Source organism: Gossypium hirsutum, chromosome D08, assembly GCF_007990345.1.
Source record: "Gossypium hirsutum isolate 1008001.06 chromosome D08, Gossypium_hirsutum_v2.1, whole genome shotgun sequence".
Lineage (NCBI taxonomy): Eukaryota > Viridiplantae > Streptophyta > Magnoliopsida > Malvales > Malvaceae > Gossypium > Gossypium hirsutum.
In genome coordinates, this window is record NC_053444.1 from 8,067,985 (window position 1) to 8,212,163 (window position 144,179).

The 144,179-nt window shown below is 33.2% G+C and overlaps 7 protein-coding genes, 2 long non-coding RNA genes and 1 pseudogene across 58 annotated transcripts; 6 read left to right on the forward strand and 4 right to left on the reverse strand.

The window, feature by feature from the left end:
• Positions 1-9,234: 9,234 nt before the first annotated feature.
• On the reverse strand, positions 9,235-10,181 carry LOC107919018 (pathogenesis-related genes transcriptional activator PTI5). The gene has a single exon (XM_016848561.2). The coding sequence runs from the start codon at positions 10,103-10,105 to the stop codon at positions 9,419-9,421; it is 687 nt and encodes a 228-aa protein (XP_016704050.2). The 5' UTR covers positions 10,106-10,181; the 3' UTR covers positions 9,235-9,418.
• A 34,546-nt stretch (positions 10,182-44,727) lies between these two features.
• Positions 44,728-48,644, forward strand: LOC107918261 (E3 ubiquitin-protein ligase AIRP2). 50 transcript variants are annotated; one of them, XR_005917458.1, is made up of 8 exons: positions 44,728-44,866; positions 45,085-45,195; positions 45,434-45,509; positions 45,763-45,985; positions 46,086-46,180; positions 47,264-47,414; positions 47,496-47,562; positions 48,420-48,644. XR_005917458.1 is itself a non-coding variant. In XM_041099775.1 (8 exons), exons 4-8 carry the CDS (start codon positions 45,825-45,827, stop codon positions 48,452-48,454), a joined length of 384 nt encoding a protein of 127 aa, XP_040955709.1. In that variant the 5' UTR covers positions 44,728-44,866; positions 45,085-45,195; positions 45,434-45,509; positions 45,763-45,824; the 3' UTR covers positions 48,455-48,644. The 50 variants fall into 50 exon arrangements, 15 of the variants coding, with proteins under 15 accessions (XP_040955709.1, XP_040955710.1, XP_040955706.1 ...); XR_005917452.1 differs by having other exon boundaries at positions 46,101-46,180; positions 47,258-47,414; positions 48,423-48,644; XR_005917460.1 differs by having other exon boundaries at positions 46,101-46,180; positions 47,496-47,579; positions 48,423-48,644.
• Positions 48,645-49,698: 1,054 nt separating this feature from the next.
• Positions 49,699-50,651, reverse strand: LOC107919492 (ethylene-responsive transcription factor 13-like; annotated as a pseudogene).
• Positions 50,652-60,092: 9,441 nt separating this feature from the next.
• On the forward strand, positions 60,093-60,920 carry LOC121220251 (uncharacterized). Its single transcript, XR_005917464.1, has 2 exons — positions 60,093-60,355; positions 60,626-60,920. It is a non-coding gene; the product is annotated as an uncharacterized lncRNA (long non-coding RNA).
• Positions 60,921-62,043: 1,123 nt separating this feature from the next.
• Positions 62,044-63,346, reverse strand: LOC107919707 (ethylene-responsive transcription factor 2). The gene has a single exon (XM_016849099.2). The coding sequence runs from the start codon at positions 63,278-63,280 to the stop codon at positions 62,549-62,551; it is 732 nt and encodes a 243-aa protein (XP_016704588.1). The 5' UTR covers positions 63,281-63,346; the 3' UTR covers positions 62,044-62,548.
• A 30,176-nt stretch (positions 63,347-93,522) lies between these two features.
• LOC107919613 (non-specific lipid-transfer protein A) lies at positions 93,523-94,246 on the forward strand. The gene is made up of 2 exons (XM_016849041.2): positions 93,523-93,952; positions 94,034-94,246. The coding sequence occupies exons 1-2, from the start codon at positions 93,609-93,611 to the stop codon at positions 94,041-94,043; spliced, it is 354 nt and encodes a 117-aa protein (XP_016704530.1). The 5' UTR covers positions 93,523-93,608; the 3' UTR covers positions 94,044-94,246.
• A 10,431-nt stretch (positions 94,247-104,677) lies between these two features.
• LOC121220252 (uncharacterized) lies at positions 104,678-105,185 on the forward strand. Its single transcript, XR_005917465.1, has 2 exons — positions 104,678-104,739; positions 104,807-105,185. It is a non-coding gene; the product is annotated as an uncharacterized lncRNA (long non-coding RNA).
• A 16,414-nt stretch (positions 105,186-121,599) lies between these two features.
• On the forward strand, positions 121,600-123,464 carry LOC107920083 (uncharacterized). The gene is made up of 3 exons (XM_016849602.2): positions 121,600-121,936; positions 122,021-122,311; positions 122,874-123,464. Exons 1-3 carry the CDS (start codon positions 121,829-121,831, stop codon positions 123,432-123,434), a joined length of 960 nt encoding a protein of 319 aa, XP_016705091.1. The 5' UTR covers positions 121,600-121,828; the 3' UTR covers positions 123,435-123,464.
• Positions 123,465-123,834: 370 nt separating this feature from the next.
• Positions 123,835-125,863, forward strand: LOC107920082 (pentatricopeptide repeat-containing protein At2g44880). Its single transcript, XM_016849601.2, has one exon. The coding sequence runs from the start codon at positions 123,835-123,837 to the stop codon at positions 125,644-125,646; it is 1,812 nt and encodes a 603-aa protein (XP_016705090.1). The 3' UTR covers positions 125,647-125,863.
• Positions 125,864-133,174, reverse strand: LOC107920081 (protein ARABIDILLO 1). The gene is made up of 12 exons (XM_016849600.2): positions 131,013-133,174; positions 130,706-130,864; positions 130,539-130,619; positions 130,282-130,413; positions 129,729-129,856; positions 129,171-129,258; positions 128,494-128,588; positions 128,163-128,226; positions 127,890-128,065; positions 126,809-127,030; positions 126,399-126,483; positions 125,864-126,277 (listed from the first exon to the last, which is right to left on the reverse strand). The coding sequence occupies exons 1-12, from the start codon at positions 132,360-132,362 to the stop codon at positions 126,101-126,103; spliced, it is 2,757 nt and encodes a 918-aa protein (XP_016705089.2). The 5' UTR covers positions 132,363-133,174; the 3' UTR covers positions 125,864-126,100.
• Between the last annotated feature and the right edge of the window lie 11,005 nt (positions 133,175-144,179).

Consider the following 144,179-nt stretch of genomic DNA (forward strand, 5'->3'; position numbering starts at 1 on the left):
GTTACTCTTTTTTCTATATATACCCCGCTTATTTTCATTTATTTTCTTTCAATCTTATTCTCTCAAATCCTCTCAATCCTATTTGTCATGAATTTTCTTATGATGTGCAGGTGTGCATAATCACTAGCAAGTAATATATAGTAGTGATTGTTAGAGTTATCGTCTCTACAGAGACTGATTTTAAAACATAAATTACAAAATTAACAAATGACAACTTAGAAAGTAAATAAAAATCTAACTGAATTTAAATATATGCAAAGCAATTTAAAAACAGTAACACAAAATTAATAGTAATGAAATGAAGAGTCAAAATAACTATTTCCCCCTAATATGTAACTACTGGTAGCAATGCTTCAACAATGCTGCGACATTATGACAATTTATTAATCCGAAATCGACATTTTATAGGCTTCTCTCGAAGTCACTATATTCAATATTTTTAACCAATTTAACATATGTCTATGCCAATTTAATGTCAAAAATAAAATTACAAGCACCATTCCTATAGGATTATGCACGGTAACAATACATGTCTATATCATTATAAATTTAAAATCAAAGGAATTAAACATGCACCATTCAAGTTTTACGTCCATTAATCACAACCTTTTGAAGATTAGCAATTAACTTAATTACCCACTAACATTGATCAGGAAATAACAAGCATTAAACATGAATAACAACACTTAAATGAATAACTTCATATTGCAACAAGCATCCTTAGCAAAGTACTGATAATCCCATATTAAGGTTCGATATTTATTCTAACTAACAAACGTTTAGTCCATAATTGTCAAATTAAAAACAATCAAGCAAAACTCAACCATGGTTCAAAATAGTAAAAGAAAGAAACAAAAGGTAAAGAGAAAGGTGAAGAGATGTCGAGCCAAATAAGGTAGTTCTCCTCCAGTCATTCTTCTCTCATTCTTCCTCTTCCCATCTTCTTCTTTTTCTGACTTGCTTTCTTCTGAAAATTGATGTTCTGTTCTTTTTGCACTAGGCGACTCCCCCTCTTTGTTCTAAAAGTGTGATATTTATATTCCCCAAAAGATTGTGGACTAGGTCAACTCCTTTTCCTATTCTATTTTGTCCTTTTGTCACACCCCAAGTATTTCTTGTTCGCATTTTGGTCGGTTGACCAAGTAAACTTGGCGGTGACTCGCATATGAGCTAGTCAAGTTCGCGAGAATTGACTTATTTCATTGGCGAAGTTTCTCTTGTGGAATGTTTCGCTAGGTTCTGCCATCTTGCGGATCCCTATTCTACATTTGGCGAGCTTTTTCGTTTTGAACCTTTGGTGAATTCAATTGTGGCGCATAGATCAGTTACTTTGGAATCCAAAATCGGTAGGACACGTACAGGAAAAACGTCAAGTCTTATGTAGGAAACGTTTCATTTTGCATGACACCTGTAGAGCCTCGTTAATGATGTTTGATTAGTGGAATTGTAATAACCCATTTTTAGTGGTATCGAAAACAGTGGTTTTGGGACCACAATTCCAATTAGTTGGATAGAAAATTTTATTTATTTAATGTTTATGAGTATTTATTGGTGTCATATTAAAATTTAGTTAAGAAATTTTAATGTTTAAATAGTAATTAAGTAAAAAGGACTAAATTATAAAATTTGCAAATTTTAGTTTATATTAGTTAAATGTGTTAAATGGCTATGGAAATGTAAATTAATGGACTTAGATGGTAAATATACCATATAAATAGATAGTGGACGGTTATGGACATTATTTTGTTAATTGTTAAGTAAAATTCTTGAGGGTAATATGGTAATTACATAAATTATTACATAATCAAATAGGTAAAATGCTATCATCTTTTTCCTTTATTTTTTAACCAAAAATCACCAAGTTAGCTTAGAGAGCATTTGATCAAACCTTGTTCTTCATGCATGGAATGTAATTTTTACCCGTTTTTAATGATTTTTATGTTATTTGTAATCGCTTTAGCTTAATTTAGCTAACTCGGGGGTTAATTCGTAAAACTGTTAAATGTTTTGAATGGTGTCATTGATGATTTTGAAGTGTTTTTGAAGTTGAATGGTAGGTTATTAAGCTTAGTTGTTAAATAAGACTATTTTGTAAAGTAATTTTTAGTAATTTTAATGTTTAGGGACCAAGTTGTTAAAATAGTAAAATTACATGAAATTATTGTGAAAAATTAATAAATTTGGGCTGAATAGGAACTATATAGAAATCAACTAGCATGGGTTTTTCATAAATGTGGTTAATTTGTAAGTTTCGGATTTAGGAACTAAATTGCATAAAAAGTAAAATGTTAGGGGTAATTTTGTAAATTTATATTGAAAAGGGTTATAAGCTTAAGTTTAATTATTTGAGATGTTGGAATCGATTAATTGAATAAAATTATTATTTAGATCAAGAAACAAATCAATCGGACACAAACCGTGGGAAAGCTAAAGTAGCAGAATAATTGTTGGCATCGTGTTCGTAACTGTTTTTGCTTAGGTAAGTTCATATTTTTTAAACTGATTAATTGTTGCTTTTGGTAAAAGTTTAAAAATTATTCATGTTATGTATGGTTAAATTGAATGATAAATGTCAATTAGTAATTTGGATTAAATTGTGATGTTGATCAAATTGATAGTTATGTTTGAAAAATATGAATTACATGGATATGTGTTTGTAATGGTATAATGGAAATGAAGTTAAAGGATTCAGATATGTAATGTGTCCTATTTGAACCTCGTGAATACTTTAGGATACAAATGGCATGTCAGTAGGGGTTATTTACATTTTTGGGTGTTGGTCTTGGATGTCTTACCGATGGCTGAATCTCGCATTTGTTGCGGAATTTTCGTAGCTCGTGTGAGCAGCACCGTGTAACCTAGCATCTCGACCTACAGCTCGTGTGAGCAGCCCATTTCACAGCTCATGTGAGCATAAACAGTTAGTCACAGATTGTGTAAGCATTTTCCCGAGTATCTGATGTTATTTCATTTGGTACATGCCGACACAAAAGGAAAAACATCACCATGTTTGAGTTCGGGACCGTTGTTGGATGCTGAATCGACGATCAAAATTAAGTACCTAACTTGCGCATGGAAAACAAAACCGTACGTTGAGTAAAAACTCAGTGATATTTCTATAATCCGAATAGAAAAAAAATATGAAATCACAAATATACAACCTAATTATTTCAATAACCATATCACATTTCATTTGTTTCACAATATCTCAATTCTTATTTTTGCTATATAAATAGCTCTTCACAATATAATACACATATCATTTAAACAATACTTTTGTTCATTCCATATCCAATTCATGAATACACAATTCATGTGTCTCAATCCATATTTCAATTCATTTTCCCATTTTCATTTCACATACAATATCATCTAACATCAATCATAATGCAATTTTCAATTAATTACCCCTATTAACACGACTCAGACTCGGATGGATATACGGATCCAACCAAACACACCAATTTGGCACCCAGTGCCTCATCGGATAATTTGAAGTAATACTTTGACACCCAGTGTCTCATCGGCTAAACCGAAGTAAATTGGCACCTAGTGCCTCATCAAATATATCTGAAGTAATAATTTGACACTTAGTGTCTCATCGACTCGAAGCCGAAGAAATCCCTGAACTCTTCCAATCCTATGGCATGCCATTTATATCCGGCTCAGCCTGATACAGTTAATAGGGTTTAATCTCACATTTCAGATATAATCAATATCCAATATTGATTTTTCATATAATCACATAATTACACACATATTCATTTCAATTCAAAAATCAATCAATCCATTCAATATATATATATCTACTAATTCAATTCATTCAATCAATTATCAAAATATAATTTACTCACCTCAACACTTACCATATACATTAAATAAAAATTATGACAATTAATAACTAGCTTCGGATTATAGAAATACAAACCGAAAATTCGGAGCTATTCCTCGTCGACTTTATCTTTTCCCCTTTTAGTCGAGGGTTCTGGTACGATGTTAGCTACGGAATTAAAATAATTAAAATTCATCAATACAACACAATTCAATCTCATATTTAATATTTTAAATTTTTACTCAATATTTACTTAAATTTCAATTTAGCCCCTAAATCGAGACTAACTTTATTTCTTTACAATTAATCCTACATTTTCATACAAATTCCACTTTAAACTAAATTTAACTCCCTAATTTCACTTAAATCCCTAAATTTCAAAATTTTCACAATTTAGTCCGTATTACTCAAAATTTACAATTTATTCTACAATTCAATCCTTTTTCATTTCTAACTGAAAAATCTATCAATTTAATCTTTGAACAATTGAAACCCTAGGCCTTGCTTTCTCCTTTCTTTTTTTCTCTTTTTCCTTTTTCCTTTTTCCTTTTTCATTTTCTGTTTTCGTTTTCTGTTTCTTTCTTTCTTTTCCTATTTCTTTCTTTTATCTTATCATAATATAATAATATATATACTTAATAATTAAGATATAATATTATAATATATATTTTAGCTTTAATTTTTTTGAATAATAAGCACTTATGCCGCCTCATTTATGAGCAATGACATAATTGCTTCTTGAGTCTTTTTACTTTTTCTTTAATCTATAATTCAACTTTCACCCTATATGCAATTTAGTCATTATACCTAATTACTTTTAATTCATGCAAATTCACCTAATCAAAACCTAATTAACTACACAACTAGCTTCATAAATAATTTTAATAAATATTTATGAATCCAATTTACAGGAACAGAGTCTCGGAAATACATTTTCTGACACCCGTGACTATCAGGTCATTACAAGTACAAAATCATGTGGTTGGACTTTCTACTTCTTGTTCTTGAAACAAATTTATTGGAACTGTAGTCGAACTTAGACCACCTTCCTCGACAGTGAGAAACTAGGCATATAACTCTAGTATAACATTTCCACTAGAAAAATGTATATCGAGCATTGCTTCGACATCCATGTCGCCTTTGAGCTCAAATATATCACATCTAACAGGGTTCACTGACATTAGATATCTATATTTCAAGCTCCAAATTCTCCTCCGGCTTGAAGTCGACACTTTCCTTCTAATTCTTGACTGAAGCTAGTTCAATTTTATGCTTTGGTTGAAAGCCAATTCTGGAGATAATGCTGATACAAAAATTGTCCCAATATCAGTGTCACAAATTTTATCGTCGTAATAAATAAGGACTCAAATTCATCTACTCATCTTCGCCCAAAAAAACTTGTTTCACATGTTTAAAACGAAACCATTATATAGAAAAATAAGTACTCATTATCCAAATTCAAAGAACGACACTTACTTGAACTAATTTACTTTGTTGGGTCAATTTTTGAACTTCAGATTATTAACATCAACAATCTTCTCCTTATACAAATCTCCTTATGAAAACAATCTACTCGAGATTTAACTATGAAAACCTCTCCGTAGAATGTCTTCATTTTATAGGAAACTCTACCACCAAATATGAAACATAATTTCAAAATGTTGGAAAGATTGGACATGACTTTTCAAAAAAAAAATGCTTCTAACAAGAAACGTTTTTCTGAAAAGTTTTAAAAGATTCCTGTTCTACCATGGAAAAGATGGGATAGGATTAAATTTGATCTCGGGATTCCCGAGTTTCAGAAAATTTATTTTGGGATTCTTAAATTTAGGGTTAGGGTTAGATTTAGGGACATGTTTCAGTTGTAGGACATGTTTTCACCCTCTTTCCTCCCACCCTGTAGGAGGCGTTTTTTCTTTCTCTCTAAAAAAACGACCTATTTCCCTAATTTTTAAAAATCTGGCCTAAATTCTTAAACTTTCTTTAAAATCAACATATATCTCTCGTTACCCCAAAACCCAAATTAAATAATAAACCAATTCCAAATTAAAAATTAATATAAACATAATAATATTAATAAAAATTTAATATAAATAAAAAATTAATCAATAAAAAAAACTAAAAGTAAAACCTAAATTCCCAAATCATAAAAGAAATTAAAAGTTCCCTAAATTCTCAAATCATTAAAATTATTATTTTTAGTAATGTTATATGTATTAATCATTTGTGATAAGTATAACATTAATTATTGTATTATTAAATAAATATGTTATGTCATTATATATTTTATATTATCTTTAAATTTAATTTTTATTGATTTTAATAATTAATAATTTTATGTATTTATTATAAATATATAATTACAGTATTAAAAATATTTTATATTCAATTAATATTGTTAAAAGTTTATTTCACTCCATAATTTAAATAAAAATATATTATTAATTACTTTTGCTATTAATAAAATATTAATATAAACATGTAAGGCTTATCAACACATTTTCATAAAACAAATAATTATGATTTATTTTTGTTTTTATTTTAAGTTATCATACAATTATATTAGTTATTATGATGGTTCAATTATAATTTTGAGCTTTTTCGAACATTGGGTTAGATTTATCTTGAACTTAGGTTAAATCGGTTTTGGACTCAAACTCTTATAATTTTGAATTTTTTCAAACTTAAGGTTTGTTGAACTCAAAATTTCTTAATCTCAAATTTTCTCAAACTCGAACTTTTTTGGGCTCAAATTGGCATGGACAAGGTTTCAGTCTCTAACCTATTTTTGTAGCTCTAGCAGTTATTTTTACCCTACTTTTTTTTTTTACTAAACTTCTATAATCAGCATTCATTTTCCCTATCCTTTGTTCACCAATAATGTTTGGATTATGATTTTCTTTATTCCTTAGGATCTAATTAGTAATCAAAAGCTCCTTTCCAGATTTAATTGCATCTTTACTCAAATTACTTTTTGTATAAATCACTAAGATTCCCCATAACTACTCTCCTGTTTTCCTTTTCCCTCTCAATCCCCAACTCCGTTAATCTCTTCTCCCCAACTCCTTTAACCTCTTAACTCTTCTTCCCATTCCTTTATCACTCTTTCAGAGTTCCCTTCAAATCTGATTTCATCTTCACTCTTACCTTTCTCTTCTACCTTTGTCTTCCTCATTACCCCATCTCTCCTCTCATTCTTATTATCTTTAGAACCCTCTTTTATCAAGTTCATCCCCCAAACTTTAAATCTTTCATCATTCTTATTTATAAACCGACTCCCTCTCATAGAAATAGCACACGAAAGAAGTTTATATATTTATCCTTAATAGTGCAGTCTCCTAATTCTTGGATATCAAATTTACACTATCTAATAGTGTGATCTTTGCATCCATAGTTATAACAAAATTCTTGTAACTTCTTATACCTCATTCTTGCCTAAAATTGACCCTTGTTATGCCTTGGAAACCTAAATCAATGGCTTGCTCACCTCTATTCCAATCCTTAGATGCAAGAAGCAAACTAAAACAACCAAGGATATTCCTTAAAAAGAAGCTAACCAAGGGTATTTACATGATGAAAGACCCTGGCTAAAATAAGTTGGCATAGCTTGGCAAAAATAATTATAGTGATTAGGAACACTCAACAAGGGCATTTCTAGTCTATGGTTCTGAATAAAAGTCACAAAAAGCAGACTAGAGCAACCGAAGATATTCCTTAAAAAAAAAAGAAGAAAAAAGCTATCCAAGGATATTTACATGATGAAAGACCATGGCCAAAATAATGTGGCATACCTTGGCATCATTGATTGAGTGTGGAACACAATAAGTTCTTTGAAAATTAGTAGTTTCAAACAAAAACCAACGATAGCAAAAATAACATATAATTTGTTACACAAAAGGTATTAACCAATACATACAAAATTAACTCCAATGATTTTCATTTCAAATCCATTTTAACCATTACCCTCTCCCTTCTCTCAAGAGAGTTCTTTTATATCTCTACCAAGCTAGGTTCTTGGCGTGCTTATGAGCGGGGTTGCTCGATCTCCGTTCACTCCTTTCCTTTCCTTTCTCAGGTCTTTCAGCATAAAAACTCAAGATCCTTTCTCATCTCTTCTTCATCAAACTTAGGCCATCTATAAGAGGTAGTTGTCTTGGTGCTCCATTGGTTTACCCATGTTTTGGCTGTCTATTCCTCACGTCTCTATTAAGGCTTTTTGGCAAACTTTATTTGTTTTTCCTCTATTTGGTGTTATGGTCTTGTGATATCAATGTCTCCTTCTGATGGCAATAGAGTTGGCTGCTAGGGTTTTTCTTGAGAACTGGATTCAGTTGGGCTTAACCCTTTTGTTGTAACTAGTATTCTTTATGAATGACATCTCATTTTGAAAAAGAAAAGAAAAAACCTTGGATAAAATCCACTATCATTGTATAATATAAGAATATCCATCCTGCTCACCATCATCAATATTATTTTAAATTATCCTCATTTCTATGTACTTTCAATTGCTTGCATGTGCTAAGAACTAGTTATATATATTCTTTTTCATGGTTGTTGGAACATGAGATGATAGATGCTACTGTGCTAACAAAATGTTATGTTATAAAGACAAAGGTCCTTGTCATTGTCAACTACTACTCTATATTCTATTTTAAACCTAAACCTTACTCTTCATTATATATTTGAAATGAAAAGCAAGTCCTCATTATTCTTATCTTTGCACTATCGAATTGTAAATGAATAATGACCGTTTTCCATTAATTAATGAGCTTCGACGGAATCTTGTCTTTTTTCTTTTTCTTTTTTTAGTTTAAACAGGCAAATAATTGGGGATATATATAAGGGTTAATTCATTATTTAGTTTTTTAATTATACTCATTTTTTTATTTTAGTATTTAAATTCTTTTTCGTCCTAAGTTATTTTCTAATTTAATACTTCAAGTCTACCTCCGTTATATTTTAAAATTTTATAATATTTTAAAATTTTTTATATATTATATATTTTTATATTTTTAATTAATATAATATATGATAGAAAAAATATAAAAAGAGAGACACATGACGTAATTTAATAATGCCACATGGCAGGTCAACATTTGGTCAATTCCAATCAATGTTCGGTCAACAACAGTCAATGGCTGATCAACAATCGATCAAAATCAACAGTGTTTTTAATATTTAAATGTTTAGTATTACAAAGTTTAATTTAATATGTTTATTTTTAATAAATTTAATTGGCATGTGACATTTTTCATTAGTCAAAAATAGATTACGTGGTACTTTTCTATTAGTCAAAGTGGCTTAACAGATTTTTTTTAATGGACATTACAAAATGGATAAAAAAAATTAGAGAAAATTCATACTCTTGTTATGAAATTGAGACCAAGAGTTTAAGCACCAAATCTTAAATTAAGGCAATATATAATACAACGCACAACAATACGAATGAAGTGGGTAATTATAGGATTTAAGGATACAAGTAATTATATATAATGACTACACTTGGATCAATAATTTTGAATCTATGTGGTGAGTTAAGTACATCCATGGGAATATAAACTATAATTTTGTTATTTAAAATTCATCTCATATCAACTGATACATGTCTACTGCAAACTCTGTTTTACTAAAACAGTTCATCACACTTCTACGTTTCGACTTCGGAGTTACGTCATCAGATGTCAACGTGGACGACGGAGATGACGGCGACTGAGCCGATGAACAAGCGGAAGACGGCTCAGGGGATCTTCGCTTGTTACTGCTCACTCTCACCGGCTCCACCTGATTCGAGCCGATGAGGTGGGGAAAATTCAGCTTCGCCTTTGCACCACGCATATTAAAAGCCGCTCTGTCGTAAGCTAGCGCAGCACCCTCGGGAGTCTCGTATGTACCGAGCCAGATCCTCGCACCGTTTCGTTTCGGATCTCTTATCTCCGCCGCGTATGTCCCCCACGGTCTTCTCCTTACTCCCCTGTAATTCACCTTCTTCGGCGCCGCCTGAGGTTTAGGGACAGCCGCGGTAGTCTCCATCTCAGAAGTCACTTCTAAGCTGGGAAATGAAACATTATTAACGGCGACTTTCTCCTCCGCTGCTTCAAACAACTGATCAAAAATTATCCATTGATCCACATTAATCGCATCATCATGAAGCTCACTCTTTGGTAGATTTTCCACAACCTGTCCTGGAATTGTATCAAAATCATCTTCCAAAAGATACTGACGAATCGAGTCCAAGAGGCTGAGGTCAAAATTTGAAGCACTATCACAGTACATGTTTGTCTGTTGCTAGAAACGACTTTGACGCTTTGAGACTGGCAGGTATGGATTTGATTTCAATGGTTCCGTTGAGTTTCTATAATTTGCTGTTTGATTATATATATATATAGCTTGAAACTCTGGGTATTAAAATATGGTTATTTGCTTGCTATTTCTGTTTTGTTTAGACAATTCCAGGAAGTTGCTGATGGCAGAGATCCGAAAATATTTTCATCACGTTTTTGAAGTGCTGCTACTGTTCATTTATTTAATTTACTTTTATACTTTGCATTGTTTATTCATTGAACATTTATGGTGACAAAAGCTCCATTACTTCATATTCCATAATTGTCCATTTAAGAATCAATGAATAAACTAAGATTAATTCTTATCCATTTGTTGAATGATTTCTCAACTATATGATAAAATGGTCTAATTAAATATTCATCCTATAATTGAAAGGTTTAAATATAATTATTAAATCTCTCTCCCTCCCTATTCTTAAAGAGAAGAGTCAAATTAGTTGGCAGAAGTATCATTGGACAGATTTAATGTACTAATTCATAATAATTAATTCAACCTTCAATATTATATTTGCAATTTAATTTCTATTATTATTTTAGTTACATTTAATTATAAAGTCGTTTTTAAAATAAAAATACTAATTAAATCATTAATTTCTTTTACTGATATTGAACTGGTAATTCATGTATATTTCGTGTTGACGTGTTTTATATATCACATCAGTAAATAACTTAAAATTTATAAAAATATTTAAATTAAAAAAATAGTATGAAATACACATGAATTACTATGCGAGCTATCGTGTTTAAAAAATTAATATTTTATTCACTATTTCTATTAAAAAAATAGTATTGCCATAATAATATGAGAAAACCAATAAACATTAGAAATAATACAATTAAATTGGCAATGCAATTCGATGCAACATCTACTTCTATATGAGGTTTTGTCCAGAGAAGAAATTCACTACTAAACTCACGGTACAAGAAATTATTTTAATACATGAATTGAAAAATATGCAGAGAGAGGGATATTCCTTTTCTAGCGTAAAATGAAATATCCAACTATCACCCATTAGGATATGCCTGATTGTTGCTCGAATACCACGCCATAGTCATTAAGTTAGTCCCACATGAAGTCACGAAAAAAATAGTGTGAACTCGGCTTCAAGAAAATGTAGCAAGAGGTAGAAGCCAGGTCCAAACACTTCACTCAAATGGCAGGTTCCCTCCAAGACTTTAAACTCATACTTATAGTGTTTTCCAGTCAACCTGCGATACCTCAATAACCTCTGCATCTTCAATTTCGTGGTTCGACATAGATAGATAAGGCTCGCTACTGGCTCATAAACTATTCTCTTTGGTTGCCTGACAATAACCTTTTGCTATTTCTCTACCCCCTTTGGTGGAGCAACATCAGATTTACCACCATCTCTGGCTGGAATGTTACTAGATTTGCCCCTACCTCTACCCATGATTTTCATGGGAAAAAAAATTAAAAACATTGAAACAATGGCTAAAAAGGTAATATCGCACAAAAAATCAAAACAGGAAAGCCTCAAGACAAGAAAATGCCACATAAATTGAGCAAGAAACCCAAAATGCAAAAAAACTTCAGAAGTAATAACACAACTGCAAAACAAGAAGCAAAAATAAATTTTGAAAAAAACACAGAGGCTTTGTGTAGAAAAGAAGAACAAACAAAAAATATATAAAGGTCTTTTTGAAATGCATCGTTCAATCATCTGTTGCAGCAGCCAATAACAATCCAACACATGTAGCTGCAAACTAGTGCTTATCTTTATCACTGTTCTGTAACACCTCTAACCCGTATCCGACGCCAGAACAGGGTTATGAAGCATTATCGGACTTATAAACCAAACAACCATACATTTCATAATCATTTCTCATTCAAAACAAAAACCATTTAAATTTATTAATATGATCACTAATACGAGCCCTCGAGGCCCCAAATAGACATTAAAAGTGGTTCGGGACTAAATAGAACACTCAAGGGATTTTTAGAAAAACATTGAAAATTTCCAAAGTATAGGGGACACACGCCTATGTAGCCAGGCTGTATGTCTCACACGGCCAAGAGACACGCCAGTGTGCTAGGCCGTGTACCCTACAAAATGGCCTCACACGCCCGTGTGTCAGGCCGTGTGCTAGGCTGTGTGAAAATTAGAGGGTATACTGACTTGTGCCACACGGCCAAGCCATACGCTTGTGTGCTAGGCCGTGTGAAGCTACTGACTTGATTTCTAAGAAAGATACAGGCACCTGATCGTGTGTCACACACGGCTGAGACACACACCCGTGTCTCTGCTCGCGTGGACAAAAATAGGCTATTTTCCAAGCCATATTTCTTACCCAATTTGGTACCAACCTATACACATCAATATGCATATAATCATGGCATAAATAGGCAATCAAAACCAACCAATGTCAAGTTTATAACATATAATATCCACACATACAAAATGATATTCATAAGTACATCCATTAACCACTTTAAATCATACCAAAGATACCTCCATTAACCACTTTAAATCATACCAAACATACCTCCAAAATATACATGAGAATCATGTATGAATTCAACAATCATTAAAATTCCATGTACATGTAACATCTATACCTTTTATCCGTATTTCATATATAAACCATTTCCATATAAATACCTGTACTAGTTCGTATCGAACTTGTATAATCTCGTAATAACACTATGCTTGTTGAACCACTTAGAATCTCGTTAGATACGCGGGTACTACACACGAGGTGCACTGAACTATATTCTGTCAATTCCTATACATGTAGGCTTATACAAGTGAGAAACGGTAAGCTCTTTCGAGCTGAATATCGGTAAGCTCTTACGATCTGTAAATCGGTAAGCTCATACGAACTGTGGTGAGTTTGCAACATATGCAGGACCTCAACCAAAATGGTAACCCTAATAACATGTCATTTGTATCCTATGAATTCCTAAGGTTCAAACAGGGCACGGTATTCTTCGTACATCATCGATTATGCGCTCAATAATTATACATAATAATTAAACTAAGCACATGCATATATTTCAATCAAAACATATAAATACGCAATTTATTTACACGAACTTACCTCAAACTCAAACAGAGAATATGATCGTTTAGTCCACGACTTTATCTTTTTCCTGATTTAATTCCGAATGTTACTTTTTTTATCTATATAATTACATTTAACTCATTTAATCATTATTGTAATCAATTCAATTCAAATTTCATGTTATGGAAAAATTACCATTTTGCCCCTAAACATTTGACTTCTTTACAATTTAGTCTCTAGGCTCGTAAAATAAAATTCATGTAATTTCATTCATAACTAAGCCTAGCTGAATTTTTTATGTGCTTATAGCAGCCAATATAATCCACAAATTCACACATTTAACACATAATCCTCATAATTATCAATTAAATCCCTATTTGGCAATTTCAACAAAACTCACTTAACAAAAGTTGTTTATTTAACAACCAAGATTCATTTTCTTCCATTAAACATCAAGAACAATTAAATTTCTCTCATGGAAAAACCCTATACTTTCAATCATATTGCAAATTAGTCCCCTATTTAGCTAGCTTAAGCTACAACGATCCCGAAAACATAAAAATCATTAAAAACAAAACGAAAATCACTCACCATGCAACAAAGTGCTTGGCCAAATGTTGAAGGTCTCTAATGGTGTTTTCTTTGCTGAAATTTTCAGCTCATGCATGTGTGAAGATGATACTATTTTGTTTTATTTTATTTTATCATTAATTGCCTTTTTACCATTTTACCCTTACCTAACTTTAAAAATTACTCAATTACCTATCCATGCACATCCACTAACTCAATTAATGGTCTAATTACCATATAAGGGCCTCCATTTAAAGTTCTATAGCTATATAATACTTTTAGCTAATAGAACACAACTTTCGCACTTTAAGCGATTTAGTCCTTTTTATCAAATTAAGCATACTAACGGTAAAATTTTTTTAACGAAATTTTTATACTATCATATTATCATGCTATATATATTAAAATAATATTAAAATAAATTTTTTAACTTCGAATTTGTGGTCCCGAAACCACTATTCTGATTTCACTAAAAACGAGCTGTTACATGTTCTCTAGGCATGGTCTCCAGAAGATATTTATTGCAAAACACTCTAGAAGTTCATAGTGTAACAACTCTAACCTCTAACCGTCGCCAAAATCAGGTTACAAGGCATTACTAGATATCTCGGACAATATACAGTAATTCTTAAATAAATAACAAACATATATAATATAAATTCATATAAATTCTTACTAAGTGACTTCATTCATTTTTTTTTTATTTTTTTTAGAAAAATTTGAACATAACCCCTTTATAACTATTGAACCTTCCCTGCAAATATAAAATCGCAACCAATGCATTATATATTCAAATATACCAAAATACCATTTATCAAAGTGCACCCAAAATGAACATAACACATAATGTTTCCATTCTAAACTAAAATTTCCAACTCAAGCCATATCACATAGCTTGATCAAACCCCAAAATTCATACCAAAAATTAACTATACATGTCATATTTACATTATTTACATAAGGTCTACAAGTACCAAAAATCGTTTGGATAGTGTGATAGCAAATCTCCGACCTAGTCCAAAATCGAGCTAGCTTCCGAAGTCTATAGAACATAAGAAAATAAATGAAGTAAGCATTAAGCTTAGTAAGCCGTATAATATAGAATTAAACTTACCAATTTAACATTTAAGCATTTAAAACAATTAAAATCAACTCATTTGTCCACAAAGTCTATTCATATCACCATCCACGAGTTAGTCATATAGCTAAATATATCATGTCGTCCCTATAATTCATATATTCATAAAACAAATAATTCATGTAAATCATATAGCATTTATATCAATTCCATCCTATTCGTGTAACCTGTAATTCATCAGTAATAATAGAAATTTTTTCGTATCAATAGTAACTTATACATATCAATGGTAATTCATCCAAATAATTATATAACTTATTCATATGATCAGCAACAGTAATTATGCCCGTTGAACCTATTAAAACATCGAGGGATACACGGGTGATACACTATAAGTGTATTTATCAGAAATTCGTCAATTCATTGTCATTTTCGCTCTTTCGAGCCATGATCGGTAAGCTCATTCTGAGTTGATAAACGGTAAGCTCTATCGAGCTGAAATGGTAAGCTCCGTAGAGCTGAAACGGTAAGCTCATACAAGCTGTGGTGAGTCTGCAACAAATGCAGGAGCTCGACCAAACGGTAACCCTAGTGACAAGTCACTCATATCCGACGATTTGCTAAAGTTCAAACGGGCTCGGTATTATCTAATTTCATCAATTAAGCAATGAAAAATCAATAGCTCAATTTCTCAATTCATATGTGTATATATATATTTAATATAATTAAATACATACATTTAAATACTCAAAATTTCATATTCAATGCCTATTATTATACCAAATCTATATAACGTATATAGTATTTGTAACATTTCATTTGCATTCATGTAAACAGTAATATAATAGTATATCGGTAATTTAAAATTCAAGTGGATCATTCATTCAACTTACATACATTCATTTTTGGACAATTACAAATATTTAATAATTCAATTCTAGCTACACGAACTTACCTCGTATTTGCTCGAATACTTTCGTCTACCCGTCTAACTTTTGTTTCCCCCGATCAAGTTTCGGTATTTGTTTATCTTGATCTATACAAATTCAAATTTAACTCATTTATTCACCAAATCAATCAATTCAATCCATATAAATATATTTTGGCATTTTTACAAAATAGCCATCATATTTTCACATTTTAGTTCCTAATTCACAAATACACAAAATATACGAAATTTCTTTATACGTATTCTTATCCGAATACTATATATCTTCTAATCAGCCCATATTTTCATTTATTTCACATTTCTAACATAATATTTCTATTTTTTTAATTAAATCCTTAATGCTCATTTTTGTCAAAATTTACTTTATAAAACTTGTATATATTTCAATACCCATCAATAATCTAGCATAATACTTCAAAATATACTAGTATTCAACAATGGCACATTTCAAAATCATCAAAATTTTCAGAAATTGAGGTACGGGCTAGCTAGAATACAAAGCAACAATCTCAAAAACGTAAAAATTATAAAAAATGGAATAAAAACCAAACCCTAATTGAGAATCTAAGCTTGGCCGAATGTAAAAGCCATGACTTTGGCTTTCTGAACTTCAAAATCGTGTAGAAAAAAAATGACTACCACCTTCTGTTTTGTTTTTACTTTCATTCAATATTAATAACCATTTTACCAAATTAACCATAATGAAATAAAAGCATAATTCACATATTTTAAGGTCATTTATGACCAGCACCACTATCATTGGTCCAATAACATAATAAGGATCTCTGATTCAACTTATCAGCAAATAAATACTCTTAACTTATAGCATGTTACTTTTACATTTTATGCGATTAAGTTTTTTTTATCAAATTAAGTAATTAAACGGTAAAATTTCTTAATGAAATTTTTATACTATAATTCCATCATGTTGTAAAACTTATTAAAATAATATAATAAATATTTTTATTCGGTTAAGTGGTCCCGAAACCACTGTTTCAATTTGACTCAAAAACAGGCTATTACACATAGTGTCTCTTCACTTTCCACGACAAGCTGCACCTACACCTCCAACCATCCAGTGTTGCACCTTCCGCGGAAATAGCAAAAATAGTCTTTCTCAAGGCAGACCACTTTATGACCTACCTCTCGACTTGGGGGATATTGTTATACCCATTTCGGATGGAGACACATGGCAAGACAACAGGTTACTCAGAAGATTCCCCTGCGCTTGCTACCTGTTAGCCAGTCACTAGAAGACCAATAGCTTAGAAAGCTTGAGTCCACCTAATCTTCTGTCTTTTCCAGAAGGGCCTTGGTGGCCCTAGTTGACCATTCATGCAAGGCAACCACCCAATTTCTATGGAAGGTCTTGGCGCGATGAAGAAGGGATAAACTCTCAAGCATTCAAGCCTCCTTACTATTGGACAACCCTGACCTCCTTACTTACTCACCTTCTCCGACTGTCCAGCCAAACTATGTAACACCTCTAACCTGTCCCCATTACCGAAGTAAGGTTACGAAATGTTACTATAGAAGTTGAAACATTTAATATCAAATAGAAAAAATTGTACAAATTAAACAATAACATTCAATAATTCATTTTTACTATAGTAAACAATACGGTTATGAGCCTTAAACCGAGCTTACGGGGCCTTAAAAATAGTTTTTGAAAACATTCTAGGATCATTTTGAAACAAAATAAAAAATTTAGGAAAATTTGAAAAATTTGAAAATAGGGGTCACATGGCCGTGTGACATAGCCTAGGCCGTGTGAGTATTCGATGTATGGGATACAAGGCCGTGTCCCAACCCGTGTGAGTATTCGAAATAGAGTTACACTACCGTGTCACAGGCTGTGTGCCAGACCATGTGTGCATTCAAAGTTTGGTCACACGGCTGTGTAACACTCCAAAATTGGGCCTATAAGTTTCAAGGGTAAAATGGGAATTTTAGCTCATATGTGTTTGAAATTTTGTAGCATGGTAAATAAAAAATATCTTCATCTATGGCTTTTAGAAAATTAAATCAATTTTTGAAAATGAGTTTCAAAAGACCTTTAATTTTGAAATGATGACTGATTTGTAAAAGGGGTTAAATTTTGAGTGTTCATAAAGCAATTAAACCAAATTTTAAAATTCAACCTAATATCTTTCCTCCACCTATAGGTTTCACAATAGTTTTCCCTATTACTTTATTTTGTCGTCCCTTACTCTCCCAAGCTTCTGCCATTCGATTTTATTTTTCAAACCTTAATTCCTTTATCACCATCCATTCAATAAACCTCCATAGAATTTTAAGAAAAACACCTAAAAACACCATAGATTTTTCCATTGTTTAACTTTTGGGTTTTTCAGATTTTCTATCAAACGCTTGATTCTTCGTCAAATAAGGTAATGAATCATTTTCTTATTAGTTTTAGATGTTATCTGTTCTATTAATTGAGTTTTTACCCATTAAATCTCATGTTTTGAATAAAAGTAAAAAATTGGGTCATTAATGGTGGATTTTGAGATTTTGAGTAAAAACATGGTTTCAAAGTATTTTTCAATTAGTTTTGATATGAATAGAAGTTTTCTAAATCAAGTTTAAAGTTTCGTTAAATATTTCTTGAGTTTTAATGAATTTTTGTGAAGATTGTCATAACATGTCAAAAATTTCAATACCATGAATTGGGTAGTTTTGCGTAGTTTAAAGGTTGAGAATCAGTTGTAGGTGAATAATTAGATGAATGGAATCAGTTGTAGGCAAAAATATTAAGTATAGACTGAGATAATTGAGTTTCAACTTTGTTATGTCAAAAGTTTCGGTCAATCTAGCTTAGACTTGTGTTTTTTATTGAATTAGGAGAGTCTTTGGCTGAATGTTGACTGTGCTTGTTGTGTGATTTACTTGTTGAAGCTTCAAATTTTTTAAGACCTTCTATGAGTTAAGGAAAATCTAGTTTGAGCTTTCGACGTCTAAGCGAAAGCGTGAATGATGAGTGTTTGGAATCGCTTCTTGTAGCTAATTAATTGTGTTAGTTGGGAATAGTTAAATTTCGAGTGTAAGCTTTCTCACACTCTTGATTTAATATGTGATTGTGCGCTGTGAAATTGTAGATTAAAATATGATATTGTGACATGTGAAATAAGCTTATGATGGCTATTTTGAAAGAGTTGATTGTGGGCATGTTATACGTGCCAAATGACAGTGATTATGTTGTACTTATAATGTGAATCCGATAAGCATGCATTGTGTACAAATCTTTGATATGAATTGATGATTATGAACATAGATTATGTGCATTAAAATAGTAATTAAATGTGTGTATTTGTGAATATTTTGGCCTTGTGATCTTTGAGACCGTTGGATATAGTTGGCATGCCATAGGGTTGTGAGTACTCACCTTTTTGTTGTGTTTTTGGGGCATTAAGGCCCGAGACAGATTTGGAGAGATAAGGGAATGTGAACTAAACTCCATTCCCTGGGACATGTTTGGTGTGTTGGAGAGTGTTAACTATATGCTACACTTTTGGGATATGTTCGACTCTACGAGTCATTTGGTGTGTTGGAGATTCGTGTATCCGATGAGTGGTGATAGAACCCATTTTTATGTTTCATTGCTCAAGTGCAAAATTATCATAAAATGTGAATATGTGTAATGTGATATATGCCTAAATGAGTATGTGATGACTATGTAAATGAATCAATGCATAATGCATGAATAAGTAATATGACACTAAAGTTTGAAACGTTGTAATTGTGCTATATGGTTGTTTCGATAATACATGATGACATGTTTGTGTGGTAGTTATTCTGATCATTCACTGATCTTGTAAAACTCACCCACTCCTTTTTAAACCATTGTAGATTGTTAGTGTTGCGGTGTGAGCGGTGTGGAATTTTTCAAGGAATTGATCCAAGTAGTTTAGCATTTGAGTATGTGTTTATTAGTTATTATTTTGGAATTGTGGGAATAAGGCAATGTGGTAGAATTGTTGCATAAATATTGTCATGATGTTTTGGATATTTTCATTACTTATTTGTTTTTAGGATTTTAGGACTTGAACTTTGATATGTTGATTCTTGCTTTGTCATGTTTTCGATGTTTTGAAACTGTTATTATAGTCGTTTTGACGATGGTTTGATGATATAATAGATGCATGTTGGATAGTTATTAGTTAGAATGGATTAAATCCTTAAAATGTTGTATTTTTGCTTTTTGGAGCAGAGATATCAATATTCGGGTTTTAAAATCGATACCTCCATAAGATTTCGAATGTGCTAGAAGTCAGTAACTCAATTTGGTATCGAGACCATTTCTCGAGTATCAATACTCGAGGCAATAATACAGATAATTTTGATAGGATATCTATAATTACTGAGTTTTAAATTTTTGCAAGAAAATAGAGTGCTAATTTGGTACTGATTTTCTAGGTGGTATAGATACCATCTAGGAGAATTATTGACACCTTTGATCCAGTATCGATATCTACATGATTTATTCAAAATTTTTCTTAATGGTTTAAAAGCATGTTTAATTCTTGTTATAAGTTTGTTTCATGTATGTTTAGCATGCTTATATGATGATTAGGATATATTTGACTTAAAAATTCTAATAAATGCTAGAATAAGTGTTGTTCGCTAGCTAATGGGACGATTTATAATGTATGTGATATGTGACGGTGATGTAGCGTCCTATTACTCGGGCTCGCCGGTCGGGCCGGGTATAGGGTGTTATACATTTAACCACAAATAGGCTTAGCACAAACTCAAAACAACCAAAGGACCAATATAACATTTTAGCCATATACATGCCATTTATAAACATTTTCCAAAATAACTAAAAACTACCAAAATGACAGATGGATAGTGTGATTGTGCTCCGACAAGATTCCAACCAATTGAGCTTTTGGATGATCTACAAAGCAACGGAAACAACTACATAAGCAACTAATGCTTAGTAAGCTCGTATAAATGGAAATCAAACTTACTGAACATAATATGATTTAAACTAAGCATAATTTCATTATATCATGAGTAAAATTTGCTTCCCTAATGCATCACCTCACAAGATTAGTAGGTGAATAGATAAACATATAATTCCATCCCATTTCATGTAACATAACTCAATAAGCAATCAATATACATATCATCCATCATGTATTTAATTAAGGCCCTTTTCATTTTAAACACATACACCAACATTTTCTATTTCATCTTATAATAACATAAACCTTTTCATATACATACATATTCAAATTAAACCTTCATCACCTGTTGAACCAAAGAGAATATCATTGGATACTTGGGAAATGCTCACAAGAGTTGTGACTATAACCTATAATTGTATATGCTCACACGAGTGTGGGTCAAGATGTTAAGCTACACGATGTTACTCACACGAGTTGTGGAGAATCCGTAACAAATTCAGGAGCTCAGCCATTGGTAGGACATCCAAGACCAACACTTGAATCCGTATAACCTCTAATGACATGTCATTTGTATCCTAAGTATTCACAAGGTTAAAACGAGACATTTACTCACCCTAAACCTTTAATTTCTATCCAGTATATCGTTTCAATATACTTTCAAGAACTAGACATTTCAAAACATAACTTTTAATTTAATTAATTTCATTATTTGATTCGTAATACCATAATATCACAAATTTTCAATCTAAACTATACATATCATTAATATTCATTAACATTCCATCCAATTTAGAAAATAACATATTTAATCCTTATATGAACTTACTTGTACCCAAAAGCAACTTTTAACATGAACCGACGACTACTCCGATACTTTGGCCTTTTTGCCATTTGTGTCTGTTTGAGTTGTTTCTTGATGTAGATAAATAGTTTTATTCAATTAATCCAATTCCAGAATTTAAAATAATTAATTTAAGCATATAAGCCATTTAAATAAAAATTTACAAAATTACCCCTAACATTTTAACCTTTATGCAATTTGGTCCCTAAACTCAAAACTTGAAATTTTACCATTTTTAAAGAGAACCCATGCTAGCCAGTTTTCTTAGGGGTCCAATAAATCCCACATATTTCATCATTTCACCTTAATTCCATTTAATTTTACTATTTTCTCAAATAGGTCCCTAAACATTAAAATCATAAAAAATCACCTAACAAAATACTTATATTTAACTACCAACCTTAATAATTTATCAACTAAATTCACAAAAACCTCCAATTCATTCATGAAAGTCCCTAAACATTTAAAAATTTTACGAATTGACCCCCGAATTAGCTAAATTAAGTTAAAATGATAACAAAAACATAAAAATTATAAAAAAAGGCCAAAATATCATACCGTGCAAATAAAAATGTGTTGACCGAAGCTTTTCCTCCCTTGCCTATGGTGTTTTAGTTTTTAGGGTGAAAGAAAAGTTGAAGATGATGATTGTTTCATGTTTTGTTTATTTTGTTTTAATTTTTTTGTCTAATTTCTATTTTACCCTTAAAAACTTAATTAACAATTAACAATTAACAATTAACAATTAACAATTAACAATTAACAATTAATGTCCATAGCTGTTCACTATTTCTCTATATGGTATATTTACCATTTAAGTTCATCAATTTACTTTTCCATAGTTATTTAATACTTTTAGGTAATAAACATTAACTTTTGTAACTTTTACAATTTAATCCTTTTCACTTAATTAACTAGCTAAACATTAAAATTTCTCTACTAAAATTCATTCCGCTATAATAAATACTCATAATTATTAAATAAATAATATTTACTGACTCATTTTTCAGAATTGTGGTCCCGAAACTACTGTTTTTGATGCCACTGAAAATAGGCTGTTATAAACTAAGTAAACTGACCTCCAACAATACTACCACATCCTCCATGTCTCCTCCCTTGCTGATTCCCAGCAATAGCATATATATATTAGGTTTGGTACCTAAAAGGTTTGAATTAGACTACTACTCCTAAAGCTTTAAAGTTAAATTCAAAAGTTCTTTTATTTGCACCATAAACAAATAATGTTTACGACACGGATAATCTAAAACTTTAACTTCATATTGTTTGTGGTTCTCCATTTCACACCAACCATAGAATGTACAATTATATGAGGTTGAGTTGGACTATTTCGATAAGCTTTTATCATTTGAATATTTCTTAATTATTAATAATTAACTTTCCCTTATTCATTATTTGCAATAGTTATTCATTCATTATTTGCATTTCCTCTAAAATGACTTCTTTGTAATATTTTCATATGTAGTTTTTCTAATCTTCTAGCTCTTATTATACCTCCTCTAGACTTGGACACATGTTAGCATGATAGGCTACTTGAGAAATGGTCGTAGCCAGCTCTTCGACGTTATCCGAATGCATCGGCGACTAGCCTTCCTGAACCCATATACTTCGTTTGACCCTCAGCCCCAAGCCCCGACAAGGGATTTAGATCACTAACTTCCTTCTGAAAGACTTGGACCTTCCGTTTTCAAGGATAATCCACCCACTTGATAAGCATCCTTGCTAGGAACTCACATTTTAGCGTGAATACTCCTTAAGTGTGAATACAACCTTGAAGATCATTGGGCCCCATTTGATTATAACGACCCCGTACTACCATAACATAATGGGTCCCTTGGTGCACGTCCTTCTTATACTCACTGATAGCAACCTCTCTACAATAGCCTGCCACGTCATACTGGCAGACAAGAGGATCTCTCCTATAAATATTCTTCCAAACAATAAGAAGAGGATTTTTTGAGCTTTTAAACAACCTTTGAGCATTTATCCTTCTCAACCTTCTCCTTAGCTTTCTTCCTATCCTCTCGTCTTTTTCAGTTTTTCGCCTCTCAAGGTGGATTGGCCTCCTCAGCACCACCACGTCCTCCTCCTCGGTCTCTTCATTATTCGCCTCTCAAGATGAATCGGTCTCTTCCTCCTCCTCCACTCATGAAATTCATGATAAACCATCCATTACTATTCAATAATAATAAAATATAAAAAAAGCAGTAAAAATATTATCATAATGAATATATGCAAAGCATAAAAAATCGAAAATCCAATGAAATTACAATATAAAGCAATGCAATAAATTCTTTAAATAAATATTAATAGTAAAAACTTAAATGCAAAACAAACATTAATAGTTAGGTAAAATACCATCAAATTTATCAAAAGAAGCAATAGGATTTATCGAAAAATATTTTATAATAATATAAGAAAACAAATTAATGACACCCCAAATTCATAAGAATACAATAAATATATTTGAAATTTAGATATTAAAAATCCAAATACAAAAAATATATATTCCAACTCGACCCCTTTCAGAAGCTTCTAATTTTGGTTTGCTAAGAAATTCCAAAGCCAAAATAGCTAAGGTCTTATAGTAGAAATGATATGAAAAGAATATTTGGCATTAATGACAGAAAGAACATTCACATTAGCATTAGAATCAATAGAATTGCGTTTTTGGTGAATCTAATATTTAACGGTGAAAGATAGATTCAAAATTTTCAGAGGAGATTGTATGATACACAATCCTAAAGAAAAAATAGCTAAGGCCATATTTTATAATAGTAAAGATATGGAAAGGATATTTAGCCAATATATGCATATTAGCGATTGTAGTTGCACTTATAAAATACCAAAATTACCTTTCATTCACTAGAGAGAAACAAGGGAACTATTAGAATATCTACTTGTTATAACCTAATTAAAAATGAATGACGAAATAGTTGAAGAAACATACTAAATTACTAACAGAAATAAATAAAAATACTGAAAGAACAAAGACAAATCTGTAAACTCCAAGATGAGAAGTAAACCGATAAATAATAGTTTAAAATATCAAAGTTAAATTTATGTAAAATTAACAATGAAAATAAAATAAAAGGGAGTAGAATACTATACACATGTCTAGATAAAAAATGGAGAATTTCTTTTAAACTTTAGTACACCTGTCGGTGTGGACACGTTTGAACTTTAGCACATTTGTCAATCTGATATGAAACCATGATTTTTTTAATTATATCAATAGATTAGTTATAGATTTAATTTTGAAATATCATCTTTTTTGCTTGCATGAGATAATCTCATTGTCTAGAACTTAAGTCTCGCAAAAAAAAATTTAAAATTTACCTAAGTCAACCTAACTCTCAAAAGATAAAAATTCTCAATAGAAACTTTCTAAGACATCGAAATAAATCAAAATCAAACACAAAAAGAAAAAAAACACAAATCAAATTTAGTTTAGAAATGGTACAATTCTAGGCAATTGTCTCGAGACATGTTGAATAGGTCTCGAAACAATAAATCATAGACCGCGAGACATGTATCCCATGGTCTCTAGACGAGTGAACATCAAACTTAAATAAGTTTTTCCCTATTCCAAGTCTCGAGACAAGAACCCTTGGCTTAAGATATCCAAGCATCAAAGCTAAAATATTGGAACAAGGGAGGTCTGTCTTGAGACTTAGTCTCTAGACTTGAGAAGTTATATTTTGAGGCATGGATTTCAATGTTCAAGACATGTCAACATTGAAGCTAAAATAGCGAAACGGGGTTGTTTGTCTTGAGACTGAGTCTCTAAACTTGAGAAGTCATGTCTTGAGAAATAGATTTCAATGCTTAATACGTGTCAACATTGAAGCAAAATTTCTAGAAATAATTTGTAGTCTGTTTTAAGACATGGAGACCTTGTCTCGAGATTTCGTGTTGAAGTTTTATGAATAGAGTTTCAATTTGAATCTTAATTCCATTTTCGGTCAAACACAAACTTGTAACCCTATTTATAGGATCATATAACATTGAATCATCATGTTTATGTTGATAGTGTTAGAGTATGCCCAAAGATCAATCATGAGATGGTTGTAATAACATACTTGATTTATCATGTTTATTAATATAAGGCGTTACCATTATTATTTTAGTTTCTTTTCTGTGTATATAAATAAACTGTTTTATAATAATGTCCTGAGAATAATATGATTATTCTTAAAAGTTCCTTAGTCAAGTATTATTGTTGGATAGGGCAACGATAATGCATTAAGACTAACGTGTAGTTGATTGATGATAAAGAGTTGTCATTGATATGGAATGTCAGAATCATTACATGAATATGTGTGTTAGAGAACAACATATTGGACTGACCCGTTATGAGTATGTTTCTTGGATTATTATGTAATTGTCACGACATTACTCATAATGATTAATATTTATATGATCCTCAGACTTGAGATCATCATAATCCCAACATCGTGAGTTGTATATTTTGATACAGTCAAACGTACACCGTAACTGGTTGTTCTATAAAGACTGATGTTGGATATACCACAATCTATGTAGTGGGATATGGTTGGTCGATATAGGATAACTCCCTCCTACATAATGGGAGTAATATCTTAGGCCACTTGATTAAGTGAGACTAGAAATGCATGGCCATGCTCAAATAAGTTGATATTAGATGTCATACTTATTTGTATATCGTAGTCTGCTTAAGATATCAAGGAACATGGAATGGACAATGCAAGTGTGACTATTCCATGACTTGTGTCCAATCCAGAGATAAAGGACTTAAGGATTATTGCATAAAAGGTTAGTCATAAAAATGTTATGTCGAATCATGATCTCTTGTGACTTAGGTAGCAATGATGCATTGCTAGATGCCACTCATTGTTTGTAGCATTAGAATCGTTCTAGTGTTACTGCTAACGTTACAAGAACCTACAGGGTCACACCCTATAGTTGAAATGAACGGAATAAACCATAGTTGGTATTGTTTTTGGGGTCGCTTGAATTAAATTAATTATAGAATTAATTTAATTCGGTAATCAAATTTCCAACACATTATGTACAAGGTTGTTGTACGTATAGTGAGGACATGAATTTGGTTAGCATAAGAATTCAAATAAATATATGGTTTACCGAACTTATATTATAATTAATGTAATTATAATTTTTGGATTAAAATATGATTATATTTATTTAATTCTTAAAAAAAACCCTAAAACAAAAAGATATATATAATCCTGTTTTTCTTTGTTTGAGTCTAGCAACCGTCAAAGAAAAATAACTCTCAAAACTGTTTTGGGGATTCCTTCCGTTCGTAGTCAACTGGGTGGATTACGTAGAGGCCGGAATCACGATAGATTGTGGTTTGGTTCTACAGCAGATCAGACTACTCATTGTTGAGGTGTTGCTGTCTATTCTGAATAAACATTAGGTAATTTCGCAACCTCTTTCACCCCGATTCGTTCCTCACACATGGATCCCTGGTTAGGATCGCCGGATTTTTATTTTTCACTGCGCCATAGGGGTGCCGGGATCCAACAAATAGTTGTGACTGTATGTGATTATTATGAATTAATGATAAATTTTTTGATTAAATTACTTGAAATATTCTGAGTTGCTTCGACAATGTAATATGATGTCACATATTTAGATCTGATGACCGGATTAAGTGTGGGGTGTCACATCATTTTTGCAGAATAATCCCCATAGAGGAGAAAGACAAAATGACAATAATCGCAACACTGAAAGAAGTCAAAAATAAACTAGAAATGTATCACTTTGATTGAACCATTGAAAATTGCATCCTAGCCTTCCATCTTCAGACCTACCTAATGATGAACTTCGATCAACCAAGAAGCCATTTTTAAGAGCCTTAAGAGACTCAATGCATCAATGATGCACAAAAAATCAAGTCTCAAATGATTTATTTTTCTCTTTATTATCTCATATTCTAATTTCACAAATATCATTATTCTATTTTATCATTATAAGATCCTTCGAGAACTATTTCATATAAACTTGATGACACCCTTACCTTGAAAAATTCATATGTATATAACAATAAAACTATGACTAAATTAGCCAAATATGCTGATTTTTTTTAATTAGTCAAATAGGCTATTTTTTAAAAAAAATTTAGGGAAATAGGTCGTTTTTAGAGGGAGAGTGTGAAAGTGTGCCATCTAGATGCGCTTTCACACTCTCTTTCTTTGGCCTTTTTTTTATTTTTTAAGGTTAGGGCTTTGTGTTTATGAATTAGAGTTTAGGGTTTTAAGAGTGAAATCGTGAAATTTTATAGGTAGACTTAAGGGGTCGAGGTTGCGATAATGTGTCTCAGAACAAATACATTTCATATGTCATGTCCGAATAGGACTATTACCTCAGAAACCCATGCTGTGAAAGTCAGGTTCTTGGATGACAGTTCTTGATACGGTCACGGGTCGAAGTCTAAGTGGAGAACCCAATTGATGGTTGTTATACGGTCATGAGTTAGAGCTTTTTCGGTACACGCAAATAATGCCTTATATATACCATACATAAGATTGATGCAATAATTATAGAGAAAAATGAATGATTTTTCGGTGTAATCAAGGTAATTTTTTCTTTATTTCCAAGAAGACTGTATCTTTAACCTTTCATTCTTATCCAAAGGCTAACACTGAAGTGAACACAATAGGGCTTTCAGGCAGAGAGCGGATGTTCCGACACAGTAGAGGTCAAACTTGGGTCAACACGACAGAGGTTGTAGTTATTAATGGGTTGTTTAATAATGATAGTCGTTGTCACCCCGAAAGGAGCATCACCTTTATTGCACTGCAATAGTCATTTCCCGCTTGAGAGTCCTCCTGATCCATGACGATGTAGACCTTCGGATAAGAATGAAGGTTAAAGATACCAACTACATGGAAGTAAAGAAAATATTATATCGATTATAGCAGGACGCCCCATAGTTTTTCCTTTTGATTATGCCCTCAAAATTCTGTATGGTACTTATAAGGTAACATCTCCGGGTATTCGAAAAGTTTGAGCTGGCTTGTATAATGACTACCAATTAGCTATCCCATTATACTCCGATCCATAACCTCATAATGGCCTTCGACAGGGACCTTTGTATAGACTTCCACCCATGACCGTATAAAGTAAAATCACCAAGGTAATGGTCTCATCTCGATAGGATATATCAAATGTGTGTGTGTCGGAGTGATATCGCATCACCGATGATTCAAGAATACCTCAAATAGGAAATTTTATTAGTGACAAAATTTTTCAACACTAAAATAAGGAAGAAAAGTGAGAGAGATAAATATTATATAATGGAGGGATAGAGGCCAGGAAAGATGATGGGTTTAGGGATGATTGAGTAGGGATGGAGAGCCCCCCATTTATAGGCACGGTGGAGAGGTGAGTTTGGATAGAAAAAAACCCATGGTTGAAAACGCGTTGCAGGAGAGGCATTTTCATCGAATATCTGAAAGAGGAGCCTTGTATTTAGTGGAAAGCGCGTCCAGCTAGGTGCGCTTTCCTACCATGTCAGCTGGAAAGGTCGCCCAACTGAACGAGCTTTCTTATAATTTTCACTAAATGTTTATGAAAAGTGCCCTGACCTCGAGATTTTCGGGTACATTTTGAAGCACTGAAGACCCTTTGAAGCACGCGTCTGATGAAATTAGTTAATATCTGAAATGCGTTTTCAAACACATAAAATCTTTTCATTATTATTATTAAATGTTACCGCATCTTCTGAAACGCATTTTGAAGCAAGTTTTCCCTCTTTCCTCGATTTTTTTCTATTAAACTACCTAAGTATTCAAAACTTTGACACGTAGCAAATTCATTTTGTTTTGAAGAGTTGCACTGCAAGTGTCATCTGCATTTCTTTGGATAACAATCTAAAGATTTTTTTGCTCTAAATATCTAATTAGTTTTAAATTAAAATGAGTCAACGAGTGAAATCTATAATTTATTACAATAATCAAATTTGCAATACGAACATTGAGGTCGTATTTATAGGAGCCTATTCCATGGAATTAGCTTTCAACTATACCATTCAATTGCGTAAGTTACGGGCTAGTATTAATAGGAATGTTGGGGGTTCGATCCGAGGAAGAATTTCAAGCTTGCAATGTAGATAGTTGGAATCAGTTGACCCCGTTAAGTATGAGCTATTTGATGTGAAAGGCAATCTCTAGCTGGAGGTGGTCATATCATTTCACTACTCAAGCGGAAATGCTATAATGGAGTTATATGTCGAGTTTGCCAAGGTTGATGGAGCTAGTCCATCTTTGACCACTGTTGCGCGGCTAATGCAAGAACTAAAGCAGAAAGTCCTACTACATGGTTGTGTAGTGGGTTCACTAGTTTGTTATAAAGCTCTTGTTGTGATGTCTTCGAAGCATCGATGGGTAGATTTTCTTCGATTTTAGGCACTAATTTCAACTTCGATGACTATTATTAGTCAGGGTATGAGTGTAACCTGAACCTCGACACTCGAGTACGAAATTCAGTTAGTGTGTTTGATTTCAACTTCAGTGATTCAATTTCCTGGGGTGGAAGTACTTATATCAAGGGGTCATCAACCTACACTGGTTGGCAATCCGATACAGATATGGACCATAACATGGGGTATAGAAGAACTGATAACTTACTCCCTACGATCGGGTCTGGTAAGGGTACATCGAACCCTTTCTTTGAACATGACAATGACATGACCGAGTAAGAAGATGCAACCAAGGAAGAAGGGGCAACGTATGTTGTTGATGGATCAGAATCAGACCATGATCCAATTCGATAGTCTGGTCCGAATGGTTCCAAAGTACACTTTTTTTGAACCGAAATAGATTCTAACTGAGCCAGAACCTTGTAGTTTTGATGATGATGGTTTAGACAATTTATTGGATCTAAATCTGCGATTCAGGGCATATGAACCTCCGTCCCACTTGACCAACATTGACCTCTCCGTCGAGGGCGGTTTAGAGTTTTGATAGCTTCTGCACAGAACACCTGACCATGTAGTTTCATCGTCAAATGTCCGGGTATTGGAAGTTGGCATGGAGTATCCCAACAAAGATATGTTTCTTGCTACACTGAAGCAGTACAATTACAAGAACAAATTGAACTATCACGTCACAAAATCCCGTTCGGAGAAATTCGAGAGAAAGTGCACAATGCGCGATGAGAGGTGCAAATGGAAATTTATGACATGTTTTCGAAAGAAAACGAACTTGTAGACGATAAAGAAGTATATCGGTCCACATACTTGAGTTGCATCAAGTGCGCAATGTGATCACTTAATATTTGACATAATGTGACCTGATTGAGGTTTTCGTTTTTTCCAATAGCGTAACTTTAACTCGTACTTTGTAGGTGTAAGTTAGGATCATCCGAGGCTAGAATTCGACATGATATTTGAAATAATTCTACCTATGGTGAACGCAAGTCTTAGGATTCTCATCATAGTGTTGATTGTCAACATCCGTAGTCAGTACGATTACATGTCATTGTACTAAAAGGCAAAAGTTACAAAACAAAGGGTTATAGATAAGTTGCATCACGGCTGGGACAGTCGTATAATGATTTGTGGCAATAGTGTTAGGTACTAGATCAGTACATAGCAAGCAGGTTCCCTAACTGATCTAGAAATGCACCCAGGGTACTTTGGCAATTCTCTGGTCCATGAGAAAAGAGTATTCCACTGATTCTTTTGAACCTTCGATGTAACACCCCATGCCCAACCCATTCACCAGATTTGGGTATGAAGCGTCACAACGGACCTGTACTTAGTTCTGCTAACTTAGTTGTTATAAAACGGTCTAAAATAGAACTACCTAATAATGAAATTAAAAATAGTAATCTTTACAACAAAAGCAGCAAGCCACTAAATGTTTTGTTTCTTACAGTTCCAATTCTTAACCAGACTATTTTTTTACAAAGAAATTCTTGAAACTTTTCCTAAGGACTATCTATCCTAAAAATCTAGATTCTAAGTATGCTAATTGGCTTTGCTGTTATAGATCCTGATGCGAAACCTCCCTCATTACCCCCTTCTTATGTGCATGACTTGATCCATCGACGATCACTGGTCCTAATCCCATTTGGCTTGGTCCCTCTTCTGAGTCCTCGAACATCCTCACAAGTTTTGCGAACATTTTCACACTATTGTAAGTTCAAATGAACTTAATGAGTTCCTTTATCACATCATAATTAAACCCTGTTGCACGAGGGTAAAAATGAAAATTAAACTTAAAATAAATTTAACCCTTATTCTAGTCCCGAGGGTCCTTTTGACATGCTCATATCGTGTTATATGTTAGCATGACTTGCCACTCTAGGGAACCCGTTTGCATTTCTTCCTTTACTTGGGAACTCGTCAGTCTCATACGTGAAAGTCGATCGAACTTGTTGAACCTACAGGCTAACGCCCATGTGGCTAAACGAGCCTACCATATTTCTTGTTCGTTTCCTCCCTACGAGGCTATCTTGGTGGTGGTATACCAGCACTAGACTTTCATCATAGAGTAATAGTCTTGTTAGACATACTGTCCTTTGGAAAGTATCTTTATCATGGGAGTGAGACTCTCCTCCCTTTACATGAGATTCACTTCTCAGGTACAACTTCTTTGAGCACTTTCTAGTGGATCTTTTATTAGATCCTTGCTTGTAATCCTCAGACATTTTCGCTTCTTACATTTTCGTACTTAGGCTAGCTTTCACACAATCTTTTTCTTTACCTAATTCTTGTCGAATCTTCACCCCTACTTTATTGGCTTTGACGGCTAGCCCTACTACTTTTTTGATTTTGGTGAGTACCTCATAATCCGCTTGCCATACTTATGTTTTCCTTGATGCTTGTTCACCTGTGTAATTTCCCATACTTGACGCATAGGCCTACACTACTCACTTGAGTTTCTAGTGTACTTTTCGTACTTATTCCTTAACTGGATCTAAGGGATGTTGTAGCAGAACTATGGTCTTATACCCTTCTTACCTCATTCCTCACGTACTTGAGGACTCACTTGTGTTTACTGTCTCGACGAACTATCTCTGATTCGTGCTTACTCTCTTGACGGGCTATCTTTGACCTGGGTTTACTGTTTCGGTGGATTTTATCTCTGTGGGTTCCTTGGAGTATTTTATCCATGGTCTTACACTAATCCACCATCCTGACATACTAACTTATGATGCCATAGAGTATTTTATCCATGGTCTTACTTATCATACTTGGCTGCCATAACACCTTTCATCTATGGTCTTACAGCGTATACCTAATACCATATACCATATACCTTACTGCCATGGCGTCTTTCATCCATGGTCTTAGGCCATTATGATTACCATGTATAATGCCATCATGATATCTTTCATCCATGGTCTTACAATATATATCATATATCCAAACTGCCATAGCCTCTTTCATCTATGGTCTTACATAATATATCGTTGTCACAGTATCGCCTCGAAGGACCAGTCGCTACTGTCATCGCTGTAAATACCATTCCACTATTTCATTTCCAGAATCCTCCTCTCATTACCTCCTTTAAACCACCTAACATTGATGTTTGAACATTCGCAGTGTTCCTTTCGCAAGGTCCAGAGTTTTGCCAGAGGCAGTAACTAGAGGTTTACTCCCCATTTTACATCCTAACTTCATCTATCCCCTTAGGGTTTACCCATAATCATACAATGCATGTACATATTATCATGCTTCATGCTTATTCAACCATGGCATACTTAAACAACGTAGATCATAATAACAGGTTCAGGGTTTGGAACTCACTTGAATCCTTATAGTTTCCATAGCTTATCCCTTTTTCTTGAGCATCGGAGCTTCCATCCTCCAAGCAGTAGCTTACAACAAAAAATAACCATGGGTTATACTCCACATTCTTAAGTTAAACCCATTTTCCATAAATATGCAGAACCTTTAAAATAGTTCTGATGTTCATAAACTTTACCCTATGTACATAGAAGAGTTAAGATCCTTGCCCATTTGCTGGTTTCCCTACTTTTCTAGCTTCTTTATCATAATGTTTGCTCCATGCAGAACCTTTCATGGCTATTCCTTCTTTGAACTATCGAAGAAGATGAAGACCGGAGGATTTGGACAAGGTCGGGAAGAAAATCATCCCTGAGAGCCATCACCCAGCTATTTACAGCCTTCCCACGCTGTTACCACCTTCATGTGAGTTGTGCATCGCTAATCATGATGTCTCCTACTATGGAACCGGCAGGTTCCATCGTTACCGAACCATAATTGGATCTTAACCATGTCCAATTCAATTCTTAACTATCTCATTTCTTCCAATATAAGCCGTCAACTTGCAACTTCTTTCAATTTAGTCCTTTAATTGTTCTAAATTTTGGGTTTATTAGAAACCGGATGTTACAACTCCACCCTTTTAAAAAGAAAGTTTGTCCTCGAAATTTCGTCACGCGAACTCTGGTGGCGAGCTTAGTAAACCCTTCTTCATTCTTACCTTTTCATGGTTTGCTACACATTCATCCATTATCCTTACCAATCCTCTTAACTTGGCTTCCTTTTATACATTTATTTTCCTTTTCGAATTTGCTCGAACGGTGGATTCCTTATATACTTAATGACATATAGGTTTCCAATCCTTGGTGAATACCTAGTTATTACATTACTGGGTATCTTCAGTCCCTAATCGGAATAGTGGTTTCGGGACCACAAATCTGAGTCTATAAAAAATATAAAATAAAAAAAAATTTAATATTATTTTGTGTGTTTATGATGTGTGTATTTACATGTGTGAAAGTTTCATGAAATAATTTTATTGTTTGTATGCTTAATTTGAGAAAATGGCTTCATCGCGTAAAAAAAAATTTGATGGTTAAATATGAAAGTGTCTAATTTCTGTCGTCTTTATAATTTGGAGGTTTTATGTTGTAATTTAGTCAATAGTAAATGTAGTGGACGGCATGATGGTTTATATATATATAGTTTTTATATATATTAAATGTAAAAGTAAAATAATAATATTATAATATAATGCTAATAAAATAAAACATAAAATAAATGAATCATGCATTATTTTCATCCATAGCCGAAACATCAAAAGAAAAAGTAAGAAAAGAAGAAAGCTAAGTTCGACCATTTTGTCCTTTGATTTAGGTATGTGTTTTGTTCGGGTTTTTGATAATTTTTACGTTTTTGAGATTGTTGCTTTGAATACTTCAAAACCCATGTCTTAATTTTGTGAATTGTTGATGATTTTGAAATGTGCCATTGATGAATGTTTGAGTTTCATGATGTTAGTTGATGAAATATGAAATATAAGTGTTAGATTAGCATGTTTTGTCTTTGAATTTTTGGTGAATTTAAGTAATTAGGGCTAAATTGAGAAAATAAATTTTTCAAGGACTATAATCTGAAATAAATAAAATGCATGAGCTTGTATAGACACTAGGAATATTCGGCCTTTAAGGAGTGTAGTCAAAATTTGGTTATTTTGTGTTTTGAGCAAAAAAGGATTAAATTGTAAAAAGTGTGAAATGTTAGGGCAAAATTGTAATTTTCCCATTTATATGTTCTTAGACTAAATTGAATGAAAATATGTTTAAATGAGATTTATTTGAAGATGTTTAGATCAAGAAACCAAGAAATCGGATTTAGATCGAGGGAAATCGAAAGTAGTTGAGTAGCCGATCTATTAGTCGACGACATCCGAGGTAAGTTATTAAGCATATATATAATTGTATCGTTTTAAAATCAGCTTAGTATCTAAGTAATTATGCTGAATTGAATGGTATATATATACATGTAGTGATAAAATTATTGAAATAAGATGTATTGAGTTGTTGACTTTCGACACTAAGTGTCCGAATTTAATTGTAAAGCACTAAGTGTGCGAGTTTAATGGCAAAGCACTAAGTGTGCGAGTTTGATTATTGAGCACTAAGTGTACGAACTTATTAAATATTTTCGAATAACTATTAGTATTGAGTATTTGTCTTATTGAGAAATCATGATTATTAAAATGAGTAAATTATTGAGTAATAACCGTTATGGTTGTATTTAAGGTTAAGCTTTGTAGATATTAAACCTATGTGGTGATTATATTTGGAATCATATATATATAATATGATTCTTTATATTACATGATGAGGAAATGCATAATGTATATGGTCTTGTGTTTAAATTTGAAGAAATGTTTATGGTTGTGTAATTATATTGATTTTAGTTAAATCATAGTAATAAGTGAATAATTATCTTATGATATGGTAAGCTAAAGGTAAGATGATTTAGTAGTATGAATTGGTTGAATATTATTTGAGATATCGGTTTTAATAGTAGAGTTTATTTGCTTATAACTTACTAAGCTAAATTAGCTTACAATGTGTTGGATAATTGTTTTGATGTATAGATTTTGGTGATCGCTACGTGTTCGGGGATCGTCAGCTAAGTTCGTCACACTATCGATAATTTCTTTTGGTATTTTGCTAAATCGTTCTCAAATATATGTCATGTATAGCATAATTAAAATATTGATTCTGGAACCAATGTGTATATGTATTTAAAAGCCATTCGAAAATGGCTTATCTCTTTTGGTTTGAATTCGGTATTAATGCATATGCTTTAATGGTCCAAAATGTGGTATATGTTCATGTAATTTTTATGCTTAAATGCTGTCCAATTTGTTGTATTTATGCTGCCCAAATTGTTGTATATTTGCTGTCCAATTTTGATGTAAAAATGCTGCTCAATTTGGTATATATATATGCTGCCCAAATTGTTGCATATATGCTGTCAAATTTTTATGCTAAAATGCTGTCCAATTTGTTGTATTTATGCTGCACAAATTGGTGCATATATGCTGTCAAATTTTTATGCTAAAATGTTGTCCAATTTGTTGTATTTATGCTGCCCAAATTGTTGGATATATGCTGTCCAATTTTTATGCTTAAATGCTGCCCAATTTGTTGTATTTATGCTGCCCAAATTGTTGCATATATGCTGTCGAATTTTTATGCTTAAATGCTACCCAATTTGTTGTATTTATGCTGCCCAATTTGTTGTATATATGCTGTCCAATTTTGATGTAAAAATGCTGCTCAATTTGGTATATATATAGGCTGCCCAAATTATTGTATATATGCTGTCCAATTTTTATGCTAAAATGCTGCTCAATTTGATGTATATATGTTGCCCAAATTGTTGTATATATGCTGTCCAATTTTTGGTGTGAAAATGCTGTCTAGTTTGATATTTGAATGCTGTCCAAATTGATGTAAAAAGGCTGTCCAAACAGGGTAGATTACCTATGTTGTAATATGTAGTATAGTTAGTAAATTGAAATGAAATATGTGTACAAATAAATGTTTGGGTATATGCTTGATTTATGATATATAATCATATATGTTTGGAAATGTTTTAAGAATTGGAATGATATTAAATTTTGATTAGGTAAATGATAATGATATGGTTGAATATTTGAAACATGGTTAGTATATGAAATTTGATTAATGATGGATGTTGATTTTAATTGGTTATGTGATTGTATATAGATATGGAATGAAATTTTGTTGTTGAGTTGGTATAATTTATGAAAAAAAAATTTCTGAGTTGGGTTTTTGACCGGTAATGCCTCGTAACTCAAATCCAGCGACGGACACGGGTCGGGGTGTTACATCCTATGTAGTATTAATATGTCAGTAATAATAATATAATACAATGCAGTAGCAGTAACACAACAAAATACCTGTAATTGGGCAAAGTTAAAAATTAGAAGAAGAGTTTTGTTGAGGCTTGTATAAACAGTTTCCTTAAGACATATTCGACCTCTCCTTGGTGCTTTGAGTAACGTTGGACATCTGTCTCCCAAGATACAACAACAAACGATCACAATAGTAGCACAACAATAGTGATCAATCGGTCTTTCTCTATTACCAAGAGAAATGAATGTAGAAGGAATTTTTGATATTGATAGTTTTTTGATGATATATTTATGAAATCTCCTAACTTGGATTTATATAGAGGAGAGGAAATGAATGAAGAGATTTTTTGAAAATTTAATAGAAATGAGTGAATAAAGACAATGAATGAAAAAATTCAATATTAAACCAAGAGATACATTTTTTTAAAAGATACAATTGTATGGAAAAAATGCAATATTAAACCAAGAGATACAATTGTTTAATTTGAGTATTAATTTATCATTCATCACTCAATAATTATTTTCCAACAATCCCCTACATGAATGAAATTGATGGATCAACGAGATTCAAAGACCCAAAGAGGTGATAGATTCTATGTTCGATGTTTGCATAGGATAGGTAGGCATCAACCCTTGAACCTTCTCTTGTGAAAGTATATTTACTTTACTAGCTGACCAGTAGAAGTGATGTCCTTGAACTATTTTACCATTTGTGTAAACGATGATATTCCTCACGCAAATACCTCCCTAGCAAAATTTTTGGTTCTCATGGGTATTTTCATATGGCTGTGAACATCTTCCTAGCTCTACAAGATCTTAGAGAATTATGCCCCAATAGTCTCCTTGAAGCGGCCCCACTTCACTCTTACATAAGTTACTTATGTTGTCCGTTTCACCGAAACAGACAATGGTCATTAAAACCATTGCTTAACCTTTTCCACATTTTAATCATTGTTTTCATCATAGGAATGGATTTGGGATAAGAACCCCCACAGTGACCTCACAAGGTCTATGCTAGTAGGTTGTCCCATTGAACCTAGATCTTGGGATCTCTAGTCAACTAGGTTGGGTTTTCCTTCACATAGCACCTTAAATATTCATGGGCTTTAGTCTTATTCCTTTCGATAATTTATCAACTTGATCTCGGTTTAACCCTTTGGTTAGCAGATCCGCAGTGTTATCTTTTGATCTTACAAAATCAATAGAGATAACTTCAATTGAGATCAATTGTCTAACGGTATTGTGTCAACGACGCAAGTTTCTCGACTTACCATTATACATTACGTTTTGTGTTCTACCAATTGTTGCTTGGTTATCAAAATATATGTATATTGTGGGCACAGGCTTTGGCCATTCAGGAATATCCTCTAAAAAGTTTAGTAGCCATTTTGCCTCTTCTCCAAATTTTTCTAGAGCTACAAACTCAGATTCCATTGTGGATATTGTTATAATCATTTGCCTTGAGGATTTCCATGACATAGCTCCTCTTCCCAATGTAAAAATATAACCACTTGTGCCTTTGGTATCTTGAGTATTAGATATCCAACTGGCATCGGAGAATCCTTCTAACATAGCAGGATCTCTAAAATATTGTAATCCATAGTTTCAAGTATATTTGAGATATCTCAGTATCCTCACAATCTCTTTCCAGTGGTTCTCCCCTAGATTGCTTGTGAATATGCTTAAACTACTTATAGTGAAAGCAAGGTCTAGTGCAACTCATAAGGTACATTAGACTGCCTATGACTCTTGTATACTTCACTTGGTTAATACTTTCACCTTTATTCTTGGACAGATGTTGATTTATATCTATCGGAGTTCTAGCTACACCAAAATCATCCTTGCCAAATTTCTCAAGAATCTTGTCTATGTAGTGTGATTGAGTCAATACAAGACCTTCAAATGACTTTCTGATTTGGATGCCCAATATCACATCAGCAAGTCTCATATCTTTCATATCAAATATTGAATTTAACAAGTTTTTGGTACGTTTTACCATGTCATTGTTACTTCCAACAATGAGTATGTCATCAATATATAAACATAGAATTACATATCCATCAAAAGTGGTTTTGACATACACGCATTTGTCATACTTATTAATTTTAAATCCATTTGATATCATGACACTGTCAAACTTTTCATATCACTGCTTTGGTGATTGCTTAAGTCTATAAACTTTTTTTTCTTGCCCTAGAGCTACATGACCTTTAGGTTGTTCCATGTAAATCTCCTCATCGAAATCTCCATTTAGAAAAGTCGTCTTAACATTCATTTGATAAACATCTAGATTCCACAAAGTGGCAATAGCAAGTATCATCCTTATAGAAGTTATTCTTGATACAGGAGAAAATGTATCAAAGTAATCAATGCCTTCCTTTTGTTTATAACCTTTTATAATCGGTCTAGCCTTGTACTTATCAATTGTTCCATTTGCTTTCATTTTTTGTTTGCAAAATCCATTTAGAATTTAGTGGTTTAATTCCCTGAGGTAGGTCCACTAATTCCCACGTATGATTTTTCATAATGAAATCAATTTCACTCTTGATAGCATCTTTCCAAAAAATGCTTTCAGATTAGCATATAGCTTCACTATAAGTTTGAGGTTCAGCCTCTAGCATATAGGTTAGAAAATCTTATCCAAAGGACTTTTCCACCATTGCCTTTTTACTTCTTCTTGGTTCTTCCTTGACTTCAACTTCTTATTGAAAGCCTTGGCTATCAAAAGTTTATGATGTTCATTTTGTTGAACTTGACCCATCTTCCCTAGTCTTACAAGGGAATATATTTTCAAAGAATGATGCATTTTTAGATTCTAATATTGTATTCTTGTGGATTTCAGGATTCTTTGATTCATGTAAAAGAAATCGATATGCATTGCTGTTGCGTGCATAACCAATGAAAATACAATCTACCATTTTAGGACCTATTTTCATTTGGTTCAGAAAATGAACCATTACCTTTACAAGACACCCCTACACTTTCAAGTAGTTGTAGGAAGGTTTCTTGCCCTTCCATAACTTATATGGTGTTTTGTTCTTTTTCTTACTGAGCACCTTATTTAAAAGGTAATTTGCTGATAAAACAACTTCCCCCCACATGTTTTCTGACAACCTAGAACTTCTTAGCATTGCGTTCATCATTTCCTTTAGGGTTTGATTTTTACACTCTACTACTCCATTGGTTTGAAGAGAGTATAGTGGTGTCACTTCATGAATAATATCATGTTATGCACAAAATTTACCAAATAGTTCAACATATTCACCATCACGGTCACTTCTCACCCTCGTAATTCTTTTATTAATTTGGGTTTCAACTTCCTACTTATAGAGTACAAATTTTTCTATAGCTTCATCTTTGCTTTTAAGAAAATATACATAACAATATTTTGTGTTATCATTAATGAAGGTAATAAAATATTTATTCCCTCCTCTAGTTTGAATAAGCTTTAAGTCACAAATATCACTTTGTATTAGATCAAGTGATTCAGTATTTCTTTCAACAGATTGAAATGAAGACCTTGTTAGTTTTGCCTCAACACATGTTTCACATTTATGATTATAATTAATGTGAAATCAAGGAATGTGATCTAAGTTAATTAATCTACATAAAGTATTAGAATTAACATGTCTTAGCCGACCATGCTATAAACCAAATGACTCAAGCATATAAACAGAAGAAGAAACATTATTCTTATTCATAGTATTAGCTTTTATAGAGATAGTATTGAGTTTCCACGTATCATTTAATACACATCCCTTTCCCATATATGTCCCCCTTTGACAAAACTAACTTCTGGGAGTCAAATACCATCCTAAAGCCATGCATACTTAGGAGGGTCCCAGAGACAAGATTCTTGATTATGTCAGGCACATACAACACATTTTGAAGTTTCAACTCTTTGCTAAAAGTAAACTTCAAAATCACAGTGCCTTTCCCCTTACTTTTGGAAGTTTCAGCGTTGCCCATATAGAGTTTCTCCCCTTTCTCAAAAGGAACCAACTCAACAAAGGAGTCATTGTCGCAACAAATATGACGTGTAGCACCAGTATCAAACCACCATTCTCTTGGATTTGAATAAACCAAATTGATTTCAGAAATCACAGTGCAGAGGTCAAGATTAGATACTTCCTTAGAAATATTTTCCACAGCGTTGGCCTCATTTGTTCTGACCCTCTTTGGAAGCCTACAATCAGATGACTTGTGTTCCATCTTTTTGCAATTAAAACATTTTTCTTGAAATTTTGGCTTCTTGAAAACACCACATTTTGGTCCTAATTTAGACCCAGTCTGAGAATGTTTTCTTTTCTTGGAGTCATTTTTTACTTCCACTACGTTTGCCTTGGCAATGTTTGGATTGGTTGCTTTGTTTAGCCTTTTAACTGCACCTCAATTGTCTTATTCAATTCGAAGTCAGACAATTAGATCTTCCGCTGTCATTTCCTTTCTCTTATACTTAAAATAACTCTTGAAGTCATTCCAAGCAGGGTGAAGTTTTTCAATAATGGCTGCCACCTGAAAGGATTCACTTATCTCCATCCCTTCTACGAGAATACCATTTATGATCAGTTGGAATTCCTGCACCTGATTTACAACAACTTTAGAATCAACCATTACAAAATTTAATAACTTGGTAACTAAGAATTTCTTAGCACCATCATCTTCAGTTTTGTATTTATGGTCCAATGATTACTATAATTCCTTAGCTGTTTTCTTGATACCGTATACTTTATAAAGTTCATCAGATAAACTGTTCAAACTGTTCCATGCTTCGGTAATGTTAAAGGCGGTAATAGCATCTTCCTCATCCCCTCTAAAAATAGGAGGATCAGCCTTCAAAAATTTTGTCATATTTAACATGGTCAAATAGAACAACATTTTCTGTTGCCATGTTTTAAAATTCTCTCTAGTAAATTTCACAGGCTTTTCTTTGTGACTCATAGTCACAGGTAACGTTTGGCTTACAGCCTGAGCCTAAGCAGCGACAATTGCCTCAGCCTTTCAATTGGATGAATTGTTTGACGTATGAGACATTTTTTTGTAATCGAAGTAAAGAACCAGAATCTATAAATAAATTAAAATCTGAAACAGAAGTATAAACCAATCTTAAATAAGTATGATGGTAATCTATTCGCCTTAGATTAAAACTACAATAATTAATCTGTCTTAAGATTGTAAGAATATCCGATATCATATGTAGTATTAATATGTCAGTAAGAATGATAATGTAATACAATGCAGTAGCAATAACACAACAGAATACCTGTAATAGGACAAAGTTAAAAATTAGAAGAATAATTTTGGTGAGGCCTGTATAAACAGTTTTCTTAAGACAGATTCGACCTCTTCTCGGTGCTTTGAGTAACGTTGGACGTCTGTCTCCCAAGATACAACAACAAACGACACAGTAGTAGCACAACAACAGTGATCAATCAAACACAATCTTGCCTTTCTCTATTATCACACTACACCAAAACAGGCTTTTAGCGGCGTTTTTAGTGATGTTTGTATAAAAAACGCCACTAAAAATCAAGCATTAGCGGTGTTTTTAAAAAAATGCCACTAAGGATTGAGTATTAGCGGCGCTTTTTAAAAAACGCCGCTAAAAATGAGCAATAGTGGCGTTTTCCAAAAAGCGTCGCAAAAAACCTAAGTCTAACGACATCGTTTTCTGAGTTTTTGAGGCATTAGCGGCGTTTTTGAAAAAGCGCCGCTAATACTCAGGGCTTTAGCGGCGTTTTTAAAGAAGCGCCGCTAATGCTCAGGGCTTTAGCGGCGTTTTTTAAGAAGCGCCGCTAATGTTCAGGGCTTTAGCGGCATTTTTTAAGAAGCGCCGCTAATGCTCAGGGATTTAGCGGCGTTTTTTAAGAAGCGCCGCTAATGCTCTGATTTATCATATTAAATAGTTTTTTGGGTTTTATTTAAAGTTTTTTGGGTGCATTACTGAGTGTTTTTTAATTTACATATTAAATAAATTTTTATATAATTTTAAAAGAAATTTATCAATATAGTTTAAGGTTTTTGGTTTAGGGTATATGGATTAGAGTTTAAGGTAAAGGGGTTACTATTTTAAGGTTTTTGCAGATTTTTGTTAGTGGTTTGGATTCTAGTGTTTCTGTAACACCTTACTATTTTCTTCTTCCTATGGATACCATTACAGCTTGCAGTTGAATGTTTCTTTTAGGTATTTCTGCCTCCAATTCGCCTTCTATTTATTGATTGAATTTTTTTAAAATTGTTAGGTTTGGACATTGGTGCTAGGGAAAAGCAAGGAAATCCTAAAGTTGTTGATTGATTCAAGGTTCCAAAAGTAAAAATCAATTGCATTGCGGCATCTGTTGATGTGGATGAGGAGTTTGAATCTTCTGGAGTTGAAGAAACTAGGAGTAGTACTGTTACAACTAGGAGTTTGAATCTTTAGAAATATCTTTAAGATTAATGAACTATACTAAATGCGGTCACAAAACTTATGGAGGACAGTTATAAAGGTTGGGGTTTAAGGGTTAGGGGTTAAGGGTTTACGATTTATGTTTTATGATTTAGGATTTAGCGGATAGAGGTTAGGGGTTTAGGGTTTACATTAATTAGTGTTTTTAATTTATATATTAAATAATTTCTTATATAATTGTAAAAGAGATAATATTAATTTTAATATATTAAAATTATGATTATAGTTTAAATTATTTAAGAGCTTAATAGAAAAACTTTATATATATTAGCTGGTTTAGGACTTAAGGTTTACTTGAGATTTGTTAAATGATAAAAAATTATACAATTAATTAATGCTTTTATATTTAAAAATATTTAATCTAAACCATTTGATATATTTAAATATTAGATTTAACAAAAAACATTGATAAATAAATAAAAAAAGTAACAGATTGATATGTAGATGTAACTATCTATTTTGGATAGGACCAAATTATAACAAATAAAAATGAAATACAAAAACTAAAATCATTCCACATCGAACATCTAGCATAATAGTCATATTTTAGTTAGGAATAAATATCTCTAATAAAATGGAGATTAAATAGGAAAAGAATAATATAAAATCATGATGAACATTTCAATATTTAATAGAAATCGTGATTAACATTGGATAATTCTAACATAATAATTAATTGTAGCCATTTAATCATTTGTTTTCTTATTAAAATATGCATAATAGTTATATTTTAGTTAAGAATAAATATCTCTAAATAAAATGGAGATTAAATCGGAAAAGAATAATATAAAATCGTGATTAACATTTCAATATTTAATAGAAATCGTGATTAACATTGGATAATTCTAACTTAATAATTAATTGTAGCCATTTAATCATTTAAACATTTCAATATTTATTTTGAGAGTACTTAATTATTTTATAAAAATTCAATTTATAAAAAATAGTAATAAAAAATATTTTACAAAATCACTTAACTAAAAAATTTTAGTAAACAAAATAAAATATTTTTAGTAGAGCAAAACGACGTCGTTCTATTTAAAATAAAATAATTTTTTATAGCGTTTTTGGAAAAAACGCTGCAATAGATAAACAATAGCGGCGTTCTCACTCCCAAAAATTGATTTTTGGTTACCCGCTCATTACTCTTCTTCTCATCTCAGTCGTGCGCCCTAAATCCCCAAAGAAAAGTTTGTTTTTCTTCAGCTGAAATCCCCCAAATTTCTCATTTCCAGCAACACCAGTCAATACACCTACACCAATCACACTTCTTTTTCCTTTTCATTTCACTGCACTGAATTCAGTCACCATAGCTACTCCTTTTCTTTCGATCTGTTAGGGTTTCTTTTAATTTTAGGCTTTCAATAGAGTTTCCTTTTAATTTTACTGGTGATTTCTATGGTGACAGAAACCTTAGATGAGAAGAAATCGGAGGAAGAGGAGTTGAAAGATAAAGGAAACGAAGAGGGGGAGTAAGGCTGTTCGCTGAAATAAAGAGATAAAAAAAAGGTTGAAGAAGGTGAAGAATCTCTGTTTCAGTTTCTTTTTCTGTCTTTGCTTAAAAAAAATCTTTTTTCTTCTTCTTTTTTTTTGTTGTGTAAATAAGCGTATTGCCATAAATCATGTTTGTTTGCAAATTTGTAATATGACTTTAGGGACTGTTAATGTTATGTAAATTCTTATCGAATACTTTTTCTTGGGTAATGTTTTAGGGTTTATTAAATTTGTAATACTTTTCAGACACAATGTATATGCAGTTTCGAAAAGTGAGATGATTCCCCTCCCAAATTCATCTGTTAACCCAAGCATTGCGGACTTTAAGAAAGAGAACAGGTCTTCTTCTATTCTGTTAAAGAACTACGTCTACTGCTAGAGAGTCATTGTTTTGCAGAAAGATGTTCTATTCTATTATGTTCTGTTGTGTGAAAAGTAGAAAATTGTCTGTATGTGATAGAGTCTCGTTTGTGTTTGTTTTTAACCCAGGTAGTCTCGTTTGTGTTTGTTTTTAACCCAGGTGCTTTTATTCTGCTATACATTTTACACATATGGTTTGTAATTTGATATTTGCTGTTTCATTTTTGTTTAGGTACAAGAAGCTCCTAAGCTCAGTGGATCTTACAAAGGACTTCTTTTTCAGCTATTCATACAATGTTATGTGTAGTCTTCAAAAGAACTTGTATAATAATGAACCAGGTGAGGTTCTTTATGAGACCATGTTTGTTTGGAATGAGTTCCTGACCTGAGGAATCCGCAATCACCTCAAGAATACTCTATGGACAGTTGCCTTAGTGTATGGCTTCTTTAAGCAGGTTAAGGATGGATACTTGGCTAATTTTTTTTATTCATTTTTGCTGTGCTCAATGGATGGATGGTTATAATTTCTTTCTAAGCTTTATAGTTTGATATTAGGGTCTGTGAATGTAGGCATCCTTTTCTATATCTGGAAGGAGTTTCAAACTTTTGCTCATTGCAAGACGATCCCGTCACTATGAACTTGCGAAGAGGTAATCACTTAGGAATAGTTAAAAAAGACGCAAGTATTGAACTAGTGACTGGAGCACATATATGTGAATGAATTAGATTTTAAATTTGTTGTTACAGGATATGCTTTGTAGTAATCTTTGAAATAATTTGCCTTGAAATTATATTTTTTCAACTTAATTTATCTAGGCATGAAAGTCTTCAAAATTATCATAGCTTTTCTTTTCTGTTGATTCAAACTGTTCATTTGAACTCTTTTTTTTTGTTTATATATATACTGTTTTTAATAAAATTATCATAGCTTCTCCCCTAAAATCTTGCTCTAAGATTTTGTCGTTTATCTTTCTCCATCTAGATTTTGATTGAGCTCTCTCTTCTTTCGTCTTGTAAGTCAAAAAGTCTTCTCATTTTTCTTTTGTTTTTTTTTTCAGTGTGATTTGATGGAAGATCAAATGTGATCGATGATTCTGTGTATGCGTGTGTTTTGGGGGGAAATTTAGTGTTTTTTGATTGATTCAAGCCATTTTATGATCTGGGTGTTGCTTAATTTTCTTAGATCTGTTCTAAAATGTGAGGAAATTTCATGTCTTGGTTTTGCTCTTTTAGCTGTTACTTTGGCTACAGTTTTTTGCTTGTTAATTGGATCCGGATCTCTCTTTCTCCTAATATATGAACGAAATGGGATTTAATAATAGAAATAATAGAAAAATAATAGAAACGTGATTTTGATGAAAATAATACCTTTTTGATATAGTACCTTTTTGATGAAGTTATATCTTCCAGCTTATTTTAAGTGAGTAATGCATTTAATATTTCTAGTTAAATGATAGATTGAGTTCAATTTCTTTATCTGGCACTTATTTTCCCCAATTGGACACTATATTTCTTAATTATGAGTGCCATTTTTTTATATAATCTTTTATTTTGGTAATGTTAAAATAGAGTAACAAAACAGTGCAATGTTTCTTTTCAGAGATTGCATGTTTGTGAGGATAATTTTTGTTATCTTTATAGATTTTTTATCTTTTTTTTTTATCCATCTAACTTCACGTTAATTATGTTCTTCTCATCCTGTGTAAATGGCCATCATGTAATGCAAGGTGCAGGGCTTCTGATTTTTCGAGGGAATATGACGGTGAATGCCTTCAAATGAGAATGTCATACAGTCCGGCTACACACCTCTTTCTATTCTTGGTGCAGTGGACTGACTATCACCTTCCAAGTGCACTCGGGCTGTTAAGAATCTTAATTTACAAGGTTATATTTTGTTGCTTCATGTTTATCTCTTGATTTAATAGTGAAAATTAGTTGTTTCTTCATCGTTATCATATCATGCAGGTTTATGTTGACGGTACTACCACCATGTCTACACATGAAAGGAAAGCAAGCATAAGAGAGTTCTATGGTATCTTTTCTCAATTTGTATGTTTTGTTACACTTAAAAACTATAGTTCTTATTTCGAGCTATTCTTCCAGTTTAGTTTGATGAACCAAAGCTATAAAAATAATAGAAAAATAATAATAACGTGATTTTGATTGCATTTGGATGGTTTAATAATACTACCACCACTAATTTCACCGTCAGATCTGTTTTTAAGGTTCCCTATTTCTTCTTCCCTTATTTTATTTATAATTCATCAGCAATTTGCTTTAAAATTTGATCTGTCTTGCTGGGTTTTTGTGCTGTGTCTTTGCAGAGTATCTATCTTATTTTATGTATATGATTTTTAGTTGTTCTCATGTTTTTTTTACAGGATTTATAGCGAGTTTGTTGATGTATATGATGGCTTTGTGCTTTTTTTTTTTACAAATATAATCTCTTCTGTTGATGAATGGAATTTCAAAACTAGTATTGATTACTGTATGAACTGCAGATTGTTTTGACTCATGAACATGCTGATTCATGGTGTTTTTTTAATTATTCATGGGGTCATTGATCATAGCCTACAAATTGCTTGTTATGCTGATTCATTATCAAGACATCTGTTGTTGAATGTACTTGCTCTTTTAGGTTCGTACTTTATTATTATGGTTATGCTTTTTATTCCGACTCTTTATGATTTAAGTACCAGTGTCCGGAACCCATGGATGTGGGAAAACTTGGAAAAAAAATTGAACATACTCATCTCAGACATGCCTTCATACCCATATCTGACATGTCTTTATACTGACACCTAACACTCATACCTAAGTCCGAGTAACATGGTTCTTTTCTTTTTCAAGTTCTAAATTGTTTAACAATAGGTTCTTTGTTTTCTTAAGCAGGGATGATGAAGATGATTTTGTTGCCAAGATGAAGGCAGCTGAGGAAGCCTTGGAAGCGAAACAAAAAGTAACAAATAGCTTGTCTGCTACCTGTTCTTTTTTTTTTTATCATGTTTTATAATTTTGTGACAAATTGTTCTTGGTACTCTGAAGATATTTATGCAAAATTACCCTATGATTCTATTTTATTTATATTGCATGGCTGCACCATGTATTTCTTAACTAGTTTGATAAATTTTATGTGTGGTGTTTAATTTTTTGTTATTGTCTGTGTAACTTGTAGCAAAAACTTACATTTGAGCTATCTTTCCATTGTTTATTTTAGTTTTGATTCTAAATTTTTATTTTTATTTTTATTTTAATATTTACGACAACTTGAGTTCTAACTTTTGGATTTTAATTGTCTTATTAATTTACGGCCCTAAATTCTAAAACTAAATTCATTCATTTTTATCCTTAAAAAGTATATTAATGTTCAAATTTAAAAAATAAAACATAATATAATATAATATAATATAATATTTATCATAAAAATAAATATTATTTGATTAAAATATTTCTTTTAAAGATTATGTTTTTAGCAGCGTTTGTGATAAAAAGTGCAGCTAAAGGTCTTGGTCTTTAGCGGCGTTTGTGGTAAAAGAGCCGCTAAAGGTCTTGGTCTTTAGCGGCGTTTGTGGGATAAGCGCCGCTAAAGGTCTTGGTCTTTAGCGGCGTCTGTAGAAAAAGCACCGCTAAAGGACCTGGTCTTTAACGGCGTTTGTGAGAAAAGTGCCGCTAAAGGTCTTTGTCTTTAGCGGCGTTTTTTCTGGCGTCACTAAAAGTATTTGCGGCGCTAAAAAGCACCGCTAAAGGCTTAAAAAAGCGCCGCTAAAAGCCTGTTTTGGTGTAGTGTCAGGACAAATAAATTTAGAATGAATTTTTGATATTGATAGTTTTTTGATGATATGTTTTTGAAATCTCCTAACTTGGCTTTATATAGAGGAGAGGAAATGAAGGAAGAGATTTGTTGAAAATTTAATAGACATAAGTGAATAGAGACAATAAATGAAAAAATTCAATATTAAACCAAGAGATACATTTTTTCAAAAGATACAACTGTATGGAAAAATGTAATATTAAACCAAGAGATACAATTGTTTAATTTGAGTATTAATTTATCATTCATCACTCAATAATTATTTTCCAACAAAAAAATTTTAAAAAGAGTTTTTAACTCAAACTAAAACTATATTTTGCATCTCTTTAAATGAAAGAGGAAGTAAATATTGGAATAGGGTGGGTAAGTACAGATATGGTAAATTACTGAAAAAAAGTTTTCTAATAATGTGAAGTAAAATTCCTACCATTAGACTAGAAATGATATATCAGAACATGTACAATTCAATTACATTAGCAGATCAGGGTTTGGCAAAATTCAGTTGTCATCAACTGATACATGTCTACTTCAGACTCCGTTTTAATCTCACTCCTCCGTTTTGACTTCGGAGTTCCGTCATCCCATGGAGATGATGGCGACTGAGCCAATGAACAAGAGGAAGGCGGCTCGGGAGATCTTCGCTTCTTACTGCTCACTCTCACTGGCTCCACCTGATCCGACCCGATTAGGTGGGGAAAGTTCAGCTTCGCTTTGGCGCCTCGCATTTTAAAAGCGGCACGATCATAAGCTAGCGCAGCACCCTCGGGAGTCTCGTAAGTACCGAGCCAGATCCTCGCTCCGTTTCGTTTCGGATCCCTTATCTCCGCAGCGTATGTCCGGCCCCCACGGCCTTCTCCTCACTCCCCTGTAATTAAACTTCTTCGGCGGCGCGTGAGGTTTAGGGACAGCTGCAGTACTCTCCATCTGAAAACTCACTTCGAAGCTGGGAAATGAAGCATTATTAACGGCGTCCGTCTCCTCCGCTGAGTCAAACAACTGATCAAAGTTTATCCATTGATCCACATTAATCGCATCATCATGAAGCTCATTTTTTCGTAGATTTTCCACAACCTGTCCAGGAATTGTATCAAAATCAGCTTCCAAAAGATACTGACGAATCGAGTCCAAGAGGATGAGATCAAAATCTGAAGCACTATCACAGTACATATTTGTGTGTTGCTAGAAACGGCTTTGACGCTTTGAGACTGCCAGGTATGGATTTGATTTCGATGTCTTCGTTGCGTTTATGTTTGCTGTTTGATTATTTATAAATACCTATAAACTTAGGTATTAAACTATGGTTATTTGCTTTCCTTTTTTGTTTTCTTTAGACAATTCCAAGAAGTTGCTGATGGCTGAGATCTCAAAACATTTTCATCACGTTTTTGAAGTGCTGCAACTGTTCATTTATCCTTTGAATTGTTTATTCATTGAACGTTAATGGCGATAAAATCTCCATTACTTCATACTCCATAACTGTACATTTAAGAATCAATGAATCAACTTAAATTAATTCTCATCCATTTTTTGAATGATTTTTTACTTTTAACTTTCTCCAATAGAATTTTTAAATAATATTGCATAGCAACGCAAAATTTTCCATATTCCGTCCTTACTGAGTTTTTGGGATAGCAATTTTATTTTTAAGAACATTTTCCGCATCTAGTATTTTGTATTTTGCTTTGAAAATTTCCCAACATACAGGCAATTATAGCTAAACATTGCTTGGCAGGCAAGAAATGTACTTGCTGATTATGCCCTTTTTATCTGGCAATCAAACCCAACCTTTAGAGTGAAGGTGTAGGATTCATTGATCCATGTTCCCCTCAGTAAGGGATGCTTTTTCAGTCACAGACTTCCATAACTTGTAATATCATGGCTACCCCCGTTTTGGTTCTTGAGAATGGGATGGACTCTATATATTGAAACCTCACATATCATGGGATCTTCTCTCTTGGTTTATTGTTTTTCCGTTTTTTATTTCAAAGTATTTGGATAGCTAGAAATTCTATTGTTTTCTCCTTAACTATCGACTGCTGTGCTTTATTGTCCAATGTCAACAATGCTAGTAAGACGACCCTCGTCCAACTTAAACGGTCTCCTTCTACTTTCAGATGGTTTAAGCTTAACAAGAATGATTCTTCCATCGGCAATTCGGGTTGTTGGTGCAGGCACTATAATCCGCGACCATAATGGGAATTGGATTCCCGGCTCTCGTTGGTTTATTGGTCACGCCCTAATATGGTTGTCAAGCTTTGGGCTCTTTGGGATGGTGTTTTACTTGCTAAGCATTTGCACATCTCTTATCTCATTGCAGGGCTATGTTGACAAGCTTCCAAAGTAGTTTTGTTCTTCACATTTTCCAAAAAAGCAACCAATAGGTGGATGCTTTGACTACTGAGGGTGGTAATGTTAGGACTAATAATTATTTTGATTCTAGGAATTCCGGTGATGACTTTATTGTTTACTTTGAAATCTCAAACTTCATGTTTTCTCTTGTTAAAGCCAATTTTATTGGCTTATGATGTATTGAAGGCTTTCATAATTTAATTTAGTGATAAAATAACTAAAATAACAGATAAAGGATTAAATTGAAAACTAAACTAAAATTTGGGGTTGAATCGTAAATAAATAAAAATGGTTCGGGGGCTGAAATGAAGCACGCGCAAAGTGCGAAGGACTGATCGGGCAATATGCCTAAGTCCTGAAGCGCATCATTTATGCGCGGACTAAATTGGAACATGCAGCAAATTCGCGAGGCCAAATTAGAAAATAAATAAACAAGCATAAGGACTAAATTAAAACAGATTAACAATGAGGAGGGGCCAAGAGAGCAAATAGACCACTTAACAGAAACGCGCGGATCCCCTGGAACGGCGCCGTTTTCTAGTTGCTATTTAAACCTTTTTTTTTCGGAAAAACTTCATTTTTAGTGTAAAAAGAAAAAAAAACTTGAAAAAAAACACATTTCTCTCTCAAACTCATCCCCAAATCCGGCCATGGGACACCACCGTGGCCCCACCGCGTCCTCGCCGTAGCTCCGCCGCAAGCGGCGGCCAGAGGTGCAAAACCGGGCCTTTCTTAACCCCGTTTAAGGCTCGTTCCCCCTGGAACACGGATTCAAGGCCGAATCCCCTGAAAGGTGGCCACACACTCCAGAAACGGAGGGAAACTGTTCGGTTTCTCCTCTTCCGGCGCGACACAGGTAAGCTTTTGGGATTTTTGTTTTATTACTTCAGTTTTAAAAAAAATAGAAATAAAATAAAACAATAATAGAAATAAAAAAAGATTGAAAACTGAAATCACCTTAGTTCTTTTGTTTTTCTATTTCTTAGTGTTCGTAAAAAAATGTACAAAGATGAGATCTAGGCTTTTATAGCATATTACAACTGTTGATTTCTTTTTTTCTGTTTTTTTTACTCCTTAACTTCCTAGATTCTTCTATTGCTTTTGCATTCATTTCTCTCTGCAGGTGTCTGACACGCGTGGAGGGCTAACGATTGGCGATCAGTGGCGGTGGGCATGCGAGGAGGCGTGCGGCGCTGGGGCTGGGCAGAGGTAGGAGCGGCGGCCTAGAGTTTCTTCTTTTTTCTTTGCTGAAAAATGTTTATGGGCTAGGGTTGTATTGGGCTGGCATAATTGGGTTTATTATTTTTTTTATGTAAAATGGACTATGGGTATTTTTATTTATTATTGGGCCTGGGCGAAATCTGGGCTTTACAGCTGCCCCTCTTTGCTCATTGTCGTGTAACGAGAATAGAGCAAAGACTAAGAAAGGCCAATTTTGCCCGGTCTCGCCGAGTCTTGACTTCTTGGTGCCTTTCTTTTTCAAGTAGCCTCATTTCAGTCCACCGTGTCTTATTGTCTTGATCCACTCTACTATACCTCAGAGAGATACGACTTCAATCTACTCTGTTGCAACTCCATGAGGATGAAATTTGTGGTTTTAGTCTGCTCCACTATTGCTTAGGGAGATAAGACTAGATGCGATCTGCTCCACTACTGCTTAGGGAGATAAGACTTCATGTGATCTGCTCCACTACTGCTTAGGGAGATAAGATCTGGTTTCTTTCGTCTGCTCCACTATTGCTTAGGGAGATAAGACTTGATGCAATCTGCTCCACTACTACTGAGGGAGATAAGATCTGGTTTCTTTCGTCTGCTCCACTACTGCTTAGGGAGATGAGACTTCATGTGATCTGCTCCACTACTGCTTAGAGAGATAAGATCTGGTTTCTTTCGTCTGCTCCACTACTGCTTAAGGAGATAAGATCTGGTTTCTTTCGTCTGTTCCACTGCTGCTTAGGGAGATAAGACTTCATGTGATCTGCTCCACTACTGCTTAGGGAGATAAGACTTCATGTGATCTGCTCCACTACTGCTTAGGGAGATAAGATCTGTAATCTTCAATCAATTCCACTGCTAACCAGGGAGATAGAATTATCGGCTTCAATGTACTCCACTGTAGTCACAGGGAGGTAAAATCCGCCATCTTCGATCTGCTTCGCCGTCAGTACAGGAAGGCAAGATCTGTTGTCTTCAACCAACTCTGCTACAACCGAGAGAGGCAAGATTTGTGTTCGATCTGCTTCGCTGTCAATGCAGGAAGGCAAGATCTGTTGTCTTCAACCAACTCTGCTACAACCGAGAGAGGCAAAGTTTGTGTTCGATCTGCTTCGCTGTCAATGCAGGAAGGCAAGATCTGTTGTCTTCAACCAGCTCTGCTACAACCGAGAGAGGCAAGGTTTGTGTCTTCGATCTACTTCGCCGTCAATGCAGGAAGGCAAGATCTGGTAACTTCATTGCTCTGTTCCCTGAGGAACATGACCTGTATAATCTATTTTATGAACCTATTTATGCCTAGTGATTAGGATGACATGATCAGAATGAATCAAATGCTCCTAACTCGATGTGTATGAATGACATTTGAATGAATGTCGAATGTTATGAAAGTGATCCCTTTTAATGTTTAGGTTGTCGTTCCTCGTTGTTCATCAAGGTTCTATCACTGATGTTTTCTCGTTCAGCAAGTATCTTTGACAGAAGATTCAAAGAAATAGTCTCAATTTAGACTATCCTTTCTCAACTGTTTTCAACCCTCAGGTTTGGCCAGTTCTAAACAATAGTCCTGTTTCAGGTCATCGTATTATTTAGAAACTTTCAGAGTAATATGCAAAACTCCTTCTGCATGAGTATTGTCAGTCCATTAATCGTTATTTCAATGAAAAATGCTTGGAAAAGATTATCAAAATGGACAAAATGAAACTTTGTTGAGAGCAAAGCTCTAAACAAATAAATCAATCAAGATAGCAAAATTTGCTGAGATACAAGATGAATAAGATGAAAAAGATTATCACAATGGATAAGATAGAAATTTATTGAGAGCAAAGCTCTAAATGAACAAATAGCAAATTTTTCTAAGATATAAAAATAAATAAGATGAAAATAGGTGCCCCAGATATCGCAGCATGAGCTTCTCCGCACAAACTTCTTGAGGACCGTTTTTGAACTTGATAGGTGTTTAGAAGTCCTAGAAGACTTTGTTGATGCCCCAAGATGTAGCATCTCTCCTTCTTATTAATTCGGAGAGGGCAAGACTACTATATGCCCCACCTTTGATCAAAATTTGAACTGCCCATTCTTGGGTTTTCAATTCAAAACCCCTTTGGTCTCAAGGCGCCCTTTGCGGGTTTTCACATTGGCCTCTCCTTTTTCTTTTTTGTTCTTCTTTTCTTTTCTTTTTCTTTTCATTTTTTCTTTTTTTTCAAGTGAAGTATTTGTTCCTTGAATCAAAATTCTCAAGATTAGGCAAGTTCTTGCCTTCCATCTTGGTCAATATCGACGCTCTCACAGATAAGGCCTTCCACATAAGGTCCTTCAGGCTTGGCATCCACTTTTCTTTTGAAGTCCCCTTTGTATATGAAGGATCTTCTTCGATATCAGGTCCCCCTCATGAAATTCTCTGGGGCAAACCTTTTTGGTGAGCTTACATCATTTGCTTTTGGTACATTTGACCATAACGGATAACTTTCAACCTTTTCTCTTCAATCAACTTTAACTGATCATATTGGGTTTGGATCAATTCTGCTTCATCCAACCTCAGCTTTGACAAGACTCGAAGGGAAGGAATATCAACTTCAATGGGTAAAATTGCTTCTATTACATATACCAATGAGAAACGAGTTGCCCCGATAGAGGTTCTTTTATTTTTTTTATTTTTTTATTTTCTCATTTTTTTTTACTTTTTTCGCCTCTTTTTTTATGCTTTTGGTTTTGTTTTTTTTGCCTCCACTGAACCGTTCATTTTGGGGTGACATGGTGTTAATCTTGAACAGACTGCAAACTTCTGATGTCGTACTGTTGTTCAAATTTGGTTTATTGTCAGATATGATCCTTTTGGCATTCCATACTGACATATGATTTCTTTTCAAGAATTTGCTGACTGTCGACTTTGTGATATTGGCATATGAAACAGTCTCTACCCACTTGATGAAATAATCGACGACCATAAATATGGATCGATGATCGCCAGAAGCTTTTGGCGAGGTCGGCCCAATGACATCCATGCCCCTCATAGAGAAAGTCAATGGAAAAGTCATAACATGAAGAGATAAAGGAATCACATAAATCTTATCTCCGTAAATTTGGCCCTTGTGGCATTTCTTGGTATAACTGATGTAATCCCCTTTAATGGTGGACCAACAGTACCTAAATCTCATGATTTACTTGGCCATTGCAAAATCAATGCATGTGTTCCTTTGACACCCTTATGGACATTTTCTAATACTTTCTTAGCCTCAACAGCATCCACACGTCTTGGTAGCTCAGGCATATCTTGGTCATGCGAAAATATCTTTGAATTCTCATAGTAACTCAATTATGTCCCGCTTTGTCTCTGCGGTGATACAGGATCCGATCTTCAGCTTTTTCTCTTATCCTAAGCTCACAATTCCCTACTGATTTTTTTGTAAGGTATGATCTATTTTTCGACTTGCTCTACCATCCTTAACAAATCAGGAGATATACTACAGTCTTGATCATCTTCAAAGTCTTGAGGTTCCTCTAGACACATATCTTGCTCGCAAGGAGATTCTGAGTCAATAGTAGTGTCGCTCATATCATTGATATTTGGAGACCTGCTCTAGGGACGAAGGAAGGCTCAAAGAGTTAATGAATCGAAGGACAATTATCTGTATGGTATGAGTATGAATGAACTGGAAGGAACAAAAGAATTTTTGCCAAAACAAGACACAAAGATGCATTTCGTTGAAATAAATAAATAGTGGACATGTGCCTTTTCACAAAAGGATTTTCTATTTCTCCCAGGCTTAGAACAATAAGAGCGTTCCAAATATTACTCTGAAATGGTCCTAAAAATTACAAGAATCTCCTCCACAGTCCAATTGTTTAGGACGCCCTTATGGATGTAGAAACAAATTCATGATAGGTTTTTTCATTTTTTAGTTCTTCTTCAAAGGCACACAAATCTTCACCTTTCGAACCATCGATATATTCAAAGAATTCCAATGCATCTGGTTTTGTACTAGAGTTCTAAACTCGACCTACTTTTGGATTTTAGGAAATTTATTGTATGCAATGAAATGTGATGTTGATGGATGAATGCGTATTTTTGGATTTTAGGAAATTTATTGTATGTAATGAAATGTAATGTTAATGAATGAAAAGATACGTGCAATGAAATGTAATGCAGATGCATGAATGCAAAAAAGAGACGTTGATTCTTGATTCAATTCTATTAGAACAACTTGACTAGAAAACAAATCTCTTTACATAAAGCGGATATATATACGGCTTTGCCGTCATAGGCGGGGACATTCGATCCTCTTCTCCATTCGAGCGTTAAGATAAATCTCACGATCTTTTCAAAAGGACGTCTCTTCTATCTCCCTTTTGCTTGATCTGGGCCACGACTCGTTGCTCACTCAACCTCGTGATGCCCGTTGGCTTCTCTTTTAAGAAAGTTCAGCGGCTCTCGAATAATCCTTGTCACCTTGAATTCTCGGGCAACGGAGCAATGGTTGTGTAGTCCTCCATTAAACTATCATCCTTCTCTTATCACGTTTTCTTGGACTATATTCGGACAACCGTATTGTTATCCACTTTATCAAAAAACCCATTTTCTTATGAAAAGCTCTCTATTTAGCAACTGAACGTGAATCAACACCTCTTTTTTATGATGAAAATGCAATGCACTCATAACCAAAAAGACAATAAGTTAGTACAAAGAAAAAGCAAGCAAGAATAAATAGAACACCTACTCGGGTGACCACTAGGGGTTCCTAAAGTCTTTTACATGCGGTTCGGTTCTAAAGCAAGGGTACCCAAACCAACAGATTCCTCGATCCTCACCCATTATAGGCTCATACGGACCGAGTTCGGTTCAGGGGAATACATTTCCCTATGGCTGCACGGAGATGAAAATCTCACGAAGACATAGGTACGGATGTATCCCGGAAGCGATTCACTATCCCATGCGGAGGTGAAAACCTCACAAAGGCGTAGTTTCTCACTCCCACTTAAAAGGGTAAAATCAATAGATCATGCAATGCAATGCAACAGTACACCAAACTTAAACTACCACAGCAATCAAATCACAATGATAAAAATCGAAATAAAGATAAATAAAATGCAAAGAAAGGATCGTACATTTAAACCAAGTTTTTGATTTTCGGCAAGAAGACAAAAATAATCAACACGTGGCTTGACTCTCTTTTTAAGCATCCCCAGTGGAGTTGCCAAGCTGTTGACACCATTTTTTTGATAAAATGGGGTCGACTTGGATTTTGAAAATAAAACGAAATTGGGAGTCGCCACCAATCCTTTTTTTTGGTGAGGTGTGATCGGTTCACCTCGTAAAACGGTTGTTTTTAATAAACGGTTTAGATTTATTAAAACAATGCTTTTGGTCTACGAAATTCAAAGAAACAGGTCCGGGAGTCAGTTACGTACGAGGAAGGATTAGCACCCTCGTAACGCCCAAAAATTGGTACCTAGTCGATTACTTAATGTCTTGGTGTCGAAAATTCAAAAACTTGAAAAGAATTTAAAAAATACGATCCCTCTTTATATTGTGTTATTTTAAAATTAATGGAATAAATCAAAATGGAAAATGCCTCATTATCTCGAAGTAACAAGATGTCACATACAGTAAGTTAGGACACGACACCTTGTATTTTTTAGAGTAAGCTTGCATTTTATTTTTTATTTAAACCTCATTTATTTCAATTTTAAAAGGATATTCGGTTATTTAGGTTAACGCGAGAAAAATCGAAACCCAGTAAGTTAGGGCACGATTTCTCGAATTTCTAAATACGGGATATTGCCTTTATTTTTTGAGAAATCCTCATCTCGAGAAAACAACGTGTCATATCCAATGCGTTAGGACACAACGTATTGAATTCCCGATAATGAGCTTTCTTATTTATATTTTTAATTAAAGAGCATTCTCGATTATTTAGATTCAACGAAAAATTAGAACCCAGCACGTTAGGGTCCAATTCTCTCGAAGATCCCAAGTATCGAGTATTGCCTTTATTTTCAAAATCTTCCTTTTTTACAAATCTGAGTAAAAATAGGCGTAATGGAATAACAATGATGATGATGTAAGTAAAATAATAATACGAGCAAAAATAACAAAAATAAATATATAAAAAATAAATCAATTATATACAATGACAAGTAAATAAACAAAATAAAAACTAAAACATTTTTTGAAATAATAATGGACACATAAACAAATAAATAAACATAAAGTAAAACAATAATGAGAATAAAGAAATGAATAAAATTATAAAAATTTTAAAAATGTATGTATGAATTTTAAAAAATTTAAAATACAAAAAACTATGTAGGTATATGTATAATGAAAATATGTATGTCTATACGTATATATATGTATATGTATAAGAATTATAAAATATGAAAACATAATTACATATAAATAAAATACGCATGTGTGTATATATATATATGTGCTTTGAGATTATAAAAATGAAAAAAACATTTATATATATGTATATCTATGAGTTATAAAGTATAAATGCATGTATATACATGTATTATAGAAACGTATGTATATAAGTGTACACATATGTGTATATATATAAGGTATATAAATAATATACAAGTATGAGAAAAAAAATATACAAATAAATTTAAAAAATATGTACATATGTATATATATGACAAAATGTAAGTATGTACATATACAACAAAATTTGAAACTAAAAATGACATAAATAGGTAAATAATAATAATAATAATAATAATGTAATGTAATAGTAATAATAGATTAAAATAATTTAATTTAGTGATAAAATAACTAAAATAACAGATAAAGGATTAAATTGAAAACTAAACTAAAATTTGGGGTTGAATCGCAAATAAATAAAAATGGTTCGGGGCTGAAATGAAGCACGCGCAAAGTACGAAGGACTGATCGGGCAATATGCCTAAGTCCTGAAGCGCATCATTTATGCGCGGACTAAATTGGAACATGCAGCAAATTCGCGAGGCCAAATTAGAAAATATATAAACAAGCATAAGGACTAAATTAAAACAGATTAACAATGAGGAGGGGCCAAGAGAGCAAATAGACCACTTAACAGAAACGCGCGGATCCCCTGGAACGGGTCGGGTCGTGCACGGATCTTAAAGGGCCCAAACGGCGCCGTTTTCTAGTTGCTATTTAAACCTTTTTTTCGGAAAAACTTCATTTTTAGTGTAAAAAGAAAAAAAAAACTTAAAAAAAACACATTTCTCTCTCAAACTCATCCCCAAATTCGGCCATGGGACACCACCGTGGCCCCACCGCGTCCTCGCCGTAGCTCCGCCGCAAGCGGCGGCCAGAGGTGCAAAACCGGGCCTTTCTTAACCCCGTTTAAGGCTCGTTCCCCCTGGAACACGGATTCAAGGCCGAATCCCCTGAAAGGTGGCCACACACTCCAGAAACGGAGGGAAACCGTTCGGTTTCTCCTCTTCCGGCGCGACACAGGTAAGCTTTTGGGATTTTTGTTTTATTACTTCAGTTTTAAAAAAAAATAGAAATAAAATAAAACAATAATAGAAATAAAAAAAGATTGAAAAACCGAAATCACCTTAGTTCTTTTGTTTTTCTATTTTTTAGTGTTCGTAAAAAAATGTACAAAGATGAGATCTAGGCTTTTATAGTATATTACAACTATTGATTTCTTCTTTTCTGTTTTTTTTTACTCCTTAACTTCCTAGATTCTTCTATTGCTTTTGCATTCATTTCTCTCTGCAGGTGTCTGACACGCGTGGAGGGCCAACGATTGGCGATCAGTGGCGGTGGGCATGCGAGGAGGCGTGCGGCGCTGGGGCTGGGCAGAGGTAGGAGCGGCGGCCTAGGGTTTCTTCTTTTTTCTTTGCTGAAAAATGTTTATGGGCTAGGGTTGTATTGGGCTGGCATAATTGGGTTTATTATTTTTTATGTAAAATGGACTATGGGTATTTTTTATTTATTATTGGGCCCGGGCGAAATCTGGGCTTTACATACCTAAATTCATCTCTATCAAACTATCGCGTCAAAAACTTCATCAGAGTAATTGTCTTCTTGGAGCATTATATCTTACTTGGTAAATCAGTTTTTGTATAAGAAGACAATTACCTTCGTGCAGCGGTCAACCGTAAAATAGAAAAATTTTCATTTAAGTTTTTTATAAGTTATAAAATTTTAAATTAATAATAGTAAAATTATACTTTAACCCAAAAATGATAAAAATTTAATTTAATTATTTAGAAATTATAAAAATATAAACTATTAAAATAATAAAATTACATTTTTATTACAATAAAAATATACAATTTAATTTCGTCAAAATTTTTTTTTCTTTAACTCCGCCATTGCTTTTTTGAAGTTTTAGCATGAGTTTTGGACGCGGTAGTTTGATAGGGATGAATTTGGGTAGTAGATTAGCAGAGGTTTTTTCTTTTTTATATTTTTTGGGTAAAAAAATAATGTTTTGAGAGGAAAAAGAATCTTATGTGGGTTATTTTTATTGGTTGGACCTAAATGTGGTAGGAAGGGTCTTGTAAACATGATTTTTTTTACCCTATTTATTTAAAAAAGAAAAGGAAAAGAAAAAACCTCTACCTATCTACACAATTTCATCCCTACCAAACTATCGGGTGAAAGCCTCCAGCTAAAAACTTCATCAGAAAAATTGTCTTCTTGGAGCATTACACTACATACAAAAACTATTTTGACGTGATAGATTGACGGGGATGAAATTGGGTAGGTCGGCATAAGTTTTTTCTTTTTCTTTTGTCTTTAATGAATAAGGTAAAAAAAGAAAATCTTAAATGTAAATATTACAGCTAAAAAAAGCATGCAACAATATTGAATGGAACAATGAGTAAAGCTCCCACCTTTATATCAAAAAAATATATTTAAAGTTGCAACCTCAAATTATACTCCTTCAACTGCAACTCCAAGAACGTCAGGAAACATCGGAACATAATGCTCAAGCTTTTCAAGAGCTTAGAGAAAAGCACTAAACCAACCACGACTAAGGCAGGAGAATGTTAATTCCTCAATGTCGGGCCACTGGTGTAACCAGAACAGTGAAAACATGCCAGTAAAGGAGAACTATGCAGAATACAAGACCAAAGTAGTACCTCCCTAGAACCAGACTGCACCTTAGAGGGTTAAATAGAAGCCCAAAGAAGAGAGATAAAATCTCTTGGTAGAACGAGATCTGATGATGTCCTACTCTAACAATCCCTTGGCTTTAGAAATTGATGATGCGAATATGATTTTACTCTTTTTAACCACCGAAAGAAACATATGATTGAACCAAGGATCTCACAGACAATCTCGTTAAACACAACAATTACATGAAATCTTGGGTGCCTTTAATGGACTAAAGTGAAAGGTCTTTTTCATGACGTTGAAGCCACATGCGGGGCCAACACTAGTTTGTTGGTCACTCCCTTGCCAATAAAACTGCCTATAAAGATCTCTTAAGCCTGTTCGCCATCAAGTAGAGGGACAACGAGCCACTCAAGAACTAAGTACATCACTTTAACGTCGCGACCATGGAGCAAGTCCCTCCGTTTTACAGAATGAGAGAAAGAGTGTTTTTCATTTTTTTTAACACGCTTTTTGGAATATGAAAGTAAAATCACTATTAAAATAGAATATATGAGAACATGTAAAATTTAATTATTAGTAGATAAGGGTTTGAAAAAATTCAGTTTGCATCATCAACTGATGCATGTCTCCTTCAAACTCGGTTTCAATACTCGAAAACTTAATCTCACTTCGCTTCCGTTTCGACTTCGGAGTTTCGTCATCCGACGTTAAAGTGAACAACGGAGATGATGGTAACTGGACCGATGAACTAGTGGAAGACGGCACAGGGGATTTTCGCTTGTTACTGTTCACTCTCGCCGGCTCCACCTGATTCGAGCCGATTAGGTGGGGAAAATTCAGCTTTGCTTTGGCGCCTCGAAATTTAAAGGCGGCTCGATCGTAAGCTAGGGCAGCACTCTCGGGGGTCTCGTAAGTACCAAGCCAGATCCTCGCACTGTTTCGTTTCGGATCCCTTATCTCCGCTGCATATGTCCCCCACGGCCTTCTCCTTACTCCCCTATAATGTACCTCCTTCGGCAGGGCGTGAGGTTTAGGGACAGCTGCACCAGTCTCCTTCTGAAAGATCACTTCGAAGCTGGGAAACGAAGCATTATTAACACCGACTCTCTTCTCCGCTGCATCAAACGACTGATCAAAGATTATCCATTGATCAACTTTAATCGCATCATCATGAACATGAAGCCCATTCTTGTCCACATTTTCCACAACCTGACCTGGGTTTGTATCAAAATCATCTTCTAATAGATACCGACGTATCGATTCCAAGAGTCTGAGATCAAATTCTGAAACACTATCACAGTACATATTTGTGTGTTCTTGATCTTGAGATTAAACACAGAAAGGTAATCAAACTTTGTAGCTAGAAAGGATTTGAACTCAATGGCTTCGTTGAGTTCCTGTTTGCTGTTTGATTATGTATATATATATACCTTGAAACTTTGTTATTAAACTATGGTTATTTGCTTTCTTTATTGTCTTCTTTTGACAATTCTAGAATGTTGCTCATAGGTTAGAACAGAGCATTTTCATCACATTTTCTAAGTGCTGCAAATGTTCATTTAATTTTTTTTTACTGTTTTTGTATTGTTTATTCATTGAAAGTTAATGGTGACAAAAGGTACAATACTTTTCTCTCCCTCACGGAAAAGACAAACAAAAAAGAGAGTAGATTACTTCATATTCCATAAGTGTAGAATCAATGAATGAACTCACATTAATTTAACTATATTAATTATTAGGGTAAGCAACGCATTTGGGTGAGTGTTTCCATTTTCATCGCTTAAATTTCTTTTAATTTCATTACTTGTTTTTATTTTCATCATTGAACTTTTGGGTTGCTTTCTTTTTACTCAACGAAAATTTTCTTTTTTAAAGTCTTGATCTGAGTAAATAAGAAATAAAGTAAAAAAGTGGTAGATGTTATGAATATTTTATAATTAAGATAAATTTTGATAAAGTAATTAGAAGTAGAGTTTTATTTCATTTATACTTTCTATATCTATAAATATTGACTTTGGAGAAGCATTATAGGTTATTCCAATTGATCAATAAAATATGCTCTCTCTTTACTCTCACATTCTCTTTAATATTTATTATCTATTTTATTTTATAACACTTTATAATTGTTTTTCTCCATAAATCAAAAAATATCCTCAAATCATGTAGAGACTTACCCTCAACCACTGGCCACTTGAGCAAGGATCCTTAACTACTAATTTTCACATTTTTTCCCTTTTTTCATGCCTTACCCCTTTCAAGTAGCAACCAATGTAATAGCTAGTCACTCCAAATTTGCTGCTCAAGTTGTTGTCGATTGCCTTCTAGAGCTCCTACTATTTCAGTTTTCAATTGAGGCCTGCATACTATGAGTAATCATTATGCAAAGAAGTTTATATAATTCTTACGTCTGCTCGTGATAATGATTAGGGTGATAACGATGATGTTAAAGAATCTCAAGTATATTTTACTATGATTTATTATATCATATTTATTATAATTGGAGACTAATCATGACAACATGAATAGATAGATTTTGATTTGAAATCTACGCATGTTTGCGATGGTGATTATGAAATAAAGAATCTATTGGGACGTTTATAAGTTCGTCCTAGGAAATCTATTGAATTTCCCGAAGTGAATGTAAGCATAAAAGAAAATAAAAATCAATATTATTCCAATATTTGGTGGTACAAAATTAGACGAAAGCTCCAGAAGAGCTAATAAATTAATATCTTGTCATGGCTAATCCATCTGTTTTAAAAGATATTCATAATGTATCTCATATTGAGATTGTAAATGAGAAAAAAATTTATTTTTCATATGAATCAAAAGAGGATTGAGTTATTTATATTTTGAATCAAACTCGGGACCTCTCGCACCCTAAGCGAGAATCATACCACTAGACCAAATATCATGCATTTGAAGATTTTGGCATATTCCCTGAAGCGGATATTGCATATAATTGTTTGGAAATTATATTTATTTTGTTGACTTAGTGGCATTATAGATTTCACATTGATTTAGACATTTTCAGTAGTAAATATCACAAAGGTACTTATATGTGGATACAAAGTAAAACGAATGACAGTAAAAATATCAATTTGCCACAATTTATATTGACATTATTAGTTCAATTGAACAAAAGTTTATTGATACAAATGCATTTACTACTTGGCGTGACCAGTTAGACCATCCTAGATCATATATGATGTGAAAATTACTTGAGAATTCATATGGACATTCATTAAAGAACCAGAAGATTCTTTAATTTAAAAAATTCTCATTTGTTGCTTATTCTCAATGAAAATTGATTGTTAGAAACTCACTAGCTAAAGTTGAGATTTAATGTCTTACATTTTTTAAATGAATATGGGTCCATTCATCCACCATGCGGATGGTTTTGATATTATATGATTTTGGTAGATGCATCTACATAATAATCACGTATGTGTTATCAACTTACAACTTGTCGTTTGCAAGATTGTTTATTTAAATAATTAGTTTCAAATCATGCAATTAAGACAATTCATCTTGCCAATACTGATAAGTTTATATTTGAGTCTTTTATTGATTGAGTTTGAAAAACTTTTGTAAAAGTTTGTTATTTATGCGCATAATGGTTTAGAGAAATTATTTATTGAACGCCTCTAATTAATGTCTAAATCATTACTTATGAGAACTAAACTTCCTATTTCAGTATAAAATTATGTTGATTTATGTGTTGTACGCATTAAGTCAATAAGTGATAGATACTCCCAATTACAATTGATTTTTGGTCAAGAGCTAAATATTTCTCATCTTTGAATTTTTTGTATGTGCGTATATGTTTCAATTGTTCCACCACAACAAAGATGAGTGAATAGTCAAAGAAAGTTGTGAATATATATTAATTAAGAGTCTCATTGTATTATTATATGTTTTAAATGTACTGGAGTTTCAATTATGACACAATTTGTGATTACTATTTTGATTCGATAGTTTTCCCGACATTAAGAGGAGAGAAATAGTAACTTGTAATGAGTTAGGGGGAGTAATTTGAATTAGAAGTTCAACAAGGATACCTCATTACAAGTTCCAAATATGAAAATTCTCATAAAAAATAAATCTAGATGGTCATATAGTGAAAGCGAGTGCTTTCAGAAGAGTCCCAAGACATAACTAATAAGTAAAACTCCAGAAAAAATTCAAGTACCTAAAACTGAAGATTAAAGTAGTGAAAATAAAGAAATCTCAATAAATTATGTCAATTCGAGAAAATGTGGAACCGAATAATAAAAGTGGTCGATAATGGTTTTGCATGCAATATTATTGTTCAAATGAAGGATAATCTTAACTAAATCTATTGAAAAATATAGATATGAAATAGTTTGCTTCAAAATAGAAAGACATAACTCAAGTACAATTAAATTCGTGGAGTTTTTGGACCTGTAGTCCAAATATCTAAATGTATAAAGCCAGTGAGGGTACAAATGAAATAGTTTTGCAAAAACGGAATAAAACATAAAGTTTTTGCTAAGTCCTGGCATTGATGATGAAAAGATATAATATTCTTTTGTGGTGAATACAATAACTTTTAGATATATTATTATACTGACAGCTCATAAAATATTTAACTTGCATCTAATGGTTGTTGTTACAACCTTTTATAAATCACTATATAGTAAAATTTATATTAAAATTCTTGAAGGATTTAGAATGCCAGAAGCATATTGAAATTATCGGGAAATTGTTCATTTATATGAATTGAAATATTTGGTAAATTTGACTTAGTCAATAGTAGTTGAAAGAGGATTATAAAATGATCCAAAATACCTATTTGTATTTTTATAGAGGGATCATGATTAAAGTTTGGTATGATTATTGTTGAAACTCCTAAAGAGATAAAAATATATTTTCCCAAAATTTCTCCTTACTCATGACTTTCAAAAGAATGGTGATATAAATGCTTAGCTAATACGTTCAAATGGTCATTTGAAAAGCTAGTATTCAAGATTGAATACATAGAATATGAGATATTATGTGATGTTTTCATGAGGGTAAGTAAATACGCGTTGTACTCCTTTTGCCTTAATCGAGGTTTTATCCCATTAGGTTTTCCTGGTAAGGTTTTTAATGAGACAGCATGTTATGTGTATTATAGATATGTGTACTCTTTTTTCTTTACTAGGAATTTTTTTCCCACAAGGTTTTTATCTTAGTAAGGTTTTAACAAGACACATTATCTACAAATGGACATCCAAGGGGGAGTGTTATGAATATTTTATTAAGTAGATGTCCATCAAGATCAAGTTAAGTTTTGATAAACTTTAAATTCTAATAATCATTAGAAGTACAATTCTATTTCATTTATATTTTCTATGTCTATAAATATAGACTATAGAGAAGCATTGTAGATTATTCTGATTGATCAATAAAATATACTCTCTCTTTGTTTTTATTCTCTATTTTTATTTTATAATAGTAGAAGCTAAAATAATATTAAAATTTTGTCAATTTGTACTTGTTTATTCCATTATCGAAAGTTCTAATTTTTTTTAATATTAAAATTTTAAATTTTGAAATATCTAAATAAGTTAAATGAACTGTTTAAAGTTTTTTATCTGTTGATAATGTCAGCCTAGTTACTATAATATTGAAATTAATTAATTTAATGTTATTCTAAGATTTAAAGTTTTATTTTATATTTCTTAATTATCCTTAATGAAATTAACTCAAGTAACTCATATTTAATAATTATCTACGGAATTTAAATTTCTTTAGATTATATAATTTCGAATCTTCCATGCTAAGCTAAAAGCAAATAAAAAAATTAGTACAATTAATTAAATTAATTGATTATTCATCAATTGGGTAAAGAAGTGATAAAAATAATGATGGGTTTTGTTTGGCATGGAAGCTAAAATTAATTAATTTAATTAATTGCAATGATTTTTTTCTTTTAGCTTAACATGGAAGATTTAAGATCATATCATCAAACGAAATTTGAGTTTCGTAGACAATTATTAAAAATGATTTATTAGAAATAAAATTTTAAATTTTAGAAGGAGTTTTAATTAATTAGTTTAATTAATTTGAATATTATAGTAACAAATCGGTTGATGCTATAAAGAGATAAAAAATTTCAACTATTTATTTAATTTATTTTGATGTTATGATATTTAAATTTTCAATAATGAAAAAAAAAGAAATTTATAACTTTCGACAATGAGGTAAACAAATAAAATATGAAAAAAATGATGCGTGATCAAAACGAAAGTGTAAACATAATGTGATGTGCACAGTCAACCGTCGTTAGAGATTTAACATTTAAGCGACTAAAATGAAGTTGGGTGACGAAATTGTAAGGAGGTTTTTTTTGTTTGAGTAGAACGAAAGTACCTTAAAAGTTAATAATTAATTATTTTTTAAAAAAAATTAAAAAATTAATTGATAACATAACATACACATGGCATGACATCGACATGATAATCCATGTGTATGCTATATTAGCAAAGTTAACAGATGTTAACTTTTCAATCTATTTTGGATTAATTTGAAAAATAATTTAAAAATTAAAGGAGACAAACAATAAAAAGATTTTTTTACTATATAAAGTTAGAGGTTAAAATAAGTTAGGAATGAATCTTGATGAAATCCTTTATATTTTTTTTAAAAAAAAAAGGGAATCCAGTTTTGTTAATTAAGGTTAATTTTACGAGAGCAAATCGACAGCAAAATCTTCGTCATGTGATTTAATATTAGTAAAATTTGTCAATATTCAGCTGCGAAAATAAGAAAAAGGTGCAGGGTTTAATTAACTGACTGATTGGGTACTTTTTATTTAGATTTTGAAAACGTGGAGATGTTATTATATTGTTTGGGTAGTGGGAATAACATGTGCTTCTTATTTATTGTTGGTGAATGTAATCAGTTCACATGAGTTTGTTAAAAATTGTCTATACTACCTGCCAAAATCTTTTTAGAACCTTCTATTTCCCTCTAAATTTACCAAAAACTACCCTAAACAGTATCTACATCTACTACCACCATCAAATCTGGTTATTCCTTCGTCTTGCCTTTTTGATAAATAGTGTAGCAACGTGAGCACATACCATGTTAGTTTGATAAATAATGAAGCAAAGTGAGCGCATGTCACGTTATTTAAGGTGAATATGGGTGGGCGGTGGAGTATAGTGGAGTGCGTTTAGTTTACTTTTTGTGTTATGCTATGATATTACTATAATATTTAATTTTATTGTCACCGTTACTTTTATACTAATTACAAGTAAACACACTGTCCATTTAAATCTATTTTTAATTTATGTACGGACTTAGTTCTATATATTTATCTTTTAAACCTTCGCAAATAATTATTATCACAGCTATCTGAATTATTCAAATAATAATAAAGTAAAATAAGCACACATGCGTATATCGTAGTTTTTTCTTTATCATTAATGAACTATAATTAAAATTGGAAGTATTCTTATTTGAAGAAATTATTAAATAAGGCTTTTCTCAGCGCCTATGATGCGGAACTCCAATACTTCTTTAAGTTGTGAGGCTCATTGAGGTTCAAACTGTTGATTTTTCTAATTTAGAGTGCTTTCTGGATTGTGTAAATAAATATACGAATATTCGATTAATATATGTGATAAAGTTTGAAAAGTTTATATTAAGGTTGAACTATATCAACTCATTCTTTAAAATATTTTGCTTTTGGTTTAAAAAAAGCACTCTTGTTATTTTAAATCATTTTGGTTTAAATAATTTTCTTGACTAAAGTATTCATTATTTGCCATATTTTTGTTTTAGTATCAGAGTGACTGTTTTGGATCAACTGCATTTATTTATAATTATTTTTGGTCCTAGAAAAAAAATACATGAAGGACAAAATTGTGCTTTCATGACACAAAGAGCCTATGTAGATTTAATGGATCAAGCTCAACATATTGAAGCATTGTTTGATAGGCATACTACACAACAAATTGTAGCTAATTGTCTACATCTTAAAACTAGTATAGATGTTGCTTGATGGTTGACGTTTCAAGGTTGTGCCTCTAGAGGAAATGATGAAAGCTTAGAAAAAAAAAAAGTCATGGGTATTTTAATGAATTAGTAAACCTACTAGCCCATTTAGTGTTCATCAATGAATTAGAAATTAGAATATGAATGAATCAAGTTGGAACTTTACAACGTCGTGGTGAGACTCGATGGTGTTCTCATTTGAAGACAATGTATAATGCAATTAATACAGTTCTTGAAATTTTAAAAGATTACTATACCTAACTACTCTCTGCAAGGAGATGCTCATAGTGCATGTATTAGATTAAAATCTTTTGAATTTATTTTTATTTTGCATATGATAAAGAGAGTTATGGAGATCACTGATAATTTTTGTCAAGCTTTGCAATGTTCTCAAGATATATTAAATGTCATGAGTCTTGTTCATACAACAAAAGAATTAATTTAGAAATTGACAGAAAATGGAAGGGATGAATTGTTGAATAAAAGTGATATCTTTTTGTGAAGCTCATGAGCATGGTAAGTGGTAGTCATAATAAAAGAACAAAATGTTACAGTGTAGCATCATTATTGAATGGATATAATATATACTCAATTGCAAGATTATAGATTTGATGAACGTGTTATTGAGCTCCTTGCGCTCACTGCAACTTTAGATCCTAGAGAGTCTTTCAAATTGTTTGATATTGAAAATTTGGTAGCCTTGCTAATAAGTTTTATCTGTAAGATTTTTTTCAACAAGAGGTGCATACATCTAGAATTTAGAACTACATATCCAATTGTTAATAAATTGATTTGTTTTAAATGATTCTTCAAGTTTCAATTGCAACTACAACACATTTTTTTTCCACCATGAATATTGTGAAAACTCAATTTCGTAACAAGATGGAAGATAGATTTATGTTTTCTCAAAATGGTACCTGCAGGTCTCAATTCTACTCTTGAGGATGGTAACAGTGGGAAAACAATGGCGAGATTATGTTTAGATTGTGAATCTGTAAGCCAAGGCTTTGGCCTTCTTTTTCTTATATAAAAAATTGTACACGCTTGGTAAATTACTAAAATATGTTTGCTACAAACATGGAGTAAAAGTACTGCCATTAAATATGTACACTTCAATTACATTAACAGTTAATGGTTTGGCAAAATTCAGTTGGCATCAACTGATACATATCTACTTCAAACTCAGTTTTAACACTTGAATACTTCTCACTCCTCATCCCATGTAGATGACGGCGACTGAGCCGATGAACAAGAGGAAGACGGTTTAGGGGATCTTCGCTTGTTACTGCTCACTCTCACCGGCTCCACCTGATTCGAGCCAATGAGGTGGGGGAAATTCAGCTTTGCTTTCGCGCCACGCATATTAAAAGACGCTCTGTCGTAAGCTAGCGCAGCACCCTCGGGAGTCTCGTAAGTACCAAGCCAGATCCTCGCTCCATTTCGTTTCGGATCCCTTATTTCCGCCGCGTATGTCCCCCACGGCCTTCTCCTCACTCCCCTGTTGTTGACACCATTTTTTGGATGAAAACGGGGTCGACTTGGTTTTGAAAAAAAGAAACGGGGAGTCGCCACCAATCCTTTTTTTTATGAGGTGTGATTGGATCACCTCGAAAAGTGGTTGTTTTTAATAAACGATTTTGATTTTATTAAAACAACGATTTTGGTCCACGAAATCTAGAAAAATGGGTTCGGGAGTCGGTTATGTACGAGGAAGGATTAGCACCCTCGTAACGCCCAGAAATTGGTACCTAGTTGATTAGTCAATGTCTTAATGTCGAAAATTGAAAATTTTAAAGAAATTTAAAATACGATCATTGTATTAAAATAAAAAGAACTTATATAAAACAAGTTACTTGTTAAGACCCTCTCATTTTAGAAAGAGAAAACATCACACCCAATGCGTTAGGGCACGATATTTTACCTTCCCCAAAATGCTTGTCTTAAAAAAACTCATACGATAAAATTTAAAAAGGATATTCAATTGTTCAAGTCAGATGAGGAAATCGCAACCCAATACGTTAGGGCACAATTTCTCCAAATTCCAAACATTGAATATTGCCTTTGTTATTTTAATAAAAATCCTCATCTCGAGAAAATAACGTGTCATGTCCAATACGTTAGGACACAACGCATTAAATTCCCAATAATAAGCTTTTATCATTTTTAAAGAAGTAATCTCGATTATTTAGATTCAACGAAGAAAAGTGGAACCCAATACGTTAAGGCTCGATTCTCTCGAAGATCCCAAATACCGAGTATTACTTATATTTTTAAAATTTCTTTCTTGAAATCTAAATAAAAATGGGTGTAATGGAATAACAATGGTAATGATGTAAGTAAAAATAATACAAGCAAAAACAAAAGACAAATAAATAAGAAGTCACATGTATATAAATAAAATCAATCACATATGTACAATAATGAGCAATAAACAAATAAAAATTCTAAAGCATAATAAATAATAATAACGAACATACAAATAAATAAATAAATGAAGAAAATAAATAAAAGATATGTATATGGATAAAAAAATAAAAGCATAAATATTTACATATATAGGTATATAGATTATAAATATATATATATAATATAAGTATGTACATTATAAAAAAAAAGTGTATATGTACATAAATTTATAAAAATATGAATTTATATATGTATTTCAAAATTATTAAATATAAAAGTTTATGTAAGTATGGATATACACGTATATGTATACAAAAATGTATATAAAAATTATAAAATATAAAATATATATAAGTATGTATATATGTATATATATATAAATTACAAAAATATGTACGCATAATATATAAAAAAAATGTACGCATGCACATGTATATATATAGCAGAACTGGAAATTGCAAATATATGTATATATATATAAATGAGGAAATAATAATAATAATATAATATTAAGAAAATAAACAAAATAACAAAAGGACTAAGTCAAAAATTTAAAACGAAATTCGGGGTTAAATCACAAATAAATAAAAGGGGAGGGACTATTCTGAACACGCGCGAGACATGGAGGAACTAAAAAGGAAATTTGTCCTTCTCCTTTAAAACGACGTAGTTTCAGAAGGGACTAAATTGAAAATGCAATAAATTAAAGGAGAAAATTTAAAAATATAAAAACCTGCGAAAACTTAAAAAAGCGGAAGGGCTAAAAGTGAAATTAGCCCTTCCATTGAAAACACGCGGATCCCCCTGGAGCGGGTCGGGTCGAAATCCGGGTCAAGAGCAAAACGGCGCCATTTTGGTGCCTGAGAAGGCTGGCCAAAACGACGTCATTTTGGAAGCCTATTTAAGCCAATTTTCTAGAAAAAAAAATTCATTTGCATTGTTATTTCAAAAAAAAACTTAAAAGTTCTCTCCCCCTCCCCTCTTTCAGTCCAAACTCCGGCCTAAGGTCTGGCCATGGGCCACTTTGCCGGCCACCAGTCGCCGGCACCGACGCCGCCGTGCGCGGCGGCAGGGAGACCAAAAGTCTCCCTTTTTTTTCGCCGAATGGTCTCCTCGTCCTCCTGATCACTCTGACGTCGGTAAAAAAGGGTAAAAATGCCTCCCTTCTTGTTTTACTTTGTATTTCAAAATAAATAAAAAATAAAAAAAGAGACAAAAATAAAAAAAGTGACCTTTTATTGCTTTTTTTAATCTTTTTTCTTCTGATTTCCTCTTTTTTTTAGAAGAAAACCCCCTTTTACAATGAAGACATTTGGCTTTTTTATAGCCTAAGTTACATGTTATTTTTACTATTTCTCTTGCGTTTTATGTTGTTCTTGCGTGTTTTCTCCATTTTGCAGGTGATTGACAGGCAAGTGGGCGAGTTGGTGGCGGTGGGTGGTGTCAGAAGGGCAGGTGGCCGTGACTTGCGGCGTTGGAGGCTGAAGACCTAGGTGGCTAGGGTTTCTTCTTTTTCCTTGATTTGGTGTTGGGCTGCTGTTGGGTTTGGGGAGGTTTTGTTTTTGTTTGGGTTATGGGTTGTAATGGGTTAGGTAAAAATGGGCCTGTACAGCTGCCCCTCTTTGCTCATTGTCGTGTAACGCTAACAGAGCAAAGACTAAGAAAGGCTCATTTTGCTCGGCCTCGTTGATTCTTGACTTGTTCTGGTGCTTCTCTTCTTCAAGTAGCTTCATTCCAGTCTACCGTGTCTTGTTGCTTTGATCCACTCTACTGCACTTCAAAAGACGAGACTTGTAGCTTCAAATCCATTCTGTTGTAGCTTCAGGGGTGAGGTTCGCAGTAAGATTCGTTATTGTTGATCTGCTCTACTACTACTTAGGGTGATAGAATCTACAATCTTCAACCATTCCACCACTGCTTAGGGTGATAGGACTAACGGCTTAAATCTGCTTCTCCACTGTATTGGGAAGATAATATTTACCATATTCGACCTGCTCCACTACTGCTTAGGGTGACAGAATCTGCAATATTCGACCTACTCCACTACTGCTTAGGGTGATAGGACTAATGGCTTAAATCTGCTTCTCCACTGTATTGGAAAGATAATATTCACCATCTTTGATCTGCTCCACTACTGATTAGGGTGACAGAATCTGCAATCTTCGACCTACTCCACTACTGCTTAGGGTGATAGGACTATTGGCTTAAATCTGCTTCTCCACTGTAATGGAAAGATAAGATTCACCATATTTGATCTGCTCCACTACTAATTAGGGTGACAGAATCTGCAATCTTCGACGTACTCCACTACTGCTTAGGGTGATAGGACTAATGACTTAAATCTGCTTCTCCACTGTATTGGAAAGATAAGATTCACCATCTTCGATCTGCTCCACTGCCAAATACAGGAAGACATGATCTGCTATCTTCGATCTGCTCCGCTGCCAAATACAGGAAGACAAGATCTGCTATCTTCGATCTCCTCCGCTACCAAATACAGGAAGACAAGATCTGCTATCTTTGATCTCCTCCGCTGCCAAATACAGGAAGACAAGATCTGCTATCTTCGATCTCTTCCGCTTCCAAATACAGGAAGATAAGATCTGCTATCTTCGATCTCCTCCGCTGCCAAATACAGGAAGATAAGATCTGTTATCTTCGATCTTCTCCGCTGCCAAATACAGAAAGATAAGATCTGCTATCTTCAATCTCCTCCGCTGCCAAATACAGGAAGATAAGATCTGCTATCTTCATTGATCTGTTCTCTGGGGAACATGGCCTGTATGTTCTATTTTACGAACCTAATTATGTCTAGTGATTAGGATGACATGATCAGAATGAATCAAATGCTCCTAACTAGATGTGTATGAATGGCATTTGAATGAATGCAGAATGCCATGAAAATGATCCATTTTTAATGTTTGAGTTGTTATTGCTCATTGTCTTATCACTGACGTGTTACAACGCCTTCTTGCTCGACTGGCATTTCTGAAGAAACATTTAGCTAGGTTGCCCCCCACTGTGAACCTCAAAGTTTAATCCATTGGGGCTCAAAATTTGTACCATCAATCTCCCACTATAACCCAAGGGTAGAAAGATATGGCTTTTCTCAATCTTCTCCTATCGCAATTTAAGGATACAGAATGTGAAGCTCTTTGGTTTTTTACCCTATTCCCAATGTGTCATACCAAACGCTCATGCACAATTGCAAAATTTTCTTCTCCGAGAAAACCTTTTCTTATCACTCGGTGATCCTTGCTTGTTTGTTCATTGAAGTTTTGTCACCAACACGACATCTTGTCATTTTGTTCAATGAATGTTTGGACAACAAAATCTGAAAGGATAGTCTTTAACTTAGACCCTTCCTTCTTAGATATTTCACCTTTTAAACTTGGTGTTTTCTAAACAAAATCTGAAAGGATAGTCCTGTTTCAGGTTCCTATATTATTTAGAAACTTCTACAGTAATATGCAAAACTTTCATTGTGAAAGTATCATCATTCCAATACACATTCTTGCAAAAAAGAATATAACGATGGATGAAATAGAATTGATTTGAGAGCAAGCTCGAAGTGGATAAATTATCAAGGATAGTAAGAATAAAAAGAGAATTAATTGGGAACACGCATCCTGAAAAAGAATGAAGTATTCCAAGAATAACAAACGTTTACTTTAGCATTAACCATCGTTTTAAATTTACTCGACTCATGCAACATTTACTGGTTTATTTTCTATGCTGAAGTTAATATAATATAAGAGGTAAAAGCAACATCAAAACTTTAACACTGTAGATAAAAAGAGCAAACTGAAGGACCAAATTATACCATTTACTTTAAACATCAAAGCTTTAACATTATTATATTTGTATTAATTCTTAAAGATTATAATAACTTTTATTTATTCTCTTTTTTTATACAAATGTACATGTAAATTCTTTTCTCTCTTATTTTACTAACATATATATTCATTATTAAATTCAATATACATACTCAAATATCATAATCATATTCTATTTCATAAATATATTGATTTATCATACTCACTCGTAAATTTGACATTCATGTCTTACTTTTATTTAAACATATTTAACTTAATCACATAAATTCTAAACTACATTCATCATAGTATACCTTCAAATTAATATTTTACTTAGTTATTTCATATTAAATTTAAGTACTCGTACATCTAAATTAAGGTAAGCAAACATAAATTGAATTAAGTACTTACTATTTTCTTCACTTGAATTCAATTCTTTCAATCCAAAGCTTATGTTTTCCCTTTGTCAACTTCTTTCTCATCATGCATAAATACATGAAACATAATCAAAATCATGTTTTCAATATAATGTCTATATGATTTCACTTCCAAATAACATGAAAATTATACCTTTCTCTTTTATTTTGTAATCACTTTCCTAAGCTTTTCCTTTACTTTCTTCTTCAATTAATTGGTTTTCCATGATAGGAAATGACCTCTTGACATTCTAGATGGTGGGGTTTAACTATGGTTTTAAGGTGAAATTCAAGAAAAAATTTAAATTTATGGAAATTTTTCTTTCTTTTTTTCTCTCGTTTTCTTTCTTCCCTTTTTTCTCTCTTTTCTTTTCTTTCTTTCCTTATCAATTGCTGCTTGCTACCATTTCCCATGCCAAAATGTAGAGAATTCTATATATTTTTTAATTTCAATTTAATCTATTTATTTTCCACCAACCAATTAAGTTTCAACAACTTCCATCCTTGATTACCAAACATTTCCACTAATCTTTACACTTCATTGCTTGAAAATTTTAACCCCATAATTATGTATTCAAAAATCTATTAAAGATGAAAAATAATACATTTAGATCCCTCTTCCATAAAAATAAAAAATTTCACTTTAATCCTTACATTTTTCCAATTTATTCAATTTATTCTCTAACTTGAATTTCCAACTTCATATGTCAATGCATATCCATGCCACATCCTAAAAAAATATTTTTTAAAAATTTTAATCCTGCTAAAATGGTAATTTTACACTTTTAATCTCCAACTTCACCAATTTTCAATTTAATCCTTATTAAAATTTTCATTATTCATATTGTTCTCCAAATATCTAATCCACCTCCAATATGCTTATTCCAGTAATATCAATTCATTTTCTTGATAATTATTCTTACACATTCCTGATACAATACCATTTACTACATCATAAATTTCGGGGTATTACACTCACACCTTAAACACCTAGTTACCTTTATTTGATTCAACATAAAGTATCAAATTCTTTTTTTCAACAACTTAATCCAGCCATACCCTTAAACAAGCACGAGATAGAAGTAGAACTCAAACTATTTAGCAATATGCACAATTAAGTATTTCTATTATTATTTTAGTTTTTTTTGGCACTTAATACTTTTTCACTTATTCGAATTTAGGATGATTGCTTTTGAATATAAGTGTAAATGAAAACCCAAGCACCAACCTTGAAGTACTCGATTAATCACACCCAAATGGCCTTTGATTTTACTCATAACCACATCAATGGAACACACTAAGAAATACCAAACCTTTTGATGTGGAGAAAGATAATAACCCAAGCTCTTATCCCCGATTACTCAGTTGGACAACTAGTTCTTTCGAAGCTCATGACATTAAAAAAATTACTTTGCCGACATTTATAAGTATATGCAAAAAACATAAAAATTGTCAATATTGACTTTGCCGGTAATTCTTTGACCATCGATTGATCACCGACAAGGAAGATACCGGTAAAAAGTTTTTGGTAAGATGACTACAAGTGTTGATAAGATGTAAGCTTTTGCCAATAAAACTTTTCTCGACCCTTCTAATCTTTGTTATAAGTAAGATACTTTTTAAAGCATTTTAAAGTGTCGACAAAAGTCATAATTATATTTAAATTTGGGTAAACTACAAAAATAATCACTTTTGTTTGCCTCAGGTTACATTTTAGTCACTTATGTTTGAAATGTTACGTTTTAGTCACTTATGTTATTATTTTGTTACGAAGTGATCACTCTTCCGTTAAGTTCCATTATCTCCCTAACGGTAATCCTACATGGTAGTCCAACTAGATTTTAAGTGCCAACTTGGATTTCCTAATGGGATGAGAATAGATTTTTAATTAAATAAATTTAATTAATTAAAAATTTTAAACCTTAATTCTTAGTTAAAAAACTGTTCATCTCCCCCCCCTTTTTTTTAGTTTTTTTTTCAATTGACTAAGAAAGCTATTATCATCAGAATTTTTTATTCACGTACAAAAACAAAAGAGGATTCAATGGAGGGTCTAGGTATGTCTTCTTCACCGACAAATTTATGTTGTAAGACTTAAAATCAAGTGGTTGTCAACAATTAAGAAGATGGTAATTGTTTTTGTTCCTAATCATTGTATTTTCCAATTCTTCACGTTCTCGAATAATTGGTTTCTCAATCCTATTTTTTCTTATCTGAATCGGGTTTTTTGTTCATAATCCCTTTGTGGGTATCCTTTTCTGCTACTTAATACGCTTCTTTTAGTTGTTGACATTGATTATTTTAAATTGAAATTTTGTGGGAACTCATATTTTTCTGAGCAATCATACAGTTAGCCCTACAAATGAATATCCGTATCCTTAGTAAAATTCAAAAATTTTACTCACGCGAAACTCAAGGCTGGCCATGGATCCTATCATTCAAGCTAAACATCTCAACATGATTTGATTTGCAAGGCCCCATTATACCATATGTTGTTATATCCAAATAATAAGAATTATGTCCTATATCTTTTTATTTTTCACTCTTTAAGCAAAGTCTTCAGAATTTTTAAGAAACAAGTTCAAACACAGTTTTCTAAAAAAACAAATAAAACAAAACTTGTTCGTGATTTTGGGAGGTTTTTTGTTGTAGTGGTTGAGGTTCGAATTGTAGTCTCATGTTGAGGTTTGATTGGTATGGCGATTGCCTCAATTTTTGCAGAATCTTTTGATATGGCAGGCATGTCAAGGAAAAACTTCTTTAAAGTTGTTTGGTGTTTTGCTGCTGAAGTAAAGTGGTTGATGCTGGGATGGTCTGTTGTTTTCCATAGCAGAGTACAATTAGAAAGTCTGTTGTTGAAGTGTTTTTGTCTGCTTTGTAGTATTGGCTAGGCTGTTTTTTTTTAAACTGTGTCTGAACTTGTTTGGATTGTTCTCAACAATCCGTTTTGTATTTCACTGATTTTGCAAAAAAAAAATAGTGTAGCCTCTTTACGTTTAATTTTTAATTTTGAAGCGAAGAGATAAAATTTTAAATGTTGTAATGTTGAATGTCTAAAAATTTGACTTAGAACATGATAAGGACTTCAATCTTACTATCATTTACAGTTTTACCTATTTGCTTTGAAATTAAATGTAAGACTAAATTGCTCGCTTTTATAACAGAGGGATGAATTTGCTCCTAAGTTTAACCTGAAATCTTTGCTGTTGAAGTTTGTATCATTTATATTATACCTAATGTTATTATTTCCATGTCTCTGTGTTTAGCATGTTCTATTCAAATTTATATTATTTCCAATACAAGTAAATTAAGGTTTAAATTTCTCTCTCAAAAAAAGGAGAAAGGTTAAAAAAATTATAATGTAGTTATTCAAAAATAGTTTAATACTTGTTTTTATATCTGAATATGATGTTTTCTTTTTTCTTTTCAATGTGTTATGTTTAACTTTCTTGAAGAGATGGAAAGTAATTATGTTGCTGTCTCCCAAAACATGGACTTTAATTTTAACTCAGGTGTAGTTTGATACAAATGTATATGTTCAGCTTTTCATTTTAACTCAGGTGTCAAGATGTGAATAATGATTAATGTTTTCATGCTCTAGATTATGTATTTTAATGCTGTCCAAATGTGAATATCGACTGTTGTCCGAATGTCTTAAAATGTTCATAAATTCATTAGTGATGTTGTTTGAAATTGAACTGAAGTTGAGATAATGTTTTTTCAAGTTTGAATTGTTGTGTAATTTTTTGATACTAATATAATGTTTTATTTTCCTTTTTTGGTTTAGGGTTTGAAGTTGAACAAAATACTTTAAAGGGAGATTTTGGAGGAGAAGCGTCTGACTCAGATGATAGTTCATATAAAGCTTATAAGTCAGGTACTTCTTATCCTGATTCTTTTGAGTTTGATGGTGATAGGGTAGATGAACCAGAGGTTGAACTAGTAGGTAAAATGATACAGAAGGAGTTAGACCATTTACCGGGTTCAAGTTTCTAGGGTTTAGAAGATGATTTTGATAGTAACAGTGATATGAGAAATAAAAAGTACCATCTATTCAATCCTTAAACTGATATGAGCAACCCTATATTGATAAAGGGTTTGGTTTTCCCTAGTAGAGACATTTTAAATGATGCAGTTAAACAGTATGGAAGGATAAATAAGGTAGTAACCAAACTAACTAGGAATGACAAGCTTAGGTTGAAAGCAGTCTGTGTACCTAGTTGTCCATGGACGTTATGGGCATCCAAATTAAATCCCAAGGATCCAATAGATGGGAGTTGGCAAATTAAGACCTTAGTCAACCACCATAAGTGTGGCAAGGTAATGAAAAATAAGAATATTACTTCAAAGTGGATGGCTAGACATTATTTACACAAATTTCATGTTGATCCCAATTATTCCTTAACATCCTTACAAAATGATATTAGGGTGGATTTTGGAACAATAGTGTCTCGAACTAAATGTATGAGGGCTAAGATTAGGGCTCTGCAACTAGTTCAAGGGAATCACAAAGCCCAATATGCTAATATATATGATTATTTACTTGAGTTAAGGAGAAGCAACCTTAGTACAACAACCATTTGTAAATTAGATTGTAGGCTATTTTAGAGGCTTTATATATGCCTTAAAGCATTCAAATTAGGTTGGTTAACTGGTTGTAGGAGAATTATAAGGTTAGATGGGTGTTGGCCGAAGGGATATTATGGTGGACATTTGCTTGCTACTGTTGGGGTTGATGCCAATGATTGTATATATCAAGTGACTTTTGCTGCAGTTGAGAGTGAAAACAAACAATCATGGTTTTGGTTCCTTGAGTTATTACAGAGGGAATTTGGAGATCTACAACTCCTACAATATATGCTTCATGTCTGACAAACAAAAGGTACTATAAAGTCATAGTATACGCTAAATTGTTTATATAAAAACGATTGCTTATCATGTTGTTTTAATTGTTTTACAGGGTTTAATAGAAGCAATTTCTTTGTTGTTCCCTAATGCCGAAGCAAGAAATTGTGCCAGACATCTTTACAACAATTTTAAAAACATGGAAGGATTTAAAGGCCAAGTTATGTGTCTTACTTACTGGAAAGCTGCTAAAGCAACTTTTCCAATATAATTTGAAGAAGCAATGTCTGAAATGAGGTCATTGTCAGAATCTGCTGAGGCTTGGCTATGTGACAAGGATCCAAGAACTTGGTCAAGAGCCCACTTCTCAACCAGATGCAAATCTGATCTACTACTGAACAACAACGGTGAATGTTTCAACAAGGTTGAAATTTATTTTTTAAATCTGACTATTTATCACTTCATGTTGTATAATTGTTGTTGGAGTTATTTAAGGACTTGTTCTTCTAACGATGTTGGAAATAATTAGAAGAAAAGTCATGACTAGGTTGGTTTCTATGAGAAAGGCTGCTGAGAAGTATCCTGGGCTTTTATGTCCAAGGATACAGAAGAAAATGTCTGAAATTGTTAGTCTGTCCAATAAGTAAGTTTTGCTAACTCTTTTTTACTTAGCTTGAATTCTATTGCTTGGATGGAAAAGTTTTTAACTTTAAAATGTCACTTTGTTTATAGTATATGGCTAGTATATGCTGGAAATGATAAGTATGAGGTAGACTGTGGATTAGGCAACAAGCATGTGGTTGACCTCCTCAACTCCTCCTGTTCATGCAAAAAATGGGACTTGTCACGAATCCCATGTAAGCATGTGTTTCTTGCATGCAATTACTTGTTGTGAGCCCTGAAACTTATGTAAATACATGTTATACCGTCACTACCCAGTTGGATATTTACAGCCACTTGATTAACCCTGTAAAAGGTAATAGCCCTAAAACCCTAAGACTTTATGAAATATTATATATTTATAAAATGTGTTTGACATCTTTAAATTTCTGTGTATAGGTCCTATGCAATGGGAACATGTGAGAGACATGGAACCCATTCTTCCTCCCATAATTAGAAGGCCCCCAGGAAGACCCAAACAAATAAGAAGGAAGGAAGTAGATGAAGTAAGAAAGAGTGAACCAAATTTAAGCAAGACAGGACAGCAAGCTAACTGCACCAAATGTGGCAAACCAAGCCATAATACAAGGACTTGCAAAGGGATTGTTGGGGGTAACCAAATGGCAAGCCAATCATCGAGCCTGCAAATTTTGAACCAAGCCATTTCAATGGATAACACATCAAGCCAACCACCCTTAACCCAACAAAGCTCAAACCTGAAAGCAAATTTTAGGGCCAAATTACCTTTCAAAAGGATATATGTTTTGTGAACAAAGAATATATCTTTTGGAAGGGTTGTTGAATCATGTTAACAATAGTTAGAATATACATTTTATCTTAATTGAGGGTTTGAAACAATATTTTTTTTAAATGTTAAACTATTGAACAATTACATCAGAAATGGCTATTGGACATGTTAGATATTCAACTGCTGGTTCTTCTATGTTAAAAAATGTGTAGCCTTTTGTTGCTGTGTACAGGTTTGGGTCCATTGGGGTTGCACACAATGGAAACTTGGTAAACTATCGAGCTTTGAGAGCTATGCTTGAAGACAATGGTTCAATTTTCAATACCAGTTCTGATACTGATGTTGTACTTTATTTGATTGCTATTTCAAAAGCTAGGCCTTTCTTTTTGAGGATTGTTAAAGCTTGTGAGAAGCTTGAAGGAGCTTATTCGATGGTGTTTGTAACCAAGGATAAGCTTGTTGTAGTGTGTGACCCCCATGGATTTAGGCCTTTGGTAATGGGAAGGAAGAGTAATGGTGCTGTGGTTTTTTCCTCTGAAGCATGTGCTCTTGATTTGATCGAGGCAACATATGAGAGAGAGGTATATCCTGGTGAAGTGTTGGTGGTGGATAAAAAAGATAGGGTTTAATCAGTTTGCTTGATGCCCCACCCTGAACCAAAATAATGCATTTTTTAGCATATATGTTTTGTTTTGCCTAATTCTGTTGTTTTTGGAAGGTTTGTTTATGAATCAAGGCAGGCTTTTGGGGAAATACTTACTACCGAAGCTCCCGTTGACTATGATGTCGTGATTGCAGTTTCGGATTCTGGCGTGGAAGCTGAATAGTTTTCCGTGATAAAACTTGTCACACTTAAAACTACAATTTTCAATCACAAGTTGCACAAAGCATCCCTTAATTATATTTTAACCATTCAAATGAAAATGTAATCTGTAGTATCTTGTACAATTACATTATTTAATAGTTATCGTGGTTAAATGGTATTAAATTTGGAGCAAGATGAGCATACTCCCTTGAATAATAGAAGCTAGATAGCAGCACGAGTTAGTATCAGATGCCGCTAACTTAACTACAAAATTGAAAGATAGTGATGTCAACTCAATACGATTTCTGCAATTAAATAAACCTAGGGAATGAAAAACATTGCATTCATAAAAATGTTGTAATATTAAATAAATGGCACAAAATTAGCCATTTTTTGCACGATCATAAGTATTGGATTTGTGTTTTGGTGCGAATGTGAAACCATCTGGAACCTTGCCAAGCAGCATTTCAGATATACGGATCTGCACGAGTGAAGACGAAACTAATAAGAGGATCACTACTACCGTTATTACGATTAGACATATAATAAGAAGCAACTGCATACCCAGTCAGCTGTAGAATCAAAGGCCATTAGCGTCTCAAGATCATCTTGTCCATAGTATGAGGAAGGTCGCCAATTCAGACGTTGGGGGATGATATCTAAAAGACCAACAGGAATATACCTACACGCGTAGCTAAGCCATTCCAACAAGAAATGAAAAGAATAAGAAATCCACAAAAAGTCAATCACCTTCCTCTTCATCAAAGCATTTTTCATCAACCACTAACTTGGCCTTCTTCAAGGGTCTCAACTCATCAGTTTCACATGCCTCCTCAGCATTAACTGCTGCTCGAAATGTTTAAGGACACTCAGAACAGTCAACTGAATCATCAACCACCTTTTTGCAATTGGTCACATCGGCAGCATGAGAACCATCTAAACCAACTTCATCTTCCTCATCTACCAGCTTCTTTACTTTCCAGTTGGGCCTTGAATTATCGCATTGATAACTAGTTACTAACATTAAACCATAATGATGATACAACAAGATGGAATGAACAGAAATGCAAGAAATAAGGACCAATAAAAAAATTATTTCATTGTACCGCTAGTCCAAGAGATTTAACTACAGCATCCGCTTTAGTAAAGCGCATTTTGTTTTTCCACAAAAGCTTCTGAACATCTTTGTTTAGTCCATTGACTTCAAAGCTTTTCTTTAATAAATTAGAAGTAGCAGCGGGAGTATTATGCTTATGCGTGCCTACAAATCTACAGGCTAAACCATAAGGGCAGGGTGCATCAGCTTTTATAAATGGGCAGTCACCCTCTAGATCAGCTGGTGTCTACATACAAAAAAAAACTATTAAAAAACCCAATTAGCAAAAATTTGATCAAATTATAAAGTCAGGAAATGGGTATTCAAATACCTGAGCCATAAAGGCTTCAATGTCAGGGCTAAAACGACATTTATTTTTATAAGAACATGCATTAACATCTCCTGTCTTTGCTGATGTGGTAACTGTTAGAAATCAAACCCACTCCAAGCATAATCTAGAAGCATGAGACGTGGAGCAATTTTGTGCCATGCAAAGTGCTGAAATTTTAGCCATACAAAGTGCTCCATTATTGAGATGTTTTGTGGCTGGAAATTAAGTGGATTAATAGCCACATTTGTTGTCACTTTATCAGCCTATAAATAGAGGCTTGAACTTGTGTTGTAATGAAGAAAAATGAGAAGAAAAAAGAAATAAGAGAAGCAACGTGAGTGAGAGTGAGAAGGTTAGCAAACCTTGAGTGAGTTAAAATCTAGCAGCAGCTAGACTATCTAGTCATTGAGAAAATATTTGTAATCTTCGTATTGTAATATATTGAGTGTGTAATAAAAAGTAAATTTTCGGCCCATCACGTTTCCAACAAGTGGCATCAGAGCTACGGTTCGGAGCTTGGTTCAGAGTTCGGTTCGTGTCCGGTTCGTGTCCAGTTCGGAGTACCTTTGGTGTTCATCTAACAAGTCGATATGGGCGACGTAATTCAGCTACAAGTTCCACAATTGACGAAGACAAATTATGGAAATTGGAGCATTCGAATGAAGGCTTTGCTCGGTTCGCAAGATTGTTGGGAGATCGTTGAAAAAGGATACATCGAGCCCGGAGATGCCGCTACAGAAGCAGCTTTATCAAATGACGCTAAGAAGGCGTTACGAGAAGCACGAAAGAAGGATCAAAAGGCCTTGAATAGTATCTTTCAAGGTATGGATGAATCAACCTTCGAGAAAATATCAGATGTGAAGAACGCGAAGAATGCATGGGAGATTTTGCAAAAATCATTTCAAGGTGTAGAAAAAGCTAAAAAGGTACGCCTTCAGTCATTTAGAGCTGAATTTGAAATGTTAAAAATGAAGAGCTCCGAGAATATCGATGACTATGCCAATCGTGTAAAATCGGTGGTAAATGAAATGAAACGAAATGGAGAAACTCTTGACGAGGTAAGAGTGATGGAGAAAATTCTACGGTCACTCACACGCAAATTCGAGTACGTAGTCGTTGCCATCGAAGAATCAAAAGATTTGTCAAAGATGTCACTCGAAGAACTTGTGGGTTCTCTGCAAGCCCATGAGCAAAAGATGAAGCTAAATGAAGATAGTGAAAATCTTGATCAAGCCTTGCATAGCAAGTTGTCCGTCGACGACGGAGAAACAAGTAATAACTTTAACCAAGGAAGAGGAAACCGCAAAGGATACCGTGGAGGCTACCGTGGTGGAAACAGAGGAGGAAGAGGATCACGAGGACGTGGAAATCAATCATATGGGAGATATCAAGAAAATAAAGATTATCAAACATCCAACCGTGGACGTGGATCTAGAGGTCGTGGCCGAGGCAGATTTCAAGAAAATAAATCTCAGGTACAATGCTACAACTGTAACAAGTATGGACATTTCAGTTACGAGTGCAGATCAACACACAAAGTGGATGAAAGAAACCATGTAGCAGTCGCAGCAGAAGGCAACGAAAAAGTGGAATCAAGTGTCTTTCTCACTTACGGAGAAAATGAAGATCGCAAGAGAAGTGTGTGGTATCTCGACAACGGTGCAAGCAACCACATGTGTGGAAGAAAGGAGCTGTTCACAGAATTAGATGAAACAGTTCATGGACAAATAACTTTTTGAGACAACTCACATGCAGAAATCAAAGGAAAGGGCAAGGTTGTTATAACACAAAGGAATGGAGAGAAGAAGTACATCTCAGACGTTTACTACGTACCAGCTTTGAAGAGCAACCTGATCAGTCTTGGTCAACTCCTAGAAAAAGGATATGAAGTTCATATGAAAGACCGCTCACTCGCCATCAGGAACAAAAGTGGAGAATTAGTTGTTCGAGTTGATATGACGCGAAATCGTCTTTTCACCCTCGACATCGAGTCTGGAGAAGTAAAATGCATGAAGACGGATCTGAAGAATGAATCATGGTTGTGGCACTTAAGGTACGGACATCTCGGATTTTCTGGCTTGAAGCTGTTGTCGAAGACAAATATGGTGAATGGATTACCAAGTATTAATCATCCAGATCAACTGTGTGAAGCCTGTGTCAAAGGAAAGCAGCATAGGCAGAAATTTGAAGTAGGAAAATCTCGAAGAGCTAGAAGACCATTGGAAATTATACACACCGACATATCTGGTCCGTACGACATTGAATCACTCGGTGGAAACAGGTACTACCTAACTTTTATTGATGATTATAGCAGAAAATGTTGGGTTTATTTTCTCAAAGCAAAATCGGAAGCCCTAGAAAAATTCAAGGAGTTCAAAGCAATGGTGGAAAAACAGAGTGGTCGATATTTGAAGATACTCAGATCCGATAGAGGAGGCGAGTATACTGCAAAGCTTTATGAAAGTTTCTGCAAGGATCATGGAATCATTCATCAGTTAACAGCCAGACGCACTCCACAACAAAACGGAGTTGCAGAAAGGAAGAATCGGACAATTCTGGATATGGCAAGAAGCATGATAAAAGGTAAACACCTTCCGAGAACTTTCTGGGCTGAAGCCGTTGAATGCGCAGTTTATCTGTTGAATCAATGGCCAACAAAAAGTGTAAGACACAAGACACCAGAAGAAGCATGGAGCGGTCACAAGCCAAGAGTTGGACACCTCAAAATTTTTGGATGCATTGCATATGCACACGTTCCTGAGCAACAGAGGAAAAAGCTTGACGATAGAGGAGAGAAGTGTATCTTTATAGGCTATGACAAAATAAGTAAGGCCTACAGACTTTATAATCCTCTTACTAAGAAATTGATTATCTCAAAAGATGTCGAGTTCGATGAAGCGGATTACTGGAGATGGAGTGAAGAAGAAAAGAAAGTGGAAGGATTATTTTTCAACGAAGACGACAATGATGTCATCAACCAAGAAGAACAAGGCGATGATCAAAGTCCTGGTACAACAGCCCCTTCGTCACCAACCAGCAGCAGCGGAAGCAGCAGCTCAGATGAAGCACCCACAAGAACACGGAGTCTCAACGACATCTACAATTCTACGGAACCTGTAGAGACGCAGTTCGATTATTCACTATTCTGTCTAATGACAGAATGTGATCCAGTGACATACGAAGAAGCAATTGAAAACAATAAATGGAAGAAGGCCATGGACGAGGAGATTGCTGCAATAAGAAGGAATGACACGTGGGAGCTAACAAGTCTGCCAGAAGGACATAGCCCGATTGGTGTCAAGTGGGTGTACAAGACGAAGACCAACAAAGAAGGAAAAGTAGAGAAATACAAGGAAAGACTAGTCGCCAAAGGCTACAAGCAAAGACAAGGAGTGGACTATGATGAAATATTTGCTCCAGTCGCAAGAATAGACACAATTAGGCTTCTCATAGCGGTCGCAGCACAATACAAATGGAAAATCTATCAGATGGACGTCAAGTCTTTATTCCTGAATGGCTACTTGGAGGAGGAAGTCTACATAGAACAACCACCTGGATATAGCATACAAGGAAAGGAGGACAAAGTCTACCGATTGAAGAAAGCTTTGTATGGATTGAAGCAAGCCCCAAGAGCATGGAACACAAGGATCGACGAGTACTTCCGAAGAAATGGATTCATCAAAAGCCCGCACGAGCACACCCTGTACACAAAGAAGAATGGATATGGAGATATCATGATCGTATGCCTATATATGGATGACATGATCTTCACCGGAAACAATCTAGGTATGTCTGATGATTTCAAGAAAGCTATGACTAAAGAATTTGAAATGACAGATATCGGTGAGATGTCATACTTTCTTGGAGTCGAGGTGAAACAAATGCAAGATGGAATTTTTGTCTCTCAAAAGAAGTATGCGGAGCAGATTTTGAACAAGTTCAAAATGAAGGATTGCAAGCCAGTAGTCACGCCAGCTGATCCAGGGATGAAGCTAAGTGTTGATTCGACAAGGGAGTCGATAAATCCGACGTTGTTTAAAAGTCTCGTTGGAAGTTTAAGGTATTTGACAATCACACGACCAGATATTACATATGCAGTAGGATTGGTGAGCAGATTCATGGAGAAGCCGAAGCAAGACCACTTAATTGCCGCAAAAAGAATTTTGAGATATATCAAAGGTACGATGAACCATGGTTTATTCTATACCCACTCACAAGATTCAAAATTAGTTGGCTACTCAGATAGCGATTATGGGGGAGACTTGGATGATCGGAAAAGCACTTCCGGATATGCATTCCACATCAGTTCCGCAGTTTTTTCATGGTCGTCAAAGAAGCAACAAACAATTGCTCTCTCAACATGTGAAGCAGAGTATATGGCCGCAGCAACTTGTACATGCCAAGCAATGTGGTTGAAGAATATTTTGGGAGAAATAGGTGTTTCAAATGAAGGTCCAATTACCATCTACGTTGACAACAAATCCGCTATATCACTTGCCAAGAATCCGGTGTCGCACAGCCGAAGCAAGCACATCGATACGAAGTATCATTTTATCCGAGAGCAAGTGAAAAACAAAAACGTGGAGTTGGTCCATTGCAGGACAGAAGATCAACTGGCAGATATTTTCACAAAGCCGTTGAAAGTGGAGACATTCAACAAATTCAAAGAGAAGCTCGGTATGAAAGTTGGGTTTGAGGGGGAGTGTTAGAAATCAAACCCACTCCAAGCATAATCTAGAAGCATGAGACGTGGAGCAATTTTGTGCCATGCAAAGTGCTGAAATTTTAGCCATACAAAGTGCTCCATTATTGAGATGTTTTGTGGCTGGAAATTAAGTGGATTAATAGCCACATTTGTTATCACTTTATCAGCCTATAAATAGAGGCTTGAACTTGTGTTGTAATGAAGAAAAATGAGAAGAAAAAAGAAATAAGAGAAGCAACGTGAGTGAGAGTGAGAAGGTTAGCAAACCTTGAGTGAGTTAAAATCTAGCAGCAGCTAGACTATCTAGTCATTGAGAAAATATTTGTAATCTTCGTATTGTAATATATTGAGTGTGTAATAAAAAGTAAATTTTCGGCCCATCACGTTTCCAACAGTAACTCGTATGATGATGTTGAGACAAATAAGCAGCGTGACCCATATATGCCAATATAAGAGCTGGATATAAACCAGAAAGGTGAAAGCAGTCTGCAGCAAGACAAAGGTTAAATTTCAATTTAGTAGCTGACTTTGAACTCAAATTTAATCAGTAACCATCAAATCAAAATTTACAAGGTATTAGTGTTGAGTTACCTGAATTGTAGCATAAGAGAAGGGACCAAGATCAGCAAACATTGCCTCCGAGCCTGTATGGATAATCAGGTATACTATTGGCAATCATTGGTTGTAAGTTGTCACAATGAAATTAAGCTATGGTATTAGTTATCGATATATAGTTTCAACAAATTTCATATGGTATTCTAATGACTTTGCTTGAAGACTGAAAAATAAAAAGATACAGGACATAATTCTTGTTATTTGGATATAACAGCAGATAGTATAATAGGACCTTGCAAATTAGATCATGCTGAGATGTTTAGTTTGAATGATAGGATCCATGGCCAGCTTGAGTTTCGCGTGAGTATTATTTCTGAATTTTACTAAGGATACAGATATTCATTTGCAGGGTTAACAGTATGATTACTCGGAAAAATATGAGTTCCCATAAAATTTCAACTTAAAATAATCAATATTAACAACTAAAAGAAGCTTATTAAGTAGCAGAAAAGGGATACCCACAAAGGGATTATGAACAAACAAGCCGATTCAGACCAGAAAAAATCGGATTGAGAAACCAATTATTCAAGAACATGAAGAATTGGAAAATGCAATGATTAGGAACAAAAACGATTACCATCTTCTTATTTGTGGACAACCACTTGATTTTAAGTCTTAAAACATAAATTTGTCTGTGAAGATATACCTGGATCCTCCATTGAATCCTCTTTTGTTTTTGTAAGTGAATAAAAAATTCTGATGATAATAGCTTTCCTAGTCGACTGAAAAAGAAAACTAAAAAAATGGGGGAGATGAACGGCTTTTTAACTAAGATTTAGGGTTTAAAATTTTTAATTAAAAATCTATTCTCATCCTATTAGGAAATCCAAGTTGGCACTTAAAATCTAGTTAGATTGCCACATAGGATTACCGTTAGGGAGATAACGGAACTTAACGGAAGAGTGATCACTTATTAACAAAATAATAACATAAGTGGCTAAAACGTAACATTTCAAATATAAGTGACTAAAATGTAACCTAAGGCAAACAAAAGTGACTATTTTTATAATTTACCCTTTAAATTTTAAAAAAAATTTGAGATATTTATAAGTATCGAAAAAAGTCATATATACATTAAATTTAAATATTTATTAAATGTGTTATATTTATATTTTTCTTTTCTTAGCCAAAATGAAAATTGAATTGAAAGAAGACAGATGCAAATCATTATTTGTCAATCTAAAATAATTAATTATCATAATGAAATTAAGTTTATGAAAGTTCCCTGTGAGCTTGCTGTACCAGTTTGAAGGATTTCATTTCTATAATTATATTTGAAGTTGGTAGTTATATTACCTATACTTCTTCAAAATCCCTGGTAAAGAGAGCAAACAAGCAGGTTTGGATGGACTCGAATTAAGCTGTCTTTGTATTCAGACCAGTTCAGGTTCAGGCTTTTCTTTAACTCGGATTTTTTTAAACTTGAGCCCTTTCAGTTTCAGTTTTTTTCGAATTCTAGTCGGGTATGTTACATAGATTCAAATAATTTTGATAGTTTATAAATTATATTTCGAACGTAATTGTAACACTCTACACCTGAGCCGAAAGACGATAGAATTCACAATGCCACATTGGTTACCAAAATAACCTTGACAAATCTAACAGTTCAAAATTTTGATTACTAAACACGTTGAAAAGATAATTTAAAGCACTCAAACATATTTGATAGTAATTAATCAATAGCGCAACCAAAATGAACTTAAAAACAACACACATGGCTCAAAATATAAAAAACAGTGGTCAAGTTCCGATACTTAGCCCATTGGGGTACTGATACCCATATCTGAATTTCAAATAGGCAATTACAGGACCACATGTTTCGATACATCATGATACCTCATAGCAAAGTACTGATAATTCTTATCTAAGTTCCACTACCTCATCCTCAAAACCTAGAATTTTGCAAAAATATCATTTCAAATCACTAATCATAAACCATAAATTCATTTTAAGGTCATTTCAATTAGAGAAAATCACATTTATTTCCAAATGTTATTCATTTCTCTAGTATTACCATTTCTATCGATTTCTGTTCATTTTATTCAACATGCAATTCATTTCTAGTTTCAACAAGTTAGTGGAGAAACCGATTGAACATATGTAATTAGAGCTCAAATGATTTATAACTATGTTTCAACTTTTCGCCTATTAATTATATGTTCCAATAATATCAATTCATTTTATTTATAATTATTCTTATACGTTCCTGATACAATACCATTTACTGCATAAGAAATTCTGGGGTGCTACACTCGCACCTTAAACACCTAGTTACCTTTATTTGATTCAACATAAAGTATCAAATTCTTTTTTCAACAACATAAGCTATCAAATTCTGAACTCAATTTGGGCTTGAACCCAAACCTTAGACTAGACATAACTTAGACCTAAACTGATTTTATTTTAAAATATTTAAAAATAATAAATAAGAATGATTTTATTCAAAATGGGCCTAACAAATTTGTACATTTTCGAAATTGTCAAGGATCTAAAGAACATTTACATCAACTTGTTATTTGAATTATTCTAATTGTTCGAGTTCTAAAATTTAACTCAACTCTAATTTGAAAAATGGAATTACTTATTTGAGTTTGTTTGAAAAACTAAATAACTTGGTTCCACTAACTCAAAATTTAAAAAAAAATCATTTTTTTCAAATCAAAGCGAGTTTACTCACCATACATAGCCACATAAGTGATATAATTTCACAATATGTACATTATTCATTTTAATATAACACCTCTCTCGATGAAATGTGATGGTCTATACCAAACTTAGAAAATATTATCTATTTTAGTCCATCAAATTTCATGGTTTTGTTTGCAAAATGCATTTCACAAGTAATATAACACTTGTATCCCAACACCAAATTTAATAATGAGATTGAAGACCATCTGTAGGACCAAAACAACACTATCCCATCCCATGATGCGGCAATAAAGAAGTAACTGAAATAGCAGAGATGATGCAAAAAAGCATATCCTCTTTTACTTGTCGAGGCAACCAAATAAATGACATTTGACAGCAAAGAAGCAGCCAAAGTATCGTAACTGCTATTGTTATGCCTCGACCTATATATATCCATCTGGACCTGCCATTTTATAATCACCACACACATTGAGAGATCAAGCTTCAGGCTCAAAGCAACTATTAATTACTTAATACCAAAAAAAGAAAAAGGAAAATGAAGGGCGTTGTTATCTCAGTTTTGGTGGTGGTAGCCATGGTTCAGTTGATGGTTAGGCCAGGAGAGGCGACCATAAGTTGTGAAGAAGTTATTAATCTTGTGAGACCCTGCGCTTCTTACATTATGACTGGGATAGGGAGTCCCACCGTTGCGTGCTGTAATGGTTTGGACCAACTCCGGAAAAGTGCCACAACCACCGCTGACAAGCAGCAAGCATGTCAATGTGCTAAGGACGCTGCTGCTGGTTTTCCCATGATAAATGAACAAGCTGCCGCATCGCTTCCTACTATCTGCAAAATTCATATTGATTTCCCAATCTCCAAGAACATCAATTGCCAGGAGTGAGTCACTATTTTATATATATGTATACATATATCATGCGTTCCTTGACATTATTTTTATTTTCTTGCTTTTTTTGCCAGAATCCACTAAGATGGAAGCCATCAAGAAATTAAAGAAATAAGGGCGCCGATAAGGGAGCCATTAATTAGGTGTTGCAATCCTAATATATTTATGTTCCAACCTCAAAAGTTTATTTAATATGCACCTTGTAAGAGATCATGCACTGTGTATCTGATCGATTGAACCTAATAATAATTATAATTAATTATAATAATGAAATTAAGTTTATGAAAGTTCCCTGTGAGCTTGCTGTACCAGTTTGAAGGATTTCATTTCTATAATTATATTTGAAGTTGGTAGTTATATTACCTGTCGAAACTATTTTTTTGAAAAACAAAAAATTTTAGGTTGTCGACTTTTTTAAAAAATTAAAATTGGGAGTCGCCACCAATCTTTATTAGGGTGTGACTGGATCACCTAAAAAACGGCTTTGGTCTACGAGTTTTAGAAAAACGGATCCGGGAGTCAGTTACGTATGAGGAAGGATTAGCACCCTCGTAACGCCCAAAATTGGTACCTAGTTAATTAATTAGTGTCTTAAGGTCGAGAATTTGGAAAAAACGTAATCCTTAGCAAAACTTAAAAGGCTACGTATTAAGACCCTTATTATTTCAGAGAAAGAAGATACCACACCCAATGCGTTACAACACAGCATTCTAATTTTCCCCAAAATGAATTGGGTCAAAATACTTGCACAATAAAATTTTAAAAGAACATCCACTTATCCAAGATTTAAGAAATCACACCCAATACGTTAGGGCACAATTCCTCTAGAATCCCAAACTCAGAATATTTCCTTTACTTTAAAAGAACATCCACTTATCCAAGATTTAAGAAATCACACCCAATACGTTAGGGCACAATTCCTTTAAAATCCCAAACTCGGAATATTTCCTTTATTGTTTTTAGAAAACAAAATTCATTTCGAGAAATCAATGCGTCACATCCAATACGTTAGGACACAACGTGTTGAATTCCCAATAATGAATTCTTATTTTTTGATTAAAGAGAAATGCTCGATTGTTAGACTTAACGAAGAAAATCGGAACCCAATACGCCAGGGCTCAATTTCCTTGAAAATCCTAAATTCAAGCATTCTCTCAATTTTGAAAAGTTTGAAATCGAGTAAAGAATGATGTGATGCTATATTAAATATACAATTCAATAATAAATATTACAAAGGCCTAGAAATAATATAAATAAATGAATAAATAAAATCAATATACATAATAAAAATAATCACATACAAAATATCAAATAAATCATAAAAAACAATTCTTTTTAACATATAAACGAAAACATGAATTAATAATCGAATAAAGAAAATAAACAAAATATAAAGAATAAAAGGCACATAATATATACATTGAAATTAAAAGCCATACACATAATTTACATATGTAACTTTGGATTAAAATTTATAAAATCAGAATATATAATGCATTTGTGAAAATAAAATATAAATTATAAAGTAAGTGTTAAAAAATACATATATTTGAGCATTAAAAAAATATATTCATATATATACAAGTATATAAAAACTGGTTAAAAATATTAATATGTATACATACATATATATACAAAGATAAATATAACATATATAGATTATAAAAAAATAATTATATATAAATAAAATAAAATAAAAATAATTACCTCAAATTAAAAAAATAAATATGCGAAAAATATTAGTTTTTAAAAAAATATAAATACACACATAGAAACAAGTATACATATATATAGCTAAAATAATAATAATTACATATGAAAATAATAATAATAATAATTACATTAACAAAATTAACTAATTTTAAGAAAAATATAAAAAGGATTAAATTGAACTACAAGTAAACAAATTTGGGGTCAATCTGTAAATAAATAAAATTTGGAGGACTAAATTGAACGAGCGAATTACATAGAGGGGCTGGAAGGGAAATTTTCCCTTCTCCTCTAAAACGGTGTCGTTCAAAAGGATTAAATTGGAATTTAAAATAAATAAAAGGGTAAATTAAAAAAATAAAGAAAACTTAATTACAAAAACATTAAAAGGTAGAGGGGCTAAATAAAAAAATAAATAAAATTCGCAGTGGTATCACCTTCTCTCTTTTTTAAAATCGTGAATAAGTAAAAAAAATAATCGAAAGAAAAAAATAGTAAGCCACCTTTAAAAACTGACAATTGTTCTTTTTTATTCCTCCTCCTCTTTTCTCTTTTTTTCTCCTTTTCAATGAAGGGAGAGGCCTCTATTTATAGTTGAGTCTCCCCAAATCCAACGGTACAGATCAATTACTCAACGGCTAAGATTAAAGGGTATCTACAATTTAAATCTCTAAGATTACAAAATCATATATTCTAAGATTGCATATCATATCTAAGATTATATATAATATCTAAGATTGCATATCATATCTAAGATTGCATATATCATATCTAAGATTGCATCTCATATCTAAGATTGCATATCATATCTAGGATTGCATATCATATCTAAGATTGTATATCCTCAAAAATTATGTTTCCATATGTGAGTCCGGGCTAAAATTGGGTATTACAGCTGCCCCTCTTTGCTCGTTGTCGTGTAACAGGAACGGAGCAAAGACTTTAAAAATGCCCAATTTTGCTCGGTCTTGCTGGAACATGAAACATCTTCAGAAGTATAGGAATTAGTGCCATCTTCAGTCTGCCTCACTGCAACTTCAGGAGGATAAGACTTGCTTATTTAGTCTGCTTTACTGCAACTTCAGGGAGATAAGACTAGATGCGATCTGCTCTCTGCAACTTCAGAGAGATAAGATCTAAGGTTTTAATCCGCTCCACTGCAACTTCAGGGAGATAAGATTATCGGCTTTAATCTGCTCCACTGCAACTTCAGGGAGATAAGACTTGCCATCTTCAGTCTACCCCACTGCAACTTCAGGAGGATAAGACTTGCTTACTTAGTCTGCTCCACTGCAACTTCAGGGAGATAAGATTTGATGCGATCTGCTCTCTACAACTTCAGAGAGATAAGATCTAAGGTTTTAATCCGCTCCACTGTAACTTCAGGGAGATAGGATTATCGGCTTTAATCTGCTCCACTGCAACTTCAGGAAGATAAGACTTGCCATCTTCAGTCTGCCCCACTGCAACTTCAGGAGGATAAGACTTGCTTACTTAGTCTGCTCCACTGCAACTTCAAGGAGATAAGACTAGATGCGATCTGCTCTCTGCAATTTCAGAGAGATAAGATCTAAGGTTTTAATCCACTCCACTGCAACTTCAGGGATATAGGATCTACAATCTTCAACCTTCTCCACTGCTGCTGAGGGTGACAAGGCTTGGTGGCTTAAATCTGCTTCCCACTATCTTGGAAAGATAAGATCCGCCGTCTTCGATCTGCTCCACTACTGCTTAGGAAGATAAGATCTACAATCTTCAACCTTCTCCGCTGCTGCTGAGGGAGACAAAGCTTGGTGGCTTAAATCTGCTTCCCACTATCTTGGAAAGATAAGATCCGCCGTCTTCAATCTGCTCCACTACTGCTTAGGGAGATAAGATCTACAATCTTCAACCTTCTTCGCTGCTGCTCAGGGAGACAAGGCTTGGTGGCTTAAATCTGCTTCCCACTATCTTGGAAAGATAAGATTCGCCGTCTTCGATCTGCTCCACTGTCAATGCAGGAAGGCAAGATCTGCTCTTTCACTGATTTGTTCTCTGTGGAACATGACCTGTATAATGAACCTAACTATGCCTAATGATTAGGATGGCATGATCAAAATGCATCAAATGCTCCTAACTAAACATGTGTGAATTTTGCATGAATGTAAAATTTATTTTTCCGAGAATGATCCCTCTTAAGTTGTCATTACTCGAAGTTTATTAAGGTTTTGTGACTGACGTGCTACAACGCCTAACTGGCTTTTTGGATGCGCCGCAAAATATCTGAACCAACACGCGGTGTTTTGGTCTGGATGTATACTTGAATTATTGGCGCTTACGGTGAAACGCCGCTAAAGCATAGTATTAGCGGCGATTTGTGGCTAGCGCAGCAAAATACCTTAACCAAAACGCAGCGTTTTGGTCTTGATGTATACTAAAATTTGTGGCGCTTACAGGAAACCGTTGCGAAAAAAGCGCCGCAAAATATCTTAATAGAGTTTTGGTCTTAACCATGCATTATATAATGTAGGTTATTATATATTTAGTTTATCATATTTGGTTTAGGTTTAGGTTATTAGGGTTCATTATATAATGTTTAGTATTTTTAGATTACAGTTTAGGGTTTAGGGTTTATGATGTAGGTTTAGTGTTTTTAGTTTAGGGTTTGAGAATTTGGTGATTAAGGTTGAGTGATTATTATAAGTTAAAAAGTTTATCGTATATAGTTTAGGGTTTTAGGGTTAATCGTTATATAATGTTTATTATTTTGTGAATATTAGAGTTTTGAGTTTAGGGTTTATGATGTAGGTTTTGGTGTTTTGGGTTTATGGGTTAGGAGTTTGGGCTTTAAGGTTTGGGGTTTGGAGTTTAGGCCGCTTTAGTCATGTTAAGAGGTTAATTAGTGTTTTAGGGCTTGATGCTTGTGGTTAACGGTTTGCAGTTTATAATTTAAGGTTTACAATGCATGGTTTTGAGGTTTGGGTAATTTAGGGTTTAATGACTTTTTTGGTACCAATTTCAAAAAAATGACAAATACGTATTGTTTTTTAATTATTATTAATAATATTAATAATGTCATAATTTTAATGTATCAATTAAAAATAATGTCTAGAACAATGTATAAAATATATAAAAAAACCTTAATATTAGCGGCATTAGGATTACGGTTTGGGGTTTATGGTTTAGAGTTTAGAGTTTTAGGTTTAAGGTTTAGGAATTATGATTTAAGGTTTATGGTATATTGGTGGTCAGATTTTGGGGTTTGGTTGTTGGTTGTTGGTTTTAAGATTTAAGGTTTAGGGTTTAAGGGTTTAGCAGCTTAAGATTTTAGGGTTTAGGGGTTTAAGGTTTAGGGTTAAATCCCAAAAACGTACATGAACAACGGTTTAATGTTCAATTGTATACATGAACTTTAATTTGATCTAAATCTTGTAAAATATTAACACAACTATTGATATAATTAACATCAATTTTCATTTATATATTGCATACATAAATATTTATATTTATTCAATATAAAAATATATTGATGTAAAATTTTTTATAGAACATGAAATTAATTTTTAAAAATGCATTATTCTCCCATTTTTTATTAATTAATAATTTCATTTTATAAATTTTGTTTTAATTTTGGATCAATTTGACTTCAATCTTGGAGGAAGGCATTAGCGGCGCTTTGGTAAAAACGCCGCGAAAGGTGATGTATTACCGGCGTTTAATGAAGAAACGCCACAAATTTCCTTTAAGTGTAAGAAAGACGGTGCCGTTTTTTGTTTTCTTTTAGTGGCGGATTTTAAAAATGCCACAAATATTTACTACGAGTTGAGGAAACGGCGTCGTTTCCTACTTTTATTAGTGGCGCTTCAGCTAAAGTGCCGCAAAAATGTTTAAGGTTATCTGATAACGGTGTCGTTTTGTCCATGTTATTAGTGACATTTTTGCTGCAAGCACCACAAATATTTATTAGTGGTTGAGGTAACAACGCCGTTTCCTATTTTTATTAGTGGCGCTTTTGATAAAACGCCGTAAAAATGTTTATGGTTATCTAATAACGGTGTCGTTTTGTCCATGGTAATTTTGGCGTTTTTGCTCTAAGTGCCACAAGTTTTAGCTTAATGTGTGTAAAACGGCTGCGTTTGTACTGATATTAGTGGCGCTTATTTATAAACGCCGCAAATGATTCCATTTTCATAAAAAAACGTCGTCGTTTTTTTCCCATACATATTACCGAAACTTATCCCAAAATTCCCATTCTCCTCCAAATCCCCAACTATCGTGATTTATCCCCCAAAATCCCATTCTCCCCCAAATCCCTAAAATTTCCCCTAATCCAGATTTCCCCAAACCCGGCCTCTTGCAAAGTTGTCGTTTCCTCTGTCGCATCACCATCTCCGTCCGTCGGTCTCCTCTGCCGCAACAATCGGTAAGTTTTCGTGGTATCTTTTGTTGCAACAATCTCCGTCCGTACTTGCTTCTTCTTCTTCCTGCTCCAATTAGTAGATTAAACTAAATATTAAATATCATTGTTAAACACTGCAAAGGGATCAAAATAATTACTTATAACATTGGAATATATACTTGCTGGAATATTTCCAGTTGCTGGAATATACTTGCTGGAATATATGGCCAAATATATACTTGCTGGAATATATTCCACTTGCTAGAATATATACTTTACTAAAATCGATGATTTTGATAACACGACTAAAAAGACCTTTGAATGTTGAATATGTTTATTCCATGTACGAATGAAAAATTATATGTATGAATATGGAGCATAGCCTGGTATGTATATCAACTGTAACAATTTCAGGGTCATGCCTGCATCTGGTGTCTTTTTTTTCATTCTAACTCAACAGACCTTTTAGACATGCTATTTTATTGAACTGGAACTAATCCAAAATAGAAAATACTAGCGCCCTCTGGTTTTCAAGGCAGCAAAATCTTCTATCATTAATTTATTGCCAAATTCTATGCTTTGGTTACTGCTACCTTACATCCTAGTGCAAGTGTTGTTTGCTTTGATTCATTTGAACATGCAATGACAGAACAAATGTGATGATAAATTATCCCAGATGTTCAGTGTGCTCCCTAGACTTTGTGGAATAAGGCTCCATTAGGGAAGCAAAAAAAAGTAGGATTGGGATGCTTTTAACAAACTATACCAGGTTTGTTTCAAAGTTGTTCATTTATAGCTTATGGCCTTCCCATTCACAAGCTATGGGTACCTTTGATTAGCTCCTTTAAACTTATAGATGCTTTTAGAGCTTTAAACCAATCTGGGATTCTAGATTTGTAGATGTTTAAAGGTATCTATTGGGTGGATTTGGAGTTTTTCAGATTGTTACGAGTTCAATTATTAAATTCAAGTTATTACATGTTTATAATTGGATTGGTTTTAGGTTGGAGTAATTTCGAGTTTGTTGACTGAATTGCTGCCTTTGATTGTGATTTGGTTACCTTGCCTCAGATTTCAGTAATTCTTCGTCATCATCATTATTTATTAGGGCAATTCATTGATATTTGATGGTCACTTATCATGATTATTTTTTGGACTGCTGCTTACTAATTAAGATACGATCATAGGACGAAATCGCAGCCATAATCATATTTCTAGGAGTGCTTACTCGAACTAAACTACAATTACTTGAAATTTCAGATTTCTTAACCATTATCGGATAGAATTTTTTTTTTCGACGACTTAATTTCCAGTCGGTTAATTGAAAATATAATGATAATGTTCTTTTTCTTAGTTTTTATTTCAATGAAGTTTCAAGGAATGACAAAAATAATTATTCCTTAAATTTGTATTTTTGTCAAATTATTTTAAATTGGATGGAAAAGTTAATGTCTGTTAACTTTGTTTATGTGATATCCATGTGTATGCCACATCAGTAATTAATTAATTTTAATGACCAACCAATTAATTGAACTAATTAATTCGATCAATTAATTAAGTTTTAATCGAATAATGCATATTCCAATATGTTTCTTTTTATTATCTCGCTTCTTCTTCTTTTTTGTTTTTGTTGACTTTGAATATGGTTTACTACATTCGTGCAAAAATCCATAGTTGCCCGAATATATATTTATATACATTTTTAATACATTCGTGCAAAAGTTTTATTTTCAAACATCTTTGATATATATATTTATATACATTTTTAATATATATATTTTAAAATTTTATATATATTTGAAAATTTTATCAATCATATCATAATTTACATACATAAATAAAATTTATATATAAACTTACACGACACATAACTTACATAATAACTTACATAACTTATATATAAACTTATATATAACTTACATACATAACTTAAATAAAATTTATATATAAACTTGCACAACACATAACTTACATAATAACTTACATAACTTATATATAAACTTATAAATAACTTACATACATAACTTAAATAAAATTTATATATAAACTTACACAACACATAACTTACATAATAACTTACATAACTTATACATGACTTATATATAACTTTCATAACTTACTTATAATAACTTACATAACTTACTTATAATAACTTACATAACTTATTAATATTTATATGGAGACTCCACTTTTAAATAAATTTATTAAACAAGAAATTAATTTCAACATGTATGGAAAAATGGAAAATTATTTGAATAAATTTTGATTCGATTTAAAAAAATTAAAAAAATTAAATTTTAAGTTAATCGAATCAAATTATTTAATTTTTTCGAGTTAACTTGTAATTCAAATTTTAATTTCAAGTCCAAATTAAAATTTTACAATTCAAATAACTGATATAAATATTTCTTTGGTCCAAGTTAAAACCCTAACTTCTGCAATTCATCAAAGCATTGATTCTACATTTTTAGTTTTATCTTCATGATATACTTACATAACTCATTTATACTTGCCACTGAACAACTTACCCTTGTAATTTCTGGTGAAAATCAGACGTCAAGAAATAAGAAATGGACCGGTCTTAGATGAATTTGTCAAGGGTAAGCGACGGTTATCGAAATGGAGTACAAACTTTTCTAAATTTTGCATTTCAATATGCAAGCCAGGAGAACATGATTCTTTACCCGTGTAAGAAGTGTGTCAACATAAACTGGAATTATCGTGAAGTTATATACGAGCATCTAATTGTTGATGGGTTTGTTCGGGGTTATAAACAATGACTTTTTCATGGAGAATGCACGCCTAGTACTTCCTCTTCAAGGATGGATGTATCTTATGACAGTACTACTTACCATCAGTCTGTTAGAGGGGATGACATGGAAGGGATGTTGCGGGAAGCATTTAATATTCACAATCATGGAAGGGATGAGCCGTATGTATTCTCATCTCAAGTCAAACAAGTTTTTTACTCAAAAGATCCAACTGATGAGGGTTGGTACGTTGTACTCCGTAACATCCCTAGAGACTTGTTTGACATGGGCAATGGAAGTAGAGATAACATCGACAACAGATCAGAAACTTTGCCCTTTCCAGAACAAAACTTAAACGATAATATCCTTAGTACTAGTGCACAATTTCAATGGGTTTGTCAGGATACGGATGAAGATATTTACGAATAATGATGTAGTAAGATTTTACGATTGTTTAATTATATGTAATATCATAATTTAAATCTTGGTCTTATTATATATTTCAACTATTTTATATGTGTTGTTGTTGTTGTAATTAGTTATTAAGTTTTCAACTATTTTATGTGTATTGCAGATAAAATGCCTAGAAGAAAAATTCTAAGGGGAAGCATTGTTCAAAATGATCCAAACTCGACAGAAAGAAATAGTACTGAACAACAAACAGCAATTGGATCTTCGAATGTTCCGATTACACCTGAGGATCCTACAGAAGTTCAAAGTAATTTTACATTTAATTTACATGCGTGTTGACTTATAATTGATTTATTTTTCAAATTATTATATTATAATATACCATTTGTAGCTGAAAATGGTGGGGCGCGCAGAGGTCGAGGACGTACGCTACTTAGAGAGTTATACGAGTTAGATCCAGTCGAGCGTGTCAAAGTTGGATGAAACAATTTTGGTCAGCCTGTTGGATCAGAAGCTCGACTTTTAGTAGGATACATGGGCATTTTAGCACGAAATGCGAATATGTTTCCTATCAACTACGAGTCATGGCATCAAATGCCCGATAGCAACAAAAACCAAGCCCTCAATAATATTAAGGAAACGCGCTACTTAATGTCATCTGTAATGCTTGGGAAATAGTTTCATTTATATTTACTTTATTAACTTGTGTTTTTTGTAGGCGAGGTTTGCTTTAGAGGTCTCGGATGCTTATGTAAAGAAGGCATTAGGAAAAAGATGAAGAGACAATAAAAGTAATTTGAAGAAAAATTATTATAAGACAAAAACAACCCTCGATGAGAAATTGCAAAATGTCCCGCTGGGTATGTTGAGGTACCAATGGGAAGATGCGGTTAGATTTTGGCATTCGAAGAAATGCAATGTGTGACGTATTTCCAAACTATTGTAATTATTTTGGTTTATAGTATTTACTATTTACGTACTAAAAATTTCATAACATAGGATCGTGAACAAGTTAAAAAAAGTAGCAGACAGAAACAAAAATTCACTCACACAACCGGGTCAATAAGTTCTGCATGTGTAGCTGAGGCGGAGCTATTTTTAATTTTTTAATATTGTCAAATATGTATAACTTTCCATTAAATAATATTTTTACTACTATATTGTAGGAACTGTCGTCCGGTCAAAAAGTTGGACGCCTTCAACTTTTTGAAATTACACATAGGAAGAAAGATGGATCTCCTATGACTCTTGAAGCTGGTGAAATAATGGTACGTTTACTTAATACGATTTGACTTGTTTTAGTTATTTATAGTGTTTATTTTCTAATGGTTTATTTCATTGCTTGTAATGCGACTATTGTTATGTTGCATATGTTTTTTAATATATATTGCGTTCCTAACTATGTGATTTATTTATTAGGAAAAACTAAAGGGTAAAAGGCGGAGTACGAAGTGATTGCTTCTAGTGATAGTTCTATTCATCTTGAAGACATTGATAACCGGATTATTATTGAAGTTTTGGGTCCTGAAAGGTATGGTCGGGTTTGATTTCAAGGATCTTTTGTTAGCCCAACCCAATATTTTGGATCCATCTCGCAGCAATACATGGCTTCGGGGAGTCAGGCTCAAGCTGAAGTTCAGAGGTTAAAAGACCAGATGGCTCAAATGCAAGCGGCCACAGTTGAAGTTCAAAGGAAATATGAAGAACTCTAGCTACAACTTAAAGTAGAGGCGGCAGTGAGGGAAGCAGCGACTGCAGCGAGGGAAGCAAAAGCTGCAGTGAGAGAAGCAGAGCAAAGCAAAAAGTACGACGAACTCCAGCAGCAGCTTCAGACTATGGTGAAGATGTTTCAATCGCAACTTCCACCGTCATAGTGTATTGCATAAATATTTTTATCATTTTAACATTTAACATTTTTGCAAAAATAATATAAATTCACTTTTATTTATTTATATTAATATTATTTTATTCGTTTAATTTGAAATATTATATAAATTTATTGCTTTTGGCTGGCTTAGATCTGGTTGCTTTTGATTTGTTGCTACAGAAGGGTTGAAAAAATGAAAAATTTAATATAAAAAAATCCCAAAAATAGTGGCGTTTTTGTAGTTCTTTAGCGGCGCTTCTTTCTAAGTGCCGCTAAAGAACATGGTCTTTAGCGGCGTTTTTGTTTGTAAACGCTGCAAACGTTTGCGACGTTTTCGTTAGCGGCCTTTTTTGCGGCGCTTCCACAAGCGCCACAAATACCTTTAGTGGCGTTAAAAAGCGCCGCTAAAAGCCTAAAAACGCCGCTAAAGACCTGTTTTGGTGTAGTGACACCTGACCTGAACGACAATAGAATTCACAATGCTACATTGGTTACCGAAGTAACCTTAACAAATATAACAGTTCAAAATTTTGATTACTAGATATGTTGAAAAGATATTTTAAAGCATTCAAACATATTTTATAGTAATTAATCAATAGCGCAACTAAAATTAACTTAAAAACAACACCCTGGGCTCAAAATGTCAAAAACTATGGTCAAGTTTCGATACTTAGCCTCTTGGGTATTAATACCCATATATGAATTTCAAACAGGCAATTACTAGACCACATGTTCCAAGACATAAACACCTAAATATTGATACCTCATAGCAAAGTACTAATATTTCTAATCTAAGTATTGATACCACATCTTCAAAACCTAGAATTTTGCAGAAAAGTCATTTCAAACCACCAACCTATACCTCTAAACACTTCTAACCAATATCAAATTTGTACCAAAACACTTCTAACATTTAACATGTTAAATTAAGTCCAAAACACTATATAACATGCCTTTAAACATAACAGATCAAAATTTAACCCCTTAAGTAAAATTGTCATTTAACAATTACTACTTGTTATACCCTGTGTAGCGAAACTCCCTGAGCACCAATAAAGAGCTTGACACGTATATCCCAATGGAACCAGCACTATCATGAATCCGTAACTAGTTCGCGAACCACAACTTGGCGAACTTTAGAACTATCCACCTACAACTAGGGCTTGTGATGCAAACCTAGGATATAAATGCTATTGATGCCATTATGGGAAGGAAATTTCAGGGACGAAATTTTCTTTAAGGGTGAGAGAGTTGTCACACCCCAATTTGGCGGACTTGTATTTTGGTGGATTGACCAAGACAGGTCTTTAAGGATTTGAGTATGAGCTAAGTTTGATTCACAAGTTTGGACTGATTTGCTTTGTCACTTCGCTTCGATTGAACTATTTTATGGTGATCTGTCATCTTGTGGACTCCAGTTCTATTTTGGCAAGCTCTTCCATTGGCGGAGACGTTTGTGGCGAGCCCTTTTTTAGCAGACTTTCCCTTTTATTATGGGACCCTTGGTAGTGGACACGTACTAGATACGTGTTAAATCTTAGGTAGGAATGTGTCATTTTGCATGACACTTGGTGAGTTTTGTTTTTTGAGCCGAATTGGTGGATTCGTGTATGCAAGTATCCTGATTGGTAGCTGGCCAAAAGTGTCGTTTTGTTTGTGTTATATTTCTTTATGTATATATATTATGGATGAGAGGGATGAAGAAGTTTACTTCTCATTTCTCCATTTTTCCTTGTTTTTTTTGTCTGAGGCTGGAGGTACCATGTGTGGATTGGAGCTCTCTAGGAAGATTTTCTAGGTGAATTCCCTCCCTTCTTGCTTGATGAGTTAAGGAACTATTTTAACGATGTTTCATGTCCAATTAAAAGATCCTATTTTGTTTGTGTGTTAATAGAGTTGTGTGTAGTCATCCTTCACGATATAATCATATCGATCGATGGTAGAGTTACCATCTCACGTAACTGGTTGTTCAAGTATTGTTGTTGTACCCATGTGATTGTGTGTACGTTATAAGATGCGCATGTTTGTGTTAAAAAATTGAAATGATAATAAAATGATAAAGATTGAACAAGTATGAATAATTGAATGGATACTCCTTCCTTGGAGCACAAGCTCAGTATCCAGATTGGTAGAAAATGGGGTTGTAGAGGTAAATCATTGATGTGAGAATGTGATGGGAGAAATGTTTGGAGATTATGATATTACAATATTCACCTTCGAAAATGCATGTTAATGCAAATTTCGATTGGTGAATGCCCCGACCTTGCGGGGGAACACATGGGTGTTCGAATTAACAATGAGGATTTGCGGAGGTTCGGATGGATATATGAATTACTGGCTCTATAGAACAATATTGTACCGTCGCTCTTCGAAATGTTATGACAATCAGAAGCTAACTCGAGGAAAGATGCCCAAACGTCTATAATAGTACTGCATGTAAACCGTCTCAGATGTAAAAATGTTTTATAGTTAATTGTTTTATTGAAATGGTATTTAAATTGTGGATGGTATCCGCCATACGGTTATAATTAGTGGTGGCATGTATCTGAACTTAGTTATGGCTGCAAGTGCTTGTGGATTGTAATTTTTAGTGCATGGATATATTGTATTATTAATATTTGTGCGATCTGTGCTTGTATGTGAACCTTTTCTATGAGTTGCCTTATGCTAATAGAAAAGGAAGTGTTAGAGACTATGTAAGGGAGAGTTTTGAATAGGATGGCAGCAGTCAAACTATTCTTAGCTGAGATAATACCTGTCTGTGGATTGTCTTGTTGAAACAGATAGAATCTATCGTGGAATTTTATTCTGTTGTAACTAATATCCACATACAATTTGTCACTCCAGGAAATTAGGATGTGGAACAAACTGTTTTCAAAGGTAAACCGTAATTAATAGAGGCTACGTTTCTATGCACTCTGAAGGTTTTTGCAAATTGAAGGAATGCGTGATGCTTTGGCGAAATGTATGATGTTCAGTTTTCCTATTACGGATAAGTATCTGTTATTCGCCAGTTGTTGTGTGTGTGGATATGTATTCAATATCTGTAGTGTGAGTGCAAGTTTCTTTGATGATGTTTGACAAGCCTAACTGTAGACTTGTTTGTACCTATCTTCTTGATGATTTGTACTGTTGGGTTGAAAGGTTTCTGGTTTGTGTGGAACTCATTAAGTTCATTTTGAACTTACCCTATTTCCTTTTTCCCTTTCAGGTGTTTTTGGTCAGTTGTGTTCATGAAGGGACTTAGCCAAATTGTCACTGTTTTGTGTGTTTTCCTTCGTTTCTTCTGTAACATGTACACATTGGGCAATTCTCATATTTTTTTTATTTCATGTATATGTTTAGGTTATAATTAAACTTATTTAATTCGCACTTTTATTTGAATATTGTGGAAGATGAATATATTCTGGTGTATTTCCATATTTCAACCTTCATATGCAGTGAATGATCCTTACATTTTCCTTTTACTCCGTCAAAAGACAAAGAGAAAAATAATATTTGTATCGCCAATATCGTTAAATTGTTCGTTATTTTCTCTTTTTATCTCTAAAATCCTGAGAACTTCAAACTTCATTCTTGAAAAAGTCATTACAACCTCTTTTTATTTCCTTTGGTTATAATACGAAATTGTTGTTCACCTAAAGTTCTTTAAATTCTTTGGTCGTTACCCCTTTTCAGCAAAACCTCTTAAATGAAATCTTAAAATATTGTTTTCACTAGTATAATTGTTTTCCCAATAATGCCACAGTTCACCAGTGGAGCCTTCGGACTTAGGGTGTTACATGCTAATCCTCAAACCACATATCAACATGTATATGCCACAAGGTACACCAATTATGTCAAATGAATCAACTATATATTACCTCAATTAACAAACTAGTTGAACATATCATACAAATATCATTAATGATCACATTTCTAGTCAATTTAACACATTCAACCAAATCCAAATTTCATTTCCAAATTGAATCAATTCCTTCGTTATCTTTACATATCGTCCCTCAGGCTCGTTTAACCGATTCACATGGTCTTTCACATGCTATCGATAATCATATAACACATATATGCACCTGTAGTACAATTTCATAACATTAATTCATTTCAAGCATCATTTAATCAATTAAACAATTTATATCCCCTATTAACATGACTCGAGATCAAACAAATACACGTATCCCAACCAAAACACCAATTTGGCACCCAATGCCTCATTTGAATGTTCGAAGTATATAGATTATGCCCATCGCTCATCAGTATAACCGAAGTAAAGGCTTTTTTCCATCACTCATAGAACGTCTGAAAGAAAATAAGTCCAACGCTCATCAATATATAGTCGAAGTAACTTGTACTCATTGTATCCTATGGTATGCCAACTATATCCAAATCTACCCTAACAGTTAATAGGGTAATCAATTTTCTAATTTCATCATATAGTTTAATTCACATTATATCATTCACAAATCATCATCAATTTCCCTATTTCAACATATCATATATCTTGTTTCAACCTAATTCCATATCTAATAACATATATAAAATAATTCATGTAGTTTCTCTTTTATTCAATTTAGTCCATTATCTAGATATTCAATTTCAAACATAGCAATTCAATTCAAATAATCCTTGCCAACTCACCTAAATGTGATATTCTGAAAAATACTACAAATATACAACAATGAAATTGATCCCGGATAATAGAAATACAAATTAAGTTTTCGAGTCACTCATTGACAACTTTCGTTTTTCCTTTCCCTCTCACGGGATCTATGTCAACTTTATCTACATACAGTCACATAACATATACATTATCAATTTTCCATCCAACTCACATCAAATTACAAAGACAAACATATTTTTTAATTTATTCAATTTAGTCCCTAAATCCGGGGCAAACATAACTTTCGATCTAAAGCTTCGGATTAAAATTTGATTTCACATTTATTCATAAGGGACATTCTACTTTCTATTCATAGCTTAATTTTATAATAGTTTTTCAATTTATTCTATTGGGTCCCTAATGTAACCAAGCTTACAATCAAGCTTGTTAAGCTTTACAATTTAGTACTTTTCATAATCTAAGCTTAATCTCTATCAATTTCAAGCCTAATTAATCAATTTATTAATAGTGGAAACTTATCAAAATTTCAAAAATTGGACAAATTGATACACGAGCTAGTTAAATCAAGCTCCCGTGATCATAAATCTATAAAAATCAAAGAAAATGACTTAGGGACTTACTTGATAAATTTGGCTGAATGTTCAAGGGTTTAAAGATTTTCTTTCTTTCATCTATGGAGAACGAAATGAAGAATGAAGATGAAGAATGAAGATAATGATAATTAACCTTAATTAGTTAAATTAAACATGTTTTTACTTTTAATTAACCTTAATTTAATAATAGTTTAGTCTTTAATGGATATCATCATCAAAATCCACTAAAATTTATTCTAATTTGGTTCATTGACCATTTTATTCCCTTGGATGATTGCTATCTAAGTCCTCAAGCCTTTTTCTAATTAAAAATCCATAGCGATTGAACTTTTACAATTTAGTCCCTGTGACTTAATTAACTACTTTTTCAGCTAAATTACTTAACTAAATTTCAATACATTTTTAAATTAACCCTTTAAATATTCATATTTAATATTTATGGACTCGGGTTACGAAAACGAAGTTCCAAAATTGTATTTTCTGACACCACTAGATATTGGGTCATTATACAGCAAGTCATTACACAAGGCTATTTCCCACTCCTTTATCTACTAAATCACTTGAATTTTTGACAAGAGATTTTAATGACTTAGTTATTAGAGTTAATAGAGGAATTCAAATGATCAACCATCCTCTTATTGAACCCAACAAGGTTGTTCGAAGTGCATGTGGAAATGGGCACTTCAGCTACCACTTCAAGTGTTTTTGCCTTAGGTTCTTCCTCTTCCTTAGTAGGTTGTTCAGATGGACCAGTGGAGACATGCTTTCTTTCAAACCACTTTGGGGATAATTTAAGCTCAAGAATAGCTCACTCATATTGTTTAGTTTCCCTTACCAATCTTGGATTTAAAACAAAGAGAACTTGAAAAATTAGAGAGAGAAAGGGTAGAAGATACCTCGCATAGACCATGTAACAACTCTATACTTGACTCGATCGTCGAGTCCGAGCTATAGGATGTCATATTCATTTCTAGAGCAACTACGGTCAATTATATTCAATTACATGCCATTAGACATTCAAATATGAGTAACACATGCGTATAATACGATATGAAATCATTTCCGGGTCTTATACAAGCTTACGAAAGCTCTTTACTAACTCGAGATTGAAATAGGACCAAATTGTATAGATTTCAAAGTATTGGGTTGTCATTGCAGAATTGGTGGTTCCTCGTCGTGACACAACTCACTAACTACGTCCCGTGACGATGTTGAGAGTGTGTCGTCACGACATAACTTTCTATTTCCAAAAGGTCCAATTTGGTACAAGTTTGGATCAACTGAAATAACACTTAAACATTTCAATTTCAGTTAATTCACTGACATACCAAATACATTCACACCAAAATATGTCAAAATGGTACTTCAAGTTAGCATTAGCCAATGAACTTTTAAAATGACTATTTTATTGGATTTGGTGCCTTGGGTGTAGTCGATTCATTCGTAAACTTGTAATTTTGTTAAACAGATTGGTTAATAAAATAAATTCATTGATAACATTAATATACTTTGTATAATTGTTCTCATATGGTTTTTACACGCAAAGAAAATAAAAACAAATTTTGCTAATTAGTTATCTAATGTTTAACTAAGCAGTATTACATGGTCAGATCGTAATATAGAAAGACAACTTATATTTGTAGATAAACCTAAAAATGTACTTAATCTAATCGAAAATGAGCAAACTGATTAAAAGACTAATATGTCGTCTATCAAGTCCAATTGGAGAGATGCTTTGTCTTGGAATCAAAGTGGATGACTCCCAGAAGATAGGGACATAGATCTGGCTAATTGGACTGACAGGACATCGGATTGGACCCAAGAAGAACAGATCTTGAATCCTTTTATAGATTTATTCACTTGTGACGTTCATAGCATGTCATACCTAGATCCTGAGTGGATGACAGAATCTGCATGCATAACTCGTATAATTTGATGTAAGTAAAAGTCTGAGTTTAAATAGATAAGAAATCAAAAGTTGGTGCATTAGGTATACGACTTATGCAGTATGTAGCGTTGATCGCCTCCCGACATACCAACGTCGAAAGTGAGAATACTACTACTAAGGATGTGAATGAAGGTGGTGTCTGCAAGTATACGATTTAGGTTGTAATATAGTTTTATAATGAAGTATGGAAATACTTTAAGGATCGTACCCATGAGAGGAGGGACTAAAATAAGATTAATTCCTACGCTAATGGGTTTAGTTAGTAATTTACCTAAATTATATTACGATAAATCCTAAGTTGATGAGAAAATATATTTTATAAAAATAAGATAAATAACAGTGGAAATAGATTGTATATTTTATCAATTTTAATGATTTGTTTTAGTGTTCATAATTAATTCCTACTTTAGGTTCTACTCAATCAACTAGTCATTAACCTAGCAGAGTCTCTCAACCTTCCACTAACCTAATGAGTCGACAATAGCTACTTATCTCTCGATGTCACAGTTAAGACCGGATTGGGATAAGGTTTTCACGAATATGCAATACTGATTTTAGGTTCATTCCCATGTATATGACTTCCTAGGGTCGTCAAGCCTAGGGTTTTAAATTCTTCCTATCTCAACTAGCTAATCCGCTAAGAAACCCTACATAGACTATAAACTATAAAATAAAATCAAAAACTACACACAAACATAACTAAATTGCTTTCCTACGATGTAATTAAGTATAGTAAATAGTTTAATCTACTACAACAAATTGTGGCAGATCAAGTGTCATTCACAACAGTGGATTTCATAGCTGAAGATATGGGTATATAATATCCTCTCATTGGTATTACATGGTTGATGAAAATTAAACGTGACCACTGGTCGTTCGTTTTTGTGATTATTGACTTGATTATGATTTGATAGTAATTAACTTTTAATGAAGGAAGATGTAATAGTTACCATGAGATAAAACAGGATCATATTGGGAGAACGGATATTATCCCAAAGAGATTAAGGATATCTTATGAGGGTAACACACTTATGAAAATGTCATTGGACGAGCACTAATCAAGTTGCTTTCGTAAATGTATGTCGTTAGAAAGAGCTCAGTCACGATAATATAGTGGAATGACTTCGTGACTAAATGAGTTTATAATTAATAGGTGAAAAGCTAGAACTCAATTATAAATCATTTGAGCCCTAATTACATATGTCCAATCGGTCCCTCCGCTAGCTCGTTGAAATTAGAAATGAATTGCAAATTGAATCAAATGAACAAAAATCAATAGAAACGGTGAAAATGGAGAAATAGGGAACATTTGGAAATGCTTATAGTTTTCTCCTAAATGGAAATGAAAATGGAGAAATCAAACCATTTGGAAAGTGGTTTTCTCCAAAATGAAAATGAAAATAACTTGAAAAATGAATTTATGTTTTTTGAATTAAATGAAGTTCGAAAATGAAAATAAATCATTTAGTCATAGTGAACCATTGAATACAGAAAAAAATAAATATATTTTTCATAGATTCTTTTATGATAAAGTCGCCATGATTTTAGCGGAATTAGAATTAGGTTGAGAAGATTATTAAATTGGAAATATATTGAGAAATTTATTTTGGGAAATAAAAAATATCAAGTTAAATCAAATTATAAAGTATTTGGTTAAAAGGCCGAGAAGTACTTATAATTTAACTCAATATGGGAGAGGCCCAAAAGTCCTTCATGTTAAAAAGGGTGAACGACAAACCTCAGTAATATAGATTAGGGTTTTTGCCACCTATACTTCTAGTTAGATTAGGAGTTCATTTTTCTAATTGAAATAAACTTCTACAATTTAACAAGGGTTCTACTTTCTCTCCCTGTAAATAGATGGCATCGGTATGACTATTTGCACAGCTTCAAGATATTGTTACTCTACCCAAAAATAGAGAGAATTTATTCTCAATTATTGAATCTATTTTCAGAAACAACAAATTCTATCGGTTTCTATTTGAGAAAATATTTTTTATTTTCACACTAAAGAAAAAAAACTATTTCTAATTTTTTGTTTTAATTCAAATTGTTCGAGCCCACACTCAAAGTAGTTCGTAGTATGAGAATAATGAGAAGATTGTTTGGTTGAAAGCCAGGAATGACAAGGATCCGTCTATCCATAAACACAAGTGTAAATTTGATCTAGGGTATAGTGCTATAAATATCACAAATCGGGTCGATTTTCAAAATTTTTATTTTACGCTGTGTAAGAAAATCATTTTTAAACTAGATTTTTTCCAACATATTTAAGGTACAAAATTGGTTCAGACCCTAGTTACATGTCATATACTAAGTAAAAAAAGACTACAAATATTGCTGAGTCAAGAATCACTTCTTAGATGCTGGAATTACTTCTTATAATCTTAAGGTTCACCTATACCTACGCACAGAGAAAACAAATCGTACGCTGAGCGATAAAGCTCAATGTTATTTTCATGATTCAAGTCAGTATAACATAAGTTTCAATCAATTGCATATATTCAATGTAATTTCAAATGTTAACCAACTTATATACAATTCATGCCAAATCTCATTCAATGCATCAACATGCTAACATACCAATATCAGTAATGTTTGCATTTCTATTTAATTTTTCACATTTGATCATATCACATTTCATTTATGAATCGAATCAATTCATTTGTTATCTTTCCATATCGACCCTCAGGTTCGTTTAACTAGTTCGCATTGTCACACCTTATTTTCGTTAAGTATGGAAAATTAGAACAATTGGAGAGCTAAATTGAAAGAAGCCCTAAGTTGGTAGCTTCTACTAAAACAATCGGAAAACTTAATAACTAATTTTGGATGTGGTTGAGATCCAATTTTGGTTCGGTTGGATTAAAATCAGATGGTCCCTTAGTGGGAGACAAAATCATTATAAACAGGTGATTTCTATGGGGTTGATAATTGAGCGTGAGGGGCTATAAATAGATGGGAAATCACTTCTTGGAGGGACTCATTCTCGAATCTGTTTCATTTTCCTCTCTTCTTCATCTTCTTCCTTGGTTTCTCTGAGGAAGTGATGGTTATGGAAAGTTCTACATAAAGCGATGATCATGAAGAATTAGTCGAAAAGTAGAAAATCTGGGGAGCTGGTAAGGTTCTAATTCTATCAGTCTACGAAATATTTAGAAAATAAAGTTAAGGGTTTTCAGAACCATTTTAGGGGTTCTGCATGTTTCTGGAAACTGAGTTTTAAGTTGAAAATGTTGAGTTTAATTTATGACCTTGGTTGTAATGCTTGCTGCCAGGAGAATGGAAGCTCTGGCATTCGAAAAGCTAAGCTGAGGCGGCAAAGAAGCATCAAGTAAGTTTCTATATCCATTCCTGGAATGATGTGTGCCTAGCATGATTTTGTGATGATGTATGAACTCTAATGATTGTGAGTGCCAAGCATGCATAAGATTGTTTTGATATATGAGTATCCGCCAAGGTAGTTCAATATGCATGAAATATTTAGGATTACATGTTTTAAGGGTAGTGTACTCCATGCTAGTATGTAAGAGAAATGCATGTTTTGCATGATTTAAATTGTAGAGTACGGAAGGAGAAATATTGATGGGTTAAATGAAGTTAGGTTGGGGAAATGGAATTATTGTTAGATATCGTCAAATAGTGTTCATGAGAGCAAACTGTGATGTGCGAAGCTCTAGGCCTTGCGGAGGGGACACTTTGGTATTCAAGCATCAAGACGGATATCAGATGCACCGATATCGATGATTATTAGGTTCCATAGAGCAACATCGTGACAGCGGTGAGCAGGATCTATGGGGCAACACAACGGCAGCGATAAGGTCCTACAGGGTGACACCTCAGAAGAGGTCTAACAGGTAAGACCATAGCTCGACTATCACAATTAGTATAGTTCATCGGGATAGTAAATACCGGATAGTCCATCATGACAGTAAACACAGGGTAGTCCGTCAGGACAGTAAACACGGAATAGTCCGCAATGACAGTAAACACGGAAAAGTTCACTGGGATAATAAACACGGGATAGTCTATCGAGACAATAAACACGGAGAAGTCCATCAGGATGTTAAACATAAGGTAAAAAGGTGTAAAACCATAGCTCGGTTGTAGCAACCAACATAGTCCATTGGAACGTTAAATGCAAGGTAGTCTACTGGGACATTAAACATGGGATAGACCGTCAAGACAGTAATTATGGAAAATCACGCATATGGAAAAAGAGTTAGAAGAAAAATGCAGGTATTGGCAAGCGAGTTTGGGGAATCTGCCAAATAAGGCAAAAGTAGTGGAAAGAGGGAACAGTCTGCCAAAACAGTAACTATGAAAGTCGATAGGGCATTAGGGTGGTGACCCAGCAAGAATTAGACATGTGAAACGATGTGCCAAAATGTCTTATAAGTAGGCAAGGGAATATGACTTATCCATAGATCGCGAATAAGAATATGTCATTGAGACCCGCCAAAGAAGTGTTCAAAGAGGCTTTTTACGTGAGAGGGAAACCTTGAAAGGTTATTGGGAGACTTGCTTCCAATATAAGGCTCATTGAAGCCAGATTTATGTTGGGAGGATTGATTATCGATACCCCAAATATACAAAAGGGTAAATAGGGGATAGTTAGAACCCCTTTGACAGAAAAAGGTACTAGAAATGTTAAACTAAGTGACAGATATGTTTGTTAAGACTATTCCTCTTTAAGGGGAACCTATTGAAGAAGCACCAACCAAGGGGCTAGTTCATAGGGAACCATTGTGTTAGAAAAATCAAAATCTTAAATGGTCACCTAGCTAATAGTTCGTTGGGTATCGTAGGCCAAAACGACCAGAACAGATAGACATGATACATTGTAAAGTCAGAGTGTCATGAATAAGGTGGATTACAATAAAGTAATCCAAACACTATTATACCCAAGTGGGACTTGGTCCACCAGGGTGGCATGGGACCTCATTAGTTAACCCATCGGATAGAATGTTAGTAAATCTTTCAGGATTGCAATAAGAAAAAGAGTCTGCTAAGGACTAATCAGATTTGGTATGACCACCAAGGAGGACATAACCAAAGGGTCATTAGGAGGATAGGCTGAAAGACTACCTTATAAGAACTTGGTGGAAAGAATAAACCACACTGGGAATAGATGAAAGAAAGAATAAAAGTAAAGGAAGGATAGAGTCCACGGCTGTCAAAACTTTTCAAAAGGCTATAGGATCAGCCAAAGGGAAGATTGCTTAAAGGTCTAACCACTTATAAATGAGTCTGGGAAATAAATCGAAGGCCACCAATCTGGATTAAGAGAAATTGTCCCTAGATGATCAGGGAGTTAAATGTGTTTAGTTTTATTTTTATTCCTCCGACAAGTTTGGGCTATTTTGCAAAGTTTAGTAAAGAAATTCACTAAATTCTTTCGAAGTTAAAAAAAATTCGACTTATGTCTGCAGGACCCAAGAGTGACCAAGGATCTTGAGGAGGGACTAAGCCAGATCGCATTAGATAAAGGACTATTGTCAGTAAAGTGTTATGCATATAGGAAGGGGGTAGCTTTAGAGGCTTCGCCTCGGGGTCAAATATATTTTAATTTAACATAACCTTTAAGGTTGAAATTGGAAATAATATTTATTTTAATTTAAGATTTCTATTGTAAGAGATTTGTTTTTTAATAAAGTCTGTATTTAACTTATTAAGTCTTGAAATTGGTATTATCCCAAACCGGTCTATTTTTGGCACTTTACACATGAATTCGGTGATCGGGTTGGGTGAAGGTGTTACACGTATAGTTTTTCACATGTTATCGATAATCATATATCGCATATAGGTACCTATAGTACAATTTCATAACATTAATTCATTTCAAGCATCATTTGACTGATTCACAATTTATATCCCCTACTAACTTGACTCAGACTCGAACGGATACACGGATCTCAACCAACATACCAAATTGGCACCCAGTGCCTCACTAAAACGTTCGAAGTAAATAGACCGTGCCCATCGCTCATCAGTATAATCGAAGTAATAGTTGTGCCTAACACTCATCAACATATAGTCAAAGTAACCCATACTTAATCTATCTTATGGCATGCCAACTATATTCGACTCTACTCGAACAATTAATAAGGTAACCAATTTTCCGATTTCATTCCATAGCTCAATGCACATTCTATCTTTCTCATTTTATCATCAATTTCAATATTTAAACATACCGTATAACATGTTTCAACCCAATTCCATATCATATCACATATACTAATTAATACATGCAATTTCTATTTTATTCAATTTAGTCCACTATCTCGATATGCAATCTCAAACATAGCAATCCCATTTAAACAATCATTGTCAACTCACCTCAATGTCATATTATGCAAAATATCATAAATATGCAACAATTAAAAGTGATCCCGAATCAGAGAAATACAAATCGAAATCTCGCATCACTTATCATCGACTCACGCTTTTCCTTTTCCTCTCAATGGCCCAACGTCATCTTTAGCTATGAATAACAATAAAAAATTATACAATATCAATTTTCCATCCAAATCACATTCAAATACAAAGCCAAACATATTTTTCAATTTATTCAATTTAGTCCCTAAATTAGGAACAAGCATGACTTTCGATCTAAAACTTCATATTAAAATTCGATTTCACATTTACTCATTAGGTACCTTTTAATTTCTATTCTTAGTTCAATTTCATAATAGGTTTTCATTGTACCCAATTTTGTCCCTAATGTAACCAAGCTTACAATCAAGCTTGTTAAGCTTTACAATTTAGCCCTTTTCATAATCTAAGCTTAATTTCTATCAATTTCACACCTAATTCATCCAATTCTCAACAATGGAAACTTATCAAAATTTCACTAATTGAAAAAAACGATACATGGGCTAGTTAAATTAAGCTCTCATGATTCGATTTTTATAAAATCAAAGAAAAATGGTTAGGGACTTACTTGAAATTAAATGACTGAATGCTAGAATACCTAAAGCTTCTCATTTTATTTTTGTTCTTTGCTTCGACAACTTGGGGGAAGAAAAAGAATATATTTCATCTTTCTTCCCACTTTAGTTGCTATTTATACTATATTTATCTTTAATTAATCTTAATGAACCAACTTGATTATGTTTTAGTTAATTAATCACTAATTACTTAAGTTTAATCACATCCATCATTATCATCCACTAATACCTATTCAAAAATGGTTTATTAACCATTTTGGTCCTTTGGATAATTGCTATCCAAGTCCCCTAGTCTTTTCCTAATTAAAAATCTATAGAAATTGAACTTTTACAATTTAGTCTTTGGGCCTTAATTAACCACAATTTTGGCTAAATTGCTTAACTGAATTTCAATTTATCTATATACTAATTTTGTAAATATACCTATTTAATATTTACAGACTCGATTTATGGAAACAGAATTTTGAAATCACATTTTTCCACACCATTGAAAATCAGATCATTACAGACCTTCTCAGCATGTTTGACCACCTCATCAAAGACAATTTGCACCAGGTTAAACTCCACCATCTCAACCACCTTCCTGATTAGGACTGCAACCTTTGATAATGGAGGTTGTTGTATCCAATTATTCCTCCAATTCGACCATGTTTTGGTAGTAGCAGTTTAGGACTTTTCTTATCAAGGAAGGATTGAAGTTGTACTATCTTCCTCGCACAAAAGCATCCTGATAAATATTGCTCTGGTCATCTATGATGCTTCTCATTAAATTTGCATAAAATTCCAACACCACTTGCCAGCATTGATTGAATTAATAAAAATATTTTAAATTTCAAAAAGTAAAAATAAAAATAAAAATTATAAAATTCAACATTAATCACATTGATCGACATTCACAAGTCAATTTTTTTCTTTTTGAATTTATATTTTTTTATTTTTTTATATTTTCATTTTTTGTAATTTTCTAAATTTTTAACTATTTTTTTAATTTTTATTTTTTTCGAAATTTTTTTATTTGTTCATTTTTTTGTAATTTTCTAAATTTTTAACTATTTTTATTTTTATTTTTGAATTATATATTCATTTTTTAATTTTTTATAATAAATATTTTTTTAATTTTGTTTATTTTTTAAATTTTTAAGTTTTAAAAAAAATTAGAATAAGTAAAAGGAAGGCACGTGTCATTTTTTTGTTTGCCTACATATCACATCCTAATTTGGCCATGTCACCCAATTATTAAAAAAGAAATGGTTTTAATTGAAGGGACCAATTTGTGTAATGAATGTCAACCTTAATGACCAATTTGAAATAACAAAAAGGTCCAAGGGCCGACTTGAGAAAAGTGACCAAGTTCAGGGGTCAATCTATATATTAAGCTTTTATTAAATGAATTGTAAACGAACATAAATAAGTTTACAAATGAACATAAATGAATTGAACAAGATTTGTTTATATTTGGTTTGTCTAATAAACGAGACTAAAAATTATTCATATTCGTTGATTTAGCTTAATAAACGAACAAAAATTGAATTATTCCTAGGCTATTTATTGAAAGCTTTGTTGATTTATAATGCTTACCATAAAAGTGTGATATGATGTTATAGAAAGGAAAAAAAAAGTTACATAAGTTGTGTTGTGTAGTTGTCCGTATACAAGTGGGCTGTTGTTTATCGTAATTTACATCTATTAGTTGTAAAGATGTATCTTTTTATGGGAAGAGGGATGACAATCATTGAATTTGAACTCTGATTTTTGTATTATCCATGGCCATTTTATGTAGAGGAGAGCAATTTTTCGAGAAAGTTGATTAAATTGATTCAATTAGTTTATTCAAGTTCGGTTTACGTGGTTTGATCAGTTTTTTTAATCATGAATTCAGTTTTGTTGGTTATTTCAGTTTGTTATTGAGTTTTGAATTTTTAAACTGACTTGACAAAAAATAAGATTTATAATTTATAATTCATAAAATAAATATAAATTATTTAAGTCCAATAACTAAAGTCAGTTAAGTTGGTTAATCGACTAACTTAAAGTTGGTTAAGTTACATCAATTTTTTATCTCTAATTCAGTCGAGTTAATTTTTGTATATTATAATCAATTAAGTTGGTTTAATAAAAAAATATCAAATCGAGTAGAAAAAAAAAGAATGCTCTCTTTTAGTTTTATGTTTCATGTTCAAAGTTTAGTTTAATAAAGAAAATAAACTAAATCGAGCAAAAAAATCAAATATATTCAAAATTCATGATTTCTTCATGATCTTTTTAAGATCTATATTGCTCCTCCCAATAATATTATCTCTAATATTTACACTTCGGTCTACATTCTTTTTCCTTTTAATTTAGTATTCAACCAATTTAATTAGGAGTTTACAAATAATATAAATAATAACTAAATTGGCTCATATTGGCCGTACTGAGCTAGATCTGAATTTGTACCTTAGCCCAACATTCAAGTATCGTCCTACAAAACCAGACCGAACCCACTATATTATTCTCTTTGGTTTCTCTGAGCATCTCGGTTTCTCTACGTTCCTTCTTCACCCAGATAACGATTTTCTCTCGTGTTAGAGTTCCAACCTTAACACAACTGCAACTTTCTCTTGGTTTTTTTTTCTTTTAGACCGAACAGCCTTCTTTTGTTTCCATGGATCGTTGGAGTGGTGTTTTCAATGTGAAATTAGACCCAAACTGTAAAAATTACTACCGAATCGCCGCATCTCTCTGCTTCTCCTCTGCTTCCAAATCCCTAACTGTAAGTTTCTTTCATTTTTCTTTCTCTCAAACTTGAAAAGCATGGTTCGAAATCTATAATATATCGTGAGATGATTGGAAATAGGTGCCATCAGCGAATGCCATATTTTTCAATGGAGACAGAGTTGAAGGGACAAGGAACCCTGTGGTTGAGAGGCTATCGGATCTGCAAAACGTAGCTCAAGTTTTGGTTTCTAAATTTGGCGGGTCTGTTAATGCTTGGGTCATCCAGGCTTCCATTTTCAATGGACCTTTTGCTGTTTACAAGGATTTTATCCCGTCAGTCAATCAGTATGGTGAGCCTAAATCATATTCCCCTGTTGGATTCCCGGCTTCTACATCAACTGTCTCTCTCTTATCAAATTGTTTTCAACAGGTACATGCTTGATTGAAAAAAACTAGGTAAAAACACTTTTTAAGTACTCCCAATTTCATATTAAGCAAATGGTTGTAGCAAAAATTTGAATTTGAAAATAAGCAATTAATAAGATATTTATGTTTTGCATCAATTATTATAATTTAGATTATATAATAATAAATTTAACTCTAGATGTTTATATATTATACATAAATATTGACATAATGTTTAAATATTTCTGTGCTAACTTTTTTAAATCAAGTGAAAACATTGCACCATGAATTAATTAAATTAAGACAAGGAAGATTAATTTTTTTTATAATTAAATTTATTATTATATCAATGAAAATATGTATAATTGACGAAAAATATTACTGTTATGATTAATTGTCTTTAGTTGCTTACTTTTAAAATTGGGAATATTAAAATATTTTGTATTTGATAGAGGGACTAATTTGTTCAATATTAAAATTGAGATAGAGCTTTTAAACAAAAAAGCAAATTTGATGAAATAGCACATATTGCTATAGCGTCTTTGCTTGGATTGTTCCCATGTACTAAATTTATATCATTATTGCAGGCAAAAGATGTAGTTTCAAGTGGAACGAAGAAACCATGCTCCATTAGTTCATCATCTACATCACGACCCAAAACCGTAGTTCTTGGTTTCAGCAAAGGTGGTACTGCAGTTAACCAGTTTGTGGCTGAACTTGGTTCTTTGGATGACAAATCCCACATAAGAGAACAGCCTGCAGGGGTTAATGTCCAAGAGGAGGTTCAAATACTTCCCACGACTAAGGAAAGCTTATTAAACAGCATCACTGAGATTCATTACGTGGATGTGGGGTTAAACTCTTTTGGTGCATACATCACTGACCAAGACGTGATCGAAAGGATATCGAAACGGGTTGCGGATGGAGGCCCCAGGGTTCGTTTCTTTCTGCATGGAACTCCTAGGCAGTGGTGCGACGGCTGCAGAATTTGGATACAGGATGAGAAGAACAGATTGTATCGTTTGATTGAAAGTGAAGATGAGAAAAGTGGTGGGAAATTGAAGGTGTGTGAGAGATTTTATTTTGCTGATAGGAAGCCTGATATGCAGATGCATTTTGAAGTTATTGAAAAGATGGATGTTAGTTGATTGAATAATAATAATCTGAATTCAAAATAATCCAATATCTTGAACCCAAAATTGCTCGATTTAAACAAATTCAACCACTCGGTTTCATTTTCTTTTACTTGCCTCTGTTTTGCATGGAGCAGTCAACTCCCTTGTTGGGTGTTAGGTATTAGAACTCTAAACTCTGAAGGTAGCCACTTTATGTCAGTCTTTTTACCGGCAATCACCTCTGTTTCGCACGCGAAGAGGAAAAAGTATGCAAGACCGTGGTGCAGATATTATAAGATTAGATAATAAACCCGTATAAAAATTAAGGGGAAAGTAGCATTTAAGGCAATTCCTTTAAAATTTTTAAACAAATTCAAATGATTTTTCTGTTCGAAATCTAAGCCAAAGGGACAAAAAAGAGCGGAGTTGATAGATGAGAGATAAAGAAGAGCCACACTTGCAGTTGCACTCGCTATGGCGTCCGGTCGAGAGAAAATGTATGTTTCTTCTCCAACAAAAGAACACGAAAACCACTCTCCTCCAAATCCACGCTTTCATGCTCCGTCACTCCGTCGAAACCAACCTTAATATCTTCACTAAGTTCATCAGGGCATGCGCTTCTATTTCCTCTCTTTCCGCTATAAACCACGCCCGCCGCTTGTTCGATGTTAGGCCTCACCGAAACGACACACTTCTTTGCAATTCTATGATCAAAGCCCATCTGGGTGTCCACCAATTTACCCAATCTTTCACTCTTTATAGAGATCTTAGGAAAGATGAGGAGGGTTTTGTTCCCAACAAGTTCACATTTTTGACCCTTGCGAAGTCTTGTGCTTTAAACATGGCAGTCTGTGAGAGTTCACAGATACATAATCATGTGATGAAATTTGGGTTTTGCTTGGATTTGTATGTTTCAACAGCTTTGCTTGATATGTACGCAAAGCTTGGAATCATGGGTTCAGCAAGAAAGGTTTTCGAAGAAATGCCTGACAGAAGTGTAGTTTCATGGACAGCTCTGATTTGTGGCTATGCAAAAGCTGGGAATATGGAGAGAGCAAAGAAGCTTTTGGATGAGATGCCTGAGAAGGAGGATTCTGTCTTATACAATGCTATGATTGATGGGTATGTTAAGTTGGGAGATTTGGATTCGGCTCGAAGTTTGTTTAATCAAATGCCAGATAGGAACGTGATTTCTTGGACTATCATGATTAATGGATATTGCAATAGTGGTGATGTTGTGTCTGCCAGATTCTTATTTAATTCCATGCCTGAAAAAAACCTAGTATCTTGGAATGCAATGATTGCTGGGTACTGTCAGAATAGGCAACCTCATGAAGCATTGAAATTGTTTTATGAACTGCAATCGACCACATTGTTTGAGCCAGATAGAGTTACCATTGTGAGCATTCTTCCACCTATTGCTGATTTGGGTGCTCTTGAATTGGGTGAATGGGTTCACCATTTTGTTCAGAGGAAGAAACTTGATAGAGCAACCAATGTATGTACAGCTCTTATTGATATGTATGCAAAATGTGGAGAGATAAATAAAGCGAAAAAAGTTTTTGATGAGATGCTAGAAAGAGAAATAGCTTCATGGAATGCTTTAATAAATGGATATGCTGTAAATGGGTGTGCCAAAGAAGCATTGGGTGTATTTTTGGAAATGCAGAATCGAAGAATCGTGCCAAATGATGTGACCATGATTGGTGTTTTGTCTGCTTGTAACCATGGTGGTCTGGTGAAGGAAGGTAAGAGGTGGTTTAAAGCAATGGCAGAATTCGGGCTCACCCCAAAAATCGAGCATTATGGTTGTATGGTTGATCTGTTAGGGAGGGCAGGATGTGTGGAGGAAGCAGAGAAGCTGATAGAAAGTATGCCATATGAAGCCAATGCAATAATTCTCACTTCACTCCTATTTGCATACTGGTCCTTGAATAATGTTGAAAGAGCAGAGAGAGTGCTAAATAAGTTGGTCCATATGGAGCCAACTAATCACGGCAGTTACGTGATGTTAAGGAATTTGTATGCCGCTGAGAAAAGATGGGAAGATGTCGAAGAAATTAGGAGAGAGATGAGAAGGAATGGGGCTAGAAAAGAGGCTGGCTGCAGTCTTATTGAGGTTGATAGGAGGGTTTTGGAGTTTGTATCTGCAGATAAACTGCATCCTCAATGGGAATTGATACGGTCTGTGTTGCTGCAGTTGCGTATGCACATGAGGGGACAACCAGAGATGGAAGCTGCTTAAGTTGAAGAATGTTTTCTTTTTCTAATGATGCTTGGGCAAAGCTCAAAGCTAAAGCAACTACAGGGAATAATTTCATTAGCTAATGATGTTCTGTGCATGAGATTAGAGCTCTCAACTAGGCCAATCGAGTTGAATTTTGATCGAGACAAATCCCCATCTGCAATTTGAGTCACTTGTAATTCGGATCATTTGCGATAATTCAATTTTAACATATAAATTATTTGGTTTCAAATAATTTTAAGTTTTCATAAGGGCATAAATTACATAATTGTTCCAATTAATACAAAGACAAATGATTACATGCTTACAAATCCTCATGCAAAGATTAGTTGCAGGGAAGGAGAAAGTAAATTTACCCAATCCTAAAAGTATGAAAATACTGAACAGATTTTGTATATTTGAAATGTTACAGTGGCATCTGAAACCCTTGGCTAACACTAAGGTGGTTCCTGAATTAGATGGAATGTTCTACTTGGTGATGCTCGAGGTTTCGGAGTACGATTCGTGCAAAGATTTTAGCCTCAATAGGAGCATTTGCTGCTGCGGCTGCAGAACGTAGAACCCTTGCTGCTCCAGCACCCTGCATAAGGCTAGCATGGTGCACTGCATGTCGACCACCAGGGATGGTAAACTGCAATTATCGAATTAAATTATATATATAATAACTGACAAAGGAACATGTAAAAATCCCTTGGAGTAATATTTTAGCAATATATATTATGCTTAAGAAGGAAATCATAGATATAAATTACCTGGAGTAGAGCAAATGCAGCACATGTCTTGAGTATTGAAGATGAGTTTCGAAGCATGGAGACAAATCTTCCAATTTCAGCCCCACTAAGGAATATAAAAAGTTAATTCGGGGAGGTGACATTAAAGCAAGCATGACATGAAGGAGAGAGGGCTAGCATCAAAAAGTGACCACCACTATTCAACATGATTAATGAATTCCAAGCACTAAAGAATAGCTGGAACAGGATTTTAATAAAGAAAATTTGGTAAGTGAGCAGCAAGCTCACTGAACTGGTTATTTAATCGAGTGTCGCACAAACAGAGACAGATATCATACTGGGGTTATCTTTTTGAACCTTCATTTAAATTGAGAACATAATTATCTCGAAAGTACAGATGCTTCTGCAATACAAACAGAGAAAAGGCAAACCTGCATCTTAGATGCCCTGCTTCTTGAATGCGAGCTTTTTCAGTTACTTGTGCCAATGCTGCTGGAGCTGATGAAACAGCTGCTGCTGCAAATGCTTGTGCATCGGAGAATCTGAGAATAAAAGCTTCGATATGCTTCAAAGCCAGTCTTCTGGGCCCATCCATGCTCACACTCTTTAAACTGCTTTCTGATGATGTGACCATTGGTGTAAACTCATCAGTTCTGCTTAAAATATCATTCAGAGAAAAAATATTACCAAGATGGCTATGGATATTATTTAACAAGATACATGGATATTAACATGATATGTTATCTTGCAATGCATAATAAACCACTAACTGCTTGGTCAAATCAACCTCATCTATCACGATATTCATCATTCTGGCCCTTTGATTTATCTTCTACCAGATAGCAACTCTCAGAAAGTAATTTCTGAAAAGAAAACTATTTAATACCCTTTAAAGTCACTATTGCCAATGTCATCTAAAATTTCAATTCAATCTATCAAAGAGAGTTTCTGTAAGAATTACTCTATGAGTTTAATTGATCGGTTGGCTTAAATTTTAACCAAGGGAAAACCATATATGCCCCAAGATTTGAAGGTAAAAACCAAAATTTTACTTTCTATCACTGTTTACACTCCATAAAATGTGAATGTAGCTTCCACTAGTTCTAATTGATCTTAACTCATTACTTAGGTAGAAATAATGGTCAGCATCCACATCAGGCTCTAACAAAACCTGTAACAAAGCTATTGCCTTTTTTTTCTCTGAACTTAACTGAAAGATCTATGAATAGAAACATATAATTTTTATCCATATATAACTTTACTGATTTGCTCTGTTTTTAAGCTGTTATAAGGATAGAGATAAATTCCAGCCTTCGGCCCTTGTTAAAAATAGTCTTTAACCTTAAACTTCATCATGATAAGGAACACTACAACAATATAATTCCAATTACATATTATAGTGATCAGCATATAAGTAAACTTAAAGCTACAAGGTCCTGAAAACAATCTAGACAGAAAATAGAGAAAGATATGTTAGTTAAACCTTATGCAATTAAGGATAGCAACTATTACCTTCCATCAAACATGTATGCCAGTGCCAATGCAGCCATGAAGCATGCCATCTTTGATTCTGATGTCAAACAAAGATGAACAAGTGCAGGAACCCCACCTTCTTCAACTATCCGAAGAGCGTTACTATGGTTAAAAGCAAGGTTCCAAAGAGCCCCTGCAGCAGTTTCATGAACATCCTGAAAGTGAAAGCAAAAGTTAAGATCAACTAAGATTCCACCGGAACAAAAATAGATTATGCACAAACTATGAGCGCTGGATTATGAAAATGCTTACTTCAGCATCAGAGCGAGCAAGAGCAATCAGAGGTGCAACACCACCTTCTTGTCCAATAGCAATGCTGACAAAGAACGATACAAATAGCATCAATATTCTGCCTATTAGCTATGGCATCACAAAATGAGAATATCTTATTTGAATAATGTATGAGCTAGAAGAAAAATGCAGTTGCGCCGTTAACATTAAGAAATTCTTTAATACAGTTCAGCCTATTGTCCAGAAAAAAACTTCCATGTCTTATCATGAAGCCTTGGTAGTGGTAATCATGATAATTATTGCCAACTCCCTCGTAAGTAATGTCCATATACAGAATCAAAAACTGCAATACCTGTTGGCTTCTGACACTGACAATCCCCAAAGAGCACCAGCTGCCCTCTCTTGAAGACCTGGGGAAGCATTTGAACAGGATTGGGCTAGAGTAACCTGCGCAAAAATAACAATAAAAGAAATTTAGAGAAAAAACCAATACCTTTAAGATGTAATGAGCTCTTTAACAAATGAAGCACATATTAGTATTACGACAAAAATTTTATTCCCATTGGCTCTACTAGAGAATATCATGAAGCCAAGAGCATAATTCAACTAATCTTCAATTAAAATTACTCAATTTCCATAGCACTTCACTGTAGTGGTTAATATTATTTCAGGATTCAGACTTTTGCACCATCTCACCAAAACAAGGGAAAAGAAATGAAACATCAAATATGTCTGTTGGAGTCCAGGCATACATGAAAGAGAAAGCTTCAGATGACTAAGACACATCCGCTCCACATTTAAACATATTAAGGTAAATTAAGGAATTATTGCAGTAAACATAATTTAAGTCTATGGAGAACAATGCCCAAGCAAAATTTATGTAATCTGTACACCAAGTTACTGAATATTTGGGAAGCCTTTAAATGGACCACCAACAATTATCCACTTTTTGTTTCACATAATGGTAACCAAGACTAGCCCTGCTTAGATGGAGAAAAAAATAGGGGCTAAAAAAAAAGAAAATCATACCAAGGCCTCAATACCACCACCAGCTGCAATTGCTTCTCGATTTCTGTCGTCAAATGATAAATTCCACAATGCACCAGCAGCTTCTTGCCTGTTTCAATCAGCAGATATCATCTACATTAAAACAAACCTATTAAGGAAACACAACATAATTTTGTGCATGGAGAAAAAAGAACCTAAGGTCTATAATTATAGACGGGATTTATTATTGTGGATCAGCACGAAAAAGGAAGAGAGCTGAAACAATATTGTCGGACCACAAGATGAACACTGACCCTATGTACAGGCAAAAGCATCTAAAAAGTTGTATAGAGATAGCAAGGTGTTCAGCAGAAGAGAATCAGAACTTTGGACAGGAATCTGATGGAACTAGAGGGAACAACCAATGAAAACCTAGGGCAGAAAAGCTTTCAGCTCCAGCCAAAATCAATTCTAAAGCATCAGTTCTATGCTGCCAAATACAGCAAAAATTATAATGAGAAAATGCACTTACACTAAAGATGCGGAAATGAAAGCATTTAAGATATTAAAGAGCCAGAAGAAATATGTAATTTAAATTACCTGACACCTTCATGAGGAGAACGAGTAAGCTGAACTAGTGCTTCAAGAGCACCAGCCTCTTGTCCTACAGCAGCATTGTTACTGTTGCTATCACCATGAGCAGCCAAATTTGCTAAGGCCCGAGCAGCCTAGTATTTTTAGACATGACATTAAACAACTGGCAACAAACATGCAGTACATGTACACAAGTAATACTAGAATGCTGAAAAGGAAAAAAATGGAATATTGAATTTACAAGCTTTCCTAATTCCATGACTAACAGAGAGCTGAATGCATTGCACAATTAGCATTTGCACATGATAGGATGCTTAGCATCAAAGAAGTGCAGTATGGCATTGATAAGGGTACTAACAAAGTTTTCAACAATCTAGAACAATGTGACAAAATACCCTAGATACTTTGGTATCAATTTCTGAGTTGTTGAGACTAGGTGTTGTAACAAAGAAAAATCAGATAACTCTAATCATTTCTAATCAAAACAATTCAATGGAACTTTAGAGCATATATCATGCAGAGCCAAAGGTGCGCTTCTTAATTGTGAAAGTAACAGCACCTGTTCTTGCACTCCTTCAAACTTGCAACTACAAGCAAGCATCACCAATGCATGCACACCTCCTGCAATGGCAACTTCCGTACTACATTTATCATCAGCTGCCAAATTCGCCAAGGCACCAGCTGCACGCTCCTGAAAACAGAAAAAGGAAATCACGATCCAACCAATGAAGTATAAGCCTGAAACCATGTGCTGATGCTCACATGGTATTTAAAAATAGCACACACGCCAAATACATTGCATAAAGAGAAACATACAAGAACTCCATCACAACCAGATGACCATTTGAATATAAGGTCAACCAAAGCTTTGACTCCACCAGCTTCAGCAATTGCAGCCTAAATTGTTAAAAAAGAAAGTGATTAGAACTAGAGATCAAAAGATTATGTTCCCAGGTATGAGAAAAGGTGCCGATAGTACAAACCTTGTGCTCTTCCCCGACAGAAAGGTTCCATAGCCCTCCGGCAGCCTCCTCAGCTACCATCCTGTTCATGGACCTCGCCAACAAAGCAAGGATATTAATTCCTCCTTCTTCAGCCACAGCTTTTGCAACATTTGCATTCACTGACAAGTTAGCTATAGCCTACACCATCCAAAAGTCCAAATCAACTATATCGAATAATCCTATAATCACTAAAGAAAATCAAATAAAAGGAAGGAATATGATGTAGTTGTTACTGTGATGATAAAACCATAAATTTTCAAAATAATATATACATATATATATAAACCTTTGCAGCCTCGGATTGTAGTCCTTCCCGCCAACATTTCGCTAGGTTCAGAAGAAGTCGGATGCCACCATCTAGCATAACTGCTTCAGCCCTTCTGCAATCTATGCTAGCATTTTCATCATCAATAACAACAAAAGTCGCAAGTCCAGTGGCTGCCCTTTCTTGAACATCCTCTTGTGAGCTCTGCATTAAGCTGAGCAACAGTGCCGCTCCTTGCTTGAGCCAGAAATCATCAAGACCTTGCGGATTGCTCTCAGCAGTACGCAAAAGTGTATGAGATAGGATCCATTCAAGCCAAGTCATGATCTCATTCAAATTTTTATCTTTTTTCTTTGAGCACCTCCAATCCAAAAGCACATTCCTCCCTTTTTTTGTGGTGTCGGCAAATAAAGAAGATAGTTCGATAAAAATATCTGAAAAAAGAGAAAGCAACAATTTCCCTTTGGTTTTAATTGTGCTAACACTAGTGTCCTCTTCAAGAACCGGACAATTTAAAGCACACAAAACCTTCAAGCTCTGGGATGAGAATAGTAATCTAGAAACATCAGTTGAACCAATATCAGTTCTTGAAACATCCAACCCGATCAATTTAGGCAGCTTGTGCCAGAGATGTGAAACCACACTCCAGTTCATATTTGACGACCCTGCAACAGAGAGAAACCGGACAGGTAAAATATTTCCCAAGGCTGCCTCATCAACATTCAAACAATCAAGGAACCCAATGTCAATCAGATTAGGACAGTGCTTAGCCAAAGCGTTGATTGCATCGGCAAAAACATCCTTTATTCCAGATAACCGAAGTTTCTTCAGCTTTGGACAGCAAAAAGCTATTGCTTTTATAGCATCACCAGTGATCCTTTCACAAAAGTCTGGACCGAGCTGAATACTTTCCAGAGCCTCATGTCGAGCAACAATCACAGATAGACTAGCATCAGTTATTTTCCTGCAGTAATCACCATTTATTTCACACAAGTTCTTAGCTTGAAGATGAATTACTGCATCAGCAGACTCTGCCCCTCGAAACTTTAGCTTTTGAAGATTCATACACCTGGGGGCAAGTGAAGTAGCCATTGTAGTATCAAATTTATGAGCACGGACATCCAATGAACTCCATAAACATTGAGAAGCAGCCAAAACCCTCCATGCCCTACAAGTCGATGACAAACTCGCCCGATCACGATAATTTAGCCGTGAAAATAAGTGAATCACTGTATCATCAGGTAAGATTGTCCAATCCACGACCCCATTTCTCTCAGTACCTAAATCCTCAACTCCGGTTTCATGGCAACTTAGTGATACAACGCCATCCTTCCCTTTATTTGCCACCTTGCGCCGCACCCTACGACTCATATCTTTTGATCAATCTAATAACAACTTCAGATGCCGAAATCCTTGCAAGTTGCAACCTCGAAGCAACTTAACCCTATAAGCCTATAACCACTCGATGCACAAACAAGGAACTAAAATACACAAACGCTTCAAACACAAATACCCAATTCATAAAACCACTAAAGAAGCATAGAAGACCGAAAAAAGCAACAGTCTTTGGCCTCAAAAACCCTAACCCTCTAACCAGCAATCGAATATTGTATGTATGTCACACGCAACAAATCTTGAATTTTGATAATTTACAACAATCGACAAACTCAACAACCAAATAACATCTTGAATGATAAATGCATTGCAGGGAAGGAAATCGAACGTCTCTTCTCAAACATACGAGATTCCAGGGCCTTCTGGGTACGTGGGTGAACCATTAAAAATCTCGTAACTTTCAGATTAAATCACTAAGCCCTTTTCTTTTCTTTTTTTATCGGATGGCATTGAAAGAAGCTCCAATGAAAGCACGGAAAATAGGCAAAGAAATGAACCATCCCTCAAGCCATGTGTCTACAACTCTGTTGGTTAATAATTTCCATTTTGTGTTAGGCACGCAAGGAAGAGAGATAGGGAAGGATAATGGGAAAAATTGTAGCGACAAATTTTTACAGCATTATATTAAGATGAACAAATTATGGGCTGGGCAGACAAGAGGTTTTTTTTTCTTTTTTCTTTTTTCCCCCCCTTTTATATACATCAATGGAGATATATACACATATGCATACACATATATTGAGTCCTCATTCCATTGCAGAATGTAAATTTTATTCTCGTTACGTTACAGTCAACATACTTTATTGAGTATCTTATATTAGTACGTTAATTGGTGTCGACATATCATTTTGGTCTTATTTGTACTCCTATACATAACTCTAGTATGCATGTTCATTTAATTTAATAGTATTTATATTATAGTATTTGAAACAGTTGGACTGATAATTGGTTGGTCTAAAATCGATACGAACAGTTAAATAATTAGTTGAACTAATTTTTTTATTTTTTAATAATTTTTTTAGTCTCCAATGAACCAATGACTTGATCAATTCGATCATCAATTCAGACTATTTTTGCGTACCAAAACATAGAATAGTATTTTCTATGCATAATTCTAAGAGATTCGGTTCTATTCCGTTCTAATGGTAAAATTGAAATTTAACATTGATGTCTCAAGTATTAAATCTTATAATATGTAAATATGATGTATGACTTCTCTCTTAAATTTATTTTGAATTTATGTCTCACTATGTGTGATGTAAGTTTATCCCGATTATTATAATATAGCTCATATATATTTTAGTTTTTCAATTTATTGTGTTTTATAATATGTATTATTTGTATCTATAAACTAGTTTTCAACTTATTGTGTTTTGTATTGTTTAAATTATAGTTATAATATCTAATCTAATAATTATATTTTAGTATTTTACCGAGTTAGTGTCACCCTTAACCGAGTCACAACTCAGTTGTAAAATCATAAAAATATCATTTGCTTTAATTTATCATCTAATATTATTATGATGACATTTTTTTTCTTTTCATATTTTTTATAATCTTATTATTTATATTTAAAATTTTCACAGAGTTGGTGTAACCCTTAACCAAGTCACCAACACAATTATAAAATTACAAAATACCCCTTTCTTTTAAATTATAATTAATATTATTATGATGACATATTTGTCGTTTTATACTTTTATATCATTTTTAAAATAAAACTATCATAAATTATAAATCCAAGGATCAAGCACGTGTTCAGTAGTATTAAAATACAAATTTGTCATACTCCGTCTATATTCTTTATTAAACAAATTTTAAAAGAAAATATTTGTAACATAAAACATTTCATTTCACCCACATCGTGGGTATGAAAAAATCTAGTGTATTATTTATGCTTGTACTCCTCTGATTAAATGCTAAAGTTACAAATTTTATGTAATTAAATTGGTTAATTTATGAGAATGCACCACTAATTTTGCCATATTTATTGAATTTTGTGCAGGAATGCAATTTGGGGCTAAATAAAAGAAAAAGGAAACAATTGGGCTAGATTGAAGAAAGAAGCAAAGAAGGAGGGCCAAAGAAGAATTTTTTCAAGATTAATTAGCTGAAATTGTTGACTTAGTGGGAGATTATTTTGGGATTTATTTTTTTTATCATGTGATATTTTTCTTAATTTTCTATGACTAGTTGGCTCCTAATTTAGTAAAGCCACTAGTATAAATAGAGACTACATTGTTCATCAATTCATCAATTGATAAATCAAGCTTTCAATTAAGTATTTCATTAAGTGTTTTTCATCTAGTTCTTTTTTCAAGTTTTTAATTACCAAGTTTTTTTATCAAGTTTTGCAACAAGTTCTTTTTAAAGTTTTTCATCAAGTCTTTTCATAAAATTTTCCATCAAGTTTTTAATCATTTCGTTTTTAAATTAAGCTTTTATCTCTTGCAATTCAATCTTTTCTTTCTTTCTTTTTTTTGTCAGCAATTAATTTCCAACCTTGCGTCACCTTCACCACTCACTTTCATTTTTTTTTTTCATTTATTCAATCTTATTTAATTATTCCAATACCTACATGCCCCAAACCTTAGCCAACTAAACTCATTTTCAGCTTGAGGCCAAAATTAGCCTCGTCAAAACCCGTGAGTTACGAACCCGAGCCATTTAACTCCTAAATTTTCAGTAGTTATTACTTCTCTGGATTAAGAGTATGATTTTGTCAACTCACAAAGTTAGATCAACACTAAGTCAAAAAAGACGTCGTTTGATTTAGTGTGATTGGACGTATAGTTGGAATTCCGAAAGGAATGTTTCTAATCGGTTTTCTGTGAACACATTGGCGTGCCAAGTGGAGATTGTTTTGTGGTTGTTCGATCGGTAAGGGTTAGTTATTGGATGTTCCATAACTAATTTACACAAGGAAGAGTTGGTGTCCGAGACGTCTTTGGTAGCTATAACTAGCTTATTGGAAAAGAGGAGTTCATCCAATTTCGAGGATCGGTTCAAAGACGAGGAAAATTCGTGCCTAAAGCTGAGCTTATTCTAATTAATTTTTCTTCATATTTATTTCACTGTTTTTATTATCCTATTTTCAACTTTTATTTTTTACATTGTTTTTCTGTTTATTTCAGGTCATCAAATTTTATCCCCCCGAATTTCTTGGGCACGACAGCTGCCCCGACATAAATCTGGTCAAGAGAGCAACAATTTACAGTAAACCAATCTCTGAGGGATCGACCCTACTCCCTATACTGCATAATTTGTAAATTAAGGCGTAGGTTTATATTGGTGGATTCGACACCCATCATCCTCAAAAACTTATATATGTTTTTCAAATAATATATTTGGTTTTATGCAAGGATGAAATCAGAAAATTTTTTTAGGGGGCTAAAATTAAATTGTATATTTTTACGATGGTAAAAATTCAATTTCACCATTTTAATATCTATATCTTTATAATTTTTAAAGGATTAAATCAAATTTTTATCATTTTTAGAGGGGGCCAAAGTGCAATTTTACCTTTACTAATTTAAATTTTATAAAATTTAAAGGGACCTAAATGAAAATTTTCTATTTTAGGGGTGTTGGGGCCCTACCAACCCCCTGGCTACACCCCTGGTTTTATGTTCTGATTTACATTTTTTAGGGATAAATACTAAAATTATACATGAACTTTGATATAATTTGTAATGTTATACATTAACTTTAATTTAATGCATTTGTATACATCAAACTTTAATTTTGATTCAATTTTCACATTTCACTGATCACATTATCTCTATGGTGCAATTTTCCATTAAGTCATATGTAAATTACTTATATGACATTTTACTAGGTTAAAGAACAAATCAGCAAATTTAAATTATTTCCACCTAGATTAAAAAAAACTGGGGAAATAAAAAACCCTTTTCTCAAGTGTGCTTATTTTTTTAATCTAGGAGGAAACAATTTAATCTAATAAAATTTATGTCGACAATTTACACATGATTTCATGAAAAATTGTACTACATAGATAATAGGGTTAGTGAAATGTGAAAATTCAACCAAAATTAAAACTTTATATACACAAATGTACCAAATTAAAGTTGATATATAATATTAAAAATTGTATCAAAGTTCATGTATAATTTTGATATTTATTCCTTTTTTATTATATATTTAATTAATTGAGGTGGTTTTTGCTTTACCTTTTTAATATTTTAAAATTCATAATAATAAATTTAATCCCTTCAAAAATAATAAAATTATAAATTAATATATAATAATCTTTATATTTTAAAATCTCAAAATTTTATAATTCAATTTTCATCCCTAAATAAATTTATCACCATAACTTTCATGATTTCAAATGATAACTTTTCAAGTCAAATCAGATTTCCAAAATGACATTTTAAGCCAAATAAAAAATTGAAAATTTTGTTTTTTTTAAACTTGTTGGGTGTCGATATAAATTATCCTTTTATTTTTATTAATTACATAAATTATAAATGTGGTTTATATATTAAAATTATTTACACATTTTGTATTAATTTATTAAAAATACTTAAAATTTATATTTTATGTATCATAATATCAATAATAAATTATCATAAGATATTATCATAATATAAATTAAATATTTATTAAAATGTTTTTAATAATTTATCATAATATAAATTAAATATTTATTAATATCAAAATAATACAAACATTGCATCATGGTAATAATAAAGACATGGGAAAGGAATAATATTTTACATTTGAGTCAATTATTTCATTACTTATGAAAGATTTATATTTATAACAGTCGCGTTTATCTGTGATTTTAATATTTAAAATGTGATTTAAATATTTATATTAAATTTTACAAATAAATTTTGTTAATTGCTTAAAAAGTATTTAAATGAAAAATTCATCTATCATAATTATTTTGAATATCATTAAATTATTTTTTCTTTACACCATATTTGAACTAGATATTTTAATTTTTTATATCATTTATTTATAACAATACTAACACTGAAATTTTAAACCACATTTTTCAGAAACATTTTTTCATAATATTTTTTAAATGATTTTCCAAAACAAAGTGAAATTAGCCTTTTATCTAATTCCCCTCCATTACTTTTATTACCATTATTATATAATACATGCTTGATAACCATTGACAAGTTAACTCATATATTTTATAAATGGGTGCTACAAAAAATTATTGGATATTAATGGACAAAAAAGTAATGGATGCTACATCTAATGTCGTTTTTGTGTTTTGAATACCAGTATTTACTATTAGTTCATTCACACACACTATCATTATTTTTAGAGGTAAAGTTCTTCTATGAAGAGTTACTTTTTGTATTTTGGAGGGAAATTTATTAGAGGCGGTGCTACAAGGAAACTACTCTATGTATGTACCTTGTCTGATTTGAATCTTAACACAACCACTTATCTCCGATTTTTGAGTAACCTAGTCCTTTAGAGTTATTATAGTTACAGTTGCTATTACTCTCAATCTTCCTTGTTTCTTGACGTTCTTATTTTTTTTTCTCTTTATTGTAACACCCTAAAATAGGGCCTAAGAGTTTTAGGGGTAATTTAGGAATTTTAGCCTTAGAGTGTTCGAAATTTTGTGACATGGTATACCGGTAATGTTTTCGATTACGCTTTTTAGAAAATTAAATCAATTTCTGAAAATGAGTTTTAAATACCTTTAATTTTGAAAATAGGATTGATTTGTAAAAGAGTCAAAACTTAGAGTTTTTAAGAGACAGTTAGAGATTAAAATCCAATGTAAAAACCCCATTTATAGTTTTATTTTCACATTAGTTCTTCTCCATAACTTGTTCTGGTCGTCCCTTTGTTCTCTCAACTCTTCCATTCAATTTTCTTTGTCAAACCTAAATTCATTTGATTTCTATCATCCTCCTAGTCATAAACCATAGAAGTTAAGAGAAACACTCAAAAACACCATTGTTTTCTCCATTGTCAAGCTTTCAGGTTTTTCAGGTTTTCGATCAAACGCTCAATTTTTCGTCAACTAAGGTAACAATTCAATTCCTAATTAGTTTTAAATGATATCTGATCTTTTAAATGGAATTTTTAGCCATTAAATCGCATGTTTTGGCTTTTCGGCGAAAACGTAATTGGTGAGTTTTTGGAATAATTGCTTATGGACATGATCCAATGTGTTGTTTGGGAATTTAGTAGTAGCCTAAACCCCTACTCTAAATTTCGAGTGTAAGCTTTCTCATACCTATGCTATCTTGTGAACTATGTGCTTATGTGTTTGTGAATATGTGAATTGAGATGAGATGTTATAACATGTGATATGTGGTTATGATAACTATTGTGAAAGTGAAAATGTGTACATGTTATGTATATGTTAAATGTTAGTGATAGTGTTTTGCTAAAAATGCAAATATGCAGTGATAGTGCACGTATAATCGGTAAGTGATATGTATTTGATTTCAGATTTTTTGGCCTTGTGATCTTGAAATTGTTGGATATAGTTGACATGCCATAAGATTGTGAGTACTCACCTATATGTACAGTGATTTTGGGCGTTGAAGCCCTGGGACATGTTGGAGGGATAAGGGAATGTGAGCTAAGCTCCATTCAACGGGACATGTGAGGGGAAATAAGGAGAGTGTTAGCTTTATGCTTCACTTTTGGGACATGTTTGACTTCCTGAGTCTATGTGGTGTGTTGGAGATCCATGTATCCGATGAGTGGTGATAGTGCACACTTTTACATTTCATAGCTCAAACGCCAATTTATCTATAAACATGTTTTTAAGTATTGTGATATATGCTTGAATGTTATGTGATTATATGAGTGTTGTGATATATGTTTAAATGTTATGTGATTATATGAGTATTGTGATATATGCTTAAATTTTATGTGATTATATGTGTAATGTGATACATGCTTAAACGTGAATGTGATTACCATGTAAATGAACTAGTAAATAATGCGTGAGTGAGTATAATATGACATTAAAGTTGGAACTGCTGAGTTTGTTCTATATGGTTGTTTCATTAATGTTTGATGAATTGTTTGCATGGAGGTTGTTCTAGCCATTCACTGAGCTTGTTAATCTCACCCAGTCCTTTTAAACCCTTGCAAAATAGTTAAGTGACAGTGTGAGCGGTGTGGTTCTAAGGGGTGATCCAAGCAAGTCCATTTCCGTGATTTCGTAGGTGTTATTGTTATTTGTTTATGTTTTGGGAATAAGGCAATGTGGTAGACTTTTATTGGTATTCACCATGATGTTTTGGATGCTTCCATAGATTATTTGTTCCTAAGTTTATGAGATTCATTTCATATTACGTTGATTATTGCTCGGACTTACTTTCGATGTTTGAGACTATTACTATGGCCGTTTTGATGTTTATTTGATGATGATATGATAGCATGATGAATTGGTACAAGTTGGAATGACCTATATGTTTAAAAATGTTATATTTTCTGGTCTGTAGTAGAGGCATCGATATTTGTGTTGTAAAAACGATACCTCTGTGATTTTGAAATGTGCAGGAAGTCAAAATCGTAAATTATTATCGATATACTATCACAAATATTGATACTCGGGGTAATTTTATCGATACTTTTTCAATTGTACCGATATTTTGTTGTGTTTTGATTTTAGACGAGAAACAAAATGCTAATTTGGTACTGATTTTCCATACGGTATCGATACCGTGAAAGGAAAATATCAATACCCATGTTCTAGTATCAATACCTACGTGATTGTCTTAAAAAATTTGCTAAGTGATCCTAATGCATGTTCAATAATTACTATAAGTTTATTTAAAAGCATGTTTGGCATGTTCTAATGATTATTGATACATGTTGGCATGTTTTAATGATTATTGATACATGTTTGACTAAAAATATATAAGATCACTAATAAAGATGATGATTTCTTAATAATGAGACAATTTACTATGAGTATAACATGAGATGGTGGTGTGGCATCATGATATTTGGGCTTGGCGATCAGGCTGGGTATAGGGTGTTACATCTATGGCTCAAGCTAAGATCACATATGAAGAAAATGAGAAATCTCAATAAGCACAATAAATGGAAGAGCCCTCTGCTAATACACCAGTGCCACAACCAATTGACACTGCTACTAGCACTAGTGAAGCACATTCATCTAAAAGAGAGGCTCGATTTGTTGAAAAAATAAGTTTGGAAAATGCAACAGAAAATAAATTTAGGGAAAAACCAAAATTTTAATTTTTTTTCCAAAACAAGATCTTGGTTGTGTGTCTAAAGTAATAAACGCTTAATCAAAATTATACCTTTTTGATTCATCTAGGATGAGCGTTTCGACCGAATAGTCTTCTTCGCTATCTTCAAGCTCACGTCTGCCGAGTATGGGCTCGCTTCGAATCAAACAAATTTTCACAAAAATTACCAGTGAGGTAATTTTGTAATTTCTCTAAACTTTTTGGTCAAGTTATAAATCAGAAAAATATCTCTAGAAATTTTCTAGAATAATCTATTCAGAGAATTTTCTCTCTACAACTTTCTCTTGAATTCAAGTGTGTGTAAATAATGACCCAATGCTCTCTTTATATAAGGAGAGTTTAGAGAGTTCAACTATGATTGAACTTAATCACTTTAATATTAAATCTTATTAAAACAATATAATATTTATCTACAAGATAAACATTAAATTTAATTTAATATTAGATAATCACTTTAATATTAAATTAATAAAGTACTATTAAGATAAATATTAATTTAAATTTAATATTAAACTATTAAAATAATATTATTTTTGGAATAGTTAATCTAAAATCAAATTCTTTGGTGGAGCCTCAATAAGAGTGTAACTCTTCAACCACCGACAACCAACTGCCACCGGCCACTGGGACGTCGCGTAGCCACCGGCACTGCCATGTCTGATGATGTAGGTGCGACACCCTTATGGCACCCCGAGCCGGTTCAGCTGCTGTTGGTTCGGCCTGGGTTAATGACAACCTAACTGGTCTGGTCTAGCCACCAGTTAGACCATCAATTCAGTTTCACATACTATGCCCAGTTCGATAAATTTTTGGGTCTTGGTCTCAGTTTTGGGCTCCTAGGCCTAATTTACGATCTCAGGTCCAATTTTCAAGTTCAATTACCCATTGGGCCAATTGTCTGACTTGAAAATTAACTTCCACAAATATCATATTAATGTTAATTGATTTTATTAGTTTTATTTTACTTGATCAAAATTATTTTTTCCAAAAATCACTTAGATTTTCTAAATTAATTTTTCAAGAAAATTCATTAATCAAATTCTCTAGTTGAACAATTATTATGACCACTTAATTTAATTCTACATCAAATAAATCAACTCAATTAAATTATTCTCAAAGTCGTAAAATTTTCTTCTGATTCAAATGCAGTCTAATCAAGCTTTTGTTGAGCTAGCGGAGGGACCAATCAGACATATAAAATTAGGCTCTAGTGATTGCAATTATGTCCAGAAGCATCGTTCTGATAATTCTTAATTACTTAATCATGGAGTCAGTCCACAAGAAGTACCATGATTCAAAACTCTTTATTGTATACTCTTTACGAAAGCAATTCATCCAACTGCTTTGTTCAATGACCTCGTCATGTCTGTGTTACCCTTATATGATATCCTTGATTCCTTTGAGTTAAATCCGTTGACTTAATACAATCTTATTTTATCTCATTGTCACCATTGTGTCTTCTTAATGATTAATATGATCACTATCAATAAATAACTGTGATATATTGCTCGTTCGAGAATAGCAACCCATGGCCATGTTCCATATTTATCAATCCACACAATGCCAATGAGAGGATATCATTAACTCTTTAATTGAGCTATGAATTCCACTGTTGCTAGTAAAGCTATGTCATACGCAAGTCATGTACCCAACATGAGTTGCATACGCATTGTCAGTGACTAACTCAGGATTTAGGTAAATCACACCATGAACGTCACAAGTGAATTAATTCACAAACGAATTCAGAATTAATTCATCTTGGGTCCAGTCCAATGTATCATTCTACCAATGAATACATCTATGTCTCTACTCATGGAGTCAACTGCTCTGATAGCCAAGACTAGTCATCTCCCCAATTAGAATCGTAGATGATATAATAATCATTCTCAATATTTGAAGTAAATGCTCACTTTGATTCTTTTACAGGATTACGAACTTATTTAGATTATCTACTAAAGTAAGTTGTCTTTCTCGTAATGTAAACATTCTTACAATGCCAGTTATCTTTAATTTGAACTTAGACAATCAATGAGCTAATATTTGCTTATCATAATTTTGTTATGCATACAAAATATAAAAGATAGAAAATACAAAAGACATAATAGTGAAATGTAAAATTAAATTTATTTATTTATTCATCATTTAAATAAATAGAAAACAGTTACATATTTACTACAATATAGGCACATTTCCCAATACAAATACCCAATCATGTTTCAAGAGACAATCAAGTTGATAAAATAAAAAATACCCCCAATAAAGAAGGTCAATGAGAAAGTGAGAAAGGGTTTGTAAACCCTAACCATGAAATGGAGCCTTCTATAGATATTTGATAGACATTTGTTAAAATTGACGATCTACTAGCAAACCCTTTTGATCTTGAACATGAGCCAATGCTTGTTGATCGTATTAAATCATTCATTCAGGTCGCTATTCAACAAGGTAACCTTGATTTATCTTTTGCTCTTGATATGTTTGCTAATCCTTTAGTTAAAGAGTTACTAGCCCTTCATCTTCGTTTAGTGATTGTGTGACCAATATTGCCAAACCTATTGCTAATCCTGTTGTTGATGAAAACCTTATTGCTAAGGAAACATCTAAGGGTGTTGAAGAGAAGTTTTTTTAACAAGATTGACCATTGGTCCTAGAAACGATGTTGGTACAGTCGGTTGTAGAAAAACACGATCACTACTCAACAAAAAGATTGAACAACTTCACCAAAAAGCCAAAAGAAAAGTTGTTATTGACAATGGGAAAGCACTCTTGTTCCCTTTTGCTCCCAAAAGAAGATAATCCAGTCTAGTATCAAATTCTTCTTCTGAGATAGGATTTGATGATGATTTACCCCTAAATAAGTTATATCTTAAAGGTGTGGCCCGTACCAAAAAGCCTAACATACCCTTTGTAACAACCTGTTTTCAGTGGTTTTAGAACCCTGTTTTCTGACAATCTAGTCAATATTATTTATTAATATTTGCAAGTCTATTTAACGTTATATTAAATTTTGGTTTGGTAATTTCAAGCTATTGTAATTACAGTTGCTCTTACTCTCAATCTTTCTTGTTTCTTGAAGTTCTTATTTTTTTTCTCTTTATTGTAACACCCTAAAATAGGGCCTAAGAGTTTTAGGGGTAATTTAGGAATTTTAGCCTTAGAGTGTTCGAAATTTTGTGACGTGGTATACCGGTAATATTTTCGATTATGCTTTTTAGAAAATTAAATCAATTTCTGAAAATGAGTTTTAAATACTTTAATTTTGAAAATAGGACTAATTTGTAAAAGAGTTAAAATTTAGAGTTTTTAAGAGGCAGTTAGAGCATATTTTAAAATCCAATGTAAAAACCCCCATTTATAGTTTTATTTTCACATTAGTTCTTCTCCATAACTTGTTCTTGTCGTCCCTTTGTTCTCTCAACTCTTCCATTCAATTTTCTTTATCAAACCTAAATTCCTTTGATTTCTATCATCCTCCTAGTCATAAACCATAGAAGTTAAGAGAAACACTCAAAAACACCATTGTTTTCTCCATTGTCAAGCTTTCAGGTTTTTCAGATTT

Bases quoted from the DNA above. Each gene is read 5' to 3' on its own strand.
- LOC107919018 (XM_016848561.2), bottom strand. From the start codon at position 10,105: ATGTACTGTGATAGTGCTTCAAATTTTGACCTCAGCCTCTTGGACTCG.
- LOC107918261 (XM_041099775.1), top strand. From the start codon at position 45,825: ATGTTATGTGTAGTCTTCAAAAGAACTTGTATAATAATGAACCAG. The intron at 46,181-47,257 runs GTAATCACTTAG...ATGTAATGCAAG, and splicing joins CACTATGAACTTGCGAAGAG to GTGCAGGGCTTCTGATTTTT. The intron at 47,415-47,495 runs GTTATATTTTGT...CATATCATGCAG, and splicing joins TAAGAATCTTAATTTACAAG to GTTTATGTTGACGGTACTAC.
- LOC107919707 (XM_016849099.2), bottom strand. From the start codon at position 63,280: ATGTACTGTGATAGTGTTTCAGAATTTGATCTCAGACTCTTGGAATCG.
- LOC107919613 (XM_016849041.2), top strand. From the start codon at position 93,609: ATGAAGGGCGTTGTTATCTCAGTTTTGGTGGTGGTAGCCATGGTTCAG.
- LOC107920083 (XM_016849602.2), top strand. From the start codon at position 121,829: ATGGATCGTTGGAGTGGTGTTTTCAATGTGAAATTAGACCCAAACTGT. The intron at 121,937-122,020 runs GTAAGTTTCTTT...GATTGGAAATAG, and splicing joins CTGCTTCCAAATCCCTAACT to GTGCCATCAGCGAATGCCAT. The intron at 122,312-122,873 runs GTACATGCTTGA...TCATTATTGCAG, and splicing joins TATCAAATTGTTTTCAACAG to GCAAAAGATGTAGTTTCAAG.
- LOC107920082 (XM_016849601.2), top strand. From the start codon at position 123,835: ATGAGAGATAAAGAAGAGCCACACTTGCAGTTGCACTCGCTATGGCGT.
- LOC107920081 (XM_016849600.2), bottom strand. From the start codon at position 132,362: ATGAGTCGTAGGGTGCGGCGCAAGGTGGCAAATAAAGGGAAGGATGGC. The intron at 130,865-131,012 runs GTTTATATATAT...TGGATGGTGTAG, and splicing joins TACAATCCGAGGCTGCAAAG to GCTATAGCTAACTTGTCAGT. The intron at 127,031-127,889 runs GTAATAGTTGCT...TATTTTAAGCAG, and splicing joins GCATACATGTTTGATGGAAG to AACTGATGAGTTTACACCAA.